The sequence below is a fragment of the Scyliorhinus torazame genome, chromosome 27, assembly GCF_047496885.1.
Source record: "Scyliorhinus torazame isolate Kashiwa2021f chromosome 27, sScyTor2.1, whole genome shotgun sequence".
In the NCBI taxonomy this organism is placed as follows: domain Eukaryota; kingdom Metazoa; phylum Chordata; class Chondrichthyes; order Carcharhiniformes; family Scyliorhinidae; genus Scyliorhinus; species Scyliorhinus torazame.
Genome location: NC_092733.1, coordinates 38,282,590 through 38,421,669, shown reverse-complemented (window position 1 = coordinate 38,421,669; position 139,080 = coordinate 38,282,590). Strand labels below are relative to the sequence as shown.

The window sequence follows — 139,080 nt, the reverse complement described above, 5'->3', positions numbered from 1 at the left end:
GGGCTCTGCCTTTTTTTTACTGAGAGTGCCTGTCTGTTGGGCTCTCGTTGGCTTTTTAGGGGCATTGCACTCTTTGGCAAAATGTCCCAACTGTCCACAATTGTAGCATTCTTGCGGTTTTGTTGGGGGGCTGTTCTTTCCCTCATTTACCCAGGCGGGGTTGTGAGGTGTGGCTTTTACTGCCTGCATGTCTGCGGCGGCTTGCTTTTCCTCGGTGGTTTTAGCGGCGGGTCGATTGTGAGCAGACTGTTCCCAAACGCGGGACAATCTTTTAATCACCCACTTCTCGTTATGAGCCTCCTCCGAGGGATCATAACTACTACAGGCATTCTGTCCTGCTTCTGTGGCATGGGAGATAAGGGTGCGGGTCCATTTGGCCATATTGTCTGCGGACAAATGGGCACGGTCTATGTTTCCGAAAATGGCTTCAAAGTGAATCCATATGCATCCTGCAAACGCTGTCATTGAAAGGGGCAACACAGGTGGAGAAGGTAGTCAAGAAGGCATACGGCATGCTTGCCTTCATTGGCCGGGGCATTGAGTATAAGAATTGGCAAGTCATGTTGCAGCTGTATAGAACCTTAGTTAGGCCACACTTGGAGTATAGTGTTCAATTCTGGTCGCCACACTGCCAGAAGGATGTGGAGGCTTTAGAGAGGGTGCAGAAGAGATTTACCAGAATGTTGCCTGGTAGGGAGGGCATTAGCTATGAGGAGCGGTTGAATAAACTTGGTTTGTTCTCACTGGAATGAAGGAGGTTGAGGGGAGACCTGATAGAGGTCTACAAAATTATGAGGGGCATAGACAGAGTGGATAGTCAGAGGCTTTTCCCCAGGTTAGAGGGGGCAATTACTAGGGGGCATAGGTTTAAGGTGAGAGGGGCAAGGTTTAGAGTAGATGTACGAGGCAAGTTTTTTACGCAGAGGGTAGTGGGTGCCTGGAACTCGCTACCGGAGGAGGTGGTGGAAGCAGGGACGATAGTGACATTTAAGGGGCATCTTGACAAATACATGAATAGGATGGGAATAGAGGGATACGGACCCAGGAAGTGTAGAAGATTGTAGTTTAGTCGGGCAGCATGGTTGGCACGGGCTTGGAGGGCCGAAGGGCCTGTTCCTGTGCTGTACATTTCTTTGTTCTTTGTTGTTTGCTGTGGGGTGTTCAGACTTCTTCTGCCTGCACTTATTTAGGCCATCTACGGGGTCACCCCGGTTATACCCGATCGCATCCAGGATCGCGGTATGCATTTCTGCAAGGGTGCCTCCTCCTACGTTCTGTGGGTTGGGAAGGGCTGCTGCTACCGATGGGTCTAAGCTTAGAATCATGAGCTTTACATGCTCTCTCTCATCCAGGCCGTACATGGTCACCTGGTGTTTGACGGTGGCAAAGAAATGGTGTGGGTCTGAAGCGGGGAGGAACGGTGGGATTTTCGCACACGTGTCCCGTAATTGGGTCACTATGAGGGGGATGGAATATAGGAATTCCGCCTCTTCTGATGTGGCTGTGCGGTGGGTTGTTACAGGGTTCATCGGAGCCTGAACTACCTGCTGTGTGGGGGGTGGGGGTGCTTTTCTCCTTTGGGGCTTTCCCTGCGCACATGTTCCCTGAACATATCTCTGCGCTGTTTCCTGCAATTCTTCCCAATCAGGGCCGTCTCCCTGTTCTAAACTTTCCCCAAAGGTTTCTTGGAATCCCTTTTGGACAGAAAGCAGTGATTACAGGTCTGCAATTTGCTTCCGGCACTTCGCATGGTCTAAGGTGCTCTGTCTTTGTTCTATGGTTGCAGCGTGGAGCGCTCTCAAGGCTGCCTGGAGATCACTACATTGTTTCTGTAGCGTCTCTACCTGCTTCTCTGTTTCGTTCTTTACCAGGACTGCACGCTGCGTGTCCTGATAAGCCTTTTCGTACTGGGATTGGAAACTGCTTAAATGCGCCAGACAAGACTGGTGACCCCGTTTGGGGTCAGCCACCTCTTCATCCTTTGCTGCCAATTGCTGCTATCTCTCCTATCTGCTTGCTTCGGTTAAATTTGGAACAGGGGGCTAAGGTGGTGTCGTAGATGCGGGTACGGCTTGCGCTAATTTCCGAAAATACAGACTTCCGACAGTTTTGACGCAACAAAAATCTATCAGTTTTACCTTATAGCCCTGTTAGTTTCGCATGCATGCACACACTTCCGAATTGTGAATTATTAACCAGAACCGCTTGAACACTTGTGGGGTTTTTTTTGTTGTTTCCAATTGGATTCTATTCAAATTTCTTGGGTTCTCCCAGAGTGGTTCTAGATCGGGTCCCGTCAGGATGTCGCCAAAATGTTGCTCTTATTAGCCTTCGTTTTATTAGCACTAATTCTGTCACCTTTGCTCATGAGTCGCCAGGTATCTTTCTGATACCGCCACGTGGTTCAAGCTCGAGTTATGATTAATAAGTCAGCACACCGCTTTGTAAGATTAAAATCAACGGTCATTTACTATATACAGAAATAAATACTTACACAATAATCCTACTTTCTAGACTACTACCTACCACTACTGGCCAATACTTAACTTTGGAAATGGCCCACCAGGTCAGGGAACGAATGGCCTATCGAATTGGGTCTGGCCTGCGGGATTCAAAAGGCTGATACAGGGCGATGGCTAGGAGTCTCTATCGGGTAGCGATCGCTGGAGCCAAACTTACGGTTTCTTGTTGATGGTTCTTGCGAAGGTTGCGAGGAGAAGAAGGGAGAGAAGGGCCGATCTGAACTTGGCCCCTTACTCTTATAGTTCCCAGGGGCCTCCCGCCTCTTGGGGCGGACCTTGACCCTGGTCCCAAGTGATTGGACTTGTTCCCAATCACTGGGTTCGATATGCCCCAATAATGGGGCGATTCCTTGATCGGGGGGTGGTCGTTCACCTGTCTTTGTTTCGGCCACTGCAGGCGCCGACAGGTCTGGCCCGGCATTCAATTGCTAATATGTTGCAATTGTTCCCGGGGATAGCCGATTAAACTGCAGATGTCTGGGTTGATGTGCTGCTAATGGTCGCAGGTATCGGTCTGGGCCGACTTCCCCAGAGCCGAATACGCTATTCTGTCTGCAGCTGTCCGTTTGTGTCCTGTTGGCTGCTTTTCCCATCAGCCTTTTCGGTGAGCCATTTTACATCGGGTTTTGGCCAAATTAATCGGGAATCAGCCATTTTAGGTGGCTACAACACAATAGAAGATCTTTCACTACGTTTGTTCATGAGAAATGAAATGAAATGAATGAAATGAAATGAAATGAAAATGAAATGAAATGAAAATCGCTTCTTGTCACGAGTAGGCTTCAATGAAGTTACTGTGAAAAGCCCCTAGTCGCCACATTCCGGCGCCTGTTCGGGGAGGCTGGTACGGGAGGCCTGCCTTGGTCTGCTTTAAAAGCCAGCGATTTAGCCCAGTGAGCTAAACCAGCTAAAGACAGCTACATGACAGCAGCACCATCCCAAGAACATGGTGCCCAGTTAAGACCTGTCGGATATTTACTCTGCCAAACTCAACAATATTGCACTGGCATATGGCAGCTGCCTCACAGCCATGGAAGCCACATGTTGAGCTGTGATGCATACAGCAGGCCTCGTCTTGGATCAGCAGTGCCATTCCTGGCACAACAAATCCATTCCTGGGGGCATTTAGCCCCTCAACAGATGATGGATCGATTCCACAGGAGTTGGTGTGGCAAAGGATTCAAAAAACATGCACAATTGGTATCAGACCGCTGTGCTTTATGTCAAAAGAACAACTTAGGACCTGTCACAAAGATGCCTCCACTAAGAGCTCCTGCCCCTCCAGGACTATTTCAGCACATACAGGTCGATTACATCTCCCTTCCTCCGTTCCAAAGATACACTGAGGTCCTGGTGCTAGTAGATACATTTTATAGATGGGTAGAAGCTGCTCCAGCCAGAAAAGCTACTTCCACCAATATAGCCAAAGTCCTATGCAAAGATTATATTCCCAGATGGGGAGTACCAGCTAGCATTGATTCAGATAATGGAACCCACTTTACGGGTGCTGTATGCCAGGAGGTGTGCAGATTACTGAACATTGATTGGAATTTGCATTGTCCTTATCATCCAGAATCATCCGGACTAGTGGAAGGCATGAACCGGACTTTAAAAGAACGACTGTGCAAATACAGCCAAGAAGGCATGATTTGGATTTAAGCTTTGCCCCTCGTACTGTGCAGTATGAGAGCAACCTCAAACAGAACAACAGGCCTAAGCCCAGTTGAGGTCATCACAGGCAGACCCATGTCCCTGCCAGGAACTATTGACTTACGAAAGGCAGACTGTCATTTAATGAGTGATGCATGACTTAGTTATTGTCAAAATCTAACAAATGCTGTTAGTTCTGCTTCTGAACAGGTTTCTGCAGCTGGGGCGATCTTTTGGAAGGTGGACATAATATAGTGCCTGGCAAAGCGGATTATTGAAAGAAATTGCAAAGGGACCCTCTCGGGGCCAAGTGGGAGGGTCCCTACCAAATTCTTCCGACTACACAATTGGCCGTGAGACCCCAAGGAAAGAAAAACTGGATTCACACGTCGCATGTGAAGCGCATCAGAATAATTATCCGTAAAAGTGTTTGCCACATTATTGATTTTCAGTTGCATGGTCTGCTTAGCAGGCCTGACTAAACGGTTACATGACAATTCTTTTCTTCAAATGTCTGACATTTATGCTGAAAGGTTTAATATTTCCGGGTGCTGGGAATGTACTGCAATCCCTACCCACTCAGAGGGAGGTATCCCTTTCATTCCCCTTCCTTTTAGCGTTTCAGAAACTGCTGCCTGGTATGTTTCTCAGAGTGCAGACGCTCTTCCCATATCCGTGCAGGAGCAGACATGTTGGAACTCCGAATGGCAAATTAATTTTACTGATTACGTCCAACATTGGGAATCTGCAGGTTATGCATGGAATACTTTTAGAGAATGGTATCAACATAAATATGACGCAAACAAACACCCTTTCCAAATTCACCTCCTGCCTACTGTTATTCCGAATGGATCCATAAGCCTGGTTAGCAATCACCCAGAAGGGGTTAGGTTGGGATATAGTAATTGTTCCCATTATTTTGATGTAAGTTCAGTTTACAAATGTAATTCATTCCCATCGCAGAGACTTATTCATTCCTCCTCATTGACAGGCTGACTGAATCTCACGAGTAATTCCACATTTTCAGATCTATGGTTCTCAGAAGACATTGCCGTTTCACTCCTTATATTGGGGTATATTTTGTCTGTAATAACAGGGCACAAAGAACATAGAACATAGAACATTACAGCGCAGTACAGGCCCTTCGGCCCTCGATGTTGCGCCGACCTGTAAGTCAGACAGAAGTAAGGCTCACTGGTCTATAGTTACCGGGGGTGTCTCTACTCCCCTTCTTGAACAAGGGGACAACATTTGCTATCCTCCAGTCTTCTGGCACTATTCCTGTAGACAAAGATGACTTAAAGATCAAAGCCAAAGGCTCAGCAATCTCCTCCCTAGCTTCCCAGAGAATCCTAGGATAAATCCCATCCGACCCAGGGGACTTATCTATTTTCACACTTTCCAGAATTGCTAACACCTCCTTATGAACCTCAAGCCCTTCTAGTCTAGTAGCCTGAATCTCAGTATTCTCCTTGAGAACATTGTCTTTTTCCTGTGTGAATACTGACAAAAAATATTCATTTAGCACCTCTCCTATCTCCTCGGATTCCACACACAACTTCCCACTACTGTCCTTGACTGGTCCTACTCTTACCCTTGTCATTCTTTTACTCCTGACATATCTATAGAAAGCTTTAGGGATATCATAGAACATGGAACATAGAACAATACAGCACAGTACAGGCCCTTCGGCCCACGATGTTGCACCGACATGGGAAGTCAAAAAACAAAAGCCATCTAACTTACACTATGCCATTATCATCCATATGCTAATCCAATAAACTTTTAAATGCCCTCAATGCGAGTTCACTACTATTGCAGGTAGGGCATTCCACGGCCTGACCACTCTCTGCGTAAAGAACCTACCTCTGACCTCTGTCCTATATCTATTACCCCTCAGTTTAAGGCTATGTCCCCTCATGCTAGCCATTTCCATCCGCAGGAGAAGGCTCTCACTGTCCACCCTATCTAACCCCCTGATCATTTTGTATGCCTCTATTAAGTCTCCTCTTAACCTTCTTCTCTCCAACGAAAACAACCTCAAGTCCATCAGTCTTTCCTCATAAGATTTTCCCTCCATACCAGGCAACATCCTGGTAAATCTCCTCTGCACCCGCTCCAAAGCTTCCACATCCCTCCTATAATGCGGTGACCAGAACTGTACGCAATACTCCAAATGCGGCCGTACCAGAGTTTTGTACAGCTGCAACATGACCTCATGACTCTGGAACTCAATCCCTCTACCAATAAAGGCCAACACTCCATAGGCCTTCTTCACAACCCTATCAACCTGGGTGGCAACTTTCAGGGATCTATGTACATGGACACCGAGATCTCTCTGCTCATCCACACTTCCAAGAATTTTACCATTAGCTAAATATTCCGCATTCCTGTTATTCCTTCCAAAGTGAATCACCTCACACTTCTCTACATTAAACTCCATTTGCCACCTCTCAGCCCAGCTCTGCAGCTTATCTATGTCCCTCTGTAACCTGCTACATCCTTCCGCACTGTCGACAACACCACCGACTTTAGTATCGTCTGCAAATTTACTCACCCACCCTTCTGCGCCCTCCTCTAGGTCATTGATAAAAATGACAAACAGCAACGGCCCCAGAACAGATCCTTGTGGTACGCCACTTGTAACTGAACTCCATTCTGAACATTTCCCATCAACCACCACCCTCTGTCTTCTTTCAGCTAGCCAATTTCTGATCCACATCTCTAAATCACCTTCAATCCCCAGCCTCCGTATTTTCTGCAATAGCCTACCGTGGGGAACCTTATCAAACGCTTTGCTGAAATCCATATACACCACATCAACTGCTCTACCCTCGTCTACCTGTTCAGTCACCTTCTCAAAGAACTCGATAAGGTTTGTGAGGCATGACCTACCCTTCACAAAGCCATGCTGACTATCCCTAATCATATTATTCCTATCTAGATGATTATAAATCTTGTCTCTTATAATCCCCTCCAAGACTTTACCCACAACAGACATGAGGCTCACCGGTCTATAGTTGCCGGGGTTAGTAGGCTGCAAGTGTTGGGCACACTGGATATGTGGAGCTTGTTTAAGGAACAGCTACTACGTGTTCTTGATAAGTACGTACCGGTCAGGCAGGGAGGAAGGCGTCGAGCGAGGGAACCGTGGTTTACCAAAGAAGTGGAATCTCTTGTTAAGAGGAAGAAGGAGGCCTATGTGAAGATGAGGAGTGAAGTTTCAGTTGGGGCGCTTGATAGTTACAAGGTAGCGAGGAAGGATCTAAAGAGAGAGCTAAGACGAGCAAGGAGGGGACATGAGAAGCATTTGTCAGGTAGGATCAAGGAAAACACAAAAGCTTTCTATAGTTATGTCAGGAATAAAAGAATGACTAGGGTAAGAGTAGGGCCAGTCAAGGACAGGGATGGAAAGTTGTGTGTGGGGTCTGAAGAGACAGGCGAGATACTAAATGAATATTTTTCGTCAGTATTCACTCAGGAAAAAGATAATGTTGTGGAGGACAATGCTGAGACCCAGGCTATTAGAATAGATGGCATTGAGGTACGTAGGGAAGAGGTGTTGGCAATTCTGGACAGGCTGAAAATAGATAAGTCCCCGGGGCCTGATGGGATTTATCCTAGGATTCTCTGGGAAGCCAGGGAAGAGATTGCTGGGCCTTTGGCTTTGATTTTTATGTCATCATTGGCTACAGGAATAGTGCCAGAGGACTGGAGGATAGCAAATGTGGTCCCTTTCTTCAAGAAGATTACTATCCACGGAGTGTGGAGCGTGGTCCGTGATTACTGTCCACGTGGTGTGGTGCGTGGTCCGAGATTACTATCCCCGTGGTGGGGAGCGTGGTCCGAGATTACTATCCACATGGTGTGGAGCGTGGTCCGAGATTACTATCCCCGTGGTGTGGATCGTGGTCCGAGATTACTATCCACGTGGTGTGGAGCGTGGTCCGAGAGTACTATCCACGTGGTGTGGAGCGTGGTCTGAGATTACTATCCACGTGGTGTGGAGAGTGGTCCGAGATTACTATACACGTGGTGTGGAGCGTGGTTGAGATTACTATCCACGTGGTGTGGAGCGTGGTCCGAGATTACTATCCCCGTGGTGTGAAGCGTGGTCCCAGATTACTATACACGTGGTGTGGAGCGTGGTCCGAGATTACTATCCCCGTGGTGTGGAGCGTGGTCCGAGATTAGTATACATGTGGTGTGGAGCGTGGTTGAGATTACTATCCACGGGGTGTGGAGCGTGGTTGAGATTACTATCCACGTGGTGTGGAACGTGGTCCGAGATTACTATCCAGCAGCACTTACTCAGCTATAACCTGCTCACAGACACTCAGTTTGGGATCTGCCAGGGTCACTCAGCTCCTGACCCCATTACAGCCTCGGTTCAAACATGGACAAAGAGGTGAATGTTAGAGGTGAGGTGAGAGTGACTGCCCTAGACATCAAAGCAGCATTTGACCGAGTATGACATCACGGAGCCCGAGCTAAATGGGAATCCGGGGAAAACTCTCCCCTGGTTGGAGTCAGACCCGGCACAAAGGAAGATGGTTGTGGTGGTTGGAGGTCAATCATCTCAGCTCCAGGACATCACTGCAGGAGTTGCTCAGGGTGGTGTCCTCGGCCCAGCCACCTCCAGCTGCTTCCTCAGTGACCTCCCTTCCATCAGGTCAGAAGTGGGGATGTTTGCGGATGACTGCACAATGTTCTGTCACTCACCATCCCGACTTGGAAATATATCGCCGTTCCTTCACAGTCGCTGGAGCAACATCCTGCAATTCCCTCCCTAACAGCACAGTGGATGTACCTGCACCTCAGAGACTGCAGCGGTTCAAGAAGGCAGCTCACCCCCAGCTTCTGAAGGGCAATTAGGGACGGGCAATAAATGCTGAGCAGCGACCCCCACATCCCGTGGAAACATTTTCAAGTTGCCTGGGATGGAACATTTCAGTTATGAAGAGAGTTTCGATCGGCTGGGGTTGTTTTCGCTGGAGGAGAGAAGACTGAGGGGCGGCCTGATCGAGGTGGACAAGATTCTGAGGGGCATGGACAGGGTGGAGAGGGAGCAGCTCTTCCCCTGAGTTGAAGGGTCGGTTACGAGGGGGACACAAGCTCCAGGTGAGGGGCGGGAGGTTTAGGGGGGATTTGAGGGAAAAGCTTTTTCCCCAGAGGGTGGTGAGGGTCTGGAACGCACGGCCTGGGAGGGGGGGAGAGGCGGGTCGCCTCACATCCTTTAAAAAGTACCTGGATCAGCAGTTAACGCGTCCCAACATTCCAGGCCCGGGGCCAAGTGCTGGGAATGGGAATGGGTCGGCAGGTCGGGCGTTTCTCGTGTCGGTGCAGACTCGATGGGCCGAAGGGCCCTCTGTGCTGTGTTATTCTGTGATTCTGCAGACTCGATGGGCTGAATGGCCTCCTTCTGCATCGTAGGAATTCTATGGGCTGGATTTTCCGTTTCTGAGACGAAGAGCTGACGTCGGGTCAGGATTCGTGAACTTTCACAACATCCAAACTGTCGCTGACCCTGGACCGATCCAGCGACTGTGGAGGGGTTCGAACCGGCGTCACGTGGAACACAATCGATCCCAATGGGAAACGGTGCAGGATTGACCGGGTCCATGATTGACACTCGGGAGGCTGACAAGCTGCAGCTGCCTGTACACATTACACTCCCCACACACACCATCCCAGCCAACAAGATGGCACTGGTTGTGCTGGAGCCCATCCAGCTGTTGGGTTGTCTGGGGCCAGAGGGCACCTAGGGGGTGGCTTGGGGGCAATAAGTTCCCAGTGGGGCTGTCAGCGGCATGCGCAGCTGCATGGCTGCCTTGCCAGCCGCGGCAATGGAGTTTGGTGCCCGTCCACCCCCATCCCACAGCCCAGCTGGCCACCCCCCCCCCCCCGCTACTCCCCCCCCCCCGCTACTCCCCCCTGCCCTGGCAGAAGCCCCCGGCCAGCGGCACAGCTGTCAGGAGACCGTGGCGATGTTGGCCCCGCTTTCCGTGTCGAGGTGACGGAGAATTGTGATTTGGTGTCAAATCCCCCGAAACGGCGCCCCCCACGATTTCGGGTCGGAAACTATTCTCCGCCCAATCGTGTTTCCCGATTTCAGCGTCAGGCAACGGAGAATCCCGCCCCGTGTTTCTATGAGTGGGGTAAACGCTGCTTTTCCTGTCCACTATCGCACTCTGCCACATTCTGGGGAAATCCCGGCCTCAGTCTCCATATTTAAGGAAGGGTTTAGTTGTATTGGAGGTGGAACAGTGAAGGTTGAGTAGATTGGTACCTGGGATGAGAGGCTGAGTAAAGTTGTGTCGATCTTCTCTCGAGTTCAGAGAGGGAAAGATACAAGATTCCGAGGAGCTGTGACGGGGGGACACGGAGGGTTTGTTTCCATTGGCCCGGGAATCTAAACCACAGGACACAGTCTCAGGATCACTGAGGACTGAGATGAGGAGAAAGTTCTTCACTCAAAGGGTTGGGAATGTTTGGAGTTCTCACTGCAGAGGGTGCGGAAGCTCCATCGCGGAATATATTTCAGGCTGGGAGAGGCAGGTTGTTGGTCTCGGGGAATTCGGGAAGTGGGGAGTGGCCGGGAAAGTGGAGATGAAGCCCAAGGTCACCCATGATGGCTTTGAATGGTAGAACAGGCTCGAGGGGCCGATTGGTCTCCTGCTCCTATCCCTTGTCTTATTCGGTATTGTGAACAGCGAGCTTTCATCAGCAGAAAACCTGCAATATAAGAACTAGGAGCAGGAGTCGGCCATCGGGCCCCTCGAGCCTGCTCCGCCATTCAATGAGATCATGGCTGATCTTTTGTGGACTCAGCTCCACTTTCCGGCCTGAACACCATAACCCTTAATCCCTTTATTCTTCAAAAAATTATCTATCTTTATCTTAAAAACATTTAATGAAGGAGCCTCTACTGCTTCACTGGGCAAGGAATTCCATAGATTCACAACCCTTTGGGTGAAGAAGTTCCTCCTAAACTCAGTCTTAAATCTACTTCCCCTTATTTTGAAGGTATGCCCCCTTGTTCTGCTTTCATCCGCCAGTGGAAACAACCTGCCCGCATCTATCCTATCTATTCCCTTCATAATTTTATATGTTTCTATAAGGTCCCCCCTCATCCTTCTAAATTCCAACGAGTACAGGCCCAGTCTACTCAACCTCTCCTCGTAATCCAACTTCAGCTCTGGGATTAACCTCGTGAATCTCCTCTTCACACCCTCCAGTGCCAGTACGTCCTTTCTCAAGTAAGGAGACCAAAACTGAACACAATACTCCAGGTGTGGCCTCACTAACACCTTATACAATTGCAGCAGAACCTCCCTAGTCTTAAACTCCATCCCTCTAGCAATGAAGTAAAAATTCCATTTGCCTTCTTAATCACCTGTTGCACCTGTAAACCAATTTTTTGCGACTCATGCACTAGCACACCCAGGTCTCTCTCCACAGCAGCATGTTTTAATATTTTATCATTTAACTAATAATCCCTTTTGCTGTTATTCCTACCAAAATGTATAACCTCACATTTGTCAACATTGTATTCCATCTGCCAGACCCTAGCCCATTCACTTAGCCTATCCAAATCCCTCTGCAGACTTCCAGTATCCTCTGCACTTTTTGCTTTACCACTTATCCTAGTGTCGTCTGAAAACTTGGACACATTGCCCTTGCTCCCCAACTCCAAATCATCTATGTAAATTGTGAAGAGTTGTGGGCCCAACACTGATCCCTGAGGGACACCACTAGCTACTGATTGCCAACCAGAGAAATACCCATTAATCCCCACTCTTTGCTTTCTATTAATTAACCAATCCTCTATCCATGCTTTCCCCTCAATGCCATGCATCTTTATCTTATGCAGCAACCTTTTGTGTGGCACCTTGTCAAAGGCTTTCTGGAAATCCAGACATACCACATCCATTGGCTCCCCATTATCTACCGCACTGGTAAAGTCCTCAAAAAATTCCACTAAATTAGTTAGGCACAATCTGCCCTTTATGAACCTATGCTGCATCTGCCCAATGGGACAATTTCCATCCAGATATTTCTTCCTTGATGACAGATTCCAGCATCTTCCCTACTACCGAAGTTAAGCTCACTGGCCTATAATTACCCGCTTTCTGCCTACCTCCTTTATTAAACAGTGGTGTCACGTTTGCTAATTTCCAATCCGCCGGGACCACCCCAAAGTCTAGTGAATTTTGGTAAATTATCACTAGTGCCTTTGCAATTTCCCTAGCCATCTCTTTTAGCACTCTGGGATGCATTCATTCAGGGCCAGGAGACTTGTCTACCTTTAGCCCCATTAGCTTGCCCATCACTACCTCCTTGGTGATAACAATCCTCTCAAGGTTCCGGGTGCGGCGATGACCAGCTAAGTCGTACGTTTCGGCAGCTCCCGGTGGAAAGGCCTTTTGGGCTCTTAATAGGAGCCCCAACGGCAATTTTAACGGCTAAAAACACTGTGCGGTAAACCAGAAGGGAATCCCCCCTGGACACGGATGGAAAAAGGAGAGGAAGGAGCCGGATTGCGGTGGATCCTCTAGAGCAGCGGCCAGGAAGGCAGGCACAAAGCAAGATGGCGTCGGAAGGAGGCAGTGTAATATGGGGCCCTGACCAACACGAGTTCCTGCGGCGTTGCGTGGAAGAACTTAAAAAGGAGATGAAGAAGGAGCTGTTGGCCCCGATATTACAGGCGATTGAAGGGCTAAAGGAGGAGCAAAAGACCCAGGAACAGGAGCTTCTGGTCGTGAAGGCAAAGGCTGCTGAGAATGAGGACGACATACAGGGCCTGGTGGTGAAGACAGAGATGCACGAGGCACAACACAAAAGGTGTGTGGAAAGGCTGGAGGTGCTGGAGAATAATGCGAGGAGGAAGAATTTAAGGATTCTTGGTCTTCCCGAAGGTGCAGAAGGGGCGGGCGTCGGGGCATATGTGAGCACGATGCTGCACTCGTTAATGGGATTGGAGGCCCCGATGGGTCCGTTGGAGGTGGAGGGAGCCTATCGAGTTATGGCACGAAGACCGAGGGCTGGAGAAATTCCTCGAGCCATAGTGGTGAGATTTCTCCGATATAAGGACAGAGAGATGGTCCTCAGATGGGCAAAGAAAACTCGGAGCAGTAGGTGGGAGAACGCGGTGATCCGCGTATATCAAGATTGGAGTGCGGAGGTGGCGAGAAGGAGGGCAAGCTTTAATCGGGCCAAGGCGGTGCTGCACAAAAGGAAGGTTCAATTTGGAATGCTGCAGCCGGCAAGACTGTGGGTCACACATCAAGGGAAACACCACTACTTTGAAACGGCAGAAGAGGCGTGGACATTTATTGTCGAGGAGAAACTGGAATAAGCGGGCTAGAAAAGAACGTTTGGGACAAAGTGGTGGGGCGAATATGTGGGGTGAAGAGGGGGAAGAGATGATTTCCCAAGTTGTTAATCCTGCGACCCTGTAACTTTTCTCTCTTCCCCGTGTCGTGAGGGAGCGGGGAGGGAGGATAAGGAGCTGGGGGCAACGGCCATTGGGGGCGGGGCCAAATGGGAAGCGCGGGCTTTGTTCCCGCGCTATTGTAATCATGGCGGGAACAGGGAAGCAGGAAGGAGGGGGCCTCGCACAGTGGGAGCCGAGGTCACGGGGGGGAAGCCGAGGTCGGCCAGAGTTTGCTGACTTCTGGGAGCAACATGGGGGGTGTAATTACGCTAGTGAGGGATCTAGCGGGGGGGGGGGGGGGGTTAACTGGGTTGCTGCTGCTGGGGAGAAGGGGGAGCTGGTATGGGGTGGGGTGGTCGGGGCGGGAGAGTGCCATTGGGAGGAGATACGGCTACGTGGGAACCGGGTGAGGAGCTGGATTGAAAAAGGAGATGGCTAGTCGACAAGGTGGGGGGGGTTGTGGTAGTATGTATTGGGGGTCATGTGGGACTGGAAGCCCTAATGTCATTGGCTGACAGATCCCGGGTCCTGGTTGGCCGTTGACCTCAAGCTCCGCCCTGAAGGCGAAGTATAAGAAGCCGGTGCCTTTCCCCGCAGGCCAGTTTACTATCGGGCTGCTGGGGAACAGACACGCTTAATAAAGCCTCATCGACTTCACTCTATTTGTCTCATGGAGTCTTTGTGCGCTACAATTTATTAAGCGTGCCTAAAAAGGACTATGGAGCTCAGGATCATTCCAGAATGCCTGAGGATCAGCCCCCACGCAGCGAATGCGGCAGCAGCCTTCAAACACTGGCAGACTTGCTTCGAGGCCTACATCACATCGACCACCGGCCGGGTCTCAGACGAACAAAAACTGCAGGTCCGGCACTCGAGGGTGAGCACGGAGATTTTCACCCTCATTGAAGACACCCGCGATTTCCAGACGGCATTTGCAGCACTGAAAAGTCTCTGTCCGCCCAGTTAACCAAATCTACGCTCGCTACCAGCTCGCGACGAGACGGCAAGCTCCCGAAGAATCGATGGACGAGTTCTATGCCACGCTACCCGCGCCTACGGATTCGACCGCGCGGCAGGCCATTGGGCCCCGTACGTACCCGTCGCGGCAAAACCCCCCCCCCCGGACACCCCACAGGCTTGCGCGGCCCAAACGCCGAGTCGCACCGGGGGCGCCCGCTGTTATTTCTGCGGCCAGGCGAACCACCCCCGACAACGCTGTCCGGCCCGCGCAGCCATCTGCAATAGCTGTGGGAAAAAGGGCCACTATGCGGTGGTGTGCCGATCCCGCGAGGTCGCCGCCGTCCCGGGGCCACAGGGAGCCCTACAGGCAGTCTATGCCTCCCAACCCCCCCAGCAAGCCATGTGCGACCCGCAGGCGCCGCCATTTTGGGTCCCGACCAGCGCGGCCCCGGGAGAACTGGGAGCCCTGCACGCCGCCCACGCTCCCCAACCCCCCTCCCCGCAGTCCATGTACGACCCGCCGCCAACACTCTCCACGGAGAGGAATGGGTCTTTCGCGTCCCGAACGCCACCCTCACCCCCCTCCCACGCCCCACGCCTGTCCCGCCGGCGCCGCCGACCTGGGCCCTCACCCCCGTCCCGCGCCCCACGCCTGACCCGCCGGCGCAACTTACCTGGGCCCCGACCACCGCTGTCCCCGGCGAGGGAGCTCCGCGCGGTCCTAGCGCCCGCGGCCCTGGCGCTCGCAGTGAAGGAACTCCGCGCGGTCCTAGCGCTCCCCAGACCCCACAGCACACCATGTGCGACCCGCAGACGCCGCCATTTTGGGTCCCGACCACCACGAGGGGAGGAGGGGCGCCGCCATCTTGGACCGCCCCCGACCTGTACGACGCATGGGGGCGGCCATTTTGTCCACCCCCGACGCTATCTTGTGACCCCCCAGCTACGGGCGAGGTATGGGGGTGGCCATTTTGTCCATCCCCGACGCCATCTTGTGACCCCTCAGCCACGGGCGAGGTATGGGGGTGGCCATTTTGTCCATCCCCGATGCCATCTTGGACGGCAACAACGGACCCCACCCCACTACTACAACCACGGCTCGCTTCGGTTACACTCGATCAGGCTCGGCCCCGGACTCTCCAGACGACGACGACAACGGTCCTAATTATCGGCCACGAGACGCCATGCCTAGTCGACTCCGGGAGCACGGAAAGTTTTATACATCCCGACACGGTAAGACGCTGTTCCTTAACTACCTACCCCAGCGCACAAAGGATTTGCCTAGCTGCAGGATCCCACTCCGTACAGATCCAGGGATTCTGCATAGTCACCCTAACGGTACAGGGGAGGGAATTCAAAAACTACAAACTTAACGTCCTTCCCCAACTCTGTGCCCCCACCTTGCTGGGCTTAGACTTCCAATGTAACCTACAGAGCCTTACGTTTAAATTCGGCGGCCCCATACCCCCACTCACTATCTGCGGCCTCGCTACCCTCAAGGTGCAACCCCCGTCCTTGTTTGCGAACCTCACCCCGGATTGCAAACCCGTCGCCACTCGGAGCAGACGGTACAGCGCCCAGGACCGGACCTTCATTCGGTCCGAAGTCCAGCGGCTACTAAAGGAGGGCATAATCCAGGCCAGCAATAGTCCCTGGAGAGCGCAGGTGGTAGTAGTGAAGACAGGGGAGAAACAAAGGATGGTCATTGACTATAGCCAGACCATCAACAGGTACACACAACTAGACGCGTACCCTCTCCCCCGCATATCCGACATGGTCAATCGGATAGCCCAATATAAAGTCTTCTCCACCGTGGACCTCAAGTCCGCCTACCATCAGCTCCCCATCCGCCCAAGTGACCGCGAGTACACAGCCTTCGAGGCAGACGGGCGATTATACCATTTCCTACGGGTCCCCTTTGGCGTTACAAACGGGGTCTCGGTCTTCCAACGGGAGATGGACCGAATGGTTGATCAACATGGATTACGGGCCATGTTCCCGTACCTCGACAATGTAACCATCTGCGGCCACGATCAGCAGGACCACGAAGCCAACCTCCAAAAATTCCTCCAGACCGCCAAAGCCTTGAACCTCACGTACAACGAGGACAAGTGCGTTTTTAGCACCGATCGGCTAGCCATTCTGGGCTACATAGTGCGCAATGGGATAATAGGCCCCGACCCCGAACGTATGCGCGCACTCATGGAATTTCCCCTCCCGCACTGCCCAAAAGCCCTGAAACGCTGCCTGGGGTTCTTTTCGTACTACACCCAGTGGGTCCCCCAGTACGCAGACAAGGCCCGCCCCCTAATACAGACCACGACCTTCCCGCTGTCGACAGAGGCTTGCCAGGCCTTCAGCCGCATCAAAGCGGACATCGCAAAGGCCACGATGCGCGCTATCGACGAGTCCCTCCCCTTCCAGGTCGAGAGCGACGCCTCCGACGTAGCTCTAGCGGCCACCCTTAACCAAGCGGGGTGGTCGGGGCGGGAGGGTGCCATTGGGAGGAGATACGGCTACATGGGAACCGGGTGAGGAGCTGGATTGAAAAAGGAGATAGCTAGTCGACAAGGTGGCGGGGGTAAAGAGCCCCCCAACCTGGCTGATCACGTGGAATGTGAGAGGGCTGAATGGGCCGATAAAGAGGGCACGGGTACTTAGGCAGATGTGGTTATGCTGCAGGAGACGCATCTGAAACTGATAGACCAGGTCAGACTACGCAAAGGATGGGTGGGGCAGGTGTTTCATTCGGGGCTAGGCACAAAAAACGGGGGTGGCTATACTAGTGAGGAAGCGGGTAATGTTTGAGGCAAAGACCATAGTGGCGGATAGTGGGGGCAGATACGTGATGGTGAGTGGCAAATTGCAAGGGGAGGCAGTGGTCTTAGTGAACGTGTATGCCCCGAACTGGGATGATGCCTACTTTATGAGGCGTATGTTAGGACGAATCCCGGGCCTAGAGGTGGGGAAGTTGGTAATGGGTGGAGATTTTAATACGGTGCTGGACCCAGGGCTGGACAGATCGAGGTCCAGGACCGGAAGGAGGCCGGCTGCAGCTAGGGTGCTTAAGGACTTTATGGAGCAGATGGGAGGAGTAGACCCGTGGAGATTTAGTAGACCTAGGAGTAATGAGTTTTCGTTTTTCTCCTATGTCCACAAAGTTTATTCACGGATAGACGTTTTTGTTTTGGGAAGGGCACTGATCCCAAAGGTGACGGGGATGGAGTACACGGCTATAGCTATTTCGGATCACGCTCCACATTGGGTAGACCTGAAGATAGGGGAGGAAAAAGAACAGCGTCCACCCTGGAGAATGGACATGGGATTATTGGCAGATGAGGGGGTATGTTTAAGGGGGAGGGGGTGTATTGAAAGGTACTTGGAACTCAATGACAATGGGGAGGTTCAGGTGGGAGTGGTCTGGGAGGCGCTGAAGGCAGTGGTTAGAGGGGAGCTGATATCTATTAGGGCACATAAAGGAAAGCAGGAGGGTAGGGAAAGGGAGCGGTTGTTGAAAGAACTTCTGAGGGTGGACAGGCAATATGCGGAGGCACCGGAGGAGGGACTGTACAGGGAAAGGCAAAGGCTACATGTAGAATTTGACTTGTTGACTACGGGTAATGCAGAGGCACAATGGAGGAAGGCACAGGGTGTACAGTACGAATATGGGGAGAAGGCGAGCAGGTTGCTGGCCCACCAACTGAGGAAAAGGGGAGCAGCGAGGGAGATAGGGGGGGTGAGAGATGAGGAGGGAGAGATGGAGCGGAGAGAGTGAATGGGGTGTTCAAGGCATTTTATGAAAGATTATATGAAGCTCAGCCCCCAGATGGGAAGGCGAGAATGATGTGCTTTCTGGATCAGCTGGAATTTCCTAAGGTGGAGGAGCAGGAGAGGGCGGGACTGGGAGCACAGATTGAGACGGGGGAAGTAGTGAAAGGGATTGGGAGCATGCAGGCGGGGAAGGCCCCGGGACCAGACGGATTCCCAGTTGAATTCTATCGGAAATATATGGACTTGCTGGCCTCGCTACTGATGAGAACCTTCAATGAGGCGAGGGAAAGGGGGCAGCTGCCCCCGACTATGTCAGAGGCAACGATATCGCTCCTCCTAAAGAAGGAAAAAGACCCGTTGCAATGCGGGTCTTATAGGCCTATTTCCCTCCTGAATGTGGACGCTAAGATTCTGGCCAAGGTAATGGCAACGAGGATAGAGGATTGTGTCCCGGGGGTGGTCCATGAGGACCAAACTGGGTTTGTGAAGGGGAGACAGCTGAGTACAAATATACGGAGGCTGCTAGGGGTAATGATGATGCCCCCACCAGAGGGGGAAGCGGAGATAGTGGTGGCGATGGATGCCGAGAAAGCATTTGATAGAGTGGAGTGGGATTATTTGTGGGAGGTGCTGAGGAGATTTGGGGATTGTGGGCTCGGATGTACAGGTCACATCGCTGCCTGAAGAGCTTCCAATTGGTACCAAGGTTCCTCGCGACTTGCAACGGCTGCGGTTTGTCGGTGCGGTCCACGTCCAGAATGGCAGGTTAGTTGGCAGGTATCGATCCACTCCTGTACCATGTGGTGTTGGGCGTTCTGACACACAGATGAGCCAACACAGTTGTATATGGTACAACGCTATTTTATTTAAACTTTCTCTGTACAGTTTTGTCTTGATACTCTGCACGTGGGGATTCCCTGTTTGTGATGTTAAAACAGGTCGTGTCCATGTCCTTGTCCCCAGACCTACTGTCCACCAGGTGTCGTGTTCGTGCTTTTATATGGTTCCTGTCTTTGTGTGTGATTGGTTGTGGTGTTGTGTGTTCTGATTTGTCTGTTGGTGTGTCCATCATGATGTGTATGTTTGAATATCATGACAGAGATGGGTATATCAGATGGGTACAGTTGCTGTATAGGGCCCCGACGGCGAGCGTGGTCACGAATGGACGGGGGTCTGATTATTTTCGGCTCCATAGAGGGACGAGGCAGGGATGTCCTCTGTCCCCGTTATTGTTTGCACTGGTGATTGAGCCCCTGGCCATAGCATTGAGGGGTTCCAGGAAGTGGAGGGGAGTACTCAGGGGAGGAGAAGAACACCGGGTATCTCTGTATGCGGATGATTTGTTGCTATACGTGGCGGACCCGGCGGAGGGGATGCCAGAGATAATGCGGATACTTGGGGAGTTTGGGGATTTTTCAGGGTATAAATTGAACATGGGGAAAAGTGAGTTGTTTGTGGTGCAGCCAGGGGAGCAGAGCAGAGAAATAGAGGATTTGCCGTTGAAGGTAACAAGGGGCTTTCGGTACTTGGGGATCCAGATAGCCAAGAATTGGGGTACATTACATAGGCTTAATTTAACGCGGTTGGTGGAACAGATGGAGGAGGACTTTAAGAGATGGGACATGGTGTCCCTGTCACTGGCAGGGAGGGTGCAGGCGGATAAAATGGTGGTCCTCCCGAGATTCCTTTGTGTTTCAGTGCCTCCCGGTGGTGGTCACGAAGACTTTTTTCAAAAGAATTGAGAAGAGTATTATGAGTTTTGTGTGGGCCGGGAAGACCCCGAGAGTGAGGAGGGGATTTTTGCAGCGTAGTAGGGACAGGGGGGGGCTGGCACTACCGAGCCTAAGTGAGTACTACTGGGCTGCCAATATTTCAATGGTGTGTAAGTGGATGGGAGAAGAGGAGGGAGCGGCGTGGAAGAGATTGGAGAGGGCGTCCTGCAGGGGGACTAGCCTACAAGCTATGGTGACGGCACCGTTGCCGTTCTCACCGAAGAAATACACCACAAGCCCGGTGGTGGTGGCTACATTGAAAATTTGGGGGCAGTGGAGACGGCATAGGGGAAAGACGGGAGCCTCGGTGCGGTCCCCGATAAGAAATAACCATAGGTTTGTTCCGGGGAGAATGGATGGGGGATTTGGAGCATGGCAAAGAGCAGGGGTAGCACAATTGAGAGATCTGTTCGTAGATGGGACGTTTGCGAGTCTGGGAGCGCTGACGGAAAAATATGAGTTGCCCCAAGGGAATGCATTTCGGTATATGCAACTGAGGGCTTTTGCGAGGCAACAGGTGAGGGAATTCCCGCAGCTCCCGACGCAGGAGGTGCAGGATAGAGTGATCTCAGAGACATGGGTGGGGGATGGTAAGGTGTCGGACATATATAGGGAAATGAGGGACGAGGGGGAGATCATGGTAGATGAGCTGAAAGGGAAATGGGAAGAAGAGCTGGGGGAGGAGATTGAGGAGGGGCTGTGGGCTGATGCCCTACGTAGGGTAAACTCATCGTCCTCGTGTGCCAGGCTAAGCCTGATACAATTTAAGGTGTTACACAGGGCGCATGTGACTGGAGCACGGCTCAGTAAATTTTTTGGAGTGGAGGATAGGTGTGCGAGATGCTCGAGAAGCCCAGCAAATCACACCCACATGTTCTGGTCATGTCCGGCACTACAGGGGTTCTGGGTGGGGGTGGCAAAGGTGCTTTCGAAGGCGGTGGGGGTCCAGGTCGAACCAAGCTGGGGGTTGGCTATATTTGGGGTTGCAGAAGAGCCGGGAGTGCAGGAGGCGAAAGAGGCTGACGTGTTGGCCTTTGCGTCCCTAGTAGCCCGGCGCAGGATATTGTTAATGTGGAAGGAAGCCAAACCCCCGGGGGTGGAGACCTGGATAAACAACATGGCAGGGTTTATAAAGCTAGAACGGATTAAGTTCGTACTAAGGGGTTCGGCTCAAGGGTTCACCAGGCGGTGGCAACCGTTCGTCAACTACCTCACAGAAAGATAGAGGGAATGGAAAAGAAGAAGGCAGCAGCAGCAACCCGGGGGGAGGGGAGGGGAGGAATCGGACGGACTCTCAGGGATGTTATTGGATATGTATAATATGTATAGGCACTTGTTTTAGGTAATGTATATTGGACTGTTGGATTGTATCTTTGGAGAGTATTTATTTTTGACAAGGCAGTTGCCATTTAGTTTGGTTTTTGTTTCTGTTCATATATTATTTATTTATTTGTTTAAAACTGGCCACTGTTATTTATATTGCTTTATTGTTGTGTAAAAGAAACACTACGTACTGTTATGTTTGGCCAAAAAATCTTGAATAAAATATATTTTTTAAAAAACAATCCTCTCAAGGTCCTCACCTGTCATAGCCTCATTTCCATCAGTCACTGGCATGTTATTTGTGTCTTCCACTGTGAAGACCGACCCAAAAAACCTGTTCAGTTCCTCAGCCATTTCCTCATCTCCCATTATTAAATCTCCCTTCTCCTCCTCTAGAGGACCAATATTTACCTGAGCCACTCTTTTTTGTTTTATATATTTGTAGAAACTTTTACTATCTCCTTTTATATTCTGAGCAAGTTTACTCTCATAATCTATCTTACTCTTCTTTATAGCATTTTTAGCAGCTTTCTGTTGCCCCCTAAAGATTTCCCAGTCCTCTAGTCTCCTGCGGTGTGACCAACTCGCGAAACGTGCTATCCACGACGTCCTCAGCATCGCGGATGCTCCAAAGTGAGTCCATCCGCAGCTCTAGAGCCGTCAAGCGGTCTAACAGGAGCTGCAACTGGACACACTTCTTGCACGTGAAGGAGCCAGGGACAGTGGACGTGGTCAGAGTGAAGCAGAGAGAGGAAGGTGAAGCGGGTGGAGGACAGAGGAACAGAAAGATCCCACTCGGAGAAACAAGCCAAACATCAGTCTCAGCGTCAGAATGAGTTTCAATCTGGACCAGGATGGTTTTCACTCTGAATCAGATCATCTGCACATTTCTCCAAAAGAAACACCTTTCACACATTGTGGTCAAGCAGTTACAGATTTATTGAGCACACACTTCATGCAATAACATTGAAACACCCGCTGAACCGATCAGCCCACATGTGATGGTGAGGAACTCCGACATGTTACACTTCCCAGCTGAATATTCAGTGAAACAAACTCTCCACAATCCAGATCCTCAGGACAGTCGACTGCTTCATTCGAGACCTTTTTGACCCCAGGTTTGTGGCTGTGAAAGTCCATTAATGGGAAGCTCACAGACCTGATTGTGTGACAGAAACAAGAGAAAACCCAGCGAGCTGTAAATGCAGAGCCGGTCAGGCAGTAACTGTGGAGAGAATCCCAGTTACTCTTTCAGGGTCAGGAGCCAAAGCATTGAGCTGAAACATGATCTGGGGTTTCTCCACAGCCGCTGCCTGACTAGCTGAGAGTTCAGTGTCTGCAGGAGTTTCCCTGATATTAGTCCTGACCATGTCTCGCTCACACCAGCGTTTTGCCAGCTTCACGCTGCAGAGTTGTGACCAACAGGACATTTTCACCGGGTCTATTGGTTGACACGAGTGAAGGTGGGAACACATTGCTCTCTGCTCCATCAGGAATATCACTCCTCCAGATAAGGAGCATCTGATTGGACCCACCACATATCGGAAAAGCTGATTCCCTCCCTTGTTTCATTGAGCTCCTGGGATCAGTTATCAAATATTTCACTTTGCTCAACAGAATGTGTTTCTGTGAAGGAAACAAGAATGCTGGATTTTATTCTGTCCCAACAACACCATTGTCGAGGAACCCTGAGGGAATGGATGATCTCTACCCAGAGATTGTGCTGGGATTCACTGTTGTCTGGACACCCATTCCCGGTGCTGACAAATCTCGGAATTCAGCAACTGGACACAGATCTTTATAAAATCCTCTCGTTAAGCAGAAGGTTAAAAAGGGTCATTTGGGGTCAGTCTCTGTCCCACAGCCCAGTGGTCAGGACTTCCAAATGGAGGTTATACTTCCCTATTCCACAAAGCCAAAACTAAAAGCTCCCACATTCCCTAATATGAAGAAGAATCAATCGCAATGTAAGATTAACACACAGCGAGCGATTAACCCTTTGCTCGCTGCGTCACGCTGTAAGGCAGGGCTATTACTGAGCGAAGCTATAAACACACAGGTGACCAGATGCTCACTGGTACGATCCATCACCGTCAATCTTCTGGAGCAGCCACAGCCCAGAGCTAACTTTCTCCCAGACTCAAATGAAGCTTCAGGTCCGGGAATCGTTCCCTGAACGACAACTGCAGCTACATCGCAGACAGGAGACGTGGTTAATATTGCAGTGAGGGGGGGGAGACATGGTTAATATTGCAGTGAGGGGGGGGGGGAGACATGGTTAATATTGCAGTGAGGGGGGGGGGAGAAATGGTTAATATTGCAGTGAGGGGGGGGGAGAAATGGTTAATATTGCAGTGAGGGGGGGGAGAAATGGTTAATATTGCAGTCAGGGGGGGGAGAAATGGTTAATATTGCAGTGAGGGGGGGGAGAAATGGTTAATATTGCAGTGAGGGGGGGGGAATGGTTAATATTGCAGTGAGGGGGGGGAGACATGGTTAATATTGCAGAGAGGGGGGGGGGGAGACATGGTTAATATTGCAGTGAGGGGGGGAGAAATGGTTAATATTGCAGTGAGGGGGGGAGGCATGGTTAATATTGCAGAGAGGGGGGGAGACATGGTTAATATTGCAGTGAGGGGGGGAGACATGGTTAATATTGCAGAGAGGGGGGGGGAGACATGGTTAATATTGCAGTGGGGAGGAGAAATGGTTAATATTGCAGTGAGGGGGGGAGACATGGTTAATATTGCAGTGGGGAGGAGAAATGGTTAATATTGCAGTGAGGGGGGGAGACATGGTTAATATTGCAGAGAGGGGGGGAGACATGGTTAATATTGCAGTGGGGGGGGAGACATGGTTAATATTGCAGTGAGGGGGGGGGGACAAGGTTAATATTGCAGTGACGGGGGGAGAAATGGTTAATATTGCAGCGAGGGGGGGGGACATGGTTAATATTGAAGTGAGGGGGGGAGACATGGTTAATATTGCAGTGAGGGGGGGGCCATGGTTAATATTGCAGTGAGGGGGGAGACATGGTTTATATTGCAGTGAGGGGGGGAGAAATGGTTAATATTGCAGTGAGGGGGGAGACATGGTTAATATTGCAGTGAGTGGGGGAGACATGGTTGATATTGCATTGAGTGGGGGAAATGGTTAATATTGCAGTGAGGGGGGGGGAGACATGGTTAATATTGCAGAGAGGGGGGTAGACATGGTTAATATTGCAGTGAGTGGGGGGGACATGGTTAATATTGCAGTGACGGGGGGAGAAATGGTTAATATTGCAGTGAGGGGGGGAGACATGGTTAATATTGCAGTGAGGGGGGGGAGAAAAGGTTAATATTGCAGTGAGGGGGGAGACATGGTTAATATTGCAGTGAGGGGGGGAGTCATGGTTAATATTGCAGTGAGGGGGAGGAGAAATGGTTAATATTGCAGTGAGGGGGGGAGAAATGGTTAATATTGCAGTGGGGGGGAGACATGGTTAATATTGCAGTGACGGGGGGGGACATGGTTAATATTGCAGTGAGGGGAGGGGGGGAGAAATGATTAATATTGCAGTGAGGGGGGGAGAAATGATTAATATTGCAGTGAGGGGGGGGAGACATGGTTAATATTGCAGTGAGGGGGGAGACATGGTTAATATTGCAGTGAGGGGGGGAGACATGGTTAATATTGCAGTGAGGGGGGGAGAAATGGTTAATGTTGCAGTGAGGGGGGGGGACATGGTTAATATTGCAGTGAGGGGGGGAAATGGTTAATATTGCAGTGAGGGGGGGAGAAATGGTTAATATTGCAGTGAGGGGGAGGAGAAATGGTTAATATTGCAGTGAGGGGGGAGAAATGGTTAACATTGCAGTGAGGGGAGGGGGGGGAGAAATGATTAATATTGCAGTGAAGGGGGGACAAATGATTAATATTGCAGTGAGGGGGGGAGAAATGGTTAATATTGCAGTGAGGGGGGGGAGACATGGTTAATATTGCAGTGAGGGTGGGGGAGACATGGTTAATATTGCAGTGAGGGGGGCGGAGACCTGGTTAATATTGCAGTGAGGGGAGGGGGAGACATGGTTAATATTGCAGTGAGGGGGGGGCATGGTTAATATTGCAGTGAGGGGGGGGAGACATGGTTAATATTGCAGTGAGGGGGGAGACATGGTTAATATTGCAGTGAGGGGGGGAACATGGTTAATATTGCAGTGAAGGGGGAGACATGGTTAATATTGCAGTGAGGGGGGGAGACATGGTTAATATTGCAGTGAGGGGGGGAGAAATGGTTAATATTGCAGTGAGGGTGGGGGAGACATGGTTAATATTGCAGTGAGGGTGGGGGAGACATGGTTAATATTGCAGTGAGGGGGGGAGAAATGGTTAATATTGCAGTGAGGGGGGAGACATGGTTAATATTGCAGTGAGGGGGGGGGAGAAATGGTTAATATTGCAGTGAGGGGGGGAGACATGGTTAATATTGCAGTGAGGGGGGGACATGGTTAATATTGCAGTGGGGGGGGGAGAAATGGTTAATATTGCAGTGGGGGGGGAGACATGGTTAATATTGCAGTGGGGGGGGATACATGGTTAATAGTGCACTGAGGGGGGGAGAAATGGTTAATATTGCAGTGAGGGGGGGAGAAATGGTTAATATTGCAGTGAGGGTGGGGGAGACATGGTTAATATTGCAGTGAGGGTGGGGGAGACATGGTTAATATTGCAGTGAGGGTGGGGGAGACATGGTTAATATTGCAGTGAGGGGGGGAGACATGGTTAATATTGCAGTGAGGGGGGGAGAAATGGTTAATATTGCAGTGAGGGGGGGAGAAATGGTTAATATTGCAGTGAGGGGGGGAGACATGGTTAATATTGCAGTGAGGGGGGAGACATGTTTAATATTGCAGTGGGAGGGAGACATGGTTAATATTGCAGTGAGGGGGGGAGAAAAGGTTAATATTGCAGTGAGGGGGGAGACATGGTTAATATTGCAGTGAGGGGGGGAGTCATGGTTAATATTGCAGTGAGGGGGAGGAGAAATGGTTAATATTGCAGTGAGGGGGGGAGAAATGGTTAATATTGCAGTGGGGGGGAGACATGGTTAATATTGCAGTGACGGGGGGGGACATGGTTAATATTGCAGTGAGGGGAGGGGGGGAGAAATGATTAATATTGCAGTGAGGGGGGGAGAAATGATTAATATTGCAGTGAGGGGGGGGAGACATGGTTAATATTGCAGTGAGGGGGGGAGACATGGTTAATATTGCAGTGAGGGGGGGAGACATGGTTAATATTGCAGTGAGGGGGGGAGAAATGGTTAATGTTGCAGTGAGGGGGGGGACATGGTTAATATTGCAGTGAGGGGGGGAAATGGTTAATATTGCAGTGAGGGGGGGAGAAATGGTTAATATTGCAGTGAGGGGGAGGAGAAATGGTTAATATTGCAGTGAGGGGGGAGAAATGGTTAACATTGCAGTGAGGGGAGGGGGGGAGAAATGATTAATATTGCAGTGAAGGGGGGACAAATGATTAATATTGCAGTGAGGGGGGGAGAAATGGTTAATATTGCAGTGAGGGGGGGGAGACATGGTTAATATTGCAGTGAGGGTGGGGGAGACATGGTTAATATTGCAGTGAGGGGGGCGGAGACCTGGTTAATATTGCAGTGAGGGGAGGGGGAGACATGGTTAATATTGCAGTGAGGGGGGGGCATGGTTAATATTGCAGTGAGGGGGGGGAGACATGGTTAATATTGCAGTGAGGGGGGAGACATGGTTAATATTGCAGTGAGGGGGGGAGACATGGTTAATATTGCAGTGAGGGGGGGAGAAATGGTTAATGTTGCAGTGAGGGGGGGGACATGGTTAATATTGCAGTGAGGGGGGGAAATGGTTAATATTGCAGTGAGGGGGGGAGAAATGGTTAATATTGCAGTGAGGGGGAGGAGAAATGGTTAATATTGCAGTGAGGGGGGAGAAATGGTTAACATTGCAGTGAGGGGAGGGGGGGAGAAATGATTAATATTGCAGTGAAGGGGGGACAAATGATTAATATTGCAGTGAGGGGGGGAGAAATGGTTAATATTGCAGTGAGGGGGGGGAGACATGGTTAATATTGCAGTGAGGGTGGGGGAGACATGGTTAATATTGCAGTGAGGGGGGCGGAGACCTGGTTAATATTGCAGTGAGGGGAGGGGGAGACATGGTTAATATTGCAGTGAGGGGGGGGCATGGTTAATATTGCAGTGAGGGGGGGGAGACATGGTTAATATTGCAGTGAGGGGGGAGACATTGTTAATATTGCAGTGAGGGGGGGAACATGGTTAATATTGCAGTGAAGGGGGAGACATGGTTAATATTGCAGTGAGGGGGGGAGACATGGTTAATATTGCAGTGAGGGGGGGAGAAATGGTTAATATTGCAGTGAGGGTGGGGGAGCCATGGTTAATATTGCAGTGAGGGTGGGGGAGACATGGTTAATATTGCAGTGAGGGGGGGAGAAATGGTTAATATTGCAGTGAGGGGGGAGACATGGTTAATATTGCAGTGAGGGGGGGGGGGAGAAATGGTTAATATTGCAGTGAGGGGGGGAGACATGGTTAATATTGCAGTGAGGGGGGGACATGGTTAATATTGCAGTGGGGGGGGAGAAATGGTTAATATTGCAGTGGGGGGGGGGAGACATGGTTAATATTGCAGTGGGGGGGGATACATGGTTAATAGTGCACTGAGGGGGGGAGAAATGGTTAATATTGCAGTGAGGGGGGGAGAAATGGTTAATATTGCAGTGAGGGTGGGGGAGACATGGTTAATATTGCAGTGAGGGTGGGGGAGACATGGTTAATATTGCAGTGAGGGTGGGGGAGACATGGTTAATATTGCAGTGAGGGGGGGAGACATGGTTAATATTGCAGTGAGGGGGGGAGAAATGGTTAATATTGCAGTGAGGGGGGGAGAAATGGTTAATATTGCAGTGAGGGGGGGAGACATGGTTAATATTGCAGTGAGGGGGGAGACATGTTTAATATTGCAGTGGGAGGGAGACATGGTTAATATTGCAGTGAGGGGGCGGAGAAATGGTTAATATTGCAGTGAGGGGGGAGACATGGTTAATATTGCAGTGAAGGGGGGAGACATGGTTAATATTGCAGTGAGGGGGTGAGACATGGTTAATATTGCAGTGAGGGGGGGAGAAATGGTTAATATTGCAGTGAGGGGGGGAGAATTGGTTAATATTGCAGTGAGGGGGGGAGAAATGGTTAATATTGCAGTGAGGGGGGGAGACATGGTTAATATTGCAGTGAGGGGGGGAGAAATGGTTAATATTGCAGTGAGGAGGGGAGAAATGGTTAATATTGCAGTGAGGGGGGGGAGACATGGTTAATATTGCAGTGAGGGGGGGAGACATGGTTAATATTGCAGTGAGGGGGGGAGGCATGGTTAATATTGCAGTGAGGGGGGGAGAAATGGTCAATATTGCAGTGAGGGGGGGAGACATGGTTAATATTGCAGTGAGGGGGGGAGACGTTAATATTGCAGTGAGGGGGGGAGACATGGTTAATATTGCAGTGAGGGGGGAGACATGGTTAATATTGCAGTGAGGGGGGGAGACGTTAATATTGCAGTGAGGGGGGGAGAAATGGTTAATATTGCAGTGAGGGGGGGAGAAATGGTTAATATTGCAGTGAGGGGGGGAGACATGGTTAATATTGCAGTGAGGGGGGGAGACGTTAATATTGCAGTGAGGGGGGGGACATGGTTAATATTGCAGTGAGGGGGGGGAGAAATGGTTAATATTGCAGTGAGGGGGGGAGACATGGTTAGTATTGCAGTGAGGGGGGGAGACGTTAATATTGCAGTGAGGGGGGGAGACATGGTTAATATTGCAGTGAGGGGGGAGAAATGGTTAATATTGCAGTGAGGGGGGAGAAATGGTTAATATTGCAGTGAGGGGGGGAGAAATGGTTAATATTGCAGTGAGGGGGGGGAGACATGGTTAATATTGCAGTGAGGGGGGGGAGACATGGTTAATATTGCAGTGAGGGGGGGACATGGTTAATATTGCAGTGAGGGGGGAGAAATGGTTAATATTGCAGTGAGGGGGAGACATGGTTAATATTGCAGTGAGGGGGGGAATTGGTTAATATTGCAGTGAGTGGGGGACAAATGGTTAATATTGCAGCGGGGGGGGGAGAAATGGTTAATATTGCAGTGAGGGGGGGAGACATGGTTAATATTGCAGCGGGGGGGGGAGACATGGTTAATATTGCAGTGAGGGGGGGAGACATGGTTAATATTGCAGCGGGGGGGGGGGGAGAAATGGTTAATATTGCAGTGAGGGGGGGAGACATGGTTAATATTGCAGTGAGGGGGGGAGAAATGGTTAATATTGCAGTGGGGGGGGAGACATGGTTAATATTGCAGTGAGGGGGGGAGAAATGGTTAATATTGCAGTGGGGGGGAGACATGGTTAATATTGCAGTGAGGGGGGGAGACATGGTTAATATTGCAGTGAGGGGGGCATGGTTAATATTGCAGTGAGGGGGGGAGAAATGGTTAATATTGCAGTGGGGGGGGAGACATGGTTAATATTGCAGTGAGTGGGGGACAAATGGTTAATATTGCAGCGGGGGGGGGAGAAATGGTTAATATTGCAGTGAGGGGAGGGGGAGACATGGTTTATATTGCAGTGAGGAGGGGGGAATGGTTAATATTGCAGTGAGGGGGGGAGAAATGGTTAATATTGCAGTGAGTGGGGGACAAATGGTTAATATTGCAGCGGGGGGGGGAGAAATGGTTAATATTGCAGTGAGGGGAGGGGGAGACATGGTTTATATTGCAGTGAGGGGGGGGGATGGTTAATATTGCAGTGAGGGGGGGAAATGGTTAATATTGCAGTGAGTGGGGGAGACATGGTTAATATTGCAGTGAGGGGGGGGAATTGGTTAATATTGCAGTGAGGGGAGGGGGGAGACATGGTTAATATTGCAGTGAGGGGAGGGGGGAGACATGGTTAATATTGCAGTGAGGGAGGGAGAAATGGTTAATATTGCAGTGGGGGGGGAGAAATGGTTAATATTGTAGTGAGGGGGGAGACATGGTTAATATTGCAGTGAGGGGGGGGAGACATGGTTAATATTGCAGTGAGGGGGGGAGACATGGTTAATATTGCAGTGAGGGGGAGACATGGTTAATATTGCAGTGAGGGGGGGGGGAATGGTTAATATTGCAGTGAGGGGGGGAGAGACATGGTTAATATTGCAGTGAGGGGGGAGAAATGGTTAATATTGCAGTGAGGGGGGGAGAAATGGTTAATATTGCAGTGAGGGGGGGAGAAATGGTTAATATTGCAGTGAGGGGGGGGAGGCATGGTTAATATTGCAGTGAGGGGGGGGATATGGTTAATATTGCAGTGAGGGGGGGAGACATGGTTAATATTGCAGTGGGGGGGGAGACATGGTTAATATTGCAGTGAGGGGGGGAGAAATGGTTAATATTGCAGTGAGGGGGGGAGACATGGTTAATATTGCAGTGAGGGGAGGAGACATGGTTAATATTGCAGTGAGGGGGGGGATATGGTTAATATTGCAGTGAGGGGGGTATGGTTAATATTGCAGTGAGGGGGGGGATATGGTTAATATTGCAGTGGGGGGGGGGCATGGTTAATATTGCAGTGAGGGGGGGAGAAATGGTTAATATTGCAGTGAGGGGGGAGACATGGTTAATATTGCAGTGAGGGGGGGAGAAATGGTTAATATTGCAGTGATGGGGGAGAAATGGTTAATATTGCAGTGAAGGGGGGAGAAATGGTTAATATTCCAGTGGGGGGGCGAGACATGGTTAATATTGCAGTGAGGGGGAGACATGGTTAATATTGCAGTGAGGGGGGGAGACATGGTTAATATTGCAGTGGGGGGGGAGACATGGTTAATATTGCAGTGGGGGAGGACATGGTTAATATTGCAGTGGGGGGGAGACATGGTTTATATTGCAGTGGGGGGGGGGGAGACATGGTTAATATTGCAGTGAGGGGGGAGAGACATGGTTAATATTGCAGTGAGGGGGGGAGACATGGTTAATATTGCAGTGGGGGGGGGAGACATGGTTAATATTGCAGTGAGGGGGGAGACATGGTTAATATTGCAGTGAGGGGGGAGAGACATGGTTAATATTGCAGTGGGGGGGAGACATGGTTAATATTGCAGTGGGGGGGGGAGACATGGTTAATATTGCAGTGGGGGGGGGAGACATGGTTAATATTGCAGTGAGGGGGGAGAGACATGGTTAATATTGCAGTGGGGGGGGGAGACATGGTTAATATTGCAGTGAGGTGGGGGGAGAAATGGTTAATATTGCAGTGAGGGGGGGGACATGGTTAATATTGCAGTGAGGGGGAGAAATGGTTAATATTGCAGTGAGGGGGGGAGACATGGTTAATATTGCAGTGAGGGGGGGGGAGAAATGGTTAATATTGCAGTGGGGGGGGGGAAAATGGTTAATATTGCAGTGAGGGGGGGAGACATGGTTAATGTTGCAGTGATGGGGGGGGGGGGGTAGAGTTTGGGGACAAAAAGTCACCTTCACTGCCAATCACTGGCTGGAACGGCTCAGGGTGTGAGGAACGCGGGAAATTGCTGCCAATATGTGTAATGGAGAGATAAGAGGGAGAAATGAACTTAGTGAGAGACAGAGTGGAAGAGGGTGTGAGAGGAACAGAGAAAGAGGGAGACAGGATGAGGTAGAGAGAGAGAGAGAGTGGGATAGGGAGAGAGAGAGAGTGGGCTAGAAAGAGAGAGAGAGAGTGGGATAGAAATAGAGAGAGAGTGGGATAGAAATAGAGAGAGAGAGAGTGGGATAGAAATAGAGAGAGAGTGGGATAGAAATAGAGAGAGAGAGAGTGGGATAGAAATAGAGAGGTTGTGGGATGGAAATACATAGAGAGAGAGAGTGGGATAGAAAGAGAGAGAGAGTGGGATAGTGAGAGAGAGAGTGGGATAGTGAGAGAGAGAGTGGGATAGTGAGAGAGAGAGTGGGATAGAAATAGAGAGAGAGAGTGGGATAGAAAGAGAGAGAGAGTGGGATAGAAAGAAAGAGAGAGAGTGGGAGAGAAAGAGAGAGTGGGATAGAAAGAGAGAGAGAGAGTTGGATAGAAACAGAGAGAGTGGGATAGAAATAGCGAGAGAGTGGAATAGAAAGAGAGGGAGTGGGATAGAAAGAGAGAGAGAGTGGAGTAGAAAGAGAGGGAGTGGGATAGAAAGAGAGGGAGTGGGATAGAAAGAGAGAGAGTGTGGGATAGAAAGAGAGGGAGTGGGATAGAAAGAAACAAGAATTGAGTGGGACCTACACGAGGCAGAAAGAGAGAGTGGGACAGAAAGGGAGAGAGTGGGGCAGAGGCGAGAGAGAGAGGGATGAGAGAGTGGGACAGGCACGAGACAGAAAGAAAGAGAGAGTGGGGCAGACAGGAGGCAGAGAGAAAGAGAGAGAGAATGGGGCAGAGGCGAGAGAGAGAGAAAAGGGGTTTTATTTTTTTCTTGTAGCTCCAAAGAGAAGGGCTCAGAGGCGACACACGTCGAATTGGTATCACATTGAGGACGGGGTTTATTTACAAAATGCAGCTCAAACAGGGCACAATGATGAACTCCACAAAAGCCCGTGAAACGCTCCGATTATGTCATTGCGGAACACGTGACAATAACACGCGGGCGGCTCGGTGGCTGAGTGGTTAACACGGCTGCCTCACAGCGCCAGGGTCCCGGGTCCAATTCCGACCTCGGGTGACTGAGCGGAGTTTACACTTTCTCCCCGTGTCTGCGTGGGTTTCCTCCGGGTGCTCCGGTTTCCTCCCACTGTCCAAAGGTTTGCCGGTTAGGGGGTGTTATGGGGGTAACGGGGACGGGGGCCTCGGCAGGGTGCTCTTTCAGAGGGTCGGCGCAGACTCGATGGGCTGAATGGCCTCCTTCTGCAACGTTGGGATTCGATGGATTTCTGAGGTTCTATTACACCAGCCAATGGTGTTACTCTGATACAGAACAGAAAGTAAAAGAGGGGCAGATGGAGACAAAGCGTGAGAGAGAGAGAGAGAGAAACATTGAAGGTTAGAGGGAGCGAGAGTGTGAGAAAGAGTGAGAGATTGAGAGGGAGACAGAGGACAGACAGGTTGAGGCAGCAACAGAGATGGACAGAGGGAGAGAGAGAGAGAGCGAGGGAAAGATACAGGGACAGAGAGAGAGAGCGAGAGAAAGATACAGAGAGAGAGAACGAGGGAAGGAGACAGAGAAAGAGGGAGAGGGAGAGGGAAAGATACAGAGACAGAGAGAGAGAGCGAGGGAAAGATACAGAGAGAGAGAATGAGGGAAAGAGACAGAGAAAGAGGGAGAGGGAGAGGGAAAGAATCAGAGACCGAGAGAGAGCGAGGGAAAGATACAGAGACAGAGAGAGAGGGAGGGAAAGATACAGAGACAGAGAGAGAGCGAGGGAAAGATACAGAGACAGAGAGAGAGCAAGGGAAAGATACAGAGACAGAGAGAGAGGGAGGGAAAGATACAGAGACAGAGAGAGAGGGAGGGAAAGACACAGAGACAGAGGGAGAGAGCGAGGGAAAGGTACAGAGACAGAGAGAGAGCGAGGAAAGATAGAGACAGAGGGAGAGAGCGAGGGAAAGATACAGAGACAGAGAGAGAGAGAGAGGGAAAGATACAGAGAGAGGTGATCTCGGGGACAGCAGTGCAATGTGAGTCTGCCCCTTGTGTGAGGAGATCGGCCCAATGGGACTGGACTGTGACAAAGCCCCTGATCCAGCGACACTGTCGAGGCTCAGACACCAAGACAGGAACAGGAGGAGGCCATTCAGCCCATCGAACCTGTTCCGTGGGACAGGAGGGTTGTCTGGGTGATAGGAGGGTGGCCAGAGGGGGGGTGGAGCTGCTGTATGTGAGGTGACGGCTCCTGATCTCTGAATCCAGACAGTGAGAGGCAGGTGTTGGTGTCAATATTTAATCTCGAAACAGTTTCTCACCTCCAGAATGATTTTCTGCATCGAGTCAGGATCAAAGTTGCCCAGCAATGAGCAATATGATCACCAGTTGAAACTGTTTGCCACCCATTCCTAAAGACAACAATCACAGCTTTAGAAGGTTAAAGTCACTGAGCCCAGCTCCCAGGAGGCACTGGGGCCTGGCCATTCTTCCCTCTATTTCATGTTTCCCCCTCAATGTTACCATTGCCTCTTTCCTCTCCCGTACCAGCCTCCCGGAGCAGGCGCCGGGATGTGGCGACTAGGGGCTTTTCACAGTAACTTCATTTGAAGCCTACTTGTCACAATAAGCGATTTTCATTTCATTTTTTCATTTCACTCCATATCTGGTTCACACTCTCTCTATCTCGATATAGTTTCTACTTTCTACTCTCTGTGTCACATCCTCCCAACTCCTGTCCAAACTAATAAAAACATCAGGAATATGAGCGAGATCATCGAGTCCATCAGGACGGCTCTGCCTAATCAGGGCTGGTCATTGTGGATCGAACACCACTTTCCTGTCTTCCCGATAATCCTCGTCAATCCAAAATCTGTACCTCGCCTGTCACTCTTTGTTCCTCCTTCAATTGCTGTTGCTCTCGCCCTCCTCCCTGTCACAGGAGAGAGAGAGATGCAGCAAGATAGAGAGAATGTGTGAGAGAGAGATACAGCAAGATAGAGAGAATGTGTGAGAGAGAGATACAGCAAGATCGAGAGAATGTGTGAGAGAGAGATACAGCAAGATAGAGAGAATGTGAGAGAGAGAGAGACAGCAAGATAGAGAGAATGTGTGAGAGAGAGAGATACAGCAAGATAGAGAGAATGTGTGAGAGAGAGATACAGCAAGATAGAGAGAATGTGTGAGAGAGAGAGAGAGAGACAGCAAGATAGAGAGAATGTGTGAGAGAGAGAGATACAGCAAGATAGAGAGAATGTGTGAGAGAGAGAGAGATACAGCAAGATAGAGAGAATGTGTGTGAGAGAGAGATACAGCAAGATAGAGAGAATGTGTGAGAGAGAGAGAGATACAGCAAGATAGAGAGAATGTGTGTGAGAGAGAAATACAGCAAGATAGAGAGAATGTGTGAGAGAGAGAGAGACAGCAAGATAGAGAGAATGTGTGAGAGAGAGAGATACAGCAAGATAGAGAGAATGTGTGAGAGAGAGAGAGATACAGCAAGATAGAGAGAATGTGTGTGAGAGAGAGAGATACAGCAAGATAGAGAGAATGTGTGAGAGAGAGAGATACAGCAAGATATAGAGAATGTGTGAGAGAGAGAGAGAGATACAGCAAGATAGAGAGAATGTGTGTGTGAGAGAGAAATACAGCAAGATAGAGAGAATGTGTGTGAGAGAGACAGATACAGCAAGATGGCGAGAATGTGTGAGAGAGAGAGATACAGCAAGATGGAAAGAATGTGTGAGAGAGAGAAATACAGCAAGATAGAGAGAATGTGAGAAGAGAGAGATACAGCAAGATAGAGAGAATTTGTGAGAGAGAGAGATACAGCAAGATAGAGAGAATGTGTGAGAGAGAGGTATACAGCAAGATAGAGAGAATGTGTGAGAGAGAGATACAGCAAGATAGAGAGAATGTGTGAGAGAGAGAGAGATGCAGCAAGATAGAGAGAATGTGTGAGAGAGATACAGCAAGATAGAGAGAATGTGTGAGAGAGAGATACAGCAAGATAGAGAGAATGTGTGAGAGAGAGAGAGAGATGCTGCAAGATAGAGAGAATGTGTGAGAGAGAGATACAGCAAGATAGAGAGAATGTGAGAGAGAGAGAAATACAGCAAGATAGAGAGAATGTGTGTGAGAGAGAGATACAGCAAGATAGAGAGAATGTGTGAGAGAGAGACACAGCAAGATAGAGAGAATGTGCGAGAGACATACAGCAAGATAGAGAGAATGTGTGTGTGAGAGTGAGAGATATTCCATCCCAGTCCCCCTCCCTCACTCACTCCATCCCACTCCCCTCACTCACTCACTCCATCCCATTCCCTCACTCACTCCATCCCACTCCCCTCCCTCACTCACTCCATCCCATTCCCTCACTCACTCCACCACACGCCCCTCACTCACTCCATCCCACTCCCCTCACTCACTCACTCCATCCCACTCCCCTCACTCACTCACTCCTTCCCACTCCCCTCACTCACTCCATCCCATTCCCTCACTCACTCCATCCCACTCCCCTCCCTCACTCACTCCATCCCATTCCCTCACTCACTCCATCCCACTCCCCTCCCTCACTCACTCCATCCCATTCCCTCACTCACTCCACCACACGCCCCTCACTCACTCCATCCCACTCCCCTCACTCACTCACTCCATCCCACTCCCCTCACTCACTCACTCCATCCCACTCCCCTCCCTCACTCACTCCATCCCATTCCCTCACTCACTCCATCCCACTCCCCTCCCTCACTCACTCCATCCCATTCCCTCACTCACTCCATCCCATTCCCTCACTCACTCCACCACACTCCCCTCACTCACTCCATCCCACTCCCCTCACTCACTCCATCCCACTCCCCTCACTCACTCACTCCATCCCAGTCCCCCTCCTTCACTCACTCCATCCCATTCCCTCACTCACTCACTCCATCCCACTCCCCTCACTCACTCCATCCCACTCCCCTCACTCACTCACTCCATCCCATTCCCTCACTCACTCCATCCCATTCCCTCACTCACTCCACCACACGCCCCTCACTCACTCCATCCCACTCCCCTCACTCACTCACTCCATCCCACTCCCCTCCCTCACTCACTCCATCCCATTCCCTCACTCACTCCATCCCATTCCCTCACTCACTCCACCACACTCCCCTCACTCACTCCACCCCACTCCCCTCTCTCACTCCATCCCACTCCCCTCACTCACTCCATCCCACTCCCCTCACTCACTCACTCCATCCCATTCCCTCACTCACTCCATCCCATTCCCTCACTCACTCCATCCCACTCCCCTCACTCACTCCATCCCACTCCCCTCACTCACTCCATCCCACTCCCCTCACTCACTCTATCCCACTCCCCTCACTCACTCACTCCATCCCACTCCCCTCACTCACTCCATCCCACTCCCCTCACTCACTCCATCCCACTCCCCTCACTCACTCAATCCCACTCCCCTCACTCACTCACTCCATCCCACTCCCCTCACTCACTCCATCCCACTCCCTCACTCACTCCATCCCACTCCCCTCACTCACTCCATCCCACTCCCTCACTCACTCCATCCCACTCCCCTCACTCACTCACTCCATCCCACTCCCTCACTCACTCCATCCCACTCCCCTCCCTCACTCACTCCATCCTATTCCCTCACTCACTCCACCACACGCCCCTCACTCACTCCATCCCACTCCCCTCACTCACTCCATCCCACTCCCCTCACTCACTCAATCCCACTCCCCTCACTCACTCACTCCATCCCACTCCCCTCACTCACTCCATCCCACTCCCTCACTCACTCCATCCCACTCCCCTCACTCACTCCATCCCACTCCCTCACTCACTCCATCCCACTCCCCTCACTCACTCACTCCATCCCACTCCCTCACTCACTCCATCCCACTCCCCTCCCTCACTCACTCCATCCTATTCCCTCACTCACTCCACCACACGCCCCTCACTCACTCCATCCCATTCCCTCACTCACTCCACCACACTCCCCTCACTCACTCCACCCCACTCCCCTCACTCACTCCATCCCACTCCCCTCCCTCACTCACTCCATCCCACTGCCCTCCCTCACTCATTCCATCCCAGTCCCCCTCCTTCACTCACTCCATCCCATTCCCTCACTCACTCACTCCATCCCACTTCCCTCACTCACTCCATCCCACTCCCCTCACTCACTCACTCCATCCCAGTCCCCCTCCTTCACTCATTCCATCCCACTCCCTCACTCACTCACTCCATCCCACTCCCCTCACTCACTCACTCCATCCCACTCCCCTCCCTCACTCACTCCATCCTATTCCCTCACTCACTCACTCCATCCCACTCCCCTCACTCACTCACTCCATCCCATTCCCTCACTCGCTCCCTGCAGAGTAATAAAAGCCACTCTCTCAGTTGGAGATTTGATGAATGCTCCGGGAGTTTTCCGGGTGAAGTTTGAGTTTAAAACCCCTCCGGATGCTGATACCTGGCGCTGGTGATGTTGGATTTGGGACAATCATTGAAGATGCAATTTGTGGCAGAGTGGTCTCTGGCGTGGTTGGCACAGTGGTCTCTGGCATGGGTGGCACAGTGGTCTCTGGCATGGTTGGCAGAGTGGTCTCTGGCATGGTTGGCAGAGTGGTCTCTGGCATGGGTGGCAGAGTGGTCTCTGGCATGGTTGGCAGAGTGGTCTCTGGCATGGTTGGCACAGTGGTCTCTGGCATGGGTGGCACAGTGGTCTCTGGCGTGGGTGGCAGAGTTGGTATGACAGCTTTAACTGGAAATAAGAGACACAAAGGTGGGAGAATGAGTGAGGACAAAATCCCAACATCAAAGCAAAATAAAGAAAGTGCCGGGAATCTGAAGTCATTGCAGAAGCTTCTGGAAAGACTCAGTACATCTGGGAGCATCTGTGGAGCGAGGAACAGAGAGCCTTGCAGATTGAGGAACTGTTGTCATCCGAGGGTCAGAAGCCGACAAGGTTAACTCTGTTCCTGTCCGCAGACACTGCCAGACATGCTGAGTATTTTATATTCTTCTCCACAAACACCAAACTCCACTTCAAACCCGAACTAGAATTCAGCAAATGAGAGAGAGGCGGTAAAACAGCCTCCGCTATCATTTAAATGTGACCCCTACCCAGGTCCCCACACGTGACAGTCCACATCCTCCTGACCCCTCAGTAAGCCCCCCAACATGGTATTCCCCAAACCCGACCCCCAGGGCCTCTTTTGTGATCCATGCACTGGGACCCCCAGATCCCTCTGTACCTCAGAGCTCTGCAATCTCGCACCGTTTCCAAAATCAGCTTCCCTTTTATTCTTCCTGCCAAACTGGACACTTTCCCACTTTCCCAAGTTATACTCCATTTTCCCCACATTTACCCTCTCGCTGTCCCTTTACACCCTCCTTACGTTCTCTTCACAATTTACTGTCCTTCCTATCATTGTGTCGTCAGCAAAGTTAGTGAGCAGACATTCAGCCCCTTCATCCGAGTCCCTATCTCCATGTTTCTGAAATATCCTCAGTGACTCAGCTTCCACAGGCCTCTGGGATCGAGAATTCCAAACAGTCACAACCCTGGGGTTTTATCATTTTTAAAACCTCTCTCCCCCTCGGCCCTAATTGGCTTCTCCTTATTTGGGGTTTTTGCCCCGTGGTTCAGAATTCGCCGACCAGGGGAACGAGCTCCGCCGCATCGACCCTGTCTCTCCATTTCAGTCTGGTTTAGATTGCAGTGAGAGCTCAGTCAAATTCCCACCTGGATGAAAAGGTTTTCCCTCAAATCCCCTCTAAATCTCCGGCCCCTTACCTTAAATCGCTGCCCCCTGGTTACCCCTCAACTAAGGGGAAAAGTACCTCCCTATCCACCCTGTCCCTGTCCCTCATAATTCTGTCCAAATCACTCAGCTCCCTCCTCAGCCCTCTCTGCTCCAGAGGAAACATTCCCAGCCGCTCCAGTCTCTCTCGATAGCTGAAACATTGCAGCCTGGGCAACATCCTGGTCAGTCTCCCCTGCACCCTCTCGAATGCACTCACTGCTATAGTGTGGTGACCAGAACTGTACACAATCCTCTAGCTGTGACCTAACCAGCGTTTTATACAGTCCCAGCATAACCTCCCCGCTCTTGTATTCAGTGCCTGGGTTAATAACGGCAGGTATCCCATAGACCTTGTAAACCACCTTGTACCATCCTGCTGCCTTCAGGGACTTATGGATCTGCACACCCAGATCCCTCTGTACTTCCTGAGGTCTTCCCATTCATTGTATGTTCCCTTCCCAGCTTAGTCCTCCCAATAGGCATCACCTCGCACTTTTCAGGGTTAAATTCCATTTGCCGCTGTTCTGCCCATCTAACCAGACTGTCCCCTGGCCTAGCAGGATGGGCGTATGAGGAGGATTGAGTCGGTTAGGATTGTCTTCGCTGGAGTGCAGAAGAATGAGGGGGGACCTCATAGAAACCGATAAAATTCAACCAGGACTGGACAGGGTAGATGCAGGAAGGATGTTCCCGGTGGTGGGGGGGGACTGGACAGGGTAGATGCAGGAAGGATGTTCCCGATGGTGGGGGTGAACCAGGGGTCACAGTCTGAGGATACAAAGAACAACATAGCACAGGAACAGGCCCTTCAGCCCTCCAAGCCGATACTAGTCATGATACCATCCTTGGCCAAAACCAGCACATCCTGGTCCTGCGGCATCGACCATTTTGGACAGAGATGAGGAGAAATACCTTCGCCCGGAGAGTGGTCGGCCTGTGGAATCCGTTACCACAGGAAGTAGGTGAGGCCAAAACATTGATGTTTTCAAGAAGCAGCTCGATGTCGCTCTGATGCCGAAGCGGATCAAAGGACACGGGGGGGAAGCGGGATTAGGCTATTGAGTTGGGTGATCAGCCACCATCATAATGACGGGCAGAGCAGCTCGAGGGGCCGAATGGCCTCCTCCTGCTCCTATTTTCCAGGTTTCTTTGACCAGCTCCTCTATATGGTCTTGTAATCTAAGGCTTTCATAGAACATAGAACATAGAACAAGACAGCGCAGTACAGGCCCTTCGGCCCACGATGTTGCACCGAAACAAAAGCCATCTAACCTACACTATGCCATTATCATCCATATGTTTATCCAATAAACTTTTAAATGTCCTCAATGTTGGCGAGTTCACTACTGTAGCAGGTAGGGCATTCCACGGCCTCACTACTCTTTGCGTAAAGAACCTACCTCTGACCTCTGTCCTATATCTATTACCCCTCAGTTTAAAGTTATGTCCCCTCGTGCCAGCCATTTCCATCCGCGGGAGAAGGCTCTCACTGTCCACCCTATCCAACCCCCTGATCATTTTGTATGCCTCTATTAAGTCTCCTCTTAACCTTCTTCTCTCCAACGAAAACAACCTCAAGTCCATCAGCCTTTCCTCATAAGATTTTCCCTCCATACCAGGCAACATCCTGGTAAATCTCCTCTGCACCCGCTTCAAAGCCTCCACGTCCTTCCTATAATGCGGTGACCAGAACTGTACGCAATACTCCAAATGCGGCCGTACCAGAGTTCTGTACAGCTGCAACATGACCTCCCGACTCCGGAACTCAATCCCTCTACCAATAAAGGCCAACACTCCATAGGCCTTCTTCACAACCCTATCAACCTGGGTGGCAACTTTCAGGGATCTATGTACATGGACACCTAGATCCCTCTGCTCATCCACACTAACCTGCTACATCCTTCCACACTATCGACAACACCACCGACTTTAGTATCGTCGGCAAATTTACTCACCCACCCTTCTGCGCCTTCCTCTAGGTCATTGATAAAAATGACAAACAGCAACGGCCCCAGAACAGATCCTTGTGGTACTCCACTTGTGACTGTACTCCATTCTGAACATTTCCCATCAACCACCACCCTCTGTCTTCTTTCAGCTAGCCAATTTCTGATCCACATCTCTAAATCACCCTCAATCCCCAGCTTCCGTATTTTCTGCAATAGCCTACCGTGGGGAACCTTATCAAACGCTTTGCTGAAATCCATATACACCACATCAACTGCTCTACCCTCATCTACCTGTTCAGTCACCTTCTCAAAGAACTCAATAAGGTTTGTGAGGCATGACCTACCCTTCACAAAGCCATGCTGACTATCCCTGATCATATTATTCCTATCTAGATGATTATAAATCTTGTCTCTTATAATCCCCTCCAAGTCTTTACCCACTACAGACGTGAGGCTCACCTGTCTATAGTTGCCGGGGTTGTCTCTACTCCCCTTTTTGAACAAAGGGACCACATTTGCTATCCTCCAGTCCTCTGGCACTATTCCTGTAGCCAATGATGACATAAAAATCAAAGCCAAAGATCCAGCAATCTCTTCCCTGGCCTCCCAGAGAATCCTCGGATAAATCCCATCAGGCCCCGGGGACTTATCTATTTTCAGCCTGTCCAGAATTGCCAACACCTCTTCCCTACGTACCTCAATGCCATCTATTCTAATAGCCTGGGTCTTAGCATTCTCCTCCACAACATTATCTTTTTCCTGAATGAATACTGACGAAAAATATTCATTTAGTATCTCGCCTATCTCTTCAGACTCCACACACAATTTCCCATCCCTGTCCTTGACTGGTCCTACTCTTACCCTAGTCATTCGCTTATTCCTGACATACCTATAGATACCTTCTCTCATTCTTCAAAACTGTCACGAATTCATGTCCAGTTTCCTCAATCTCTCTTCATCAGGGACAGTCCCGACATCCCGGGAACAAGTCTGGTGAACCTTCGGTAAACTCCAGCTCTGGGAATAAAATCCTTCCTCAGGTCAGGGAACCAAAACTACACACACTGCTCCAGGTGTGGTCAAACCAGAGTTCCAGAAATTTGGAGCAAGACTTTGCGACTCCTGCACTCAAATTCTCTGGTCATAATGTCTAACATTCCTTTACCTTCCTAATTGCTCATTGTAAATGCACGCTAGCTCTCAGTGCCTTATTGACGAGGACTCCCAGGTCCCTTTGTCCAGCTACACTTTCTAACCTCTCACCATTTGAGAAATAACCCACACACCTGTTCCTCCCACAAAATGGTCGCCTCACATTTTCTACGATATATTCCATCTCCCATGTTCTTGCCAACTCACCAAATCTGCCCAAATCCCCTTGAAACAGCTTTGCATCTTCCTCACAACTCACATTCCCACTCATGTTGTGCCTTCCACAATCTTGGAAAGGTGACATTGATCTATATTGTGAACAGCTGGGGCCCTGAGTACTGATCCTTGTGGGCCCCACTCGTCAGAGGCTGTCACTGTCAGAATGAGCCCTTTATTCCCGCTCTCTGTTTTCTGCCTGTTAACCAGTCCTGAGCCTGTGTCAGTATCTTGTCTCCTATCCCATTGCTATAGTTTGTGACCAACCTCCTGTTGGTGAGTTCATCAAAAGCTTGATGAAAATACAGGGGACGGGATTCTCCGACCCCCCGCCGAGTCGGAGAATTGCCGGGGACAGGAGTGAATCCCGCCCCCGGCTGCTGCCGAATTCTCCGGCCCCCTAAAAATCCCGGGGAGGAGAGGGCGAGTGCCGGGGAGGAGAGGGCGAGTGCCGGGGAGGAGAGGGCGAGTGCCGGGGAGGAGAGGGCGAGTGCCGGGGTGGAGTGGGCGAGTGCCGGGGTGGAGTGGGTGAGTGCCGGGGAGGAGAGGGCGAGTGCCGGGGAGGAGAGGGCGAGTGCCGGGGAGGAGAGGGCGAGTGCCGGGGGGAGAGGGCGAGTGCCGGGGAGGAGGGGGCGAGTGCAGGGGTGTAGAGGGCGAATGCCGGGTGGGAGAGGGCGAGTGCCGGGGAGGAGGGGGCGAGTGCCGGGGAGGAGAGGGCGAGTGCCGGGGAGGAGGGGGCGAGTGCCGGGGGGAGAGGGCGAGTGCCGGGGAGGAGGGGGCGAGTGCAGGGGTGTAGAGGGCGAGTGCCGGGTGGGAGAGGGCGAGTGTCGGGGCGGAGAGGGCGAGTGCCGGGGAGGAGGGGGCGAGTGCCGGGGAGGAGGGGGCGAGTGCCGGGGAGGAGGGGGCGAGTGCCAGGGAGGAGGGGGCGAGTGCCGGGGAGGAGGGGGCGAGTGCCGGGGAGGAGGGGGCGAGTGCTGGGGAGGAGAGGACGAGTGCCGGGAGGGGAGAGGGTGAGTGCCGGGGAGGAGAGGGCGAGTGCCGGGGTGGGGAGGGTGAGTACCGGGGAGAGGGTGGTGTGCCGTGGAGGAGGGGGCGAATGCCGGGGAGGAAGAGGCGAATGCCGGGGAGGAGGGGGCGAGTGCCGGGAAGGAGAGAGGGAGTGCCGGGGGTAGAGGGCGAGTGCCGGGGAGGGGAGGGTGAGTACCGAGGAGGGGGGGGTGTGCCGGGGAGGAGGGGGCGAATGCAGGGGAGGAGGGGGCGAGTGCCGGGGAGGGGAGGGCGAGTGTCGGGGAGGGGAGGGCGAGTGTCGGGGAGGAGAGGGCGAGTGTCGGGGAGGAGAGGGCGAGTGCCGGGGAGGAGAGGGCGAGTGTCGGGGAGGAGGGGGCGAGTGCCGGGGAGGGGAGGGCGAGTGTCGGGGAGGAGAGGGCGAGTGTCGGGGAGGAGAGGGCGAGTGCCGGGGAGGAGAGGGCGAGTGTCGGGGAGGAGAGGGCGAGTGTCGGGGCGGAGAGGGCGAGTGCCGGGAGGAAAGAGGGCGAGAGCCGGGGAGGAGAGGGCGAGTGCCGGGGAGGAGAGGGCGAGTGTCGGGGAGGAGAGGGCGAGTGTCGGGGCGGAGAGGGCGAGTGCCGGGAGGAAAGAGGGCGAGTGCCGGGGAGGGGAGGGCGAGTGCCGTGGTGGAGTGGGCGAGTGTCGGGGAGGAGAGGGCGAGTGTCGGGGAGGAGAGGGCGAGTGTCGGGGAGGAGAGGGCGAGTGCCGGGGAGGAGAGGGCGAGTGCCGGGGAGGAGAGGGCGAGTGTCGGGGAGGAGAGGGCGAGTGTCGGGGCGGAGAGGGCGAGTGCCGGGAGGAAAGAGGGCGAGTGCCGGGGTGGAGAGGGCGAGTGCCGGGGAGGAGAGGGCGAGTGTCGGGGCGGAGAGGGCGAGTGCCGGGAGGAGAGGGCGAGTGCCGGGGAGGAGAGGGCGAGTGCCGGGGAGGAGAGGGCGAGTGCCGGGGAGGAGAGGGCGAGTGCCGGGGAGGAGAGGGCGAGTGTCGGGGCGGAGAGGGCGAGTGCCGGGAGGAGAGGGCGAGTGTCGGGGCGGAGAGGGCGAGTGCCGGGAGGAAAGAGGGCGAGTGCCGGGGTGGAGTGGGCGAGTGCCGGGGAGGAGAGGGCGAGTGCCGGGGAGGAGAGGGCGAGTGTCGGGGCGGAGAGGGCGAGTGCCGGGGAGGGGAGGGCGAGTGTCGGGGCGGAGAGGGCGAGTGCCGGGGCGGAGAGGGCGAGTGCCGGGAGGAAAGAGGGCGAGTGCCGGGGAGGAGAGGGCGAGTGCCGGGGAGGAGAGGGCGAGTGCCGGGGCGGAGAGGGCGAGTGCCGGGGAGGAGGGGGCGAGTGCCGGGGAGGAGAGGGCGAGTGCCGGGGAGGAGAGGGCGAGTGCCGGGGAGGAGAGGACGAGTGCCGGGGAGGGGGGGCGTGTGCCGGGGAGGGGGGTGCGAGTGCCGGGGAGGGGGGGGGGGCGAGTGCCGGTGTGGGGGGGGGGGGGAGAGCCGGGGTGGGGGGGAGCGAGTGCCGGGGTGGGTGTGTGCTGGGTGTGTCCGTCCTGGGTGGTTGTGTCCTGGGTGGATGTGTCCTGGGTTAGTGTGTGCTGGGTGTGTGTGTGCTGGGTGTGTGTGTGCTGGGTGGGTGTGTGCTGGGTGGGTGTGTGCTGGGTGGGTGTGTGCTGGGTGGGTGTGTGCTGGGTGGGTGTGTGCTGGGTGGGTGTGTGCTGGGTGTGTGTGTGCTGCGTAGGTGTGTGCTGGGTGGGTGTGTGCTGGGTAGGTGTGTCCTGGGTGTGTGTGTGCTGGGTGGGTGTGTGCTGGGTGTGTGTGTCCTGGGTAGGTGTGCTGGGTGGGTGTGTGCTGGTTGGGTGTGTGCTCGGTGGGTGTGTCCTGAGTGTGTGTGGTGTGTGTGTGTGTCCTGCATAGGTGTGTCATGGGTAGGTGTGTGCTGGGTGTGTGTGTGTTGGGTGGGTGGGTGCTGGGTGTGTGTGTGCTGGGCGGGTGGGTGCTGGGTGGGTGTGTCCTGGGTGTGTGTGTGCTGGGTGGGTGTGTCCTGGGTGGGTGTGTCCTGCGTGGGTGTGTCCTAGGTATGTGTGTGCTAGGTGATTGTGTGCTGGGTGTGTGTGTGCTGGGTGTGTCCGTCCTGGGTGGGTGTGTCCTGGATGGGTGTGTGCTGGGTGGGTGTGTCCTGGGTGTATGTGTGCTCGGTGTGAGTGTGCTGGGTGTGTGTGTGCTGGGTGTGTGTGTCCTTGGTGGGTGTGTGCTGGGTGTGTGTGTCCTGGGTGGGTGTGTGCTATGTGGGTGTGTGCTGGGTGGGTGTGTACGGGTGTGTGTGTTCTGGGTGTGTCCGTCCTGGGTGGTTGTGTCCTGGGTGGGTGTGTGCTGGGTAGGCGTGTGCTGGGTGTGTGTGTGCTGGGTAGTTGTGTGCTGGGTAGGTGTGTCCTGGGTAGGTGTGTGCTGGGTGTGTGTGTGCTGGGTGGGTGTGTGCTGGGTAGGTGTGTGCTGGGTGTGTGTGTGCTGGGTGGGTGTGTGCTGTGTAGGTGTGAGCTGGGTAGGTATTTCCTGGGTAGGTGTGTGCTGGGTGGGTGTGTGCTGGGTGGGTGTGTGCTGGGTAGGTGTGTGCTGGGTGGGTGTGTGCTGGGTGGGTGTGTGCTGTGTAGGTGTGAGCTGGGTGTGTGTGTGCTATGTGTGTGTGTGCTGGGTGGGTGTGTCCTGGGTGTGTGTGTGCTGGGTGTGTGTGTGCTGGGTGTGTGTGTCCTGGGTGTGTGAGTGCTGGGTGTGTGGCTGCTGGGTGTGTGTGTCCTGTGTAGGTGTGTGCTGGGTGTGTGTGTGGGTTTGTGCTGGGTAGGTGTGTGCTGGGTAGGTGTGTGCTGGGTGGGTGTGTGCTGGGTGGGTGTGTGCTGGGTGGGTGTGTGCAGGGTAGGTGTGTCCTGTGTAGGTGTGTCCTGGGTGTGTGTGTGCTGGGTGTGTGTGTGCTGGGTAGGTGTGTGCTGGGTGTGTGTGTGCTGGGTGGGTGTGTGCTGGGTGGGTGTGTGCTGGGTGGGTGTGTGCTGGGTGGGTGTGTGCTGGGTGGGTGTGTGCTGGGTGTGTGTGTGCTGCGTAGGTGTGTGCTGGGTGGGTGTGTGCTGGGTAGGTGTGTCCTGGGTGTGTGTGTGCTGGGTGGGTGTGTGCTGGGTGTGTGTGTCCTGGGTAGGTGTGCTGGGTGGGTGTGTGCTGGTTGGGTGTGTGCTCGGTGGGTGTGTCCTGAGTGTGTGTGGTGTGTGTGTGTGTCCTGCATAGGTGTGTCATGGGTAGGTGTGTGCTGGGTGTGTGTGTGTTGGGTGGGTGGGTGCTGGGTGTGTGTGTGCTGGGCGGGTGGGTGCTGGGTGGGTGTGTCCTGGGTGTGTGTGTGCTGGGTGGGTGTGTCCTGGGTGGGTGTGTCCTTCGTGGGTGTGTCCTGGGTATGTGTGTGCTAGGTGATTGTGTGCTGGGTGTGTGTGTGCTGGGTGTGTCCGTCCTGGGTGGGTGTGTCCTGGATGGGTGTGTGCTGGGTGGGTGTGTCATGGGTAGGTGTGTGCTGGGTGTGTGTGTGTTGGGTGGGTGGGTGCTGGGTGTGTGTGTGCTGGGCGGGTGGGTGCTGGGTGGGTGTGTCCTGGGTGTGTGTGTGCTGGGTGGGTGTGTCCTGGGTGGGTGTGTCCTTCGTGGGTGTGTCCTGGGTATGTGTGTGCTAGGTGATTGTGTGCTGGGTGTGTGTGTGCTGGGTGTGTCCGTCCTGGGTGGGTGTGTCCTGGATGGGTGTGTGCTGGGTGGGTGTGTCCTGGGTGTATGTGTGCTCGGTGTGAGTGTGCTGGGTGTGTGTGTGCTGGGTGTGTGTGTCCTTGGTGGGTGTGTGCTGGGTGTGTGTGTCCTGGGTGGGTGTGTGCTATGTGGGTGTGTGCTGGGTGGGTGTGTACGGGTGTGTGTGTTCTGGGTGTGTCCGTCCTGGGTGGTTGTGTCCTGGGTGGGTGTGTGCTGGGTAGGCGTGTGCTGGGTGTGTGTGTGCTGGGTAGTTGTGTGCTGGGTAGGTGTGTCCTGGGTAGGTGTGTGCTGGGTGTGTGTGTGCTGGGTGGGTGTGTGCTGGGTAGGTGTGTGCTGGGTGTGTGTGTGCTGGGTGGGTGTGTGCTGTGTAGGTGTGAGCTGGGTAGGTGTGTCCTGGGTAGGTGTGTGCTGGGTGGGTGTGTGCTGGGTGGGTGTGTGCTGGGTAGGTGTGTGCTGGGTGGGTGTGTGCTGGGTGGGTGTGTGCTGTGTAGGTGTGAGCTGGGTGTGTGTGTGCTATGTGTGTGTGTGCTGGGTGGGTGTGTCCTGGGTGTGTGTGTGCTGGGTGTGTGTGTGCTGGGTGTGTGTGTCCTGGGTGTGTGAGTGCTGGGTGTGTGGCTGCTGGGTGTGTGTGTCCTGTGTAGGTGTGTGCTGGGTGTGTGTGTGGGTTTGTGCTGGGTAGGTGTGTGCTGGGTAGGTGTGTGCTGGGTGGGTGTGTGCTGGGTGGGTGTGTGCTGGGTGGGTGTGTGCAGGGTAGGTGTGTCCTGTGTAGGTGTGTCCTGGGTGTGTGTGTGCTGGGTGTGTGTGTGCTGGGTAGGTGTGTGCTGGGTGTGTGTGTGCTGGGTGGGTGTGTGCTGGGTGGGTGTGTGCTGGGTGGGTGTGTGCTGGGTGGGTGTGTGCTGGGTGTGTGTGTGCTGCGTAGGTGTGTGCTGGGTGGGTGTGTGCTGGGTAGGTGTGTCCTGGGTGTGTGTGTGCTGGGTGGGTGTGTGCTGGGTGTGTGTGTCCTGGGTAGGTGTGCTGGGTGGGTGTGTGCTGGTTGGGTGTGTGCTCGGTGGGTGTGTCCTGAGTGTGTGTGGTGTGTGTGTGTGTCCTGCATAGGTGTGTCATGGGTAGGTGTGTGCTGGGTGTGTGTGTGTTGGGTGGGTGGGTGCTGGGTGGGTGTGTCCTGGGTGTGTGTGTGCTGGGTGGGTGTGTCCTGGGTGGGTGTGTCCTGCGTGGGTGTGTCCTGGGTATGTGTGTGCTAGGTGATTGTGTGCTGGGTGTGTGTGTGCTGGGTGTGTCCGTCCTGGGTGGGTGTGTCCTGGATGGGTGTGTGCTGGGTGGGTGTGTCCTGTGTGTATGTGTGCTCGGTGTGAGTGTGCTGGGTGTGTGTGTGCTGGGTGTGTGTGTCCTTGGTGGGTGTGTGCTGGGTGTGTGTGTCCTGGGTGGGTGTGTGCTATGTGGGTGTGTGCTGGGTGGGTGTGTACGGGTGTGTGTGTTCTGGGTGTGTCCGTCCTGGGTGGTTGTGTCCTGGGTGGGTGTGTGCTGGGTAGGTGTGTGCTGGGTAGGTGTGTCCTGGGTAGGTGTGTGCTGGGTGTGTGTGTGCTGGGTGGGTGTGTGCTGGGTAAGTGTGTGCTGCGTGTGTGTGTGCTGGGTGGGTGTGTGCTGTGTAGGTGTGAGCTGGGTAGGTGTGTCCTGGGTAGGTGTGTGCTGAGTGTGTGTGTGCTGGGTGGGTGTGTGCTGGGTGGGTGAGTGCTGGGTAGGTGTGTGCTGGGTGGGTATGTGCTGGGTGGGTGTGTGCTGTGTAGGTGTGAGCTGGGTGTGTGTGTGCTATGTGTGTGTGTGCTGGGTGGGTGTGTCCTGGGTGTGTGTGTGCTGGGTGTGTGTGTGCTGGGTGTGTGTGTCCTGGGTGTGTGAGTGCTGGGTGTGTGTCTGCTGGGTGTGTGTGTCCTGTGTAGGTGTGTGCTGGGTGTGTGTGTGGGTTTGTGCTGGGTAGGTGTGTGCTGGGTAGGTGTGTGCTGGGTGGGTGTGTGCTGGGTGGGTGTGTGCTGGGTGGGTGTGTGCAGGGTAGGTGTGTGCTGGGTGTGTGTGTGCTGGGTGTGTGTGTGCTGGGTGTGTGTGTGCTGGGTAGGTGTGTGCTGGGTGTGTGTGTGCTGGGTGGGTGTGTGCTGGGTGGGTGTGTGCAGGGTAGGTGTGTCCTGTGTAGGTGTGTCCTGGGTGTGTGTGTGCTGCGTGGGTGTGTGCTCGGTGTGTGTGTGCTGGGTGTGTCCAACCTGGGTGGGTGTGCCCTGGGTGGGTGTGTGCTGGGTGGGTGTGTGCTGGGTATGTGTGTCCTGCGTGGGTGTGTGTGTGCTGGGTGTGTTTGTCCTTGGTGGGTGGGTGCTAGGTGGGTGTGTCCTGTGTAGGTGTGTCCTGTGTAGGTGTGTGCTGGGTGGGGGTGTCCTGGTGGGTGTGTGCTGGGTGTGTGTGTCCTGGGTTGGTGTGTGATGGGCAGGTGTGTGCTGTGTGGGTGTGTGCTGGGTAGATGTGTGCTGTGTGGGTGTGTGATGGGTGGGTGTGTGCTTGGTGTGTGTGTGCAGGGTAGGTGTGTGCTGGGTAGGTGTGTGATGGGTGGGTGTGTGCTGGGTGGGTGTTTGCTGGGTGTGTGTGTGCTGGGTGTGTGTGTGCTGGGTGTGTGTGTGCAGGGTACGTGTGTGCTGGGTAGGTGTGTGATGGGTGGGTGTGTGCTGGGTGGGTGTTTGCTGGGTGTGTGTGTGCTGGGTTGGTGTGTGCTGGGTGTGTGTGTGCAGGGTAGGTGTGTGCTGGGTAGGTGTGTGCTGGGTGTGTGTGTGCTGGGTGGGTGTTTGCTGGGTGTGTGTGTGCTGGGTGGGTGTGTGCTGGGTGTGTGTGTGCAGGGTAGGTGTGTGCTGGGTAGGTGTGTGCTGGGTAGGTGTGTCCTGGGTGTGTGTGTGCTGGGTAGGTGTGTCCTGGGTGTGTGTGTGCTGGGTGTGTGTGTGCTGGGTGGGTGTGTGCTGGGCGTGTGTGTGCTGGGTGGGTGTGTCCTGGGTGGATGTGTCCTGGGTGTGTGTGTGCTGTGTGTGTGTGTGCTGGGTGTGTCCGTCTTGGGTGGGTGTGTGCTGGGTGGGTGTGTCCTGGGTGGATGTGTCCTGGGTGTGTGTGTGCTGGGTGTGTGTGTGCTGGGTGTGTGTGTGCTGGGTGTGTCCTTCTTGGGTGGGTGTGTGCTGGGTGTGTGTGTGCTGGGTGGGTGTGTGCTGGGCGTGTGTGTGCTGGGTGGGTGTGTGCTGGGTGTGTCCGTCCTGGGTGGATGTGTCCTGGGTGTGTGTGTGCTGGGTAGGTGTGTGCTGGGTGGGTGTGTCCTGGGTGGGTGTGTCCTGGATAGGTGTGTGCTGGGTGGGTGTGTGCTGAGTGTTTGTGTGCTGAGTGTTTGTGTGCTGGGTGTGTGTGTGCTGGGTGTGTGTGTGCTGGGTGTGTGTGTGCTGAGTGTTTGTGTGCTGGGTGTGTGTGTGCTGGGTGGGTGTGTGCTGGGTGGGTGTGTGCTGGGTGTGTGTGTGCTGGGTGGGTGTGTGCTGTGTGTGTGTGTGCTGGGTAGGTGTGTGCTGGGCGTGTGTGTGTGCTGGGTCGGGGTGTGCTGGGTGGGTGGGTGCTATGTGGGTGTGTACTGGGTAGGTGTGTGCTGTGTGTGTGTGTGCTGGGTGTGTGTGTGCTGGGTGGGTGTGTGCTGGGTAGGTGTGTGCTGTGTGTGTGTGTGCTGGGTGTGTGTGTGCTGGGTGTGTGTGTTGGTAGGTGTGTGCTGGGTCGGTGTGTGCTGGGTGGGTGTGTCCTGGGTAGGTGTGTGCTGTTTGTGTGTGTCCTGGATGGGTGTGTGCTGGGTGGGTGTGTCCTGGGTGTGTGTGTTCTGGGTAGGTGTGTGCTGGGTGTGTGTGTGCTGGGTAGGTGTGTGCTGGGTAGGTGTGTGCTAGGTGGGTGTGTGCTGTGTAGGTGTGAGCTGGGTGTGTGTGTGATAGGTGTGTGTGCTGGGTAGGTGTGTGCTGGGTAGGTGTGACATGGGTGTGTGTGTGCTGTGTAGGTTTGAGCTGGTGTCTGTGTGATGGGTACGTGTGTGCTGTGTAGGTGTGTGCTGTGTGGGTGTGTGCTGGGTAGGTGTGTGCTGGGTAGGTGTGTCCTGGGTAGGTGTGTGCTGGGTGTGTGTGTGTGCTGGGTGTGTGTGTGCTGGGTAGGTGTGTGCTGGGTGGGTGTGTGATGGGTGGGTGTGTGATGGTTGTGTGTGTGCTGGGCGTGTGTGTGCTGGGTCGGTGTGTTCTGGGTAGGTGTGTGCTGGGTAGGTGTGTGCTGGGTAGGTGTGTGCTGGGTGTGTGTGTGCTGGGTGTGTGTGCTGGGTGGGTGTGTGCTGGGTGTGTGTGCTGGGTGGGTGTGTGCAGGGTGTGTGTGTGCTGGGCGGGTGTGTGCTGGGTGTGTGTGTGCTGAGAAGGTGTGTTCTGGGTAGGTGTGTGCTGGGCAGGTGTGTGCTGCATGGGTGGGTGTGTCCTGGGTGTGTGTGTGCTGGGTGTGTGTGTGCTGGGTGTGTGTGTGCTGGGTAGGTGTGTGCTGGGTGGTTGTGTGCTGGGTGGGTGTGTCCTGGATAGGTGTGTCCTGGGTGTGTGTGTGCTGGGTCTGTGTGTGCTGGGTGGGTTTGTGCTGGGTGGGTTTGTGCTGGGTGGGTGTGTGCTGGGTAGGTGTGTGCTGAGTGGGTGTGCGCTGGGTGTGTGGGTGCTGGGTGGGTGTGTGCTGGGTAGGTGTGTGCTGGGTGGGTTTGTGCTGGGTGGGTGTGTCCTGGGTGGATGTGTCCTGGGTAGGTGTGTCCTGGGTAGGTGTGTGCTGGGTGAGTGTGTGCTGGGTGGGTGTGTGCTGGGTAGGTGGGTGCTGGGTGTGTGGGTGCTGGGTGGGTGTGTGCTGGGTGTGTGTGTGCTGGGTGTGTGTTTGCTGGGTGGGTTTGTGCTGGGTGGGTGTGTCCTGGGTGGGTGTGTCCTGGGTAGGTGTGTCCTGGGTAGGTGTGTGCTGGGTGGGTGTGTGCTGGGTGGGTGTGTGCTGGGTAGGTGGGTGCTGGGTGTGTGGGTGCTGGGTGGGGGTGTGCTAGGTGTGTGTGTGCTGGGTGTGTGAGTGCTGGGTGGGTTTGTGCTGGGTAGGTGTGTCGTGGGTAGGTGTGTGCTGGGTGGGTGGGTGCTGGGTGTGTGTGTGCTGTGTGTGTGTGTTCTGGGTGTGTGTGTGTTGGGTAGGTGTGTGCTGGGTGTCTGTGTGCTGGGTGGGTGTGTGCTGGGTGGGTGCTGGGTGTGTGTGTGCTGGGGGTGTGTGTCCTGGGTAGGTGTGTCCTGGGTGTGTGTGTGCTGGGTAGGTGTGTGCTGTGTAGGTGTGTGCTGGGTGAGTCCATCCTGGGTGTGTGTGTGCTGGGTGTGTGTGTGCTGGGAAGGTGTGTGCTGGGTGTGTCCGTCCTGGGTGTGTGTGTCCTGGGTGTGTCCGTCCTGGGTAGGTGTGTGCTGGGTGTGTCCGTCCTGGGTGGGTGTGTCCTGGGTAGGTGTGTGCTGGGTGTGTGTGCGCTGGGTGTGTCCGTCCTGGGTGGGTGTGTCCTGGGTAGGTGTGTGCTGGGTAGGTGTGTGCTGGGTAGGTGTGACCTGGGTGTGTGTGTGCTGGGTGTGTCCGTCCTGGGTGGGTGTGTCCTGGGTAGGTGTGTGCTGGGTGTGTGTGTGCTGGGTAGGTGTGTGCTGGGTAGGTGTGTGCTGGGTGTGTCCGTCCTGGGTGGGTGTGTCCTGGGTAGGTGTGTGCTGGGTATGCCCGTCCTGGGTGGGTGTGTGCTGGGTAGGTGTGTGCTGGGTAGGTGTGTGCTGGGTGTGTGTGTGCTGGGTGTGTGTGTGCTGGGTGTGTGTGTCCTGGGTGTGCCCGTCCTGGGTAGGTGTGTCCTGGGTGGGTGTGTGCTGGGTGGGTGTGTGCTGGGTAGGTGTGTGCTGGGTAGGTGTGTGCTGGGTGTGTGTGTGCTGGTTGGGTGTGTCCTGGGTGGGTGTGTCCTGGGTGTGCCCGTCCTGGGTAGGTGTGTCCTGGGTGGGTGTGTGCTGGGTAGGTGTGTGCTGGGTAGGTGTGTGCTGGGTGTGTGGGTGCTGGTGGGTGTGTGCTGGGTAGGTGTTTGCTGGGTGTGTGTGTGTTGGGTGTGTGGGTGCTGGGTAGGTGTGTGCTGGGTGTGTGTGTCCTGGGTGTGTGTGTCCTGGGTAGTTGTGTTGTGGGTGTGTGGGTGCTGGGTGTGTGTGCTGGGTGTGTGGGTGCTGGTTGTGTGTGTCCTGGGTGTGTGTGTCCTGGGTGGGTTGGTGCTGGGTGTGTGTGTATTGGGTGTGTGGGTGCTGAGTAGGTGTGTCCTGGGTGGGTGGGTGCTGGGTGTGTGTGTCCTGGGTGTGTGGGTGCTGTGTGTGGGTGTCCTGGGTAGGTGTGTCCTTGGTGGGTGGGTGCTGTGCGTGTGTGTCCTGGGTGGGTGTGTGCTGGGTGTGTGTGTCCTGGGTGTGTGGGTGCTGGGTAGGTGTGTGCTGGTTGGGTGTGTGCTGTGTCGGTGTGAGCTGGGTAGGTGTGTCCTGCGTACGTATGTGCTGGGTGAGTGTGTGATGGGTGTGTGTGCTGGGTAGGTGTGTGCTGGGTAGGTGTGTGCTGGGTAGGTGTGTGCTGGGTGTGTGTGTGCTGGGTGTGTGTGTGCTGGGTAGGTGTGTGCTGGGTGTGTGTGTGCTGGGTGGGTGTGTGCTGTGTAGGTGTGAGCTGTGTGTGTGTGTGAGCTGGGTAGGTGTGTGCTGTGTAGGTGTGAGCTATGTGTGTGTGTGTGTGCTGGGTAGGTGTGTGTTGGGTGTGTGTGTGCTGGGTGGGTGTGTGCTGTGTAAGTGTGAGCTGGGTGTGTGTGTGATCGGTGTGTGAGAGCTGGGTAGGTGTGTGCTGTGTAGGTGTGAGCTGTGTGTGTGTGTGTGTGCTGGGTAGGTGTGACCTGGGTGTGTGTGTGCTGGGTAGGTGAGTGCTGGGTGTGTCCGTCCTGTGTGGGTGTGTCCTGGGTAGGTGTGTGCTGGGTGTGTCCGTCCTGGGTGGGTGTGTGCTGGGTGTGTCCGTCCTGGGTGGGTGTGTCCTGGGTAGGTGTGTGATGGGTGTGTGTGTGATGGGTGTGTGTGTGCTGGGTAGGTGTGTGCTGGGTAGGTGTGACCTGGGTGTGTGTGTGCTGTGTAGGTTTGAGCTGGTGTCTGTGTGATGGGTGTGTGTGTGCTGTGTAGGTGTGTGCTGGGTGGGCGTGTCCTGGGTGGGTGTGTGCTGGGTAGGTGTGTGCTGGGTGGGTGTGTGCTGGGTGGGTGTGTGCTGTGTGTGTGTGTGTGTGCTGGGTGTGTGTGTGCTGGGTAGGTGTGTGCTGGGTGGGTTTGTGATGGGTGGGTTTGTGCTGGGTGTGTGTGTGCTGGGTAGGTGTGTTCTGGGTAGGTGTGTGCTGGGTAGGTGTGTGCTGCATGGGTGTGTGTGTGCTGGGTGGGTGTATGCTGGGTGTGTGTGTGCTGGGTGTGTGTGTGCTGGGTGTGTGTGTGCTGGGTGTGTGTGTGCTGGGTGGGTGTGTGCTGGGTAGGTGTGTGCTGGGTAGGTGTGTGCTGGGTGTGTCCGTCCTGTGTGTGTCCGTCCTGGGTAGGTGTGTGCTGGGTGGGTGTGTGCTGGGTGTGTGTGTGCTGGGTGTGTGTGTCCTTGGTGGGTGTGAAGCTGGGTGGGTGTGTGCTGGGTGTGTGTGTGCTGTGTAGGTTTGTGCTGGGTGTGTGTGTGCTGGGTGGGTGTGTGCTGGGTAGGTGTGTGCTGGGTGTGTGTGTGCTGGGTGGATGTGTGCTGTGTAGGTGTGAGCTGTGTGTGTGTGTGATGGGTATGTGTATGCTGGGTGTGTGTGTGCTGGGTAGGTGTGTGCTGGGTGTGTGTGTCCTGGGTGGGTGGGTGGGTGCTGGGTGTGTGTGTATTGGGTGTGTGGGTGCTGAGTAGGTGTGTCCTGGGTGGGTGGGTGCTGGGTGTGTGTGTCCTGGGTGTGTGGGTGCTGTGTGTGGGTGTCCTGGGTAGGTGTGTCCTTGGTGGGTGGGTGCTGTGCGTGTGTGTCCTGGGTGGGTGTGTGCTGGGTGTGTGTGTCCTGGGTGTGTGGGTGCTGGGTAGGTGTGTGCTGGTTGGGTGTGTGCTGTGTCGGTGTGAGCTGGGTAGGTGTGTCCTGCGTACGTATGTGCTGGGTGAGTGTGTGATGGGTGTGTGTGCTGGGTAGGTGTGTGCTGGGTAGGTGTGCGCTGGGTGTGTGTGTGCTGGGTGTGTGTGTGCTGGGTAGGTGTGTGCTGGGTGTGTGTGTGCTGGGTGGGTGTGTGCTGTGTAGGTGTGAGCTGTGTGTGTGTGTGAGCTGGGTAGGTGTGTGCTGTGTAGGTGTGTGCTGGGTGTGTGTGTGCTGGGTGGGTGTGTGCTGTGTAGGTGTGAGCTGGGTAGGTGTGTCCTGGGTAGGTGTGTGCTGGGTGGGTGTGTGCTGGGTGGGTGTGTGCTGGGTAGGTGTGTGCTGGGTGGGTGTGTGCTGGGTGGGTGTGTGCTGTGTAGGTGTGAGCTGGGTGTGTGTGTGCTATGTGTGTGTGTGCTGGGTGGGTGTGTCCTGGGTGTGTGTGTGCTGGGTGTGTGTGTGCTGGGTGTGTGTGTCCTGGGTGTGTGAGTGCTGGGTGTGTGGCTGCTGGGTGTGTGTGTCCTGTGTAGGTGTGTGCTGGGTGTGTGTGTGGGTTTGTGCTGGGTAGGTGTGTGCTGGGTAGGTGTGTGCTGGGTGGGTGTGTGCTGGGTGGGTGTGTGCTGGGTGGGTGTGTGCAGGGTAGGTGTGTCCTGTGTAGGTTTGTCCTGGGTGTGTGTGTGCTGGGTGTGTGTGTGCTGGGTAGGTGTGTGCTGGGTGTGTGTGTGCTGGGTGTGTGTGTGCTGGGTGGGTGTGTGCTGGGTGGGTGTGTGCTGGGTGGGTGTGTGCTGGGTGGGTGTGTGCTGGGTGTGTGTGTGCTGCGTAGGTGTGTGCTGCGTAGGTGTGTGCTGGGTGGGTGTGTGCTGGGTAGGTGTGTCCTGGGTGTGTGTGTGCTGGGTGGGTGTGTGCTGGGTGTGTGTGTCCTGGGTAGGTGTGCTGGGTGGGTGTGTGCTGGTTGGGTGTGTGCTCGGTGGGTGTGTCCTGAGTGTGTGTGGTGTGTGTGTGTGTCCTGCATAGGTGTGTCATGGGTAGGTGTGTGCTGGGTGTGTGTGTGTTGGGTGGGTGGGTGCTGGGTGGGTGTGTCCTGGGTGTGTGTGTCCTGGGTGTGTGTGTGCTGGGTGGGTGTGTCCTGGGTGGGTGTGTCCTGCGTGGGTGTGTCCTGGGTATGTGTGTGCTAGGTGATTGTGTGCTGGGTGTGTGTGTGCTGGGTGTGTCCGTCCTGGGTGGGTGTGTCCTGGATGGGTGTGTGCTGGGTGGGTGTGTCCTGTGTGTATGTGTGCTCGGTGTGAGTGTGCTGGGTGTGTGTGTGCTGGGTGTGTGTGTCCTTGGTGGGTGTGTGCTGGGTGTGTGTGTCCTGGGTGGGTGTGTGCTATGTGGGTGTGTGCTGGGTGGGTGTGTACGGGTGTGTGTGTTCTGGGTGTGTCCGTCCTGGGTGGTTGTGTCCTGGGTGGGTGTGTGCTGGGTAGGTGTGTGCTGGGTAGGTGTGTCCTGGGTAGGTGTGTGCTGGGTGTGTGTGTGCTGTGTGGGTGTGTGCTGGGTAAGTGTGTGCTGCGTGTGTGTGTGCTGGGTGGGTGTGTGCTGTGTAGGTGTGAGCTGGGTAGGTGTGTCCTGGGTAGGTGTGTGCTGGGTGTGTGTGTGCTGGGTGGGTGTGTGCTGGGTGGGTGAGTGCTGGGTAGGTGTGTGCTGGGTGGGTATGTGCTGGGTGGGTGTGTGCTGTGTAGGTGTGAGCTGGGTGTGTGTGTGCTATGTGTGTGTGTGCTGGGTGGGTGTGTCCTGGGTGTGTGTGTGCTGGGTGTGTGTGTGCTGGGTGTGTGTGTCCTGGGTGTGTGAGTGCTGGGTGTGTGTCTGCTGGGTGTGTGTGTCCTGTGTAGGTGTGTGCTGGGTGTGTGTGTGGGTTTGTGCTGGGTAGGTGTGTGCTGGGTAGGTGTGTGCTGGGTGGGTGTGTGCTGGGTGGGTGTGTGCTGGGTGGGTGTGTGCAGGGTAGGTGTGTGCTGGGTGTGTGTGTGCTGGGTGTGTGTGTGCTGGGTAGGTGTGTGCTGGGTGTGTGTGTGCTGGGTGGGTGTGTGCTGGGTGGGTGTGTGCAGGGTAGGTGTGTCCTGTGTAGGTGTGTCCTGGGTGTGTGTGTGCTGCGTGGGTGTGTGCTCGGTGTGTGTGTGCTGGGTGTGTCCAACCTGGGTGGGTGTGCCCTGGGTGGGTGTGTGCTGGGTGGGTGTGTGCTGGGTATGTGTGTCCTGCGTGGGTGTGTGTGTGCTGGGTGTGTTTGTCCTTGGTGGGTGGGTGCTAGGTGGGTGTGTCCTGTGTAGGTGTGTCCTGTGTAGGTGTGTGCTGGGTGGGGGTGTCCTGGTGGGTGTGTGCTGGGTGTGTGTGTCCTGGGTTGGTGTGTGATGGGCAGGTGTGTGCTGTGTGGGTGTGTGCTGGGTAGATGTGTGCTGTGTGGGTGTGTGATGGGTGGGTGTGTGCTTGGTGTGTGTGTGCAGGGTAGGTGTGTGCTGGGTAGGTGTGTGATGGGTGGGTGTGTGCTGGGTGGGTGTTTGCTGGGTGTGTGTGTGCTGGGTGTGTGTGTGCTGGGTGTGTGTGTGCAGGGTACGTGTGTGCTGGGTAGGTGTGTGATGGGTGGGTGTGTGCTGGGTGGGTGTTTGCTGGGTGTGTGTGTGCTGGGTTGGTGTGTGCTGGGTGTGTGTGTGCAGGGTAGGTGTGTGCTGGGTAGGTGTGTGCTGGGTGTGTGTGTGCTGGGTGGGTGTTTGCTGGGTGTGTGTGTGCTGGGTGGGTGTGTGCTGGGTGTGTGTGTGCAGGGTAGGTGTGTGCTGGGTAGGTGTGTGCTGGGTAGGTGTGTCCTGGGTGTGTGTGTGCTGGGTAGGTGTGTCCTGGGTGTGTGTGTGCTGGGTGTGTGTGTGCTGGGTGGGTGTGTGCTGGGCGTGTGTGTGCTGGGTGGGTGTGTCCTGGGTGGATGTGTCCTGGGTGTGTGTGTGCTGTGTGTGTGTGTGCTGGGTGTGTCCGTCTTGGGTGGGTGTGTGCTGGGTGGGTGTGTCCTGGGTGGATGTGTCCTGGGTGTGTGTGTGCTGGGTGTGTGTGTGCTGGGTGTGTGTGTGCTGGGTGTGTCCTTCTTGGGTGGGTGTGTGCTGGGTGTGTGTGTGCTGGGTGGGTGTGTGCTGGGCGTGTGTGTGCTGGGTGGGTGTGTGCTGGGTGTGTCCGTCCTGGGTGGATGTGTCCTGGGTGTGTGTGTGCTGGGTAGGTGTGTGCTGGGTGGGTGTGTCCTGGGTGGGTGTGTCCTGGATAGGTGTGTGCTGGGTGGGTGTGTGCTGAGTGTTTGTGTGCTGAGTGTTTGTGTGCTGGGTGTGTGTGTGCTGGGTGTGTGTGTGCTGGGTGTGTGTGTGCTGAGTGTTTGTGTGCTGGGTGTGTGTGTGCTGGGTGGGTGTGTGCTGGGTGGGTGTGTGCTGGGTGTGTGTGTGCTGGGTGGGTGTGTGCTGTGTGTGTGTGTGCTGGGTAGGTGTGTGCTGGGCGTGTGTGTGTGCTGGGTCGGGGTGTGCTGGGTGGGTGGGTGCTATGTGGGTGTGTACTGGGTAGGTGTGTGCTGTGTGTGTGTGTGCTGGGTGTGTGTGTGCTGGGTGGGTGTGTGCTGGGTAGGTGTGTGCTGTGTGTGTGTGTGCTGGGTGTGTGTGTGCTGGGTGTGTGTGTTGGTAGGTGTGTGCTGGGTCGGTGTGTGCTGGGTGGGTGTGTCCTGGGTAGGTGTGTGCTGTTTGTGTGTGTCCTGGATGGGTGTGTGCTGGGTGGGTGTGTCCTGGGTGTGTGTGTTCTGGGTAGGTGTGTGTGTGCTGGGTAGGTGTGTGCTGGGTAGGTGTGTGCTAGGTGGGTGTGTGCTGTGTAGGTGTGAGCTGGGTGTGTGTGTGATAGGTGTGTGTGCTGGGTAGGTGTGTGCTGGGTAGGTGTGACATGGGTGTGTGTGTGCTGTGTAGGTTTGAGCTGGTGTCTGTGTGATGGGTACGTGTGTGCTGTGTAGGTGTGTGCTGTGTGGGTGTGTGCTGGGTAGGTGTGTGCTGGGTAGGTGTGTCCTGGGTAGGTGTGTGCTGGGTGTGTGTGTGTGCTGGGTGTGTGTGTGCTGGGTAGGTGTGTGCTGGGTGGGTGTGTGATGGGTGGGTGTGTGATGGTTGTGTGTGTGCTGGGCGTGTGTGTGCTGGGTCGGTGTGTTCTGGGTAGGTGTGTGCTGGGTAGGTGTGTGCTGGGTAGGTGTGTGCTGGGTGTGTGTGTGCTGGGTGTGTGTGCTGGGTGGGTGTGTGCTGGGTGTGTGTGCTGGGTGGGTGTGTGCAGGGTGTGTGTGTGCTGGGCGGGTGTGTGCTGGGTGTGTGTGTGCTGAGAAGGTGTGTTCTGGGTAGGTGTGTGCTGGGCAGGTGTGTGCTGCATGGGTGGGTGTGTCCTGGGTGGGTGTGTGCTGGGTGTGTGTGTGCTGGGTGTGTGTGTGCTGGGTAGGTGTGTGCTGGGTGGTTGTGTGCTGGGTGGGTGTGTCCTGGATAGGTGTGTCCTGGGTGTGTGTGTGCTGGGTCTGTGTGTGCTGGGTGGGTTTGTGCTGGGTGGGTTTGTGCTGGGTGGGTGTGTGCTGGGTAGGTGTGTGCTGAGTGGGTGTGCGCTGGGTGTGTGGGTGCTGGGTGGGTGTGTGCTGGGTAGGTGTGTGCTGGGTGGGTTTGTGCTGGGTGGGTGTGTCCTGGGTGGATGTGTCCTGGGTAGGTGTGTCCTGGGTAGGTGTGTGCTGGGTGAGTGTGTGCTGGGTGGGTGTGTGCTGGGTAGGTGGGTGCTGGGTGTGTGGGTGCTGGGTGGGTGTGTGCTGGGTGTGTGTGTGCTGGGTGTGTGTTTGCTGGGTGGGTTTGTGCTGGGTGGGTGTGTCCTGGGTGGGTGTGTCCTGGGTAGGTGTGTCCTGGGTAGGTGTGTGCTGGGTGGGTGTGTGCTGGGTGGGTGTGTGCTGGGTAGGTGGGTGCTGGGTGTGTGGGTGCTGGGTGGGGGTGTGCTGGGTGTGTGTGTGCTGGGTGTGTGAGTGCTGGGTGGGTTTGTGCTGGGTAGGTGTGTCGTGGGTAGGTGTGTGCTGGGTGGGTGGGTGCTGGGTGTGTGTGTGCTGTGTGTGTGTGTTCTGGGTGTGTGTGTGTTGGGTAGGTGTGTGCTGGGTGTCTGTGTGCTGGGTGGGTGTGTGCTGGGTGGGTGCTGGGTGTGTGTGTGCTGGGGGTGTGTGTCCTGGGTAGGTGTGTCCTGGGTGTGTGTGTGCTGGGTAGGTGTGTGCTGTGTAGGTGTGTGCTGGGTGAGTCCATCCTGGGTGTGTGTGTGCTGGGTGTGTGTGTGCTGGGAAGGTGTGTGCTGGGTGTGTCCGTCCTGGGTGTGTGTGTCCTGGGTGTGTCCGTCCTGGGTAGGTGTGTGCTGGGTGTGTCCGTCCTGGGTGGGTGTGTCCTGGGTAGGTGTGTGCTGGGTGTGTGTGCGCTGGGTGTGTCCGTCCTGGGTGGGTGTGTCCTGGGTAGGTGTGTGCTGGGTAGGTGTGTGCTGGGTAGGTGTGACCTGGGTGTGTGTGTGCTGGGTGTGTCCGTCCTGGGTGGGTGTGTCCTGGGTAGGTGTGTGCTGGGTGTGTGTGTGCTGGGTAGGTGTGTGCTGGGTAGGTGTGTGCTGGGTGTGTCCGTCCTGGGTGGGTGTGTCCTGGGTAGGTGTGTGCTGGGTATGCCCGTCCTGGGTGGGTGTGTGCTGGGTAGGTGTGTGCTGGGTAGGTGTGTGCTGGGTGTGTGTGTGCTGGGTGTGTGTGTGCTGGGTGTGTGTGTCCTGGGTGTGCCCGTCCTGGGTAGGTGTGTCCTGGGTGGGTGTGTGCTGGGTGGGTGTGTGCTGGGTAGGTGTGTGCTGGGTAGGTGTGTGCTGGGTGTGTGTGTGCTGGTTGGGTGTGTCCTGGGTGGGTGTGTCCTGGGTGTGCCCGTCCTGGGTAGGTGTGTCCTGGGTGGGTGTGTGCTGGGTAGGTGTGTGCTGGGTAGGTGTGTGCTGGGTGTGTGGGTGCTGGTGGGTGTGTGCTGGGTAGGTGTTTGCTGGGTGTGTGTGTGTTGGGTGTGTGGGTGCTGGGTAGGTGTGTGCTGGGTGTGTGTGTCCTGGGTGTGTGTGTCCTGGGTAGTTGTGTTGTGGGTGTGTGGGTGCTGGGTGTGTGTGCTGGGTGTGTGGGTGCTGGTTGTGTGTGTCCTGGGTGTGTGTGTCCTGGGTGGGTGGGTGCTGGGTGTGTGTGTATTGGGTGTGTGGGTGCTGAGTAGGTGTGTCCTGGGTGGGTGGGTGCTGGGTGTGTGTGTCCTGGGTGTGTGGGTGCTGTGTGTGGGTGTCCTGGGTAGGTGTGTCCTTGGTGGGTGGGTGCTGTGCGTGTGTGTCCTGGGTGGGTGTGTGCTGGGTGTGTGTGTCCTGGGTGTGTGGGTGCTGGGTAGGTGTGTGCTGGTTGGGTGTGTGCTGTGTCGGTGTGAGCTGGGTAGGTGTGTCCTGCGTACGTATGTGCTGGGTGAGTGTGTGATGGGTGTGTGTGCTGGGTAGGTGTGTGCTGGGTAGGTGTGTGCTGGGTGTGTGTGTGCTGGGTGTGTGTGTGCTGGGTAGGTGTGTGCTGGGTGTGTGTGTGCTGGGTGGGTGTGTGCTGTGTAGGTGTGAGCTGTGTGTGTGTGTGAGCTGGGTAGGTGTGTGCTGTGTAGGTGTGAGCTATGTGTGTGTGTGTGTGCTGGGTAGGTGTGTGTTGGGTGTGTGTGTGCTGGGTGGGTGTGTGCTGTGTAAGTGTGAGCTGGGTGTGTGTGTGATCGGTGTGTGAGAGCTGGGTAGGTGTGTGCTGTGTAGGTGTGAGCTGTGTGTGTGTGTGTGTGCTGGGTAGGTGTGACCTGGGTGTGTGTGTGCTGGGTAGGTGAGTGCTGGGTGTGTCCGTCCTGTGTGGGTGTGTCCTGGGTAGGTGTGTGCTGGGTGTGTCCGTCCTGGGTGGGTGTGTGCTGGGTGTGTCCGTCCTGGGTGGGTGTGTCCTGGGTAGGTGTGTGATGGGTGTGTGTGTGATGGGTGTGTGTGTGCTGGGTAGGTGTGTGCTGGGTAGGTGTGACCTGGGTGTGTGTGTGCTGTGTAGGTTTGAGCTGGTGTCTGTGTGATGGGTGTGTGTGTGCTGTGTAGGTGTGTGCTGGGTGGGCGTGTCCTGGGTGGGTGTGTGCTGGGTAGGTGTGTGCTGGGTAGGTGTGTGCTGGGTGGGTGTGTGCTGGGTGGGTGTGTGCTGTGTGTGTGTGTGTGCTGGGTGTGTGTGTGCTGGGTAGGTGTGTGCTGGGTGGGTTTGTGATGGGTGGGTTTGTGCTGGGTGTGTGTGTGCTGGGTAGGTGTGTTCTGGGTAGGTGTGTGCTGGGTAGGTGTGTGCTGCATGGGTGTGTGTGTGCTGGGTGGGTGTATGCTGGGTGTGTGTGTGCTGGGTGTGTGTGTGCTGGGTGTGTGTGTGCTGGGTGTGTGTGTGCTGGGTGGGTGTGTGCTGGGTAGGTGTGTGCTGGGTAGGTGTGTGCTGGGTGTGTCCGTCCTGTGTGTGTCCGTCCTGGGTAGGTGTGTGCTGGGTGGGTGTGTGCTGGGTGTGTGTGTGCTGGGTGTGTGTGTGCTGGGTGTGTGTGTCCTTGGTGGGTGTGAAGCTGGGTGGGTGTGTGCTGGGTGTGTGTGTGCTGTGTAGGTTTGTGCTGGGTGTGTGTGTGCTGGGTGGGTGTGTGCTGGGTAGGTGTGTGCTGGGTGTGTGTGTGCTGGGTGGATGTGTGCTGTGTAGGTGTGAGCTGTGTGTGTGTGTGATGGGTATGTGTATGCTGGGTGTGTGTGTGCTGGGTAGGTGTGTGCTGGGTGTGTGTGTCCTGGGTGGGTGGGTGGGTGCTGGGTGTGTGTGTATTGGGTGTGTGGGTGCTGAGTAGGTGTGTCCTGGGTGGGTGGGTGCTGGGTGTGTGTGTCCTGGGTGTGTGGGTGCTGTGTGTGGGTGTCCTGGGTAGGTGTGTCCTTGGTGGGTGGGTGCTGTGCGTGTGTGTCCTGGGTGGGTGTGTGCTGGGTGTGTGTGTCCTGGGTGTGTGGGTGCTGGGTAGGTGTGTGCTGGTTGGGTGTGTGCTGTGTCGGTGTGAGCTGGGTAGGTGTGTCCTGCGTACGTATGTGCTGGGTGAGTGTGTGATGGGTGTGTGTGCTGGGTAGGTGTGTGCTGGGTAGGTGTGCGCTGGGTGTGTGTGTGCTGGGTGTGTGTGTGCTGGGTAGGTGTGTGCTGGGTGTGTGTGTGCTGGGTGGGTGTGTGCTGTGTAGGTGTGAGCTGTGTGTGTGTGTGAGCTGGGTAGGTGTGTGCTGTGTAGGTGTGAGCTATGTGTGTGTGTGTGTGCTGGGTAGGTGTGTGTTGGGTGTGTGTGTGCTGGGTGGGTGTGTGCTGTGTAAGTGTGAGCTGGGTGTGTGTGTGATCGGTGTGTGAGAGCTGGGTAGGTGTGTGCTGTGTAGGTGTGAGCTGTGTGTGTGTGTGTGTGCTGGGTAGGTGTGACCTGGGTGTGTGTGTGCTGGGTAGGTGAGTGCTGGGTGTGTCCGTCCTGTGTGGATGTGTCCTGGGTAGGTGTGTGCTGGGTAGGTGTGTGCAGGATGTGTCCATCCTGGGTGGGTGTGTGCTGGGTGTGTCCGTCCTGGGTGGGTGTGTCCTGGGTAGGTGTGTGATGGGTGTGTGTGTGATGGGTGTGTGTGTGCTGGGTAGGTGTGTGCTGGGTAGGTGTGACCTGGGTGTGTGTGTGCTGTGTAGGTTTGAGCTGGTGTCTGTGTGATGGGTGTGTGTGTGCTGTGTAGGTGTGTGCTGGGTAGGTGTGTCCTGGGTAGGTGTGTGCTGAGTGTGTGTGTGTCCTGGGTGTGTGTGTGCTGGGTAGGTGTGTGCTGGGTGGGTTTGTGATGGGTGGGTTTGTGCTGGGTGTGTGTGTGCTGGGTAGGTGTGTTCTGGGTAGGTGTGTGCTGGGTAGGTGTGTGCTGCATGGGTGTGTGTGTGCTGGGTGGGTGTGTGCTGGGTGTGTCAGTCCTAGGTGGGTGTGTCCTGGGTGTGTGTGTGCTGGGTGTGTGTGTGCTGGGTGGGTGTGTGCTGGGTAGGTGTGTGCTGGGTAGGCGTGTGCTGGGTGTGTCCGTCCTGTGTGTGTCCGTCCTGGGTAGGTGTGTGCTGGGTGGGTGTGTGCTGGGTGTGTGTGTGCTGGGTGTGTGTGTCCTTGGTGGGTGTGAAGCTGGGTGGGTGTGTGCTGGGTGTGTGTGTGCTGTGTAGGTTTGTGCTGGGTGTGTGTGTGCTGGGTGGGTGTGTGCTGGGTAGGTGTGTGCTGGGTGTGTGTGTCCTGGGTGGGTTTGTGCTGGGTAGGTGTGTGCTGGGTGTGTGTGTGCTGGGTGTGTGTGTGCTGGGTGTGTGTGTGATGGGTGGGTGTGTTGTGGGTGTGTCCGTCCAAGGTGGGTGTGTCCTGGGTGGGTGTGTCCTGGGTGTGTCCGTCCTGGGTGGGTGTGCCCTGGGTAGGTGTGTGCTGGGTAGGTGTGTGCTGGGTGTGTATGTGCTGGGTGTGTCCGTCCTGAGTGGGTGTGTGCTGGGTGTGTGTGTGCTGGGTGGGTGTGTGCTTAGGTGTGTGTGTGCTGGGTGTGTGTGTGCTGGGTGTGTGTGTGCTGGGTGGGTGGGTGCTGGGTGTGTGTGTGCTGGGTGTGTGTGTCCTGGGTGGGTGTGTGCTGGGTGTGTGTGTCTTGGCTGGGTGTGTGCTGGGTGTGTGTGTCCTGGGTGGGTGTGTGCTGGGTGTGTGTGTCCTGGGTGTGTGTGTGCTGGGTGTGTGTGTGCTGGGTAGGTGTGTGCTGGGTGAGTGGGTGCTGGGTGAGTGGGTGCTGGGTGGGTGTGTCCTGGGTAGGTGTGTGCTGGGTGGGTGTGTGCTGGGTGTGTGCTGGGTGTGTGTGTGCTGGGTGTGTGTGTGCTGGGTAGGTGTGTGCTGAGTGGGTGTGCGCTGGGTGTGTGTGTGCTGGGTGGGTGTGTGCTGGGTGGGTGGGTGCTGGGTGGGTGTGTGCTGGGTAGGTGTGAGCTGGGTGGGTTTGTGCTGGGTGGGTGGGTGCTGGGTGGGTGTGTGCTGGGTAGGTGTGAGCTGGGTGGGTTTGTGCTGGGTGGGTGGGTGCTGGGTGGGTGTGCGCTGGGTGTGTGTGTGCTGGGTGGGTGTGTGCTGGGTGGGTGTGTCCTGGGTGGGTGTGTGCTGGGTAGGTGTGTCCTGGGTGGGTGTGTGCTGGGTAGGTGTGCGCTGGGTGTGTGTTTGCTGGGTGGGTTTGTGCTGTGTGGGTGTGTCCTGGGTGGGTGTGTCCTGGGTAGGTGTGTCCTGGGTTGTTGTGTGCTGGTTAGGTGTGTGCTGGGTAGGTGTGTGCTGGGTGTGTGGGTCCTGGGTGTGTGTGTGCTGGGTGTGTGTGCTGGGTGGGTGTGTGCTGGGAGGGTGTGTGCTGGGTGTGTGTGTGCTGGGTGTGTGTGTGCTGGGTGTGTGTGCTGGGTAGGTGTGTGCTGGGTAGGTGTGTGCTGGGTGTGTGTGTGCTGGGTGGGTGTGTGCTGGGTGGGTGTGAGCTGTGTGTGTGTGTGTGTGCTGGGTAGGTGTGACCTGGGTGTGTGTGTGCTGGGTAGGTGTGTGCTGGGTGTGTCCGTCCTGTGTGGGTGTGTCCTGGGTAGGTGTGTGCTGGGTGTGTCCGTCCTGGGTGTGTGTGTGCTGGGTAAGTGTGTGCTGGGTGTGTCCGTCCAGGGTGGGTGTGTCCTGGGTAGGTGTGTGCTGGGTGTGTCCATCCTGGGAAGGTGTGTGCTGGGTGTGTCCGTCCTGGGTAGGTGTGTCCTGGGTAGGTGTGTACTGGGTAGGTGTGTGCTGCGTGTGTGCTGGGTGTGTGTGTGTGCTGGGTGGGTTTGTGCTGCATGTGTGGGTCCTGGGTAGGTGTGTCCTGGGTTGGTGTGTCCTGGGTAGGTGTGTGCTGGGTGGGTGTGTCCTGGGTGGGTGTGTCCTGGGTAGGTGTGCCCTGGGTAGGTGTGTGCTGGGTGTGTGTGTGCTGGGTGGGTGTGTGCTGGGTAGGTGGGTGCTGGGTGTGTGGGTGCTGGGTGGGTGTGTGCTGGGTGTGTGTGCTGGGTGTGTGTTTGCTGGGTGGGTTTGTGCTGGGTGGGTGTGTCCTGGGTAGGTGTGTCCTGGGTAGGTGTGTGCTGGGTGGGTGGGTGCTGGGTGGGTGTGTGCTGGGTGGGTGGGAGCTGGGTGGGTGTGTGCTGGGTGGGTGGGTGCTGGGTGTGTGTGTGCTGGGTGGGTGTGTGCTGGGTGTGTGTGTGCTGGGTAGGTGTGTGCTGGGTTTCTGTGTGCTGGGCGTGTGTGTGCTGGGTGTGTGTGTGCTGTGTGTGTGCTGGGTGGGTGTGTGCTGGGTGGGTGTGTGCTGGGTGGGTGTGTGCTGGATTTGTGTGTGCTGGGTGTGTGTGTGCTGGGTGTGTGTGTGATGGGTGTGTGTGTGTGCTGTGTGTGTGCTGGGTGGGTGTGTGCTGGGTGAGTCCATCCTGGGTGTGTGTGTGCTGGGTGTGTGTGTGCTGGGAAGGTGTGTGCTGGGTGTGTCCGTTCTGGGTGTGTGTGTGCTGGGAAGGTGTGTGCTGGGTGTGTCCAGGGTGTGTGTGTCCTGGGTAGGTGTGTGCTGGGTGTGTCCGTCCTGAGTGGGTGTGTCCTGGGTAGGTGTGTGCTGTGTAGGTGTGTGCTGGGTGTGTCCGTCCTGGGTGTGTGTGTCCTGGGTGGGTGTGTCCTGGGTAGGTGTGTGCTGGGTAGGTGTGTGCTGGGTGTGTCCGTCCTGGGTGGGTGTGTCCTGGGTAGGTGTGTGCTGTGTAGGTGTGTGCTGGGTGTGTCCGTCCTGGGTGGGTGTGTCCTGGGTAGGTGTGTGCTGGGTATGTCCGTCCTGGGTGGGTGTGTCCTGGGTGGGTGTGTGCTGGGTAGGTGTGTGCTGGGTATGTCCGTCCTGGGTGGGCGTGTCCTGGGTGGGTGTGTGCTGGGTAGGTTTGTGCTGGGTAGGTGTGTGCTGGGTGGGTGTGTGCTGGGTGTGTGTGTGCTGGGTGTGTGTGTGCTGGGTGTGTGTGTGCTGGTTGGGTGTGTCCTGGGTGGGTGTGTCCTGGGTGTGCCCGTGCTGGGTAGGTGTGTCCTGGGTGGGTGTGTACTGGGTAGGTGTGTGCTGGGTAGGTGTGTGCTGGGTGTGTGGGTGCTGGTGGGTGTGTGCTGGGTAGGTGTGTGCTGGTTGTGTGGGTGCTGGGTAGGTGTGTGCTGGGTGTGTGTGTCCTGGGTGTGTGTGTCCTGGGTAGGTGTGTGCTGGGTGGGTGGGTGCTGGGTAGGTGTGTCCTGGGTAGGTGTGTTGTGGGTGTGTGTGCTGGGTGTGTGTGCTGGGTGTGTGGGTGCTGGGTGTGTGTGTATTGGGTGTGTGGGTGCTGAGTAGGTGTGTCCTGGGTGGGTGGGTGCTGGGTGTGTGTGTCCTGGGTGTGTGGGTGCTGGGTGTGGGTGTCCTGGGTAGGTGTGTCCTTGGTGGGTGGGTGCTGTGCGTGTGTGTCCTGGGTGGGTGTGTGCTGGGTGTGTGTGTCCTGGGTGTGTGGGTGCTGGGTAGGTGTGTGCTGGTTGGGTGTGTGCTGTGTAGGTGTGAGCTGGGTAGGTGTGTCCTGCGTACGTATGTGCTGGGTGAGTGTGTGATGGGTGTGTGTGCTGGGTAGGTGTGTGCTGGGTAGGTGTGTGCTGGGTGTGTGTGTGCTGGGTGTGTGTGTGCTGGGTAGGTGTGTGCTGGGTGTGTGTTTGCTGGGTGGGTGTGTGCTGTGTAGGTGTTAGCTGTGTGTGTGTGTGAGCTGGGTAGGTGTGTGCTGTGTAGGTGTGAGCTATGTGTGTGTGTGTGTGCTGGGTAGGTGTGTGTTGGGTGTGTGTGTGCTGGGTGGGTGTGTGCTGTGTAAGTGTGAGCTGGGTGTGTGTGTGATGGGTGTGTGAGAGCTGGGTAGGTGTGTGCTGTGTAGGTGTGAGCTGTGTGTGTGTGTGTGTGCTGGGTAGGTGTGACCTGGGTGTGTGTGTGCTGGGTAGGTGAGTGCTGGGTGTGTCCGTCCTGTGTGGGTGTGTCCTGGGTAGGTGTGTGCTGGATGTGTCCGTCCTGGGTGTGTGTGTGCTGGGTGTGTGTGTGCTGGGAAGGTGTGTGCTGGGTGTGTCCGTCCTGGGTGGGTGTGTCCTGGGTAGGTGTGTGCTGGGTGTGTGTGTACTAGGTGGGTGTGTGCTGTGTGTGTGTGTGTGCTGGGTGTGTGTGTGCTGGGTAGGTGTGTGCTGGGTGGGTGTGTGATGGGTGGGTGTGTGCTGGGTGTGTGTGTGCTGGGTGTGTCAGTCCTAGGTGGGTGTGTCCTGGGTGTGTGTGTGCTAGGTGGGTGTGTGCTGTGTAGGTGTGAGCTGGGTGTGTGTGTGATGGGTGTGTGTGTGCTGGGTAGGTGTGTGCTGCATGGGTGTGTGTGTGCTGGGTGGGTGTGTGATGGGTGTGTCAGTCCTAGGTGGGTGTGTCCTGGGTGTGTGTGTGCTAGGTGGGTGTGTGCTGTGTAGGTGTGAGCTGGGTGGGTGTGTGATGGGTGTGTGTGTGCTGGGTAGGTGTGTGCTGGGTAGGTGTGACCTGGGTGTGTGTGTGCTGTGTAGGTTTGAGCTGGTGTCTGTGTGATGGGTGTGTGTGTGCTGTGTAGGTGTGTGCTGGGTAGGTGTGTGCTGTGTAGGTGTGTGCTGTGTGTGTGTGTGTGCTGGGTGTGTGTGTGCTGGGTAGGTGTGTGCTGGGTGGGTGTGTGATGGGTGTGTGTGTGCTGGGTGTGTGTGTGCTGGGTAGGTGTGTTCTGGGTAGGTGTGTGCTGGGTAGGTGTGTGCTGCATGGGTGTGTGTGTGCTGGGTGGGTGTGTGCTGGGTGTGTCAGTCCTAGGTGGGTGTGTCCTGGGTGTGTGTGTGTGCTGGGTGTGCGTGTGCTGGGTGGGTGTGTGCTGGGTAGGTGTGTGCTGGGTGTGTGTGTGCTGGGTAGCAGTGTGCTGGGTAGGTGTGTGCTGGGTGTGTCCGTCCTGTGTGTGTCCGTCCTGGGTAGGTGTGTGCTGGGTGGGTGTGTGCTGGGTGTGTGTGTGTTGGGTGTGTGTGTCCTTGGTGGGTGTGTGCTGGGTGGGTGTGTGCTGGGTGTGTGTGTGCTGTGTAGGTGTGAGCTGTGTGTGTGTGTGCTGGGTATGTGTGTCCTGGGTGGGTTTGTGCTGGGTAGGTGTGTGCTGGGTGTGTGTGTGCTGGGTGGGTGTGTGCTGGGTAGGTGTGTGCTGGGTGTGTGTGTGCTGGGTGGATGTGTGCTGTGTAGGTGTGAGCTGTGTGTGTGTGTGCTGGGTATGTGTGTCCTGGGTGGGTTTGTGCTGGGTAGGTGTGTGCTGGGTGTGTGTGTGCTGGGTGTGTGTGTGCTGGGTGTGTGTGTGATGGGTGGGTGTGTTGTGGGTGTGTCCGTCCAAGGTGGGTGTGTCCTGGGTGTGTGTGTGCTGGGTGTGTCCGTCCTGGGTGTGTGTGTGCTGGGTAGGTGTGTGCTGGGTAGGTGTGTGCTGGGTAGGTGTGTGCTGGGTGTGTATGTGCTGGGTGTATCCGTCCTGGGTGTGTGTGTGCTGGGTGTGTGTGTGCTGGGTGTGTGTGTGCTGGGTGGGTGTGAGCTGGGTCGGTGTGTGCTTAGGTGTGTGTGTGCTGGGTGTGTGTGTTCTGGGTGTGTGTGTGCTGGGTGTGTGTGTGCTGGGTGTGTGTGTGCTGGGTGTGTGTGTGCTTAGGTGTGTCTGTGCTGGGTGTGTGTGTGCTGGGTGTGTGTGTGCTGGGTCGGTGTGTGCTTAGGTGTGTGTGTGCTGGGTGTGTGTGTTCTGGGTGTGTGTGTGCTGGGTGTGTGTGTGCTGGGTGTGTGTGTACTGGGTGTGTGTGTGCTGGGTGGGTGGGTACTGGGTGTGTGTGTGCTGGGTGTGTGTGTGCTGGGTGTGTGTGTCCTGGGTGTGTGTGTGCTGGGTGTGTGTGTACTGGGTGTGTCCGTCCTGGGTGGGTGTGTGCTGGGTGTGTGTGTCCTGGGTGTGTGTGTGCTGGGTGTGTGTGTACTGGGTGTGTGTGCTGGGTGTGTGTGTGCTGGGTCGGTGTGTGCTGGGTGGGTGTGTGCTTAGGTGTGTGTGTACTGGGTGTGTGTGTTCTGGGTGTGTGTGTGCTGGGTGTGTGTGTACTGGGTGTGTGTGCTGGGTGTGTGTGTGCTGGGTGTGTGTGTTCTGGGTGTGTGTGTGCTGGGTGTGTGTGTGCTGGGTGGGTGTGTGCTGGGTGTGTGTGTGCTGGGTGGGTGGGTGCTGGGTGTGTGTGTGCTGGGTGTGTGTGTGCTGGGTGTGTGTGTCCTGGGTGTGTGTGTGCTGGGTGTGTGTGTGCTGGGTGTGTGTGTACTGGGTGTGTGTGCTGTGTGTGTGTGTGCTGGGTGTGTGTGTTCTGGGTGTGTGTGTGCTGGGTGTGTGTGTGCTGGGTGGGTGTGTGCTGGGTGTGTGTGTGCTGGGTGGGTGGGTGCTGGGTGTGTGTGTGCTGGGTGTGTGTGTGCTGGGTGTGTGTGTCCTGGGTGTGTGTGTGCTGGGTGGGTTTGTGCTGGGTGGGTGTGTGCTGGGTGTGTGTGTCCTGGGTAGGTGTGTGCTGGGTAGGTGTGTGCTGGGTGTGTGTGTCCTGGGTAGGTGTGTGCTTGGTAGCTGTGTGCTGGGTGAGTGGGTGCTGGATGGGTGTGTCCTGGGTAGGTGTGTGCTGGGTGGGTGTGTGCTGGGTGTGTGCTGGGTGTGTGTGTGCTGGGTGTGTGTGTGTGCTGTGTGGGTTTGTGCTGGGTGTGTGGGTCCTGGGTAGGTGTGTGCTGGGTGGGTGTGTCCTGGGTGTGTGTGTGCTGGGTGTATGTGTGCTGGGTGGGTGTGTGCTGGGTAGGTGTGTGCTGAGTGGGTGTGCGCTGGGTGTGTGTGTGCTGGGTGGGTGTGTGCTGGGTGGGTGTGTCCTGGGTGGGTGTGTGCTGGGTAGGTGTGCGCTGGGTGTGGGTGTGCTGGGTGGGTGTGTGCTGGGTGGGTGTGTCCTGGGTGGGTGTGTGCTGGGTAGGTGTGCGCTGTGTGTGTGTGTGCTGGGTGGGTGTGTCCTGGGCGGGTGTGTGCTGGGTGGGTGTGTGCTGGGTGGGTGTGTCCTGGGTGGGTGTGTGCTGGGTGTGTGTGTGCTGGGTGGGTGTGTCCTGGGTGGGTGTGTGCTGGGTAGGTGTGTGCTGGGTAGGTGTGCGCTGGGTGTGTGTGTGCTGGGTGGGTGTGTGCTGGGTAGGTGTGTGCTGGGTAGGTGTGCGCTGGGTGGGTTTGTGCTGGGTGGGTGTGTCCTGGGTAGGTGTGTGCTGGGTAGGTGTGTGCTGGGTAGGTGTGTGCTGGGAGGGTGTGTGCTGTGTGGGTGTGTTCTGGATAGTTGTGTGGGTGCTGGGTAGGTGTGTGCTGAGTGTCTGTGTGCTGGGTGTGTGTGTGCTGGGTGTGTGTGTGCTGGGTGTGTGTGTGTTGGGTGTGTGTGCTGGGTAGGTGTGTGCTGGGTAGGTGTGTGCTGGGTGGGTGTGTGCTGGGTGGGTGTGTGCTGGGTGGGTGTGTGCTGGGTGGGTGTGTGCTGGGTAGGTGTGTGCTGGGTGTGTGTGTGCTGGGTGGGTGTGTGCTGTGTAGGTGTGAGCTGGGTGTGTGTGTGATGGGTGTGTGTGAGCTGGGTAGGTGTGTGCTGTGTAGGTGTGAGCTGTGTGTGTGTGTGCTTGGTAGCTGTGTGCTGGGTGAGTGGGTGCTGGATGGGTGTGTCCTGGGTAGGTGTGTGCTGGGTGGGTGTGTGCTGGGTGTGTGCTGGGTGTGTGTGTGCTGGGTGTGTGTGTGTGCTGTGTGGGTTTGTGCTGGGTGTGTGGGTCCTGGGTAGGTGTGTGCTGGGTGGGTGTGTCCTGGGTGTGTGTGTGCTGGCTGTGTGTGTGCTGGGTGGGTGTGTGCTGGGTAGGTGTGTGCTGAGTGGGTGTGCGCTGGGTGTGTGTGTGCTGGGTGGGTGTGTGCTGGGTGGGTGTGTCCTGGGTGGGTGTGTGCTGGGTAGGTGTGCGCTGGGTGTGGGTGTGCTGGGTGGGTGTGTGCTGGGTGGGTGTGTCCTGGGTGGGTGTGTGCTGGGTAGGTGTGCGCTGTGTGTGTGTGTGCTGGGTGGGTGTGTCCTGGGCGGGTGTGTGCTGGGTGGGTGTGTGCTGGGTGGGTGTGTCCTGGGTGGGTGTGTGCTGGGTGTGTGTGTGCTGGGTGGGTGTGTCCTGGGTGGGTGTGTGCTGGGTAGGTGTGTGCTGGGTAGGTGTGCGCTGGGTGTGTGTGTGCTGGGTGGGTGTGTGCTGGGTAGGTGTGTGCTGGGTAGGTGTGCGCTGGGTGGGTTTGTGCTGGGTGGGTGTGTCCTGGGTAGGTGTGTGCTGGGTAGGTGTGTGCTGGGTAGGTGTGTGCTGGGAGGGTGTGTGCTGTGTGGGTGTGTTCTGGATAGTTGTGTGGGTGCTGGGTAGGTGTGTGCTGAGTGTCTGTGTGCTGGGTGTGTGTGTGCTGGGTGTGTGTGTGCTGGGTGTGTGTGTGTTGGGTGTGTGTGCTGGGTAGGTGTGTGCTGGGTAGGTGTGTGCTGGGTGGGTGTGTGCTGGGTGGGTGTGTGCTGGGTGGGTGTGTGCTGGGTAGGTGTGTGCTGGGTGTGTGTGTGCTGGGTGGGTGTGTGCTGTGTAGGTGTGAGCTGGGTGTGTGTGTGATGGGTGTGTGTGAGCTGGGTAGGTGTGTGCTGTGTAGGTGTGAGCTGTGTGTGTGTGTGTGTGCTGGGTAGGTGTGACCTGGGTGTGTGCGTGCTGGGTAGGTGTGTGCTTTGTGTGTCCGTCCTGTGTGGGTGTGTCCTGGGTAGGTGTGTGCTGGGTGTGTCCATCCTGGGAAGGTGTGTGCTGGGTGTGTCCGTCCTGGGTGGGTGTGTCTTGGGTAGGTTTGTGCTGGGTATGTCCGTCCTGGGTAGGTGTGTCCTGGGTAGGTGTGTCCTGGGTAGGTGTGTGCTGGGTGTGTGCTGGGTGTGTGTGTGTGCTGGGTGTGTTTGTGCTGGGTGTGAGCGTCCTGGGTAGGTGTGTGCTGGGTGGGTGTGTGCTGAGTGGGTATGCGCAGGGTGTGTGTGTGCTGGGTGGGTGTGTGCTGGGTGGGTGTGTGCTGGGTGTGTGTGTGCTGTGTGTGTGCTGGGTGGGTGTGTGCTGGGTGTGTGTGTGCTGGGTGGGTGTGTGCTGGGTGTGTGTGTGATGGGTGTGTGTGTGCTGTGTGTGTGCTGGGTGGGTGTGTGCTGGGGGGGCGTGTGCTGGGTGTGTGTGTCCTGGTTGGGTGTGTCCTGGGTAGGTGTGTGTTGGGTGTGTCCGTCCTGGGTGGGTGTGTCCTGGGTAGGTGTATGCTGGGTAGGTGTGTGCTGGGTGTGTCCGTCCTGGGTGTGTGTGTGCTGGGTGTGTGTGTGCTGGGAAGGTGTGTGCTGGGTGTGTGTGTGCTGGGTAGGTGTGTGCTGGGTGTGTCCGTCCTGGGTGGGTGTGTCCTGGCTGGATGTGTCCTGGGTAGGTCTGTGCTGGGTGTGTCCGTCCTGGGTGGGTGTGTCCTGGGTAGGTGTGTGCTGGGTAGGTGTGTGCTGGGTAGGAGTGTGCTGGGTGTGTCCGTCCTGGGTGTGTGTGTGCTGGGTGTGTGTGTGCTGGGAAGGTGTGTGCTGGGTGTGTGTGTGCTGGGTGTGTGTTTGCTGGGTGGGTTTGTGCTGGGTGGGTGTGTCCTGGGTGGGTGTGTCCTGGGTAGGTGTGTCCTGGGTAGGTGTGTGCTGGGTAGGTGTGTGCTGGGTGTGTGTGTGCTGGGTGTGTGTGTGCTGGGTGTGTGTGTGATGGGTGGGTTTGTGCTGGGTGGGTGTGTCCTGGGTGGGTGTGTCCTGGGTAGGTGTGTCCTGGGTAGGTGTGTGCTGGGTAGGTGTGTGCTGGGTGTGTGTGTGCTGGGTGTGTGTGTGCTGGGTGTGTGTGTGATGGGTGTGTGTGCTGTGTGTGTGCTGGGTGGGTGTGTGCTGGGGGGGCGTGTGCTGCGTGTGTGTGTCCTGGGTGGGTGTGTCCTGGATAGGTGTGTGCAGGGTGTGTCCGTCCTGGGTGGGTGTGTCCTGGGTAGGTGTGTGCTGGGTGTGTCCGTCCTGGGTGTGTCCGTCCTGGGTAGGTGTGTGCTGGGTAGGAGTGTGCTGGGTGGGTGGGTGCTGGGTGTGTCCGTCCTGGGTGGGTGTGTCCTGGGTCGGTGTGTGCTGGGTATGTCCGTCCTGGGTGGGTGTGTCCGTCCTGGGTGGGTGTGTCCTGGGTGGGTGTGTCCTGGGTGTGCCCGTCCTGGGTATGTGTGTGCTGGGTGTGTCCGTCCTGGGTGGGTGTGTCCTGGGTAGGTGTGTGCTGGGTAGGAGTGTGCTGGGTGTGTCCGTCCTGGGTGTGTGTGTGCTGGGTGGGTTTGTGCTGGGTGGGTGTGTCCTGGGTGGGTGTGTCCTGGGAGGGTGTGTCCTGGGTAGGTGTGTCCTGGGTAGGTGTGTGCTGGGTAGGTGTGTGCTGGGTGGGTGTGTGCTGGGTGGGTGTGTGCTGGGTGTGTGTGTGCTGGGTGGGCGTGTGGTGTGTGTATGTGTGATGGGTGTGTGTGTGCTGTGTGTGTGCTGGGTGGGTGTGTGCTGGGGGGGCGTGTGCTGGGTGTGTGTGTCCTGGGTGGGTGTGTCCTGGGTAGGTGTGTGCTGGGTGTGTCCATCCTGGGTGGGTGTGTCCTGGGTGTGTGTGTCCTGGGTAGGTGTGTGCTGGATATGTCTGTCCTGGGTGGGTGTGTGTGTGCTGGGTGGGTGTGTCCTGGGTGTGCCCGTCCTGGGTATGTGTGTCCTGGGTGGGTGTGTGCTGGGTAGGTGTGTGCTGGGTAGGAGTGTGCTGGGTGGGTGTGTGCTGGGTGGGTGTGTGCTGGGTAGGTGTGTGCTGGGTGTGTGGGTGCTGGTGGGTGTGTGCTGGGTAGGTGTGTGCTGGGTGTGTGTGTGCTGGGTGTGTGGGTGCTGGGTAGGTGTGTGCTGGGTGTGTGTGTCCTGGGTAGATGTGTCCTGGGTAGGTGTGTTGTGGGTGTGTGGGTGCTGGGTGGGTGGGTGCTGGGTGGGTGGGTGCAGGGTAGGTGTGTTGTGGGTGTGTGGGTGCTGGGTGTGTGTGCTGGGTGTGTGTGTGCTGGGTGTGTGTGTCCTGGGTGTGTGTGTCCTGGGTGGGTGGGTGCTGGGTGTGTGTGTACTGGGTGTGTGCGTGCTGAGTAGGTCTGTCCTGGGTGGGTGGGTGCTGGGTGTGTGTGTCCTGGGTGTGGGTGTCCTGGGTGTGTGGGTGCTGGGTGTGTGTGTCCTGGGTAGGTGTGTCCTTGGTGGGTGGGTGCTGGGCGTGTGTGTCCTGGGTGTGTGGGTGCTGGGTAGGTGTGTGCTGGGTGGGTGTGTGCTGGGTGTGTGTGTCCTGGGTGGGTGTGTGCTGGGTGGGTGTGTGCTGGGTGTTTGTGTGCTGGGTGTGTGTGTCCTGGGTGGGTGGGTGCTGGGTGGGTGTGCCCTGGGTGGGTGTGTGCTGGGTGTGTGTGTGCTGGGTGGGTTTGTGCTGTGTAGGTGTGAGCTGGGTAGGTGTGTCCTGCGTACGTATGCGCTGGGTGAGTGTGTGATGGGTGTGTGTGTGCTGGGTAGGTGTGTGCTGGGTAGGTGTGTGCTGGGAGTGTGTGTGCTGGGTGTGTGTGTGCAGGGTAGGTGTGTGCTGGGTGTGTGTGTGCTGGGTGGGTGTGTGCTGTGTAGGTGTGAGCTGGGTGTGTGTGTGAGCTGGGTAGGTGTGTGCTGTGTAGGTGTGAGCTGTGTGTGTGTGTGTGTGCTGCGTAGGTGTGTGTTGGGTTTGTGTGTGCTGGGTGGGTGTGTGCTGTGTAGTTGTGAGCTGGGTGTGTGTGTGATGGGTGTGTGTGAGCTGGGTATGTGTGTGCTGTGTAGGTGTGAGCTGTGTGTGTGTGTGTCTGCTGGGTAGGTGTGACCTGGGTGTGTGTGTGCTGGGTAGGTGTGTGCGGGGTGTGTCCGTCCTGTGTGGGTGTGTCCTGGGTAGGTGTGTGCTGCATGTGTCCGTCCTGGGTGGGTGTGTGCTGGGCGGGTGTGTGCTGGGAAGATGTGTGCTGGGTGTGTCCGTCCTGGGTGTGTGTGTGCTGGGTAGGTGTGTGCTGGGTGTGTCCGTCCTGGGTGGGTGTGTGCTGGGTGTGTCCATCCTGGGTGGGTGTGTCCTGGGTAGGTGTGTGCTGGGTGTGTCCGTCCTGGGAAGGTGTGTGCTGGGTGTGTCCGTCCTGGGTGGGTGTGTCCTGGGTAGGTGTGTGCTGGGTGTGTCCGTCCTGGGTGGGTGTGTCCTGGGTAGGTGTGTGCTGGATGTGTCCGTCCTGGGTGGGTGTGTGCTGGGTGTGTGTGTGCTGGGAAGGTGTGTGCTGGGTGTGTCCGTCCTGTGTGGGTGTGTCCTGGGTAGGTGTGTCCTGGGTGGTTGGGTGCTGGGTGGGTGGGTGCAGGGTAGGTATGTCCTGGGTAGGTGTGTTGTGGGTATGTGTGTCCTGGGTAGGTGTGTCCTGGGTGGGTGGGTGCTGGGTGGGTGTGTCCTGAGTGGGTGGGTGCTGGGTGTGTGTGTCCTGGGTGGGTGCTGGGTGGGTGTGTCCTGGGTGGGTGGGTGCTGGGTGGGTTGGTGCAGGGTGTGTGTGTCCTGGGTGGGTGTGTCCTGGGTGGGTGTGTGCTGGGTGGGTGTGCTGGGTGGGTGTGTGCTGGGTGTGTGTGTCCTGGATGTGTGGGTGCTGGGTGTGTGTGTACTGGGTGTGTGTGTCCTGGATGTGTGTGTGCTGGGTGTGTGTGTGCTGGGTATGTGTGTCCTGGGTGGGTGTGTGCTGGGTGTGTGTGTGCTGGGTGGGTGTGTGCTGGGTGTGTGTGTCCTGGATGTGTGGGTGCTGGGTGTGTGTGTGCTGGATATGTGTGTCCTGGGTGGGTGGGTGCTGGGTGGGTGTGTCCTGTGTGGGTATGTGCTGGGTGGGTGTGTCCTGGGTGTGTGTGTGCTGGGTGGGTGGGTACTGGGTGGGTGGGTGCTGGGTGGGTGGGTACTGGGTGGGTGGGTGCTGGGTGGGTTTGTGCTGGGTGTGTGTGTCCTGGGTGGATGGGTGCTGGGTGGGTGTGTGCTGGGTGGGTGGGTGCTGGGTTGGTGGGTGCTGGGTGGGTGTGTGCTGGGTGGGTGTGTGCTGGGTGGGTGTGTGCTGGGTGGGTTTGTGCTGGGTGGGTGTGTCCTGGGTGGGTGGGTGCTGGGTGTGTGTGTGCTGGGTGGGTGGGTGCTGGGTGGGTGGGTGCTGGGTGGGTGTGTCCTGGGTGGGTGGGTGCTGGGTGGGTGGGTGCTGGGTGGGTGGGCGCTGGGTGGGTGGGCGCTGGGTGGATGGGTGCTGGGTAGGTGTGTCCTGGGTAGGTGTGTTGTGGGTGTGTGGGTGCTGGGTGTGTGTGCTGGGTGTGTGTGTGCTGGGTGTGTGTGTCCTGGGTGTGTGTGTCCTGGGTGGGTGGGTGCTGGGTGTGTGTGTACTGGGTGTGTGGGTGCTGAGTAGGTGTGTCCTGGGTGGGTGGGTGCTGGGTGTGTATGTCCTGGGTGTGGGTGTCCTGGGTGTGTGGGTGCTGGGTGTGGGTGTCCTGGGTAGGTGTGTCCTTGGTGGGTGGGTGCTGGGCGTGTGTGTCCTGGGTGTGTGGGTGCTGGGTAGGTGTGTGCTGGGTGGGTGTGTGCTGGGTGTGTGTGTGCTGGGTGTGTGTGTCCTGGGTGGGTGGGTGCTGGGTGGGTGTGCCCTGGGTGTGTGTGTGCTGGGTGTGTGTGTGCTGGGTGGGTTTGTGCTGTGTAGGTGTGAGCTGGGTAGGTGTGTCCTGCGTACGTATGTGCTGGGTGAGTGTGTGATGGGTGTGTGTGTGCTGGGTAGGTGTGTGCTGGGTAGGTGTGTGCTGGGAGTGTGTGTGCTGGGTGTGTGTGTGCAGGGTAGGTGTGTGCTGGGTGTGTGTGTGCTGGGTGGGTGTGTGCTGTGTAGGTGTGAGCTGGGTGTGTGTGTGAGCTGGGTAGGTGTGTGCTGTGTAGGTGTGAGCTGTGTGTGTGTGTGTGCTGCGTAGATGTGTGTTGGGTGTGTGTGTGCTGGGTGGGTGTGTGCTGTGTAGGTGTGAGCTGGGTGTGTGTATGATGGGTGTGTGTGAGCTGGGTATGTGTGTGCTGTGTAGGTGTGAGCTGTGTGTGTGTGTGTCTGCTGGGTAGGTGTGACCTGGGTGTGTGTGTGCTGGGTAGGTGTGTGCTGGGTGTGTCCGTCCTGTGTGGGTGTGTCCTGGGTAGGTGTGTGCTGGGAAGGTGTGTGCTGGGTATGTCCATCCTGGGTGGGTGTGCCCTGGGTAGGTGTGTGCTGGGTGTGTCCGTCCTGGGTGTGTGTGTGCTGGGTAGGTGTGTGCTGGGTGTGTCCGTCCTGGGTGGGTGTGTGCTGGGTGTGTCCGTCCTGGGTGGGTGTGTCCTGGGTAGGTGTGTGCTGGGTGTGTCCGTCCTGGGAAGGTGTGTGCTGGGTGTGTCCGTCCTGGGTGGGTGTGTCCTGGGTAGGTGTGTGCTGGGTGTGTCCATCCTGGGTGGGTGTGTCCTGGGTAGGTGTGTGCTGGATGTGTCCGTCCTGGGTGGGTGTGTGCTGGGTGTGTGTGTGCTGGGTGTGTGTGTGCTGGGTGGGTGTGTCCTGGGTAGGTGTGTGCTGGATGTGTCCGTCCTGGGTGGGTGTGTCCTGGGTAGGTGTGTGCTGGGTAGGTGTGTGCTGGGTGTGTCCGTCCTGGGTGGGTGTGTCCTGGGTAGGTGTGTGCTGTGTAGGTGTGTGCTGGGTGTGTCCGTCCTGGGTGGGTGTGTCCTGGGTAGGTGTGTGCTGGGTATGTCCGTCCTGGGTGGGTGTGTCCTGGGTGGGTGTGTGCTGGGTAGGTGTGTGCTGGGTATGTCCGTCCTGGGTGGGCGTGTCCTGGGTGGGTGTGTGCTGGGTAGGTTTGTGCTGGGTAGGTGTGTGCTGGGTGGGTGTGTGCTGGGTGTGTGTGTGCTGGGTGTGTGTGTGCTGGGTGTGTGTGTGCTGGTTGGGTGTGTCCTGGGTGGGTGTGTCCTGGGTGTGCCCGTGCTGGGTAGGTGTGTCCTGGGTGGGTGTGTACTGGGTAGGTGTGTGCTGGGTAGGTGTGTGCTGGGTGTGTGGGTGCTGGTGGGTGTGTGCTGGGTAGGTGTGTGCTGGTTGTGTGGGTGCTGGGTAGGTGTGTGCTGGGTGTGTGTGTCCTGGGTGTGTGTGTCCTGGGTAGGTGTGTGCTGGGTGGGTGGGTGCTGGGTAGGTGTGTCCTGGGTAGGTGTGTTGTGGGTGTGTGTGCTGGGTGTGTGTGCTGGGTGTGTGGGTGCTGGGTGTGTGTGTATTGGGTGTGTGGGTGCTGAGTAGGTGTGTCCTGGGTGGGTGGGTGCTGGGTGTGTGTGTCCTGGGTGTGTGGGTGCTGGGTGTGGGTGTCCTGGGTAGGTGTGTCCTTGGTGGGTGGGTGCTGTGCGTGTGTGTCCTGGGTGGGTGTGTGCTGGGTGTGTGTGTCCTGGGTGTGTGGGTGCTGGGTAGGTGTGTGCTGGTTGGGTGTGTGCTGTGTAGGTGTGAGCTGGGTAGGTGTGTCCTGCGTACGTATGTGCTGGGTGAGTGTGTGATGGGTGTGTGTGCTGGGTAGGTGTGTGCTGGGTAGGTGTGTGCTGGGTGTGTGTGTGCTGGGTGTGTGTGTGCTGGGTAGGTGTGTGCTGGGTGTGTGTTTGCTGGGTGGGTGTGTGCTGTGTAGGTGTTAGCTGTGTGTGTGTGTGAGCTGGGTAGGTGTGTGCTGTGTAGGTGTGAGCTATGTGTGTGTGTGTGTGCTGGGTAGGTGTGTGTTGGGTGTGTGTGTGCTGGGTGGGTGTGTGCTGTGTAAGTGTGAGCTGGGTGTGTGTGTGATGGGTGTGTGAGAGCTGGGTAGGTGTGTGCTGTGTAGGTGTGAGCTGTGTGTGTGTGTGTGTGCTGGGTAGGTGTGACCTGGGTGTGTGTGTGCTGGGTAGGTGAGTGCTGGGTGTGTCCGTCCTGTGTGGGTGTGTCCTGGGTAGGTGTGTGCTGGATGTGTCCGTCCTGGGTGTGTGTGTGCTGGGTGTGTGTGTGCTGGGAAGGTGTGTGCTGGGTGTGTCCGTCCTGGGTGGGTGTGTCCTGGGTAGGTGTGTGCTGGGTGTGTGTGTACTAGGTGGGTGTGTGCTGTGTGTGTGTGTGTGCTGGGTGTGTGTGTGCTGGGTAGGTGTGTGCTGGGTGGGTGTGTGATGGGTGGGTGTGTGCTGGGTGTGTGTGTGCTGGGTGTGTCAGTCCTAGGTGGGTGTGTCCTGGGTGTGTGTGTGCTAGGTGGGTGTGTGCTGTGTAGGTGTGAGCTGGGTGTGTGTGTGATGGGTGTGTGTGTGCTGGGTAGGTGTGTGCTGCATGGGTGTGTGTGTGCTGGGTGGGTGTGTGATGGGTGTGTCAGTCCTAGGTGGGTGTGTCCTGGGTGTGTGTGTGCTAGGTGGGTGTGTGCTGTGTAGGTGTGAGCTGGGTGGGTGTGTGATGGGTGTGTGTGTGCTGGGTAGGTGTGTGCTGGGTAGGTGTGACCTGGGTGTGTGTGTGCTGTGTAGGTTTGAGCTGGTGTCTGTGTGATGGGTGTGTGTGTGCTGTGTAGGTGTGTGCTGGGTAGGTGTGTGCTGTGTAGGTGTGTGCTGTGTGTGTGTGTGTGCTGGGTGTGTGTGTGCTGGGTAGGTGTGTGCTGGGTGGGTGTGTGATGGGTGTGTGTGTGCTGGGTGTGTGTGTGCTGGGTAGGTGTGTTCTGGGTAGGTGTGTGCTGGGTAGGTGTGTGCTGCATGGGTGTGTGTGTGCTGGGTGGGTGTGTGCTGGGTGTGTCAGTCCTAGGTGGGTGTGTCCTGGGTGTGTGTGTGTGCTGGGTGTGCGTGTGCTGGGTGGGTGTGTGCTGGGTAGGTGTGTGCTGGGTGTGTGTGTGCTGGGTAGCAGTGTGCTGGGTAGGTGTGTGCTGGGTGTGTCCGTCCTGTGTGTGTCCGTCCTGGGTAGGTGTGTGCTGGGTGGGTGTGTGCTGGGTGTGTGTGTGTTGGGTGTGTGTGTCCTTGGTGGGTGTGTGCTGGGTGGGTGTGTGCTGGGTGTGTGTGTGCTGTGTAGGTGTGAGCTGTGTGTGTGTGTGCTGGGTATGTGTGTCCTGGGTGGGTTTGTGCTGGGTAGGTGTGTGCTGGGTGTGTGTGTGCTGGGTGGGTGTGTGCTGGGTAGGTGTGTGCTGGGTGTGTGTGTGCTGGGTGGATGTGTGCTGTGTAGGTGTGAGCTGTGTGTGTGTGTGCTGGGTATGTGTGTCCTGGGTGGGTTTGTGCTGGGTAGGTGTGTGCTGGGTGTGTGTGTGCTGGGTGTGTGTGTGCTGGGTGTGTGTGTGATGGGTGGGTGTGTTGTGGGTGTGTCCGTCCAAGGTGGGTGTGTCCTGGGTGTGTGTGTGCTGGGTGTGTCCGTCCTGGGTGTGTGTGTGCTGGGTAGGTGTGTGCTGGGTAGGTGTGTGCTGGGTAGGTGTGTGCTGGGTGTGTATGTGCTGGGTGTATCCGTCCTGGGTGGGTGTGTGCTGGGTGTGTGTGTGCTGGGTGTGTGTGTGCTGGGTGGGTGTGAGCTGGGTCGGTGTGTGCTTAGGTGTGTGTGTGCTGGGTGTGTGTGTTCTGGGTGTGTGTGTGCTGGGTGTGTGTGTGCTGGGTGTGTGTGTGCTGGGTGTGTGTGTGCTTAGGTGTGTCTGTGCTGGGTGTGTGTGTGCTGGGTGTGTGTGTGCTGGGTCGGTGTGTGCTTAGGTGTGTGTGTGCTGGGTGTGTGTGTTCTGGGTGTGTGTGTGCTGGGTGTGTGTGTGCTGGGTGTGTGTGTACTGGGTGTGTGTGTGCTGGGTGGGTGGGTGCTGGGTGTGTGTGTGCTGGGTGTGTGTGTGCTGGGTGTGTGTGTGCTGGGTGTGTGTGTACTGGGTGTGTCCGTCCTGGGTGGGTGTGTGCTGGGTGTGTGTGTCCTGGGTGTGTGTGTGCTGGGAGTGTGTGTACTGGGTGTGTGTGCTGGGTGTGTGTGTGCTGGGTCGGTGTGTGCTGGGTGGGTGTGTGCTTAGGTGTGTGTGTACTGGGTGTGTGTGTTCTGGGTGTGTGTGTGCTGGGTGTGTGTGTACTGGGTGTGTGTGCTGGGTGTGTGTGTGCTGGGTGTGTGTGTTCTGGGTGTGTGTGTGCTGGGTGTGTGTGTGCTGGGTGGGTGTGTGCTGGGTGTGTGTGTGCTGGGTGGGTGGGTGCTGGGTGTGTGTGTGCTGGGTGTGTGTGTGCTGGGTGTGTGTGTCCTGGGTGTGTGTGTGCTGGGTGTGTGTGTGCTGGGTGTGTGTGTACTGGGTGTGTGTGCTGTGTGTGTGTGTGCTGGGTGTGTGTGTTCTGGGTGTGTGTGTGCTGGGTGTGTGTGTGCTGGGTGGGTGTGTGCTGGGTGTGTGTGTGCTGGGTGGGTGGGTGCTGGGTGTGTGTGTGCTGGGTGTGTGTGTGCTGGGTGTGTGTGTCCTGGGTGTGTCTGTGCTGGGTGGGTTTGTGCTGGGTGGGTGTGTGCTGGGTGTGTGTGTCCTGGGTAGGTGTGTGCTGGGTAGGTGTGTGCTGGGTGTGTGTGTCCTGGGTAGGTGTGTGCTTGGTAGCTGTGTGCTGGGTGAGTGGGTGCTGGATGGGTGTGTCCTGGGTAGGTGTGTGCTGGGTGGGTGTGTGCTGGGTGTGTGCTGGGTGTGTGTGTGCTGGGTGTGTGTGTGTGCTGTGTGGGTTTGTGCTGGGTGTGTGGGTCCTGGGTAGGTGTGTGCTGGGTGGGTGTGTCCTGGGTGTGTGTGTGCTGGGTGTGTGTGTGCTGGGTGGGTGTGTGCTGGGTAGGTGTGTGCTGAGTGGGTGTGCGCTGGGTGTGTGTGTGCTGGGTGGGTGTGTGCTGGGTGGGTGTGTCCTGGGTGGGTGTGTGCTGGGTAGGTGTGCGCTGGGTGTGGGTGTGCTGGGTGGGTGTGTGCTGGGTGGGTGTGTCCTGGGTGGGTGTGTGCTGGGTAGGTGTGCGCTGTGTGTGTGTGTGCTGGGTGGGTGTGTCCTGGGCGGGTGTGTGCTGGGTGGGTGTGTGCTGGGTGGGTGTGTCCTGGGTGGGTGTGTGCTGGGTGTGTGTGTGCTGGGTGGGTGTGTCCTGGGTGGGTGTGTGCTGGGTAGGTGTGTGCTGGGTAGGTGTGCGCTGGGTGTGTGTGTGCTGGGTGGGTGTGTGCTGGGTAGGTGTGTGCTGGGTAGGTGTGCGCTGGGTGGGTTTGTGCTGGGTGGGTGTGTCCTGGGTAGGTGTGTGCTGGGTAGGTGTGTGCTGGGTAGGTGTGTGCTGGGAGGGTGTGTGCTGTGTGGGTGTGTTCTGGATAGTTGTGTGGGTGCTGGGTAGGTGTGTGCTGAGTGTCTGTGTGCTGGGTGTGTGTGTGCTGGGTGTGTGTGTGCTGGGTGTGTGTGTGTTGGGTGTGTGTGCTGGGTAGGTGTGTGCTGGGTAGGTGTGTGCTGGGTGGGTGTGTGCTGGGTGGGTGTGTGCTGGGTGGGTGTGTGCTGGGTAGGTGTGTGCTGGGTGTGTGTGTGCTGGGTGGGTGTGTGCTGTGTAGGTGTGAGCTGGGTGTGTGTGTGATGGGTGTGTGTGAGCTGGGTAGGTGTGTGCTGTGTAGGTGTGAGCTGTGTGTGTGTGTGCTTGGTAGCTGTGTGCTGGGTGAGTGGGTGCTGGATGGGTGTGTCCTGGGTAGGTGTGTGCTGGGTGGGTGTGTGCTGGGTGTGTGCTGGGTGTGTGTGTGCTGGGTGTGTGTGTGTGCTGTGTGGGTTTGTGCTGGGTGTGTGGGTCCTGGGTAGGTGTGTGCTGGGTGGGTGTGTCCTGGGTGTGTGTGTGCTGGCTGTGTGTGTGCTGGGTGGGTGTGTGCTGGGTAGGTGTGTGCTGAGTGGGTGTGCGCTGGGTGTGTGTGTGCTGGGTGGGTGTGTGCTGGGTGGGTGTGTCCTGGGTGGGTGTGTGCTGGGTAGGTGTGCGCTGGGTGTGGGTGTGCTGGGTGGGTGTGTGCTGGGTGGGTGTGTCCTGGGTGGGTGTGTGCTGGGTAGGTGTGCGCTGTGTGTGTGTGTGCTGGGTGGGTGTGTCCTGGGCGGGTGTGTGCTGGGTGGGTGTGTGCTGGGTGGGTGTGTCCTGGGTGGGTGTGTGCTGGGTGTGTGTGTGCTGGGTGGGTGTGTCCTGGGTGGGTGTGTGCTGGGTAGGTGTGTGCTGGGTAGGTGTGCGCTGGGTGTGTGTGTGCTGGGTGGGTGTGTGCTGGGTAGGTGTGTGCTGGGTAGGTGTGCGCTGGGTGGGTTTGTGCTGGGTGGGTGTGTCCTGGGTAGGTGTGTGCTGGGTAGGTGTGTGCTGGGTAGGTGTGTGCTGGGAGGGTGTGTGCTGTGTGGGTGTGTTCTGGATAGTTGTGTGGGTGCTGGGTAGGTGTGTGCTGAGTGTCTGTGTGCTGGGTGTGTGTGTGCTGGGTGTGTGTGTGCTGGGTGTGTGTGTGTTGGGTGTGTGTGCTGGGTAGGTGTGTGCTGGGTAGGTGTGTGCTGGGTGGGTGTGTGCTGGGTGGGTGTGTGCTGGGTGGGTGTGTGCTGGGTAGGTGTGTGCTGGGTGTGTGTGTGCTGGGTGGGTGTGTGCTGTGTAGGTGTGAGCTGGGTGTGTGTGTGATGGGTGTGTGTGAGCTGGGTAGGTGTGTGCTGTGTAGGTGTGAGCTGTGTGTGTGTGTGTGTGCTGGGTAGGTGTGACCTGGGTGTGTGCGTGCTGGGTAGGTGTGTGCTTTGTGTGTCCGTCCTGTGTGGGTGTGTCCTGGGTAGGTGTGTGCTGGGTGTGTCCATCCTGGGAAGGTGTGTGCTGGGTGTGTCCGTCCTGGGTGGGTGTGTCTTGGGTAGGTTTGTGCTGGGTATGTCCGTCCTGGGTAGGTGTGTCCTGGGTAGGTGTGTCCTGGGTAGGTGTGTGCTGGGTGTGTGCTGGGTGTGTGTGTGTGCTGGGTGTGTTTGTGCTGGGTGTGAGCGTCCTGGGTAGGTGTGTGCTGGGTGGGTGTGTGCTGAGTGGGTATGCGCAGGGTGTGTGTGTGCTGGGTGGGTGTGTGCTGGGTGGGTGTGTGCTGGGTGTGTGTGTGCTGTGTGTGTGCTGGGTGGGTGTGTGCTGGGTGTGTGTGTGCTGGGTGGGTGTGTGCTGGGTGTGTGTGTGATGGGTGTGTGTGTGCTGTGTGTGTGCTGGGTGGGTGTGTGCTGGGGGGGCGTGTGCTGGGTGTGTGTGTCCTGGTTGGGTGTGTCCTGGGTAGGTGTGTGTTGGGTGTGTCCGTCCTGGGTGGGTGTGTCCTGGGTAGGTGTATGCTGGGTAGGTGTGTGCTGGGTGTGTCCGTCCTGGGTGTGTGTGTGCTGGGTGTGTGTGTGCTGGGAAGGTGTGTGCTGGGTGTGTGTGTGCTGGGTAGGTGTGTGCTGGGTGTGTCCGTCCTGGGTGGGTGTGTCCTGGCTGGATGTGTCCTGGGTAGGTCTGTGCTGGGTGTGTCCGTCCTGGGTGGGTGTGTCCTGGGTAGGTGTGTGCTGGGTAGGTGTGTGCTGGGTAGGAGTGTGCTGGGTGTGTCCGTCCTGGGTGTGTGTGTGCTGGGTGTGTGTGTGCTGGGAAGGTGTGTGCTGGGTGTGTGTGTGCTGGGTGTGTGTTTGCTGGGTGGGTTTGTGCTGGGTGGGTGTGTCCTGGGTGGGTGTGTCCTGGGTAGGTGTGTCCTGGGTAGGTGTGTGCTGGGTAGGTGTGTGCTGGGTGTGTGTGTGCTGGGTGTGTGTGTGATGGGTGGGTTTGTGCTGGGTGGGTGTGTCCTGGGTGGGTGTGTCCTGGGTAGGTGTGTCCTGGGTAGGTGTGTGCTGGGTAGGTGTGTGCTGGGTGTGTGTGTGCTGGGTGTGTGTGTGCTGGGTGTGTGTGTGATGGGTGTGTGTGCTGTGTGTGTGCTGGGTGGGTGTGTGCTGGGGGGGCGTGTGCTGCGTGTGTGTGTCCTGGGTGGGTGTGTCCTGGATAGGTGTGTGCAGGGTGTGTCCGTCCTGGGTGGGTGTGTCCTGGGTAGGTGTGTGCTGGGTGTGTCCGTCCTGGGTGTGTCCGTCCTGGGTAGGTGTGTGCTGGGTAGGAGTGTGCTGGGTGGGTGGGTGCTGGGTGTGTCCGTCCTGGGTGGGTGTGTCCTGGGTCGGTGTGTGCTGGGTATGTCCGTCCTGGGTGGGTGTGTCCGTCCTGGGTGGGTGTGTCCTGGGTGGGTGTGTCCTGGGTGTGCCCGTCCTGGGTATGTGTGTGCTGGGTGTGTCCGTCCTGGGTGGGTGTGTCCTGGGTAGGTGTGTGCTGGGTAGGAGTGTGCTGGGTGTGTCCGTCCTGGGTGTGTGTGTGCTGGGTGGGTTTGTGCTGGGTGGGTGTGTCCTGGGTGGGTGTGTCCTGGGAGGGTGTGTCCTGGGTAGGTGTGTCCTGGGTAGGTGTGTGCTGGGTAGGTGTGTGCTGGGTGGGTGTGTGCTGGGTGGGTGTGTGCTGGGTGTGTGTGTGCTGGGTGGGCGTGTGGTGTGTGTATGTGTGATGGGTGTGTGTGTGCTGTGTGTGTGCTGGGTGGGTGTGTGCTGGGGGGGCGTGTGCTGGGTGTGTGTGTCCTGGGTGGGTGTGTCCTGGGTAGGTGTGTGCTGGGTGTGTCCATCCTGGGTGGGTGTGTCCTGGGTAGGTGTGTGCTGGGTAGGAGTGTGCTGGGTGTGTCCGTCCTGGGTGTGTGTGTCCTGGGTAGGTGTGTGCTGGATATGTCTGTCCTGGGTGGGTGTGTGTGTGCTGGGTGGGTGTGTCCTGGGTGTGCCCGTCCTGGGTATGTGTGTCCTGGGTGGGTGTGTGCTGGGTAGGTGTGTGCTGGGTAGGAGTGTGCTGGGTGGGTGTGTGCTGGGTGGGTGTGTGCTGGGTAGGTGTGTGCTGGGTGTGTGGGTGCTGGTGGGTGTGTGCTGGGTAGGTGTGTGCTGGGTGTGTGTGTGCTGGGTGTGTGGGTGCTGGGTAGGTGTGTGCTGGGTGTGTGTGTCCTGGGTAGATGTGTCCTGGGTAGGTGTGTTGTGGGTGTGTGGGTGCTGGGTGGGTGGGTGCTGGGTGGGTGGGTGCAGGGTAGGTGTGTTGTGGGTGTGTGGGTGCTGGGTGTGTGTGCTGGGTGTGTGTGTGCTGGGTGTGTGTGTCCTGGGTGTGTGTGTCCTGGGTGGGTGGGTGCTGGGTGTGTGTGTACTGGGTGTGTGCGTGCTGAGTAGGTCTGTCCTGGGTGGGTGGGTGCTGGGTGTGTGTGTCCTGGGTGTGGGTGTCCTGGGTGTGTGGGTGCTGGGTGTGTGTGTCCTGGGTAGGTGTGTCCTTGGTGGGTGGGTGCTGGGCGTGTGTGTCCTGGGTGTGTGGGTGCTGGGTAGGTGTGTGCTGGGTGGGTGTGTGCTGGGTGTGTGTGTCCTGGGTGGGTGTGTGCTGGGTGGGTGTGTGCTGGGTGTTTGTGTGCTGGGTGTGTGTGTCCTGGGTGGGTGGGTGCTGGGTGGGTGTGCCCTGGGTGGGTGTGTGCTGGGTGTGTGTGTGCTGGGTGGGTTTGTGCTGTGTAGGTGTGAGCTGGGTAGGTGTGTCCTGCGTACGTATGCGCTGGGTGAGTGTGTGATGGGTGTGTGTGTGCTGGGTAGGTGTGTGCTGGGAGTGTGTGTGCTGGGTGTGTGTGTGCAGGGTAGGTGTGTGCTGGGTGTGTGTGTGCTGGGTGGGTGTGTGCTGTGTAGGTGTGAGCTGGGTGTGTGTGTGAGCTGGGTAGGTGTGTGCTGTGTAGGTGTGAGCTGTGTGTGTGTGTGTGTGCTGCGTAGGTGTGTGTTGGGTTTGTGTGTGCTGGGTGGGTGTGTGCTGTGTAGTTGTGAGCTGGGTGTGTGTGTGATGGGTGTGTGTGAGCTGGGTATGTGTGTGCTGTGTAGGTGTGAGCTGTGTGTGTGTGTGTCTGCTGGGTAGGTGTGACCTGGGTGTGTGTGTGCTGGGTAGGTGTGTGCGGGGTGTGTCCGTCCTGTGTGGGTGTGTCCTGGGTAGGTGTGTGCTGCATGTGTCCGTCCTGGGTGGGTGTGTGCTGGGCGGGTGTGTGCTGGGAAGATGTGTGCTGGGTGTGTCCGTCCTGGGTGTGTGTGTGCTGGGTAGGTGTGTGCTGGGTGTGTCCGTCCTGGGTGGGTGTGTGCTGGGTGTGTCCATCCTGGGTGGGTGTGTCCTGGGTAGGTGTGTGCTGGGTGTGTCCGTCCTGGGAAGGTGTGTGCTGGGTGTGTCCGTCCTGGGTGGGTGTGTCCTGGGTAGGTGTGTGCTGGGTGTGTCCGTCCTGGGTGGGTGTGTCCTGGGTAGGTGTGTGCTGGATGTGTCCGTCCTGGGTGGGTGTGTGCTGGGTGTGTGTGTGCTGGGAAGGTGTGTGCTGGGTGTGTCCGTCCTGTGTGGGTGTGTCCTGGGTAGGTGTGTCCTGGGTGGTTGGGTGCTGGGTGGGTGGGTGCAGGGTAGGTATGTCCTGGGTAGGTGTGTTGTGGGTATGTGTGTCCTGGGTAGGTGTGTCCTGGGTGGGTGGGTGCTGGGTGGGTGTGTCCTGAGTGGGTGGGTGCTGGGTGTGTGTGTCCTGGGTGGGTGCTGGGTGGGTGTGTCCTGGGTGGGTGGGTGCTGGGTGGGTTGGTGCAGGGTGTGTGTGTCCTGGGTGGGTGTGTCCTGGGTGGATGTGTGCTGGGTGGGTGTGCTGGGTGGGTGTGTGCTGGGTGTGTGTGTCCTGGATGTGTGGGTGCTGGGTGTGTGTGTACTGGGTGTGTGTGTCCTGGATGTGTGTGTGCTGGGTGTGTGTGTGCTGGGTATGTGTGTCCTGGGTGGGTGTGTGCTGGGTGTGTGTGTGCTGGGTGGGTGTGTGCTGGGTGTGTGTGTCCTGGATGTGTGGGTGCTGGGTGTGTGTGTGCTGGATATGTGTGTCCTGGGTGGGTGGGTGCTGGGTGGGTGTGTCCTGTGTGGGTATGTGCTGGGTGGGTGTGTCCTGGGTGTGTGTGTGCTGGGTGGGTGGGTACTGGGTGGGTGGGTGCTGGGTGGGTGGGTACTGGGTGGGTGGGTGCTGGGTGGGTTTGTGCTGGGTGTGTGTGTCCTGGGTGGATGGGTGCTGGGTGGGTGTGTGCTGGGTGGGTGGGTGCTGGGTTGGTGGGTGCTGGGTGGGTGTGTGCTGGGTGGGTGTGTGCTGGGTGGGTGTGTGCTGGGTGGGTTTGTGCTGGGTGGGTGTGTCCTGGGTGGGTGGGTGCTGGGTGTGTGTGTGCTGGGTGGGTGGGTGCTGGGTGGGTGGGTGCTGGGTGGGTGTGTCCTGGGTGGGTGGGTGCTGGGTGGGTGGGTGCTGGGTGGGTGGGCGCTGGGTGGGTGGGCGCTGGGTGGATGGGTGCTGGGTAGGTGTGTCCTGGGTAGGTGTGTTGTGGGTGTGTGGGTGCTGGGTGTGTGTGCTGGGTGTGTGTGTGCTGGGTGTGTGTGTCCTGGGTGTGTGTGTCCTGGGTGGGTGGGTGCTGGGTGTGTGTGTACTGGGTGTGTGGGTGCTGAGTAGGTGTGTCCTGGGTGGGTGGGTGCTGGGTGTGTATGTCCTGGGTGTGGGTGTCCTGGGTGTGTGGGTGCTGGGTGTGGGTGTCCTGGGTAGGTGTGTCCTTGGTGGGTGGGTGCTGGGCGTGTGTGTCCTGGGTGTGTGGGTGCTGGGTAGGTGTGTGCTGGGTGGGTGTGTGCTGGGTGTGTGTGTGCTGGGTGTGTGTGTCCTGGGTGGGTGTGTGCTGGGTGGGTGTGTGCTGGGTGTTTGTGTGCTGGGTGTGTGTGTCCTGGGTGGGTGGGTGCTGGGTGGGTGTGCCCTGGGTGTGTGTGTGCTGGGTGTGTGTGTGCTGGGTGGGTTTGTGCTGTGTAGGTGTGAGCTGGGTAGGTGTGTCCTGCGTACGTATGTGCTGGGTGAGTGTGTGATGGGTGTGTGTGTGCTGGGTAGGTGTGTGCTGGGTAGGTGTGTGCTGGGAGTGTGTGTGCTGGGTGTGTGTGTGCAGGGTAGGTGTGTGCTGGGTGTGTGTGTGCTGGGTGGGTGTGTGCTGTGTAGGTGTGAGCTGGGTGTGTGTGTGAGCTGGGTAGGTGTGTGCTGTGTAGGTGTGAGCTGTGTGTGTGTGTGTGCTGCGTAGATGTGTGTTGGGTGTGTGTGTGCTGGGTGGGTGTGTGCTGTGTAGGTGTGAGCTGGGTGTGTGTATGATGGGTGTGTGTGAGCTGGGTATGTGTGTGCTGTGTAGGTGTGAGCTGTGTGTGTGTGTGTCTGCTGGGTAGGTGTGACCTGGGTGTGTGTGTGCTGGGTAGGTGTGTGCTGGGTGTGTCCGTCCTGTGTGGGTGTGTCCTGGGTAGGTGTGTGCTGGGAAGGTGTGTGCTGGGTATGTCCATCCTGGGTGGGTGTGCCCTGGGTAGGTGTGTGCTGGGTGTGTCCGTCCTGGGTGTGTGTGTGCTGGGTAGGTGTGTGCTGGGTGTGTCCGTCCTGGGTGGGTGTGTGCTGGGTGTGTCCGTCCTGGGTGGGTGTGTCCTGGGTAGGTGTGTGCTGGGTGTGTCCGTCCTGGGAAGGTGTGTGCTGGGTGTGTCCGTCCTGGGTGGGTGTGTCCTGGGTAGGTGTGTGCTGGGTGTGTCCATCCTGGGTGGGTGTGTCCTGGGTAGGTGTGTGCTGGATGTGTCCGTCCTGGGTGGGTGTGTGCTGGGTGTGTGTGTGCTGGGTGGGTGTGTCCTGGGTAGGTGTGTGCTGGATGTGTCCGTCCTGGGTGGGTGTGTCCTGGGAAGGTGTGTGCTGGGTGTGTCCGTCCTGGGTGGGTGTGTCCTGGGTAGGTGTGTGCTGGATGTGTCCGTCCTGGGTGGGTGTGTGCTGGGTGGGTGTGTGCTGGGTGTGTGTGTGCTGGGTGTGTGTGTGCTGGGAAGGTGTGTGCTGGGTGTGTCCGTCCTGTGTGGGTGTGTCCTGGGTAGGTGTGTCCTGGGTGGGTGGGTGCTGGGTGGGTGGGTGCTGGGTAGGTATGTCCTGGGTAGGTGTGTTGTGGGTATGTGTGTCCTGAGTGGGTGGGTGCTGGGTGTGTGTGTCCTGGGTGGGTGCTGGGTGGGTGTGTCCTGGGTGGGTGGGTGCTGGGTGGGTTGGTGCAGGGTGGGTGTGTCCTGGGTGGGTGTGTCCTGGGTGGGTGTGTGCTGGGTGGGTGGGTGCTGGGTGGGTGTTTGCTGGGTGTGTGTGTCCTGGATGTGTGGGTGCTGGGTGTGTGTGTGCTGGGTATGTGTGTCCTGGGTGGGTGGGTGCTGGGTGGGTGTGTCCTGGATGTGTGGGTGCTGGGTGTGTGTGTGCTGGGTATGTGTGTCCTGGGTGGGTGGGTGCTGGGTGGGTGTGTCCTGGGTGTGTGTGTGCTGGGTGGGTGTGTCCTGGGTGTGTGTGTGCTGGGTGGGTCGGTGCTGGGTGGGTGGGTGCAGGGTGGGTGTGTCCTGGGTGGGTGCTGGGTGGGTGGGTACTGGGTGGGTGGGTGCTGGGTGGGTGTGTCCTGGGTGGGTGCTGGGTGGGTGGGTACTGGGTGGGTCGGTGCTGGGTGGGTGGGTGCTGGGTGGGTGTGTCCTGGGTGGGTGCTGGGTGGGTGGGTACTGGGTGGGTGGGTGCTGGGTGGGTTTGTGCTGGGTGGGTGTGTGCTGGGTGGGTGTGTGCTGGGTGGGTTTGTGCTGGGTGGGTGTGTGCTGGGTGGGTGGGTGCTGGGTGGGTGGGTGCTGGGTGGGTGGGTGCTGGGTGGGTGTGTCCTGGGTGTGTGTGTGCTGGGTGTGTGTGTCCTGGGTGGGTGTGTCCTGGGTGTGTGTGTCCTGGGTGGGTGCTGGGTGGGTGGGTACTGGGTGGGTGTGTGCTGGGTGGGTGTGTCCTGGGTGGGTGGGCGCTGGGTGGGTGGGCGCTGGGTGGGTGGGTGCTGGGTGGGTGGTTCCTGGGTGGGTGTGTGCTGGGTGGGTGCTGGCTGGGTGGGTGCTGGGTAGTGCCATCGCGAATGGCATCACGCCGCTGCTAGCCCATTGCGGGCCGGAGTCATTTGCGCCGTTTTTGGCGAGTTGTTCGGGCCATCGCGCCGATTCACGGAGAATCCCGCCCGGGGACTCGACATTCCCCTTTATCTATTCTGTCTGTAACATCCTCAAAACCCCCAACATGTTCGTCCAACATCTTTCCCCACATTAACCCATGTCGACTGTGTCCAATCAGATCATCATTATCCAAGTGTCCAGTTCTCACATCCTTCCGAATTGATTTGAACGTTTCCCCTCCGACTGCAGCAAGGTGAGTGAGTTGGGAAAGGGTTACAAAGGAGCTATCAGAGTGTCTGATTCAGTTCCCGTCGCTGGAAATTACACTTTGGGTTTCAGTCCCTTCCAGCAGCGAGGCTCTGATGTAACTTTGTCATTGCTGCTGCTGACCTGGGACATCCCAGAATTACCCGTTTACTCCATTTAAAAACCCCAATGTACCTGTGCAGTAAGCGAGGAAACAGATAGGAGACTTCTTCAAGTAATAAACAAAGTAATCGCTGCAGCGTTTGATCTTTATTTCCACACTCCAGTCGCAGGGATTTCCACTCAAGTGAAAACAAACTTGCCTCTTCACCTCCCCATCACCCGGACTGGGATGACTACCTGAAACGAGGGATAGAAAGAGTGAAAAGTGTATCCAGTGTGAATATGTTGGACAGTCAATGGAAATCTGAGATAATAGAGTCTGAAATTACCGTTTAACGAGCCCGGGGCATCTGTGGAGCAGTGCTTGACTGGAACAACAGCCTCAGGAATGGTCGATCCACCAGAACTGAAAGAACAATCACAGAGTCAGTCGCTGGACTGGGGAAATCACAATAAAATGAAGCAGGAATTACTCAGCTGGTCAGGCAGCCTGTGTGGAGAGAAACAGAATTAACCTTTCTGTTTGTGATGACCCTTCGTCAGGACAGAGGAGTTATCACAACTCCAAACATTAACTCTGATTCTCTCCACAGAAGCTGACTGAGCTGCTGAGTATTTGCAGCATGTTGTGTTTCCATTTCACGTTGTATTCAGGAGGACGTGTGTGAAATGTGCAGTGGGATAAACTCAGCAGGGGAGGGAATATTACCGTGTTCAGCATTCTGGAAAGTGGCCCTATTCCCTGAAAGAGACAAAATGTTCCCGCGCTGACGCCGGAGCGAGGCGACTCTCTGCGAGCTCTCACAAACAGATCCACTTTTTACTTAACTTATACTCCTTCTCATCTTTTAAAATTTAATTCTGACCCGAACATGATTCCGAGCCTCTCTCTTGTAGCCTCTCTTGCAGCTTGAACATCCTCCGAGGTCCTTGGAGACCTTTTGACCCGACCCGACCTGACCTCCGCGACCTGCAAGAAGATCGGGCCCGAACCGGAAGTGAAGCCCCGACCTCGATTTGGAGCGACCCGGACCTCGGAGCTCCAAACCCGACCTCACTCCCGACGCCAGCCCCCGGATCGCCCGGCCCAGTCCCAGGAGCTCCCGACCCGACCCCCGACGGCAAGACCCGGCGCAACGCGACCCCGAGAGGCCCACCCAGCGACCCCGAGAAGCCCGCCCAGCGACCCGACCCCGAGAGACCCGACCCCGAGAGGCCCGACCCCGAGAGGTCCCGCCCAGCGACCCCGAGAGACCCGACCCCGAGAGGCCCGACCCCGAGAGGCCCCGCCCAGCGACCCCGAGAGACCCGACCCCGAGAGACCCGCCCAGCGACCCGACCCCGAGAGACCCGCCCAGCGACCCGACCCAGAGAGGCCCCGCCCAGCGACCCGACCCCGAGAGACCCGCCCAGCGACCCGACCCCGAGAGACCTGCCCAGCGACCCGACCCCGAGAGACCCGCCCAGCGACCCGACCCCGAGAGACCCGCCCAGCGACCCGACCCCGAGAGGCCCTCCCAGCGACCCGACCCCGAGAGACCCGCCCAGCGACCCGACCCCGAGAGACCCGCCCAGCGACCCCGAGAGACCCGACCCCGAGAGACCCGCCCAGCGACCCCGAGAGACCCGCCCAGCGACCCCGAGAGACCCGACCCCGAGAGACCCGCCCAGCGACCCGACCCCGAGAGACCCGCCCAGCGACCCGACCCCGAGAGACCCGACCCCGAGACCCGACCCCGAGAGACCCGCCCAGCGACCCCGAGAGACCCGCCCAGCGACCCGACCCCGAGAGACCCGCCCAGCGACCCCGAGAGACCTGCCCAGCGACCCCGAGAGACCCGCCCAGCGACCCCGAGAGACCCGCCCAGCCACCCGACCCCGAGAGACCTGCCCAGCGACCCGACCCGGAGAGGTCCGCCCAGTGACCCGACCTACCTGGTGATGGAAGAAAGAAAAATCCACGTGGAGGCCCGACCGGGCCTACTTCAAGACCCGACCCCAGGAGCGCTCAGGGAGGGAACAGACCACGGGACCCAGCCCAACCTGCCTCAGGAAGCCCCTGCCCACGACCCAGGACCCCCGAAACGGCAGAGACCCCGTGCGAGGACCTGAACGCGCTGCAAGGTATTCCCGGGCCCACAGAACGCCGGGACCCATCGAGACCGCAAACATGTCCCCCTAGCAACCCCTCTACCTCAACCAGCGCCCGGGACCCTGCCAGACGCGACCCCAGATACGTAACCAGAGTCCTGGTCCCCGCCAGCGCCCTGGACCCCGCCAGACGCGACCACCTACCTTCCACAAGGTCAGACTTCTCCCGTCGGATCCCAGGATCATCCAGCAGCAGCCGCCGACCGAGGAAGCGAGGGAAACGTGGCGGTCTGCAGGTTAGACTGAAGGAATGCGGTTTCAAGACCCCTCTCCCCAGCATACTCCTGGCAAACGTCCAAGCGATCGAAAACAAGCTGGATGAACTTTACGCCAGACGTACCTCTCAGAGGGAAGTAAGAGACTGCTGTGTGCTCTGTTTCACAGAGATATGGCTCACCCCCGCCTCACCGGACTGTGCCATACAACCTGACGGCTTCTCAATTCACCGGGCGGACCGCACGGCATCATCAGGCAAAGTGAAGGGTGGAGGGGTTTGCCTCCTCATCAACTCTTCCTGGTGCTTGGATGTGGCGACTCTGGCGACCCACTGCTCCCAGACCTGGAATACCTGACCGTAAAGTGCCGCCCATATTATCTTCCACGTGAGTTCACTTCAGCCATTATCACAGCGGTCTACATCCCACCCCAGGCAGTAGTGAGGAAGGCGCTGGACGAACTATCCTCAGTAATAAACAACTACGAATCAGAACACCCGGAGGCCTTGTTCATCGTGGCCGGAGACTTCAACAAGGCCAACCTCAAGAGTGTACTGCCAAAATTCCACCAGTACATCTCCTGTCCCACCAGAGGCGACAACACTCTTGACCACTGCTACTCAAAAATCAAGGGCGCCTACCGTTCCATCCCCCGACCGCACTTTGGGAAATCAGATCATGAGACGGTGCTCCTTCTCCCGGCATCCAAGCAGAATCTCAAGCGGGAGAATCCAGCTAAGAAGGTTGTGCAGTGCTGGTCCGAGGAGACAGAAGAGCTCTTACGTGACTGCTTAGAGACAGTGGACTGGTCCATATTTAAGAACTCAGCGACCAACTTAAATGAGTATGCCACCACCGTCACAGACTTCATCAGCAAACGTGTGGACGACTGCGTGCCAAAGAAAGCAGTACGTGCGTTCCCCAACCGGAAACCATGGCTCAATCGCGAGATTGACTCCCTACTGAAGGACAGATCTGAGGCGTTCAAGGCAGACGACCCTGACCTATACAAGAAATCCAGGTACGACCTCTGCAAAGCCATCCGAGGATGCCAAGAGAGAAGATCAAACCAAGCTAGAGTCACAGAGAGACTCTCGGCGGTTGTGGCAAGGACTAAACAACATAACGGGCTACAAGTCGAACAGTATCTCTGGCAGCAGCGCACCCCTCCCTGATGAACTCAATGCATTCTGTGCTCGGTTCGAGCAGGTAACCAACAATCCGCTGGCGAGTGCCCCAGCAGCCCATAACTCACCCATACCCACCATCACAGCTTCCGTAGTCAGATTGGCCTTCCTGAAAGTGAACCCTCGGAAGGCGACGGGCCCAGACGGGATCCCTGGTCGTTCACTCAGAGCCTGCGCGGACCAGCTGGCAGAGGTATTCACGGACATCTTTAACCTGTCCCTACTCCTCTCCGAGGTCCCCACCTGCTTCAAGAAGACCAGCATCATACCGGTACCAAAGAAGAACCAGGCAACGTGCCTCAATGACTACCGACCAGTGGCCCTGACTTCAGTCGTAATGAAGTGCTTCGAGAGGTTGATCATGAAGCACATCACCTACATACTCCCAGAACACCTTGATCCACTGCAATTCGCATACCGCTGCAACCGGTCCACATCAGACACCATTTCCCTGACCCTACACTCATCCCGAGAGCATCTCAAAAACAAGGACTCCTACATTCGACTCCTATTTATTGACTACAGCTCCGCCTTCAACACCATAATCCCAGCCAAGCTCATATCAAAGCTCCAAAACCTAGGACTTGGCTCCTCACTCTGCAACTGGATCCTCGATTTTCTGACCAACAGACCACAATCAGTAAGAATGAACAACAACACCTCCTCCACAATAGTCCTCAACACCGGCGCCCCGCAAGGCTGCGTACTTAGCCCCCTACTCTACTCCCTGTACACACACGACTGTGTGGCAAAACTTGGTTCCAACTCCATCTGCAAGTTTGCTGACGATACGACCATAGTGGGCCGGATCTCGAATAACGATGAGTCCGAATACAGGAGGGAGATAGAGAACCTAGTGGAGTGGTGTAGCGATAACAATCTCTCCCTCAATGCCAGCAAAACTAAAGAGCTGGTAATTGTCTTCAGGAAGCAAAGTACTGTACACACCCGTCAGCATCAACGGGGCCGAGGTGGAGATGGTTAGTAGTTTCAAATTCCTCGGGGTGCACATCTCCAAAAATCTGTCCTGGTCCACCCACGTCGACGCTACCACCAAGAAAGCACAACAGCGCCTATACTTCCTCAGGAAACTAAGGAAATTCGGCATGTCCACATTAACTATTACCAACTTTTACAGATGCACCATAGAAAGCATCCTATCGGGCTGCATCACAGCCTGGTATGGCAACTGCTCGGCCCAGGACCGCAAGAAACTTCAGAGAGTCGTGAACACCGCCCAGTCCATCACACGAACCTGCCTCCCATCCATTGACTCCATCTACGCCTCCCGTTGCCTGGGGAAAGCGGGCAGCATAATCAAAGATCCCTCCCACCCGGCTTACTCACTCTTCCAACTTCTTCCATCGGGCAGGAGATACAGAAGTCTGAGAACATGCACGAACAGACTCAAAAACAGCTTCTTCCCCACTGTCACCACTCCTAAATGACCCTCTTATGGACTGACCTCATTAACACTACACCCTGTATGCTTCATCCGATGCCAGTGCTTGTGTAGTTACATTGGATATGTTGTGTTGCCCTATTATGTATTTTCTTTTATTCCCTTTTCTTCTCATGTCACATGATAAGAGGTCACAACTTTCTTAAAGGGACACTTACATGACAGGAGGCACAAAAGAAATTAATCCCAAGGAGGAGGAAACATGCTAAGGGGGAGGACGAGGCAACCATGGCGGACTAGAGAAGTCAAAGACAGCATGAAAGCAAAAGAAAAAACATACAAACTGGCGAGCATTCGTGGAAAGCCAGTGGATTGGGAAGCCTTTAAAAGTGAGCAGAGGACAACTAAAAAAGCAGTAAGGGGGGGGCGAAGATGAAATATGAGTGCAAGCTAGCTAGTAATATAAAAGAAGATTGCAAGAGTTTCTTTCAATATATAAAAGTTAAGAGAGAAGCAAGAATGAACATATAACTGGAAAATGAGGCTGGAGAATAATAGGAAACTGTCATGTGAGAGTACCCTTTAAGAAATGGGTGTTTAAGAAATGTACCTTTAAGAAATGGAGCTGCTCATGTTACTGCAGTGATGTCAGAGTGTGGGTGGGGCTAAGCTCTACTTCTGCTTTTTGGGTTTCAGTTGGAGAAAGCTTGGGTGTGTCTGTGAGCTGCACTGCTGTTGATCTCTGCCATCCAAAGACTATCTATGGATCATTTGGTGAATTCAGAAGAAGTATAAATGTTTTCAGTCTTCAATGTAAACCCTGATGTGCTCCTGTTTGGAGGTTTGCTAAGTCTTTTGGATGGTAAAAGGACAGCATACAGGTTATTTAGTGTGGTATTCTTTGGGGGGTGTATTTGATTTACTGGTTGCTAAGATGTTCACTGTTTGTTGTAGAAAGGTTAACTTGAGTTCATAGAATAAACATTGTTTTGTTTTAAAAACAACTGGTCCATTTTCTGCTGTCCCACATCTGTAAAGTGAGCCGTGTGCTCCCCATACCACAATCTAGTAAAAGTTGTGGGTCAGGTGAACTCCATGATACACTTTGGGGTTCTCTGAACCCTGGCCCATAATAAAACAAAGAAATGGCAGACAAACTGAATAGTTTTGCATCAGTCTCCACAGTGGTAGACACCAGTGGGATGACCGAACACCAGGAGAACCAGGGGGCAGGGGTGAGTGTAGTGGCCATCACTAAGGAGAAGGTTCTGGGGAAACTGAAAGGTCTGAAGGTGGATAAGCCACCTGGACCGGATGGACTACACCCCAGCGTTCTAAAGGAGATAGCGGAGGAGATTGTGGAGGCATTAGTGATGATCTTTCAGGAATCACTGGAGGCAGGGAGGGTCCCAGAGGACTGGAAGGTGGCTAATGTAACACCGCTGTTTAAGAAGGGAGGGAGGCAGAAGATGGGAAATTATAGGCCGGTTACCCTGACTTCGGTCATAGGTAAGATTTGAGAGTCCATTATTAAAGATGAGATTGCGGAGTACTTGGAAGTGCATGGTAAAATAGGACTGAGTCAGCACGGCTTCGTCAAAGGGAGATCATGTCTGACAAATCTGTTAGGGTTCTTTGAGAATAACAAGGAAGATAGAGAAAGGAGAACCAGTGGACATGGTCTATTTAGATTTCCAGAAGGTCGTTGACAATCATAGAATTTACAGTGCAGAAGGAGGCCATTCGGCCCATCAAGTCTGCACCAGCTCTTGGAAAGAGCACCCTACCCAAGGTCAACACCTCCACCCTATCCCCGTAACCCAGTAACCCCACCCAACACTAAGGGCAATTTTGGACACTAAGGGCAATTTATCATGGCCAATCTACCTAACCTGCACATCTTTGGACTGTGGGAGGAAACCAGAGCACCCGGAGGAAACCCACGCACACACGGGGAGGATGTGCAGACTCCGCACAGACAGTGACCCAAGCCGGGAATCGAACCTGGGACCCTGGAGCTGTGAAGCAGTTGTGCTATCCACAATGCTACCGTGCTGCCCATAGGTGCCAAAGAGGAGTCTGTTAAATAAGTTAAGGTGCCATGGTTTTCAGGGCGAGAGACTGGCATGGGTAGAGAATTGGCTGACTGGCAGAATGCAGAGAGTGGGGATAAAGGGGTCTTTTTCAGGATGGCAACCGGTATCTAGTTATGTGCCTCAGGGGTCTGTGCTGGGACCACAACTTTTCACAATATACATTAATGATCTGGAGGAAGGAACTGAAGGTACTGTTGCTACGTTTGTAGATGATACAAAGATCTGTAGAGGGACAGGTAGTGTTGAGGAAGCAGGGGGGGGGGGGGGGTGGGGGGGGGGCTGCAGAAGGATTTGGAGGGGCGAGGAGAGTGGGCAAAGAAGTGGCAGATGGAATACAATGTGGAAAAGTGTCAGGTTCTGCGTTTTGAAAGGAGGAATGGAGGCATAGACTATTTTCTAAATGGGGAAATGCTGAGGAAGCACAAAGGGACTTGGGAGTCCTTGTTCAAGATTCTCTTAAGGTTAACGTGCAGATTCAGTCGGCAGTTAGGAAGGCAAATGCAATCTTAGCATTCATGGCCAGAGGGCTACAATACAAGAGCAGGGTTGTACTTGTGAGGCTGGAAAAGGCTCTGGTCAGACCCCATTTGGAGTATTGGGAGCAGTTCTGGGCCCCGTACCCAAGGAAGGATGTGCTGGCCTTGGAAAGGGTCTAGAGGAGGTTCACAAGAATGATCCCTGGAATGAAGAGCTTGTCGTATGAGGAACGGTTGAGGACTCTGGGTCTGTTGGAGTTTAGGACGACGAGGGTGGATCTTATTGAAACTGACAGGATACTGCGAGGCCCGGATAGAGTGGACGTGGAGAGGATGTTTCCACTTAGAACAAAGAACAAAGAAAAGGACAGCACGGGAACAGGCCCTTCGGCCCTCCAAGCCTGTGCCGACCCTGCTGCCCGTCTAAGCTAAAATCTTCTACATTCCTGGGTCCATATCCCTCTATTCCCATCCTATTCATGTATTTGTCAAGATGCCCCTTAAATGTTACTATCGTCCCTGCTTCCACCACCTGCTCCAGCAGCGAGTTCCAGGCACACACTACCCTCTGCGTAAAAAACTTGCCTCGTACATCTACTCTAAACCTTGCCCCTCTCACCTTAAATTACTGTGGCCCCTAGTAATTGACCCCTCTATCCCGGGGAAAAGCCTCTGACTATCCACTCTGTCTATGCCCCTCATAATTTTGTAGACCTCTATCAGGTCGCCCCTCAACCTCCTTCGTTCCAGTGAGAACAAACCGAGTTAATTCAACCGCTCCTCAGAGCTAATGCCCTCCATACCAGGCAACATCCTGGTAAATCTCTTCTGCACCCTCTCTAAAGCCTTCTGGTAGTGTGGCGACCAGAATTGAACACTATACTCCAAGTGTGGCCTAACTAAGGTTCTATACACAGCTGCAACATGACTTGCCAATTCTTGTAGGAAATGACTTGTAGGAAACACTAGAACCAGAGGACACAATCTCAGACTAAAGGGACGATCCTTTAAAACTGAGATGAGGAGGAATTTCTTCAGCCAGAGGGTGGTGAATCTGTGGAACTCTTTGCCGCAGAAGCTGTGGAGGCCAAATCACTGAGTGTCTTTAAGACAGAGATAGATAGGTTTTTGATCAGTAAGGGGATCAGGGGTTCTGGGGAGAAGGCAGGAGAATGGGGATGAGAATATATCAGCCATGATTGAATGATGGAGCAGACCTGATGGGCTTAATTCTGCTCCTATATCTTATGGTCTTATGGTCTAATAACATTGATAAAAACAGGATGGAGAGACCAGTGTGACTAATTACAGACCACTCCGCCTAACGTCTGTGGTGGTTAAATTATGGGAAATAATTGTGCGAAATGATATAAATCATCGTCTAGGAAGACATAAATTAATCAAAGGGCGTCAGGACAGATTTGTTCAGGCTGAGTCCAGTTTGATTAAGGGCAGCACGGTGGCACAGTTAGCACTGCTGCCTCACAGCGCCAGGGACAATTCCTGCCTGTGGAGTTTGCCCATCCTCCCCATGTGTGCGTGGGTTTCCTCCGGGTACTCCGGTTTCCTCCCACAGCCCAAAGATGTGCAGGTTAGGTGGATTGGCTACGCTAAATTGCAGAGCCTTTGGCTTTGATCTTTATGTCCTCACTGCCAGAAGAATGGAGAGAGGCGAATGTTGTACCTTGTTTAAGAAAGGGAATAGGTATAACCCTGGGAATTATAGGCCGATTAGTCTCACTTCGGTCACAGGTAAATTATTGGCAAGGGTCTTGAGGGATAGGATTTATGATCATTTGGAAAGATACAGCTTAATCCAGGATAGTCAGCACGGATTTGTGAGGGGTAAGTCTTGCCTCACAAGTTTGATTGTATTCTTTGAGGAGGTAACTAAGTGTAGATGAAGGTAGAGCAGTTGATGTCGGACATATGGGTTTTAATAAGGCGTTTGATAAGGTGCCCCATGGTCGGCTCATGCAGCAAGGAGGCATGGCATAGAGGGAAATTTGGTTGATTGGATCAGTAACTGGCGATCACCGAGAAGACAGAGGGTGGTGGTGGGTGGTAAATTTCCATCCTGGAGCCCAGTTACCAGCGGTGTACCACAGGGATCAGTGCTGGGTCCTCTGCTATTTGTGATTTTTATCAATGACTTGGATGATTTCGTTTCAGCGGGAGCAGTGCGGAAGTGGTTGCTGGGAGGTAAGTCTGTCCTTTAAAAGCACTTGTCTTTGCAGGGGCAGGCCAGTCGATTTCAGAGGGAGAACAGCTGGTGAGTCAGTTTCAGCGGGAGCAGTGGGGAAGTGGTTGCTGGGAGGTAAGTCTGTCCTTTAAAAGCACTTGTCTTTGCAGGGGCATGCCAGTCGATTTCGGCGTGAGAACAGCTGGCGAGTCAGTTTCAGCGGGAGCAGTGCGGAAGTGGTTGCTGGGAGGTAAGTCTGTCCTTTAAAAGCACTTGTCTTTGCAGGGGCATGCCAGTCGATTTCGGCGTGAGAACAGCTGGTGAGTCAGTTTCAGCGGGAGCAGTGCGGAAGTGGTTGCTGGGAGGTAAGTCTGTCCTTTAAAAGCACTTGTCTTTGCAGGGGCAGGCCCGTCGATTTCAGCGGGAGAACAGCTGGTGAGTCAGTTTCAGCGGGAGCAGTGGGGAAGTGGTTGCTGGGAGGTAAGTCTGTCCTTTAAAAGCACTTGTCTTTGCAGGGGCAGGCCAGTCGGTTTCGGCGTGAGAACAGCTGGTGAGTCAGTTTCAGCGGGAGCAGTGCGGAAGTGGTTGCTGGGAGGTAAGTCTGTCCTTTAAAAGCACTTGGCTTTGCAGGGGCAGGCCAGTCGATTTCAGCGGGAGAACAGCTGGTGAGTCAGTTTCAGCGGGAGCAGTGGGGAAGTGGTTGCTGGGAGGTAAGTCTGTCCTTTAAAAGCACTTGTCTTTGCAGGGGCAGGCCAGTCGATTTCGGCGTGAGAACAGCTGGCGAGTCAGTTTCAGCGGGAGCAAAGAACAAAGAACAAAGAAATGTACAGCACAGGAACAGGCCCTTCGGCCCTCCAAGCCCGTGCCGACCATGTTGCCCGACTAAACTACAATCTTCTACACTTCCTGGGTCCGTATCCCTCTATTCCCATCCTATTCATATATTTGTCAAGATGCCCCTTAAATGTCCCTATCGTCCCTGCTTCCACCACCTCCTCCGGTAGTGAGTTCCAGGCACCCACTACCCTCTGCGTAAAGAACTTGCCTCGTACATCTACTCTAAACCTTGCCCCTCTCACCTTAAACCTATGCCCCCTAGTAATTGACCCCTCTACCCTGGGGAAAAGCCTCTGACTATCCACTCTGTCTATGCCCCTCATAATTGTGTATACCTCTATCAGGTCGCCCCTCAACCTCCTTCGTTCCAGTGAGAACAAACCGAGTTTATTCAACCTCTCCTCATAGCAGTGCGGAAGTGGTTGCTGGGAGGTAAGTCTGTCCTTTAAAAGCACTTGTCGTTGCAGGGGCAGGCCAGTCGATTTCAGCGGGAGTGGAGCTGGCTGGTTAGTCAATTTCAGCAGGAGCTGAGAATTTTTTTTTTTTTTTTTTAATTAGTGTTTTAGGTGGGAACAGGAAGTCGACCCGCGGACGTCTGGGAAGATCCTCACCAATAAATTCTGGTGGAGAGGAAACCCGAGACACTACACGTGTAGTGTCTCCCACCCTCCCTCCTCCTCTAACCTAATAATAAAACCCATTGGTGTGAGGTAAGTACCATATTTTATTATATTATTATTTTTTATAAAAAATTTAATTTAGTTGTTAGCCAGATCTTGGTAGAAAGTTAGAGGAATGGCAGGGAAGGGAGTGCAATGTTCCTCCTGCAGGATGTTTGAGGTGAGGGATGCCGTTAGTGTCCCTGCTGATTTTACCTGCAGGAAGTGCTGCCATCTCCAGCTCCTCCAAGACCGAGTTAGGGAACTGGAGCTGGAGTTGGAAGAACTTCGGATCATTCGGGAGGCAGAGGGGGTCATAGATAGCAGCTTCAGGGAATTAGTTACACCAAAGATTGGAGATAGGTGGGTAACTGTAAGAGGGACTGGGAAGAAGCAGTCAGTGCAGGGATCCCCTGCGGGCGTTCCCCTGAGAAACAAGTATACCGCTTTGGATACTTGTGGGGGGGGGGGACTTACCAGGGGTAAGCCATGGGGTACGGGCCTCTGGCACGGAGTCTGTCCCTGTTGCTCAGAAGGGAAGGGGGGAGAGGAGCAGAGCATTAGTAATTGGGGACTCTATAGTCAGGGGCACAGATAGGAGATTTTGTGGGAGCGTGAGAGACTCACGTTTGGTATGTTGCCTCCCAGGTGCAAGGGTACGTGATGTCTCGGATCGTGTTTTCCGTGTCCTTAGGGGGGAGGGGGAGCAGCTCCAAGTCGTGGTCCACATTGGCACTAACAACATAGGTAGGAAAGGGGACAAGGTTGTCAGGCAGGCTTTCAGGGAGCTAGGATGGAAGCTCAGAACTAGAACAAACAGAGTTGTTATCTCTGGGTTGTTGCCCGTGCCACGTGATAGTGAGATGAGGAATAGGGAGAGAGAGCATTTAAACACTTGGCTACAGTGATGGTGCAGGCGGGAGGGATTCAGATTTCTGGACAACTGGGGCTCTTTCTGGGGAAGGTGGGACCTCTACAGACAGGATGGTCTACATCTGAACCTGAGGGGCACAAATATCCTGGGGGGGAGATTTGTTAGTGCTCTTTGGGGGGGTTTAAACTAATGCAGCAGGGCCATGGGAACCTGGATTGTAGTTTTAGGGTAAGGGAGAATGAGAGTATAGAGGTCAGGAGCACAGATTTGACGTCGCAGGAGGGGGCCAGTGTTCAGGTAGGTGGTTTGAAGTGTGTCTACTTCAATGCCAGGAGTATACGAAACAAGGTAGGGGAACTGGCAGCATGGGTTGGTACCTGGGACTTCGATGTTGTGGCCATTTCGGAGACATGGATAGAGCAGGGACAGGAATGGATGTTGCAGGTTCCGGGGTTTAGGTGTTTTAGTAAGCTCAGAGAAGGAGGCAAAAGAGGGGGAGGTGTGGCGCTGCTAGTCAAGAGCAGTATTACGGTGGCGGAGAGGATGCTAGATGGGGACTCTTCTTCTGAGGTAGTATGGGCTGAAGTTAGAAACAGGAAAGGAGAGGTCACCCTGTTGGGAGTTTTTTATAGGCTTCCGAATAGTTCTAGGGATGTAGAGGAAAGGATGGCGAAGATGATTCTGGATAAGAGCGAAAGTAACAGGGTAGTTATTATGGGAGACTTTAACTTTCCAAATATTGACTGGAAAAGATATAGTTTGAGTACAATAGATGGGTCGTTTTTTTGTACAGTGTGTGCAGGAGGGTTTCCTGAAACAATATGTTGACAGGCCAACAAGAGGCGAGGCCACGTTGGATTTGGTTTTGGGTAATGAACCAGGCCAGGTGTTGGATTTGGAGGTAGGAGAGCACTTTGGGGACAGTGACCACAATTCGGTGACGTTTACGTTAATGATGGAAAGGGATAAGTATACACCGCAGGGCAAGAGTTATAGCTGGGGGAAGGGCAATTATGATGCCATTAGACGTGACTTGGGGGGGATAAGGTGGAGAAGTAGGCTGCAAGTGTTGGGCACACTGGATAAGTGGGGCTTGTTCAAGGATCAGCTACTGCGTGTTCTTGATAAGTATGTACCGGTCAGACAGGGAGGAAGGCGTCGAGCGAGGGAACCGTGGTTTACCAAGGAAGTGGAATCTCTTGTTAAGAGGAAGAAGGAGGCCTATGTGAAGATGAGGTGTGAAGTTTCGGTTGGGGCGATGGATAGTTACAAGGTAGCGAGGAAGGATCAAAAGAGAGAGCTAAGATGAGCAAGGAGGGGACATGAGAAGTATTTGGCAGGAAGGATCAAGGAAAACCCAAAAGCTTTCTATAGGTATGTCAGGAATAAGCGAATGACTAGGGAAAGAGTAGGACCAGTCAAGGACAGGGATGGGAAATTGTGTGTGGAGTCTGAAGAGATAGGCGAGATACTAAATGAATATTTTTCGTCAGTCTTCACTCAGGAAAAAGATAATGTTGTGGAGGAGAATGCTGAGCCCCAGGCTCATAGAATAGATGGCATTGAGGTACGTAGGGAAGAGGTGTTGGCAATTCTGGACAGGCTGAAAATAGATAAGTCCTCGGGACCTGATGGGATTTATCCTAGGATTCTCTGGGAGGCCAGGGAAGAGATTGCTGGACCTTTGGCTTTGATTTTTATGTCATCATTGGCTACAGGAATAGTGTTCAGAATGGAGTACAGTCATAAGTGGAGTACCACAAGGATCTGTTCTGGGGCCGTTGCTGTTTGTCATTTTTATCAATGACCTAGAGGAAGGCGCAGAAGGGTGGGTGAGTAAATTTGCAGACGATACTAAAGTCGGTGGTGTTGTCGATAGTGTGGAAGGATGTAGCAGGTTACAGAGGGATATAGATAAGCTGCAGAGCTGGGCTGAGAGGTGGCAAATGGAGTTTAATGTAGAGAAGTGTGAGGTGATTTACTTTGGAAGGAATAACAGGAATGTGGAATATTTGGTTAATGGTAAAGTTCTTGAGAGTGTGGATGAGCAGAGGGATCTAGGTGTCCATGTACATAGATCCCTGAAAGTTGCCACCCAGGTTGATAGGGTTGTGAAGAAGGCCTATGGAGTGTTGGCCTTTATTGGTAGAGGGATTGAGTTCCGGAGTCGGGAGGTCATGTTGCAGCTGTACAGAACTCTGGTACGGCCGCATTTGGAGTATTGCGTACAGTTCTGGTCACCGCATTATAGGAAGGACGTGGAGGCTTTGGAGCGGGTGCAGAGGAGATTTACCAGGATGTTGCCTGGTATGGAGGGAAAATCTTATGAGGAAAGACTGATGGACGTGAGGTTGTTTTCGTTGGAGAGAAGAAGGTTAAGAGGAGACTTAATAGAGGCATACAAAATGATCAGGGGGTTGGATAGGGTGGACAGTGAGAGCCTTCTCCCGCGGATGGATATGGCTGGCACGAGGGGACATAACTTTAAACTGAGGGGTAATAGATATAGGACAGAGGTCAGAGGTAGGTTCTTTACGCAAAGAGTAGTGAGGCCGTGGAATGCCCTACCTGCTACAGTAGTGAACTCGCCAACATTGAGGGCATTTAAAAGTTTATTGGATAAACATATGGATGATAATGGCATAGTGTAGGTTATATGGCTTTTGTTTCGGTGCAACATCGTGGGCCGAAGGGCCTGTACTGCGCTGTATTGTTCTATGTTCTATGTTCTATGATGGAGTTGAAGGAATTTGCTGATGACACCAAGATTGGTGGAGTAGTGGATGAGGTGGAGGGCTGTTGTAGGCTGCAGAGAGACATTGATAGGATGCAGAGCTGGGCTGAAAAGTGGCAGGTGGAGTTTAACCCTGATAAGTGTGAGGTGATTCATTTTGGTCGGACAAATATGAATTTGGATTACAGGGTTAACGGCAGGGTTCTGAAGAATGTGGAGGAGCAGAGAGATCACGGAGTTCATGTCCATAGATCTCTGAAAGTTGCCACCCAAGTGAATAGAGCCGTGAAGAAAGTGTGTTAGCGTTTATTAACAGGGGGATTGAGTTTAAGAGCCGTGAGGTTAAGCTGCAACTGTACAAGACCTTGGTTAGACCATATTTGGAGTATTGTGTGCAGTTCTGGTCACCTCATTATAGGAAGGATGTGGAAGCATTGGAAAGGGTGCAAAGGAGATTTACCAGGATGCTGCCTGGATTGGAGGGTAGGTCTTATGAGGAAAGGTTGAGGGAGCTAGGGCTTTTCTCATTGGAGCGGAGGAGGATGAGTGGTGACTTAATTGAGGTGTATAAGATGATGAGAGGGATAGATAGAGTGGACGTTCAGCGGCTTTTTCCTCGGGTGGATGTAGCTGTTACAAGGGGGCATAACTATAAGGTTCATGGTGGAAGACATAGGAGGGATGTCCGAGGTAGGTTCTTTACTCAGAGAGTGGTTGGGGCGTGGAACGCACTCCCAGCTATGGTGGTGGAGACGGACACTTTAGGAACTTTCAAGCGGTTATTGGATAGGCACACGGAGTGCACTAGAATGATTGGGAGTAGGTTGATTTGATCTTAGTTTCAGACTAGTTCGGCACAACATTGTGGGCCGAAGGGCCTGTGCTGTGCTGTACAGTTCTATGTTCTATGTTCTATGCACGCAGACATTCCATGGGGTCCATGTTTCTTGCCATCGCGGACGCTCACTCAAAGTAGCGTAACGTGTACAACATGGCCTCAACGACATCCAGGGCCACGGTACAAAAGCTCGGGTGCTCGCTCAGCACCCGTGGGATCCCTGAGGTTCTGGTGACAGACAACAGGACGCCCTCCACGAGTGAGGAGTTTGCAAAAACGGAACACATCTGACATCAGAACCGTCCTTACCGCTCCTCATCCATCGGCCCGGCAGAAAGGGCGGTCCAAAAGGGACATAAAATAACAAACCACGAGCTCCATGAACACGGGACTGGCACGGTTCCTTTTTAACTACAGGGGTAGCCCATGAAGAACTGCTGTTGGGCTGAAGGCTTCGATCGGTTGAGCCTCATGTTACTGAACCTCGGTGTGAAAGTGGAGGTTCAGCAGGAGGCCCCGCAGTGACATCATTAACAGAGGACAGCAGGGCGGCAGTTTCACTCGGGGACACGGTCTCTGTTGTAACCTTGGAGACAAGGCGCTGACTCCCAGGTGTCGTGCTGGAGAGAACAGGACCGGCCTCCAACACGTTAGGATTCAGGGGAAAGTCCAGCGGAAGCATTTGGAAGAATGCGATCAGACTTGAGAACGTACAGAGATTATTAATGAGGATATTGCCATGGGCAGCACGGTGGCACAGTGGTTAGCACTGTCGCCTCACAGCTCCAGGGTCCCAGGTTCGATTCCCGCTTGGGTCACTGTCTGTGCGGAGTCTGCACGTTCTCCCCGTGTCTGTGTGGGTTTCCTCCGGGTGCTCCGGTTTCCTCCCACATGTCCCAAAAGACGTGCTGTTCGGTGAATTGGACATTCTGAATTCTCCCTCTGAGTACCTGAACAGGTGCCGGATTTTCACAGGGATTTTCACAGTAACACCATTGCAGTGTGTCAGCCTACTTGTGACAATAATAAAGATTGTATTTTATATTATTATGAATGAGAAACTGTAGTCAGGAGGAGAGATTGGATTGGCTGGAATTGTTGACCTTTCAACAGAGGCTAAGGGGGGATTTAAACTTTAAAAACTTACCTTGAAGAGTGACATCACAGCAAAGCAGTCACCTGATTGGCTGGTAGGGAAAGTGCTCCAATTAGCAGTAGCTGGGAGAAATTTAACTCTTTGTGTGTTGGTAAGCATTGTGATTGGTAAATAAACTCTTTATTCCTTTCGCTGATTCATTATTTGATATTATATTTGTAATCAGTTCAGGTAAAGTGTAAAAATGGCAGGGATCCCAGACCCGTGTTATGCTCCTCTGAGAGAGAACGGCAACCGCGCATGCGCGGGTGACGCCAGTTATGCGGCGCCGCCTTTACGCGGGCGACAAGGCCTGGCGCGGGTAGATGACGCGGCTCCGATCCTGGCCCATTGTCAGGGCCTGAATCGGTCGGGATCGGGGCCGTTTCGCGGCGTCGTGAACCTCGACGGCGTTCACAACGGCGCGGCCACTTCGGCGCGGGAGTGGAGAGTCCCGCTCTACATCTTCCCTTTCCCAGGATTCACTCCCAGCCCCATTGCTCCGAATAATGATCCCAGTTTCTCTGAAGTTTCACTGATGAGTTTAATTGAGTTTCCCGTGGACTTACCCGTTGAATCTATACCATCCAGTGAGAAGGTTGTTGTCACATTGAAAACTAGAACAGTTAGTGTTAGCACAGTTTGTGCTCCTCCATGGCTGGTCCAGGACTGTGTGATTCACACACGGGTCGGCAGACAGGAAATGGCAGCAATCTGTTGATTGTAAAGATAAAGTTTCGGAAATGTTCCACACTGACTCGTCTCCATTGAAACATTAAAAACCTCCCTTTCACCCACTGCTCTGCTATCAAATCCCTGAAATGAAAGCGGGAATCTCTGCTCCTTCCCGAGACCAGTACCCGGAACCCCCCACCCTCACCCCCGACCCCCAGCTCCAACAAACTGCAGACTCCTTTCATTCTTTCAACCTGAAAACCTCAACTCCTTGTTCCACTAAATTTCCCACCCAAGATTCCTCGATACTTTCCAGGATCTTTACCTCACTTCCCCTGGGAATCTCCCGATATTCCCCATGTTTCACTCTGTCGGATCCACAGCCTCCCTTTCCCTGGATTTAATCCCTGGCCCATTGGTCTGACTAATGATCAGGATGTGCTGACATCATTCCGAAATCCACTGGGATTCTCCTCAGTGAAAGCGGATCTCAGACACGGCTGTGATCCCGTGTCCCACACAAACAGGGTAGATGTCAGGAGAGGCCTCTTCCGGGATTTACCCAGCTCACAAAACCTCACAAGATCTAACGGGATCTGGCGAAACATCACCATCTGCATCCCGCCCATTGTGGGCAGGATGAGTATTTGTCAAGTCAGCATATTAGTGAGGCAGCTAACCTCCGTCGAATATGCAGCTCACCTGATCTATCGAGGCTTTAGGATGTAACCTCCCCGCCTTGGATCCTTAGACAAGTGCAGCTCAGTCCAGGGCCGACTCAGAGGGTCCAAAGATCGGCCTCCATTTTAAAATGACGTCGCGATCTCCTCTTACACTGAGGAGTTCTGGCGAGCGGAGTTCTTCCGTGTCGGAAAAGGGATTAAGTTCGGCCTCGGTGGGGTGTTCTCACTGAGGCCCTGGATTACAGCAGAGTCCCGGTCGATAGCGTGGTCTTTCTCAGCGCTGTGAGCGCCGGAATGCACTCGTAAACGTGCCAAAAGCTCCCTCCCTCCAGGGCCCTGTCCCCCTAATCCCACCGAACCGGCACAACTTGGGTCTGTGGGAGCAAACCGGAGATTGGCTAATTGAGTTTACTCCAGGTTGAGTTAGAAAGATTAATTTTCATTACAGAGGATGCTGGGTAAACTCAGCAGGTCTGGCAGCACCTGTGGACAGAGGAGCAGAGGGTGAGATTTAGTGGCCAATCGCACGCGACTTGGTGTCAGGACGAGGCTGTTGAATCTCCAGAAATACGCAACGGTCAAAATGTCTTGTGAGATTCAAGCGAGCCTCGGCAGGCATCATGATCTGGATCTCACCCCCACTGGCTGATTTCAATGCCCCGATGCCGGATTCTCCCGGTGCCCAGGGAAAGGCCGTGACCGGGAGACCTCGCCAGGGTGCCGTTAGTCCTGGCCCACACACGCATGGAGCACACGTAATGACTCCTGAGGGGATGGGGGGGAGGAGAATTTCCCAGGGTGATCGGGGAAAGGACAAGGTGGCATTGCCAGGGTTCTTGGGTGGCACTCCCCGGCCGACCCCTCCCTCCACCCAGACCCTCCCTCCCAAAACACTCCCTCTGAACCCCTCCCTCCCCTCAAACGTCTCCTGAACGACCTCACCCCCTCCACCACCTTGCCTCCCTCGAGCTCCTCCTTCCACTGCCTCACCTCCCTCCAACACCTAACCTCCCTCCAGCACCTCACCCACCTCCAATACCTCACCTCCCTCCAACACCTCAACTCCCTCCAACACCTCAGCTCCCTCCAACACCTCAGCTCCCTCCAGCTCATCACCCACCTCCAACACCTCACTTCCCTCCAGCACCTCACCCACCTCCAACACCTCACCTCCCTCCAACACCTCACCTCCCTCCAACACCTCAGCTCCCTCCAACACCTCACCTCCCTCCAGCTCCTCACCTCCCTCCAAAACCTCAACTTCCTCCAACACCTAACCTCCCTCCAACACCTCACCTCCCTCCAGCTCCTCACCCACCTCCAACACCACACTTCCCTCCAACACCTCACCTCCCTCCAACACCTCACTTGCCTCCAGCACCTCACCTCCCTCCAAAACCTCAACTTCCTCCAACACCTAACCTCCCTCCAACACCTCACCTCCCTCCAGCTCCTCACCTCCCTCCAACACCTCACTTCCCTCCAGCACCTCACCTCCCTCCAACACCTCACCTCCCTCCAACACCTCACCTCCCTCCAACACCTCAACTCCCTCCAGCTCCTCACCCACCTCCAACACATCAGCTCCCTCCAACACCTTACCTCCCTCCAACACCTCACCTCCCTCCAGCTCCTCACCTCCCTCCAGCTACTCACCTCCCTCCAACACCTCACCTCCCTCCAACACCTCACCTCCCTACAATACCTCACCTCCCTCCAGTTGGTCACCTCCCTCCAACACCTCACCTCCCTCCAGCGCCTCACCTCCCTCGAACACCTCACCTCCCTACAATACCTCACCTCCCTCCAGTTGGTCACCTCCCTCCAACACCTCACCTCCCTCCAGCGCCTCAACTCTCTCCAACACCTTACCTCCCTACAATTCCTCACCTCCCTCCAGCTCCTCACCTCCCTCCAGCTCCTCACCTCCCTCCAATGCCTTACCTCCCTCCAGCTCCTCACCTCCCTCCAACACCTCACCTCCCTCCAACACCTCACCTCCCTCCAGCTCCTCACCCACCTCCAACACCTCACCTCCGTCCAACACCTCACCTCCCTCCAGCTCCTCACCAACCTCCAACACCTCACCTCCCTCCAACACCTCACCTCCCTCCAACACCTCACCTCCCTCCAGCGCCTCACCAACCTCCAACACCTTACCTCCCTCCAACACCTCACCTCCCTCCAGCGCCTCACCTCCCTCGAACACCTCACCTCCCTACAATACCTCACCTCCCTCCAGTTGGTCACCTCCCTCCAACACCTCACCTCCCTCCAGCGCCTCACCTCTCTCCAACACCTTACCTCCCTACAATACCTCACCTCCCTCCAGCTCCTCACCTCCCTCCAGCTCCTCACCTCCCTCCAATGCCTTACCTCCCTCCAGCTCCTCACCTCCCTCCAATGCCTTACCTCCCTCCAGCTCCTCACCTCCCTCCAACACCTCACCTCCCTCCGACACCTCACCTCCCTCCAGCTCCTCACCCACCTCCAACACCTCACCTCCCTCCAACACCTCACCTCCATCCAACACCTCACCTCCCTCCAGCTCCTCACCCACCTCCAACACCTCACCTCCCTCCAACACCTCACCTCCCTCCAACACCTCACCTCCCTCCAGCACCTCACCTCCCTCGAACACCTCACCTCCCTACAATACCTCACCTCCCTCCAGTTGGTCACCTCCCTCCAACACCTCTCCTCCCTCCAGCGCCTCACCTCTCTCCAACACCTTACCTCCCTACAATATCTCACCTCCCTCCAGCTCCTCACCTCCCTCCAGCTCCTCACCTCCCTCCAATGCCTTACCTCCCTCCAGCTCCTCACCTCCCTCCAACACCTCACCTCCCTCCAACACCTCACCTCCCTCCAGCTCCTCACCCACCTCCAACACCTCACCTCCCTCCAACACCTTACCTCCCTCCAACACCTCACCTCCCTCAAACACCTCACCGCCCTCCAGCTCCTCACCTACCTCCAACACCTCACCTCCCTCCAACACCTCACCTGCCTCCAGCTCCTCACCTCCCTCCAGCTCCTCACCTCCCTCCAGCTCCTCACCTCCCTCCAGCGCCTCACCTCCCTCCAGCTCCTCATCTCCCTCCAGCGCACCCATATCTTGGAGTAACTCATCCGTGCAGAAGTCTTGAATCAGCAATAAACCCTTCAAACTCCACCGCACAACTCCCTGCAGACTTCAGCCTTTTCGATGGCTGGAGAATAGCCAATATTGCCCCTTTGCTTAAGAATGGACCCTGCACATCTTTGGAAACACGTGTCTGTGTGGGTTTCCTCCGGGTGCCCCGGTTTCCTCCCACAGTCCAAAGATGTGCAGGTTAGGTGGATTGGCCACTAAATTGCCTTTAGTGTCCAAAAAGGTTAGGAGGGGTTACTGGGTTATGGGAATAGGGTGGAAGTGAGGGCTTAAGTGCGGTGGTCTTTCCAAAGACCGGTGCAGACTTGATGGGCCAAATGGCCTCCTTCTGCGCTGTAAATCCTCTGATCCATGTAATGGAACCAGGGATAATCCTGGTAATTATAGGCCGGAGGGCTAAAGGCTGTCAGGGCTAAAAGGCTGGGAACAGACGAAGCCTGCGTGGAATATAAGGAAAGTAGGAAGGAACTTAAGCAAGGAGTCAGGAGGGCTAGAAGGGGTCACGAAAAGTCATTAGCAAATAGAGTTAAGGAAAATCCCAAGGATTTTTACACGTACATAAAAAGCAAGAGGGTAGCCAGCGAAAGGGTTGGCCCACTGAAGGATAGGCAAGGGAATCTATGTGCGGAGCCAGAGGAAATGGGTGAGGTACTAAATGAATACTTTGCATCAGTATTCACCAAAGAGAAGAAATTGGTAGATGTTGAGTCTGGAGAAGGGTGTGTAGATAGCCTGGGTCACATTGAGATCCAAAAAGAAGAGGTGTTGGGTAGATAAGTCCCCAGGGCCTGATGGGATCTACCCGAGAATACTGAAGGAGGCTGGAGAGGAAATTGCTGAGGCCTTGACAGAAATCTTTGGATCCTCGCTGTCTTCAGGGGATGTCCCGGAGGATTGGAGAATAGCCAATGTTGTTCCCCTGTTTAAGAAGGGTAGCAAGGATAATCCCGGGAACTACAGGCCGGTGAGCCTTACTTCAGTGGTAGGGAAATTACTGGAGAGAATTCTTCGAGACATGATCTACTCCCATTTGGAAGCAAATAGACGTATTAGTGAGAGGCAGCACGGTTTTGTGAAGGGAAGGTCGTGTCTCACCAACTTGATCGAGTTTTTCGAGGAGGTCACTAAGATGATTGATGCAGGTAGGGCAGTGGATGTTGTCTATATGGACTTCAGTAAGGCCTTTGACAAGGTCCCTCATAGTAGACTAGTACAAAAGGTGAAGTCACACGGGATCAGGGGTGAGCTGGCAAGGTGGATACAGAACTGGCTAGGCCATAGAAGGCAGAGAGTAGCAATGGAAGGATGCTTTTCTAATTGGAGGGCTGTGACCAGTGGTGTTCCACAGGGATCAGTGCTGGGACCTTTGCTCTTTGGAGTATATATAAATGATTTGGAGGAAAATGTAACTGGTCTGATTAGTAAGTTTGCAGACGACACAAAGGTTGGTGGAATTGCGGATAGCGATGAGGACTGTCGGAGGATACAGCAGGATTTAGATTGTTTGGAGACTTGGGCGGAGAGATGGCAGATGGAGTTTAATCCGGACAAATGTGAGGTAATGCATTTTGGAAGGTCTAATGCAGGTAGGGAATATACAGTGAATGGTAGAACCCTCAAGAGTATTGAAAGTCAAAGAGATCGAGGAGTACAGGTCCACAGGTCATTGAAAGGGGCAACACAGGTGGAGAAGGTAGTCAAGAAGGCATACGGCATGCTTGCCTTCATTGGCCGGGGCATTGAGTATAAGAATTGGCAAGTCATGTTGCAGCTGTATAGAATCTTAGTTAGGCCACACTTGGAGTATAGTGTTCAATTCTGGTCGCCACACTACCAGAAGGATGTGGAGGCTTTAGAGAGGGTGCAGAAGAGATTTACCAGAATGTTGCCTGGTATGGAGGGCATTAGCTATGAGGAGCGGTTGAATAAACTCGGTTTGTTCTCACAGGAACGAAGGAGGTTGAGGGGAGACCTGATAGAGGTATACAAAATTATGAGGGGCATGGACAGAGTGGATAAGTCCTAGGGGGCATAGGTTTAAGGTGAGAGGGGCAAGGTTTAGAGTAGATGTACGAGACAAGTTTTTTACGCAGAGTGTAGTGTAGTGTAGTGCCTGGAACTCGCTACCGGAGGAGGTGGTGGAAGCAGGGACGATAGTGACATTTAAGGGGCATCTTGACAAATACATGAATAGGATGGGAATAGAGGGATACGGACCCAGGAAGTGTAGAAGATTGTAGTTTAGTCGGGTAGCATGGTCGGCACGGGCTTGGAGGGCCGAAGGGCCTGGTCCTGTGCTGTACGTTTCTTTGTTCTTTGTTCTTTGTAATACAGATAGATTGGAGAGTTGGGCAGGGAAATGGCAGATAGAGTTCAATCTGGACAAATGCGAGGTGATGCATTTTGGAAGATCAAATTCAAGTGTGAATTGTACAGTAAATGGCAGAACCTTAGTAGCATTGACATACAGAGGGATCTGGGCATTCAGGTCCATAGTTCCATGAAAGTGGCAATACAGGTGGATCACATGGGCAAGAAAGGATATGGCATGCTTGTCTTCATCGGCCTTCTTTGAGTACAAGAGTTATCAGGTCATGTTACAGTTGTATAAAACTTTAGTTAGGCCACATTTGGGATATTGCGTGCAATTCTGGTCACCACACTACCAGAAGGACGTGGATCCTGTGGAGAGGGTGCAAAGAAGGTTTACCCAGAATGTTGCCTATTAGCTATCAGGTGCCATCAGGAATAAACTCGGATTATTTTCGTTGGAAAGACAGAGGCTGTGGAGACACCTGATTGAGGTCAACAAACTATCGCGAGGTATAGACAGGGTGAATAGTCGGAAGCTTTGTCCCAGGCTGGAAGACTCAATGACAAGGGGGCACAGGTTCCAGGTGAGAAGGGATCAGTTCAGGGGCGATGTGCGATGTGCAGGGAAAGGGTGGTCGATGCCTGGAATGCGTTGCCAGTGGAGGTGTGGACGCAGGCACAATGGTAACATTTAAGATGTACTTCGATATAGGCAGCGCGGTAGCGCAGTGGGTTAGCTCTGCTGCCTCACGGCTCCGAGGTCCCAGGTTCGCTCCTGGCACGTGGTCACTGTCTGTGTGAAGTTTGCACATTCTCCCCGTGTTTGCGTGGGTTTCGCCCCGCAACTCAAAGATGTGCAGGCTAGGTGGATTGGCCACGCTAAATTGCCCCTTAATTGGGAAAAAAAAAGAATTGGGTACACTAAATTTAAAAAAATAAACATGTATTTCGATACACACTTGAATAGGCGGGAATGGAGGCCACAGATCATTTGGACAATATGTAGTCGGTCTAAATAAGGAATCTGGATTGGTGCAGGCTTGGTGGGCCGAAGGGCCTGGTCCAGTGCTGTTCTTTGTTCTCCCTCCAGCTCCCAACCTATCTCCTGTATGTCACCTCCACCCAGCTCCTCATCTCCCTCCAGTGCCATGCTTCCCTCCAGCAGCTCACCACCCTCCAGTGCCCAATATTCCTCCAGGGTCTCAACTCCCTCCACTACCTCAAATTCCTTCAGCACCTCTCCACCCTCCAAAGCCTCACTTGCCTCCAGGGCCTCACTTCTCTCCAGTGCCTCAATTATTTCTAATGCCTCACCTCCCCAGGCAAATTCTCGAACTGAGGTAATTGTGCAAACTTTCCCAATTATCCACAAAATCAAATCATCCCAGACCACTCATTATCTCCTCTTGCTGTATAATCCAGATGCCTGAGCCTCAAATGTCACCCATCCACCCCATCACATCATCCACACCCGTCACCCAATCAGTGAAGGCCACAACCTCATCCCAACATTCCAAGCTGGGAACTGTCTTCCCGAAAGCTCTCAGTCTCTCCACCTTCCTGTCGTCCTGAACTCCCTCCTAAATACACACCCTACAATAAAACCTCTCCAAAAAACAACTTCTCTCTTTCAAACCAATTCTTTGGTCAGGAAGAACCTCTCGAGGTTTTGAGGGGAAGATACTGAACGTGGACAATTGTATTTGTTGTACAATGGCCGACCGTCCTGAATGAATGTTACTCACTCAGACATCCCAGAATCAGCAACAACGTCTTCATCTCACTCGGCATATCCTGCAAAGGAAAAGAGACAATCCGTATGGGAGAGAATTCCGGCAATGGGAAAATTAGAGAGAATGTTAAAAACTGTGGGTGGGATAGTAAACATTGAGTTTATCTATCTATAGTGAGTGAATTCTCTCTGGGAGTGGGATAATAAACATTGAGTTTATCTATCTATAGTGAGTGAAGTCTCTCTGGGAGTGGGATAGTAAACATTGAGTTTATCTATCTATATTGAGTGAAGTCTCTCTGGGAGTGGGATAGTAAACATTGAGTTTATCTATCTATAGTGAGTGAAGTCTCTCTCTGGGAGTGGGATAGTAAACATTGAGTTTATCTATCTATAGTGAGTTAAGTCTCTCTCTGGGAGTGGGATAGAAAACATTGGGTTTATCTATCTACAGTGAGTGAAGTCTCTCTGGGAGTGGGATAGTAAACATTGAGTTTATCGATCTATAGTGAGTGAAGTCTCTCTGGGAGTGGGATAGTAAACATTGAGTTTATCTATTTATAGTGAGTGAAGTCTCTCTGGGAGTGGGATAGTAAACATTGAGTTTATCAATCTATACTGAGTGAATTCTCTCTGGGAGTGGAATAGTAAACATTGAGTTTATCTATCTATAGAGAGTGAAGTCTCTCTCTGGGAGTGGGATAGTAAACATTGAGTTTATCTATCTATAGTGAGTGAAGTCTCTCTGGGAGTGGGATAGCAAACATTGAGTTTATCTATCTATACTGAGTGAAGTCTCTCTGGGAGTGGGAGAGTAAACATTGAGTTTATCTATCTATAGTGAGTATAGTCTCTTGGGACGTGGGATAGAAAACACTGAGTTTATCTATTTATAGTGAGTGAAGTCTCTCTGGGAGTAGGATAGTAAACATTGAGTTTATCTATCTCTAGTGAGTGAAGTCTCTCTCTGGGAGCGGGATTGTAAACATTGAGTTTATCTGTCTCTAGTGAGTTAAGTCTCTCTCTGGGAGTTGGATAGTAAACATTGAGTTTATCTATCTATAGTGAGTGAAGTCACTCTGGGAGTGGGATAGTAAACACTGAGTTTATCTATCTCTGGTGAGTGAAGTCTCTCTGCGAGAGGGATAGTAAACTTTGACTTTATGTATCTATAGTGAGTGAAGTCACTCTGGGAGTGGGATAGTAAACACTGAGTTTATCTACCTCTCGTGAGTGAAGTCTCTCTGGGAGTGGAACAGAAAACATTGAGTTTATCTATCTATAGAGAGTGAAGTCTCTCTCTGGGAGTGGGATAGTTAACATTGAGTTTATCTATCTATAATGAGTGAAGTCTCTCTCTCTGAGTGGGATAGTAAACATTGAGTTTATCTATCTATAGTGAGTGAAGTATCTCTCTCTGAGTGGGATAGTAAACATTGAGTTGATCTATCTATTGTGAGTGAAGTCTCTCTGGGATTTGGATAGTAAACATTGAGTTTATCTATCTATCGTGAGTGAACTCTCTGGGAGTGGGATCGTAAACATTGAGTTCATCGATCTCATGTGAGTGAAGTCTCTCTGGCAGAGGGATAGTAGACATTGAGTTTATCTATCTATATTGAGTGAAGTCTCTCTCTGGGAGTGGGAGAGTAAACACTGAGTTTATCAATCTATAGTGAGTGAAGTCTCTCTGGGAGTGGGGTAGAAACATTGCGTTTACCTATCGAAAGTGAGTGAAGTCTCTCTGGAAGTGGGATAGTAAGCATTGAGTTTATCGATCTATAGTGAGTATAGTCTCTTGGGACGTGGGATAGAAAACATTGAGTTTATCTATTTATAGTGAGTGAAGTCTGTCTCTGGGAGTGGGATAGAAAACATTGAGTATATCCATCAATAGTGAGTGAAGTCTCTCTCTGGGAGCGGGATTGTAAACATTGAATTTATCTGTCTCTAGTGAGTGAAGTCTCTCTCTGGTAGTTGGATAGTAAACATTGAGTTTATCTATCTACAGTGAGTGAAGTCACTCTGGGAGTGGGATAGTAAACATTGACTTAATGTATCTATAGTGAGTGAAGTCTCTCTGGGAGTGGGATAGTAAACACTGAGCTTTATCTACCTCTCGTGAGTGAAGTCTCTCTGGTAGTGGGATAGTAAACATTGAGTTTATCTATCGAAAGTGAGTGAAGTCTCTCTTGGAGTGGGATAGCAAACATTGAGTTTATCTATCTATAGTGAGTGAAGTCACTCTGGGAGTGGGATAGTAAACACTGAGTTTATCTATCTATAGTGAGTGAAGTCTCTCTCTGCGAGTGGGATAGTAAACATTGAGTTTATCTATCTATAGTGAGTGAAGTCTCCCTGGGACTGGGATAGTAAACATTCAGTTTATCTATCTATCGTGAGTATAGTCTCTCTGGGAGTGGGATAGAAAACATTGAGTTTATCTATTTATAGTGAGTGAAGTCTCTCTGGGAGTGGGATAATAAACATTGAGTTTATCTATTTATAGAGAGTAAAGTCTGTCTCTGGGAGTGGGATATTAAACATTGAGTTTATCTATCAATAGTGAGTGAAGTCTCTCTCTGGGAGCAGGATTGTAAACATTGAGTTAATCTGTCTCTAGTGAGTTAAGTCTCTCACTGGGAGTGGGATAGTAAACATTGAGTTTATCTATCTATAGTGAGTGAAGTCTCTCTCTGGGAGAGGGATAGAAAACATTGAGTTTATCTATCTCTATTGAGTGAAGTCTCTCTCTCTGGGAGTGGGATAGTAAACATTGAGTTTATCTATCGATAGTGAGTGAAGTCTCTCTGGGAGTGGGATAGTAAACATTGAGTTTATCTATCTATAGTGAGTGAAGTCTCTCTGGGAGTGGGATAGTAAACATTGAGTTTATCTATCTATAGTGAGTGAAGTCTCTCTCTGGGAGTGGGATAGTAAACATTGAGTTTATCTATCTATAGTGAGTGAAGTCTCTCTCTGGGAGTGGGATCGTAAACATTGAGTTCATCGATCTCATGTGAGTGAAGTCTCTCTGGCAGAGGGATAGTAGACATTGAGTTTATCTATCTATATTGAGTGAAGTCTCTCTCTGGGAGTGGGAGAGTAAACACTGAGTTTATCAATCTATAGTGAGTGAAGTCTCTCTGGGAGTGGGGTAGAAACATTGCGTTTACCTATCGAAAGTGAGTGAAGTCTCTCTGGAAGTGGGATAGTAAGCATTGAGTTTATCGATCTATAGTGAGTATAGTCTCTTGGGACGTGGGATAGAAAACATTGAGTTTATCTATTTATAGTGAGTGAAGTCTGTCTCTGGGAGTGGGATAGAAAACATTGAGTATATCCATCAATAGTGAGTGAAGTCTCTCTCTGGGAGCGGGATTGTAAACATTGAATTTATCTGTCTCTAGTGAGTGAAGTCTCTCTCTGGTAGTTGGATAGTAAACATTGAGTTTATCTATCTACAGTGAGTGAAGTCACTCTGGGAGTGGGATAGTAAACACTGAGTTTATCTATCTCTGGTGAGTGAAGTCTCTCTGGGAGTGGGATAGTAAACATTGACTTAATGTATCTATAGTGAGTGAAGTCTCTCTGGGAGTGGGATAGTAAACACTGAGCTTTATCTACCTCTCGTGAGTGAAGTCTCTCTGGTAGTGGGATAGTAAACATTGAGTTTATCTATCGAAAGTGAGTGAAGTCTCTCTTGGAGTGGGATAGCAAACATTGAGTTTATCTATCTATAGTGAGTGAAGTCACTCTGGGAGTGGGATAGTAAACACTGAGTTTATCTATCTATAGTGAGTGAAGTCTCTCTCTGCGAGTGGGATAGTAAACATTGAGTTTATCTATCTATAGTGAGTGAAGTCTCCCTGGGACTGGGATAGTAAACATTCAGTTTATCTATCTATCGTGAGTATAGTCTCTCTGGGAGTGGGATAGAAAACATTGAGTTTATCTATTTATAGTGAGTGAAGTCTCTCTGGGAGTGGGATAATAAACATTGAGTTTATCTATTTATAGAGAGTAAAGTCTGTCTCTGGGAGTGGGATATTAAACATTGAGTTTATCTATCAATAGTGAGTGAAGTCTCTCTCTGGGAGCAGGATTGTAAACATTGAGTTAATCTGTCTCTAGTGAGTTAAGTCTCTCACTGGGAGTGGGATAGTAAACATTGAGTTTATCTATCTATAGTGAGTGAAGTCTCTCTCTGGGAGAGGGATAGAAAACATTGAGTTTATCTATCTCTATTGAGTGAAGTCTCTCTCTCTGGGAGTGGGATAGTAAACATTGAGTTTATCTATCGATAGTGAGTGAAGTCTCTCTGGGAGTGGGATAGTAAACATTGAGTTTATCTATCTATAGTGAGTGAAGTCTCTCTGGGAGTGGGATAGTAAACATTGAGTTTATCTATCTATAGTGAGTGAAGTCTCTCTCTGGGAGTGGGATAGTAAACATTGAGTTTATCTATCTATAGTGAGTGAAGTCTCTCTCTGGGAGTGGGATAGTAAACATTGAATTTATCTATCTATCATGAGTATAGTCTCTCGGGGCGTGGGATAGTGAACAATGAGTTTATCTATCTATAGTGAGTGAAGTCTCTCTGGGAGTGGGATAGTAGACATTGAGTTTATCTATCTGTAGTGAGTGAAGTCTCTCTCTCTGGGAGTGAGCTAGTAAACATTGAGTTTGTCTGTCTATAGTGAGTGAAGTCTCTCTCTGGCAGTGGGATAGTAGACATTGAGTTTATCTATCGATAGTGAGTGAAGTCTCTCTCTCTGGCAGTGGGGTAGTAAACATTGAGTTTATCTATCGATAGTGAGTGAAGTCTCCCTGGGAGTGGGATAGTAAACATTGAGTTTATCTATCTATATTGAGTGAAGTCTCTCTCTGGGAGTGGGACAGTAAACATTGAGTTTATCTATCTATAGTGAGTGAACTCTCTCTCTGGGAGTGGGATAGTAAACATTATGTGTATCTATTTATAGTGAGTGAAGTCTCTCTGGGAGTGGGGTAGTAAACATTGAGTTTATCTATTTATAGTGAGTGAAGTCTCTCTGGAACTGGGATCGTAAACATTGAGTTTATCTATCTATAGTGAGTGAACTCTCTCTCTGGGAGTGGGATAGTAAACATTATGTTTATCTATTTAAAGTGAGTGAAGTCTCTCTGTGAGTGGGGTAGTAAACATTGAGTTTATCTATTTATAGTGAGTGAAGTCTCTCTGGGACTGGGATCGTACACATTGAGTTTATCTACCTATAGTGAGTGAAGTCTATCTGGGACTGGGATAGTAAACATTGAGTTTCTCTATCTATAGTGAGTGAAGTCTCTCTCGGACTGGGATAGTAAACATTGAGTTTCTCTATCTATAGTGAGTGAAGTCTCTCTCTCTGGGAGTGGGATAGTAAACATTGAGTTTATCTATCTATAGTGGGTGAAGTCTCTCTGGGAGTGGGATAGTAAACATTGAATGTATCTATCTATAGTGAGTGAAGTCTCTCTCTCTGGGAGTGGGATAGTAAACATTGAGTTTATCTATCCATAGTGAGTGAAGTCACTCTCTGGGAGTGGGATAGTAAACATTGAGTTTATCTATCTATAGTGAGTGAAGTCTCTCTGGGAGTGGGATAGTAAACATTGAGTTTATCTATCTATAGTGAGTAAAGTCTCTCTCTGGGAGTGGGATAGAAAACATTGAATTTATCTATCTATAGTGAGTGAAGTCTCTCTGGGTGTGGGATAGTAAACATTGAGTTTATCTATCTAAAGTGAGTGAAGTCTCTCTCTCTGGAAGTGAGATAGTAAACATTGAGTTTATCTATTTATAGTGAGTGAAGTCTCTCTCTCTGTAAGTGAGATAGTAAACATTGAGTTTATCTATCTATAGTGAGTGAAGTCTCTCTGGGAGTGAGATAGTAAACATTGAGTTTATCTATTTATAGTGAGTGAAGTCTCTCTCTCTGGGAGTGGGATAGTAAAAATTGAGTTTATCTATCTATAGTGAGTGAAGTCTCTCTGGGAGTGGGATAGTAAACATTGAGTTTATCTATCTATAGTGAGTGAAGTCTCTCTGGGATTGGGATAGTAAACATTGAGTTTATCAATCTATAGTGAGTGAAGTCTCTCTGGGAGTGGAATAGTAAACATTGAGTTTATCTATCTATAGAGAGTGAAGTCTCTCTCTGGGAGTGGGATAGTAAACATTGAGTTTATCTATCTATAGTGAGTGAAGTCTCTCTCTCTGTGTGGGATAGAAAACATTGGGTTTATCTATCTACAGTGAGTGAAGTCTCTCTGGGAGTGGGATAGTAAACATTGAGTTTATCTATCTATAGTGAGTGAAGTCTCTCTGGGAGTGGGATAGTAAACATTGAGTTTATCTATTTATAGTGAGTGAAGTCTCTCTGGGAGTGGGATAGTAAACATTGAGTTTATCAATCTATACTGAGTGAATTCTCTCTGGGAGTGGAATAGTAAACATTGAGTTTATCTATCTATAGAGAGTGAAGTCTCTCTCTGGGAGTGGGATAGTAAACATTGAGTTTATCTATCTATAGTGAGTGAAGTCTCTCTGGGAGTGGGATAGCAAACATTGAGTTTATCTATCTATACTGAGTGAAGTCTCTCTGGGAGTGGGAGAGTAAACATTGAGTTTATCTATCTATAGTGAGTATAGTCTCTTGGGACGTGGGATAGAAAACATTGAGTTTATCTATTTATAGTGAGTGAAGTCTCTCTGGGAGTAGGATAGTAAACATTGAGTTCATCTATCTCTAGTGAGTGAAGTCTCTCTCTGGGAGCGGGATTGTAAACATTGAGTTTATCTGTCTCTAGTGAGTTAAGTCTCTCTCTGGGAGTTGGATAGTAAACATTGAGTTTATCTATCTATAGTGAGTGAAGTCACTCTGGGAGTGGGATAGTAAACACTGAGTTTATCTATCTCTGGTGAGTGAAGTCTCTCTGCGAGAGGGATAGTAAACTTTGACTTTATGTATCTATAGTGAGTGAAGTCACTCTGGGAGTGGGATAGTAAACACTGAGTTTATCTACCTCTCGTGAGTGAAGTCTCTCTGGGAGTGGATCAGTAAACATTGAGTTTATCTATCTATAGAGAGTGAAGTCTCTCTCTGGGAGTGGGATAGTTAACATTGAGTTTATCTATCTATAATGAGTGAAGTCTCTCTCTCTGAGTGGGATAGTAAACATTGAGTTTATCTATCTATAGTGAGTGAAGTATCTCTCTCTGAGTGGGATAGTAAACATTGAGTTGATCTATCTATTGTGAGTGAAGTCTCTCTGGGATTTGGATAGTAAACATTGAGTTTATCTATCTATCGTGAGTGAACTCTCTGGGAGTGGGATCGTAAACATTGAGTTCATCGATCTCATGTGAGTGAAGTCTCTCTGGCAGAGGGATAGTAGACATTGAGTTTATCTATCTATATTGAGTGAAGTCTCTCTCTGGGAGTGGGAGAGTAAACACTGAGTTTATCAATCTATAGTGAGTGAAGTCTCTCTGGGAGTGGGGTAGAAACATTGCGTTTACCTATCGAAAGTGAGTGAAGTCTCTCTGGAAGTGGGATAGTAAGCATTGAGTTTATCGATCTATAGTGAGTATAGTCTCTTGGGACGTGGGATAGAAAACATTGAGTTTATCTATTTATAGTGAGTGAAGTCTGTCTCTGGGAGTGGGATAGAAAACATTGAGTATATCCATCAATAGTGAGTGAAGTCTCTCTCTGGGAGCGGGATTGTAAACATTGAATTTATCTGTCTCTAGTGAGTGAAGTCTCTCTCTGGTAGTTGGATAGTAAACATTGAGTTTATCTATCTACAGTGAGTGAAGTCACTCTGGGAGTGGGATAGTAAACACTGAGTTTATCTATCTCTGGTGAGTGAAGTCTCTCTGGGAGTGGGATAGTAAACATTGACTTAATGTATCTATAGTGAGTGAAGTCTCTCTGGGAGTGGGATAGTAAACACTGAGCTTTATCTACCTCTCGTGAGTGAAGTCTCTCTGGTAGTGGGATAGTAAACATTGAGTTTATCTATCGAAAGTGAGTGAAGTCTCTCTTGGAGTGGGATAGCAAACATTGAGTTTATCTATCTATAGTGAGTGAAGTCACTCTGGGAGTGGGATAGTAAACACTGAGTTTATCTATCTATAGTGAGTGAAGTCTCTCTCTGCGAGTGGGATAGTAAACATTGAGTTTATCTATCTATAGTGAGTGAAGTCTCCCTGGGACTGGGATAGTAAACATTCAGTTTATCTATCTATCGTGAGTATAGTCTCTCTGGGAGTGGGATAGAAAACATTGAGTTTATCTATTTATAGTGAGTGAAGTCTCTCTGGGAGTGGGATAATAAACATTGAGTTTATCTATTTATAGAGAGTAAAGTCTGTCTCTGGGAGTGGGATATTAAACATTGAGTTTATCTATCAATAGTGAGTGAAGTCTCTCTCTGGGAGCAGGATTGTAAACATTGAGTTTATCTGTCTCTAGTGAGTTAAGTCTCTCACTGGGAGTGGGATAGTAAACATTGAGTTTATCTATCTATAGTGAGTGAAGTCTCTCTCTGGGAGAGGGATAGAAAACATTGAGTTTATCTATCTCTATTGAGTGAAGTCTCTCTCTCTGGGAGTGGGATAGTAAACATTGAGTTTATCTATCGATAGTGAGTGAAGTCTCTCTGGGAGTGGGATAGTAAACATTGAGTTTATCTATCTATACTGAGTGAATTCTCTCTGGGAGTGGAAAAGTAAACATTGAGTTTATCTATCTATAGAGAGTGAAGTCTCTCTCTGGGAGTGGGATAGTAAACATTGAGTTTATCTATCTATAGTGAGTGAAGTCTCTCTGGGAGTGGGATAGCAAACATTGAGTTTATCTATCTATACTGAGTGAAGTCTCTCTGGGAGTGGGAGAGTAAACATTGAGTTTATCTATCTATAGTGAGTATAGTCTCTTGGGACGTGGGATAGAAAACATTGAGTTTATCTATTTATAGTGAGTGAAGTCTCTCTGGGAGTAGGATAGTAAACATTGAGTTTATCTATCTCTAGTGAGTGAAGTCTCTCTCTGGGAGCGGGATTGTAAACATTGAGTTTATCTGTCTCTAGTGAGTTAAGTCTCTCTCTGGGAGTTGGATAGTAAACATTGAGTTTATCTATCTATAGTGAGTGAAGTCACTCTGGGAGTGGGATAGTAAACACTGAGTTTATCTATCTCTGGTGAGTGAAGTCTCTCTGCGAGAGGGATAGTAAACTTTGACTTTATGTATCTATAGTGAGTGAAGTCACTCTGGGAGTGGGATAGTAAACACTGAGTTTATCTACCTCTCGTGAGTGAAGTCTCTCTGGGAGTGGAACAGTAAACATTGAGTTTATCTATCTATAGAGAGTGAAGTCTCTCTCTGGGAGTGGGATAGTTAACATTGAGTTTATCTATCTATAATGAGTGAAGTCTCTCTCTCTGAGTGGGATAGTAAACATTGAGTTTATCTATCTATAGTGAGTGAAGTATCTCTCTCTGAGTGGGATAGTAAACATTGAGATGATCTATCTATTGTGAGTGAAGTCTCTCTGGGATTTGGATAGTAAACATTGAGTTTATCTTTCTATCGTGAGTGAACTCTCTGGGAGTGGGATCGTAAACATTGAGTTCATCGATCTCATGTGAGTGAAGTCTCTCTGGCAGAGGGATAGTAGACATTGAGTTTATCTATCTATATTGAGTGAAGTCTCTCTCTGGGAGTGGGAGAGTAAACACTGAGTTTATCAATCTATAGTGAGTGAAGTCTCTCTGGGAGTGGGGTAGAAACATTGCGTTTACCTATCGAAAGTGAGTGAAGTCTCTCTGGAAGTGGGATAGTAAGCATTGAGTTTATCGATCTATAGTGAGTATAGTCTCTTGGGACGTGGGATAGAAAACATTGAGTTTATCTATTTATAGTGAGTGAAGTCTGTCTCTGGGAGTGGGATAGAAAACATTGAGTATATCCATCAATAGTGAGTGAAGTCTCTCTCTGGGAGCGGGATTGTAAACATTGAATTTATCTGTCTCTAGTGAGTGAAGTCTCTCTCTGGTAGTTGGATAGTAAACATTGAGCTTATCTATCTACAGTGAGTGAAGTCACTCTGGGAGTGGGATAGTAAACACTGAGTTTATCTATCTCTGGTGAGTGAAGTCTCTCTGGGAGTGGGATAGTAAACATTGACTTAATGTATCTATAGTGAGTGAAGTCTCTCTGGGAGTGGGATAGTAAACACTGAGCTTTATCTACCTCTCGTGAGTGAAGTCTCTCTGGTAGTGGGATAGTAAACATTGAGTTTATCTATCGAAAGTGAGTGAAGTCTCTCTTGGAGTGGGATAGCAAACATTGAGTTTATCTATCTATAGTGAGTGAAGTCACTCTCGGAGTGGGATAGTAAACACTGAGTTTATCTATCTATAGTGAGTGAAGTCTCTCTCTGCGAGTGGGATAGTAAACATTGAGTTTATCTATCTATAGTGAGTGAAGTCTCCCTGGGACTGGGATAGTAAACATTCAGTTTATCTATCTATCGTGAGTATAGTCTCTCTGGGAGTGGGATAGAAAACATTGAGTTTATCTATTTATAGTGAGTGAAGTCTCTCTGGGAGTGGGATCGTAAACATTGAGTTTATCTATCTATAGTGAGTGAAGTCTCTCTCTGGGAGTGGGATAGTAAACATTGAGTTTATCTATCTATAGTGAGTGAAGTCTCCCTGGGACTGGGATAGTAAACATTCAGTTTATCTATCTATCGTGAGTATAGTCTCTCTGGGAGTGGGATAGAAAACATTGAGTTTATCTATTTATAGTGAGTGAAGTCTCTCTGGGAGTGGGACAATAAACATTGAGTTTATCTATTTATAGAGAGTAAAGTCTGTCTCTGGGAGTGGGATATTAAACATTGAGTTTATCTATCAATAGTGAGTGAAGTCTCTCTCTGGGAGCAGGATTGTAAACATTGAGTTTATCTGTCTCTAGTGAGTTAAGTCTCTCACTGGGAGTGGGATAGTAAACATTGAGTTTATCTATCTATAGTGAGTGAAGTCTCTCTCTGGGAGAGGGATAGAAAACATTGAGTTTATCTATCTCTATTGAGTGAAGTCTCTCTCTCTGGGAGTGGGATAGTAAACATTGAGTTTATCTATCGATAGTGAGTGAAGTCTCTCTGGGAGTGGGATAGTAAACATTGAGTTTATCTATCTATAGTGAGTGAAGTCTCTCTGGGAGTGGGATAGTAAACATTGAGTTTATCTATCTATAGTGAGTGAAGTCTCTCTCTGGGAGTGGGAGAGTAAACATTGAGTTTATCTATCTATAGTGAGTGAAGTCTCTCTCTGGGAGTGGGATAGTAAACATTGAATTTATCTATCTATCATGAGTATAGTCTCTCGGGGCGTGGGATAGTGAACAATGAGTTTATCTATCTATAGTGAGTGAAGTCTCTCTGGGAGTGGGATAGTAGACATTGAGTTTATCTATCTGTAGTGAGTGAAGTCTCTCTCTCTGGGAGTGAGCTAGTAAACATTGAGTTTGTCTATCTATAGTGAGTGAAGTCTCTCTCTGGCAGTGGGATAGTAGACATTGAGTTTATCTATCGATAGTGAGTGAAGTCTCTCTCTGGGAGTGGGATAGTAAACATTATGTTTATCTATTTATAGTGAGTGAAGTCTCTCTGGGAGTGGGGTAGTAAACATTGAGTTTATCTATTTATAGTGAGTGAAGTCTCTCTGGAACTGGGATCGTAAACATTGAGTTTATCTATCTATAGTGAGTGAACTCTCTCTCTGGGAGTGGGATAGTAAACATTATGTTTATCTATTTATAGTGAGTGAAGTCTCTCTGGGAGTGGGGTAGTAAACATTGAGTTTATCTATTTATAGTGAGTGAAGTCTCTCTGGGACTGGGATCGTACACATTGAGTTTATCTACCTATAGTGAGTGAAGTCTCTCTGGGACTGGGATAGTAAACATTGAGTTTCTCTATCTATAGTGAGTGAAGTCTCTCTCGGACTGGGATAGTAAACATTGAGTTTCTCTATCTATAGTGAGTGAAGTCTCTCTCTCTGGGAGTGGGATAGTAAACATTGAGTTTATCTATCTATAGTGGGTGAAGTCTCTCTGGGAGTGGGATAGTAAACATTGAGTTTATCTATCTATAGTGAGTGAAGTCTCTCTGGGACTGGGATAGTAAACATTGAGTTTCTCTATCTATAGTGAGTGAAGTCTCTCTCTCTGGGAGTGGGAAAGTAAACATTGAGTTTATCTATCTATAGTGAGTGAAGTCTCTCTGGGACTGGGATAGTAAACATTGACTTTATGTATCTATAGTGAGTGAAGTCTCTCTCTGGGAGTGGGAAAGTAAACATTGAGTTTATCTATCTATAGTGGGTGAAGTCACTCTCTGGGAGTGGGATAGTAAACATTGACTTTATGTATCTATAGTGAGTGAAGTCTCACTGGGAGTGGGATAGTAAACATTGAGTTTATCTATCTATAGTGAGTGAAGTCTCTCTGGGAGTGGGATAGTAAACATTGACTTTATGTATCTATAGTGAGTGAAGTCTCTCTCTGGGAGTGGGATAGTAAACATTGAGTTTATCTATCGATAGTGCTAAAGTCTCTCTCTCTTTTGGAAAGAGCATCTCTTGGTTATATCCTTGATTAACATTGTTTGGGATTCTCCATTCCCGCAGCCGGCCATTGTGGTCACACCATCGGTAAACTCGCGCTTATGGGCGCGCTGCCCGCGAGCCGGAGGATTCCGCCAACGCCGAGTCCCACAGATTATGCTTTGACCCCAATATTAATCTTTCTTGTTTGAATCCAGCACCGCACTGCCCTCCTGTCCCCCACCACCATCCATGGTTAAACCACGTTTGTTTGTGACTTGCTGTATTCATCATCCAGATCCATCTCCAGTCTCCTCAATGACTCAGGTCATTCAGCAGCTCTGTATTGGGACTGGAGAACATACACAGACCTGAGCCCATGTTTAGAAACAGTGATACACCTCTCAGCACAGTCTAAATTCTTTTTTATAAATAAATTTAGAGTACCCAATTCATTTTTTCCAATGAAGGGGTAATTTAGCGTGGCCAATCCACCTGCCCTGCACATCTTTGGGTTGTGGGGGCGAAACCCACACAACATGGGGAGAATGTGCAAACTCCACATGGACAGTGACCCAGAGCCGGGATCGAACCTGGGACCTCGCCGCCGTGAGGCAGCAGTGCTAACCACTGCACCACCTTGCTGCCCGTCGCATATTCTTCATTCTAATTCATACCTGACTGCGTACCGGAGCCTCAGGAGGTGTTCCCGTGTGAGCTGGAGGAGTTTCTGTAAGCTTGCCTGTTGCTCAGTGTTGAATGCTATTCATGGCAGCCTCTGACTACTTATAAGGGAAACGGACTGGACCAGAATTCTGATTTGCTCCCTGGAGAACAAAGCTTACCCAATAGTCTGGCTGGAGGGGGAAATGTGATTGTGCTTGTGTCATGTGCTCTGCATTGGGTAATGTAATCCAGCCCCTGTCACTCACAGTCCCAGTTTCTGGCAAAGTGCTTGTCCTGTTTCGCAACATTCTTCACATTCATTGAACCAACCGGCCCGACATAGATTCCAACCACAAATCTAAACCTGATCAAAACAAGTTTTTAATTGTCACCTATGTCGTGTTGGGTGTTCCGACACACAAACGAACCAACACAGTTGTAGATGGTACAACGCTGTTTTATTATTCTGTACAATAATAACTATTAACTTCTGGCTGTGGTTCGTGCTTCACCAGCTAACCTGTGGACCCAGCCCCAGCACTATCTTAGAGGGGCACTCAGCACATGGTGTATGTCTGAGTGGCGCGCTGTGAGCTCTGTGCTCTGAGCTATCTCCTGGTAGAATGAGCGGGAACTGTGGTGTTCCCTGTTTTATAGTGCGTGTGCTCTCACTGGTGATTGGCTGCGATGTTGTGTGTGTGTTGGTTGGTCCATCTACCTGTCCATCAGTGTGTGTGTGATTGCACCATGATATGTTAATGTGGATATCATGACAACCTATTGTTGATGTGGATTGGGGATAACCCAGCCCTGATAAATGTCTTGAACATCTGGAGATTAGTCCATGGTGAGTCTGATGGTGGAATGGAACTTATTGAACTCACTGTGTCGTCGTTTCAGTGAGTTTTCGCCATGGGTACAAAGGAAAAAAATGTCATCGATGTATCTGGTGTATAACGTCGGTTGAAGGTTCTCTGTGCGCAGAGGAAGTCTTGTTCGAACTTGTGCGTGAAGATGTTGGCGTATTGAGGTGCGAATTTGGTCCCCATTGCTAGTCCGTGTGCCTGGCGTCTTGTGTGGCGTGAGGTCGAGACGTTTTACCGAGGGCTGTACACGTCCGAACCCCCCACACCTACGGGACATGTTCGCAGACTCACTAGCGAGGCACATCCTGCCTCCTATGCAGCTCAGACACATCATTCCGTACATGAAAATAAAACACATCGGGCAGACACAAATACCCAATGTAAATACAGAGACACAGGCATCGGGTGAAGCACACGGAGTGTAGGACTGCTCAGTAGAGAAGATGTGTGGAGAGATCAGGTCAGTCCATAAGAGGGTCATTTAGGAGTCTGGTTACAGCGGGGAAGAATCTGTTTTTGAAGCTGTTAGTGCGTGTTCCCAGAGTTTTGTATCTGCTGCCAGATGGAAGAAGTTGGATTATATTTGGATTATATTTATATTGTAATGGTGGAGCAGACTCGATTGACCAAGTGCCCTAATTCTGCTCCGATGTTGTGTGGTCTTATGGAAGAGTGAGTAAGCTGGGTGGGAGGGGTCTTTCATTATGCTGCCCGCTTTCCCCAGGCAGCGGGAGGTGTAGACAGAGTCAATGAATGGGAGGTGGGGCCCTGGTATTGGGAACACGGAGGAGGTGTTGTTGTTTATTCTTACCGATTGATGTCTATGGATCAGAACGTTGAGGATCCAGTTGCAGAATGAGGAGCCATATCCTAGGTTTTGGAATTTTGATTTGAGCTTGGCTGGGATTATGGTGGTGAAGGTGGAGTTGTAGTCAATGAATAGGTGTCTGATGTAGGAGTCCTTGTTGTCGAGATGCTCCAGGGATGAGTGTAGGGCCAGGGAGATGGTGTCTGCTGTGGACCTGTTGTGGCGGTATGTGAATTACAGTGGATCTAGGCATTCTGGGAGTATGGAGTTGATGTACTTCATGACCAACCTCGCGAAACACTTCATTACGATCAATGTAAAGGCCGCTGGACAGTAGTCATTGAGGCACGTTGCCTGGTTCTTCTTTGGCACCGGTATGATGGTGGTCTTCTTGAAGCAGGTGGGGACCTCGGAACGGGGTAGGGACAGGTTGAAGATCTGTGAACCCATCTGCCAGCTGGCCTGCACAGGTCTGAGTGCACGCCTTCCGAGAGTTCACTTTCAAGAAGGCCGATCTGACTTTGGAAGCTGTGATGGTGAGTATGGGTGTGTCCAGGGCTGCTCGGGCAGTTGACAGCGGTTTGATGGTTTCCTGCTCGAACCGAGCATTGAATTAATTGAGTTTATCAGGGAGGTGTGCACTGCTGCTGGTGTATTATGGACTGTATCATGGAGTTCACCTGACCCACAACTTTTAATAGATTGTGGTATGGGGCGCACACGGCCCACTCTACAGGTGTACAGCAGAAATGGGAAATGATTTTTTAAGCAAAATGAATTCAAGTTAACCTTTTTGAAACAAACAGTGAACATCGTAGCAACCATTAATTCAAATGCAACCCCCAAACAATATAACACTAAGTCATCTGTAAGCTCTCCTTTTAACATCCAGAAGACTTAAAAAAAACCTAGTGCCAAACCCAGTGACCTTCCTGACCAGTATTCCCGGAGGGTCAGGCTACTATACTGTTGTTGATCTGTGCTCGGCATTCTTCCCGGTCCCCATACATCAGGACTCGCAATTTCTGTCTGCTTTTACCTACCGTGGCCAGCAGTGTACCTGGACTAGATTACCCCAAGGATACATTGAAAGTCCGACAACATTCTCCCAATGCCTAAAAAGAGATTTGGAAGATATACCCGCAGGGTCCACCCGAATTCAACATGTCGATGAACTACCCATAGCGTCACCCAGTAAAAAGGCTTGTGAAACACGGTTTGGTAGTTCTATTACGCGCCCTCACAAGAAAGGGACATAAAGTATCAAAAGCAAAATTGCAATTCGTATCAGAAAGGGCCGATACCTGGGCCGTGAGCTTTTCCAGGACACCAGCCGGCTATCCCAAGATAGATTGGAGCCATGTGCTCAGCCCCATTCCCGGCGACTAACAGGGAAATTAAACATTTCCTTGGGATGAAAAGTCACTGTCGCCAGTGGATAGTCAGTTTCACTCCTCTCTTGGATCTTGTCCTGACAGCGCGACCTGAAGCCTTAACGTGGACCAAAGACACACAATTCCTTTCTGGCGTTGAAACAGACTCTGACTGTCATGATATACATCAGCATATCATGGTGCAATCACACACACACTGATGGACATGCAGTCGGACCAAGCAGCATACACAACATCGCAGCCAATCACCAGTGAGAGCACACGCACTATATAGACGGGGGACAGCAGAGTTCCCGCTCATTCCAGCAGCAGCCAGCACAGAGCTCACAGCCTGCATCACAGACATTCACCCTGTGCTGAGTGCCTCACCCAGCTAGTGATAGGACAGGGTCCACAGGTAAGCTGGTAATGCAGATCCCCACGTTTACAGTATGTTATTACAGTTGAGTAGTTAATAAAATAGTGTTACCCCCATCTCCAGCGTGTTGGCCTGTTTGTAGACCAGAACACCCGACTCGACACTGACCTCTGCCCCGCTTTCGGCCTCCGAGACTACGCCAGACACTGTCATCTTTTCGTACAACCCAAATCCGGGTTCACCCAATCTGCGCTCACCCAGGATCACGGAGGCAAACAGAGACCAGTCGCTTATTTTAGCATTCAATTAGAGGCCGTGGCGAGAGGCCTGCCCGGCTGCTTGTCAGCCCTAGCCGCTGCAGATTATGCAGGACAACAAGCCCAGGCGATCACCCTGAATCACCCAGACCGCTCTACATGTGCCCCACTCACTGGAAATTCCCCTCACTAAATGCGCAACCCAGCACCTGACTCCAGCACGGACAATTAGGTCCCAAGTAGAACTTGTGACAAACACTAACCTATCTATTAAACAATGTACAACCCTTAACCCTGGTACCTTACTACCCAACACTGAAGATGGCACACTGTTGTGAGACGGTTACCCACCTAGTAACGCGCAGACCTCAGTCAGGTCTCTCTGACCAACCCAGAGTGGGTCAGCGCTCAGAAATCACAAAGGGAAATGCTGCTCTGGCTATGCTATTGTGTCCCCCCCCATGGAACCAGAGAGGCAGACACTCTTCCAGATAATCTTTCAGCACAGCAAGCTGAATTGTTGGATTGGATTGGATTGGATTGGATTTGTTTGTTGTCACGTGTACCGAGGTACAGTGAAAAGTATTTTTCTGCGAGCAGCTCAACAGATCATTAAGTACATGAGAAGAAAAGGGAATAAAAGAAAATACATAATAGGGCAACACAACATATCCAATGTAACTACACAAGCACTGGCATCGGATGAAGCAGACAGGGTGTAGTGTTAATGAGGTCAGTCCATAAGAGGGTCATTTAGGAGTCTGGTGACAGTGGGGAAGAAGCTGTTTTTGAGTCTGTTCGTGCGTGTTCTCAGACTTCTGTATCTCCTGCCCAATGGAAGAAGTTGGAAGAGTGAGTAAGCCGGGTGGGAGGGATCTTTGATTATGCTGCCCGCTTTCCCCAGGCAGCGGGAGGTGTAGATGGAGCCAATGGATGGGAGGCAGGTTCGTGTGATGGACTGGGCGGTGTTCACGACTCTCTGAAGTTTCTTGCGGTCCTGGGCCGAGCAGTTGCCATACCAGGCTGTGATGCAGCCCGATAGGATGCTTTCTGTGGTGCGTCTGTAAAAGTTGGTAATAGTTAATGTGTTTGTCCTTGTACCAGCCTGTACATTAGCCACTGACAAGAACGTAAATATTTATACGGATTCAAGGTGTGCTTTTGGAGTGGCCCATGATTGTGGCCAGATTTGGAAATTCAGGGGATTTCTAACATCATCCGGCTCAACTATTAAAAATGCAGAATTAGTCGAGAATCTTTTACGGGCAATCCAGACCCCAAAGCAATTGGCAATTTAAAAAAGTCAGGCCCACACAGGATATAAAGCCGAAATTTCAATAGGCAATAGGAGGGCAGATGAAGTTGCAAAACAGGCAGCACTGTCAGACACGTGTGCACAAGGAAATGCCCAAGTTTCAAGAGATACAAAGCCTGTTGATTCACCAGCTACAATTGATGATGTCGTCACCTTCCAGTCCCAGAAAAATCCTGACGAGGTTACCAGCCAGGTACAAAATCAATGGACAAAACCCCCTGACGGCCACATGGTGGCGCCCAAAGCTTTACTCCCATGGGTTGCCCGATGCGATCAGACATTCACACATGCGCAAAGGGGGGAATGGGAGACTATATTGCACCAGGTATTTTGGCAATTGCGAAACAAATTAGTAACCAATGTGTGACTTGCCAAACCATAAATCCGGGAAAGACGGAAAAACTGCAGCCTGCCTCCCACCCAAATCCAACAGGACCTTTTGTAAATTTACAAATTGATTTTATTGAACTACCCCCATGTGTGGGTTTTAAATATGTTTTAGTAATTATAGATGCATTCTCTCGGTGGATAGAAGCTTTCCCATGTAAACACTGTCACCTTTTTTACCTGCTGTAAATATGGCAATCAATAAGGTTCCCTTCTTTCTTTAGATATCGATATCTATTGCTCAGGGTCGCCAGGTATCGAATGATACCCCCACAAGGTTCAACCGGATATCAGTCAAAGAACCAAACACCAGTTAGTTAGTTCAAGATCAATAGTACTTTATTTACACACAAGATTAATCAAGCAACATAAACACTACTAATTAAACTACACCTAACAACTATGACAACCTGTACTTAACTTCAGGCACCCGGCTTAGGTCAGAGGAACAGTGGCCGTTCGAATCTGGATCTACTGGGTCTGGAGAAGTAACTGCCGCTCAGCTGGGCTCATCCGTCTGGTAGCGGGCGTTGAACTTGGACTTGATTCTGGTGGGGCTGCGATTGGAGGTGGACGTTGCCAGAGCGCCAGGTCCAAGAGAGATCGAACACATGGCAGTGTCTCTCTTGATCCTTGGGGAGGTTTGCGCTCTTTTGGGCGGTCCTTCGGTTTGGACCCCATTAACTGGGTAGTTCTCGATCACTGTATTCGATCTGAGCCAATAAAGGGCGGGTGCCTTGTTGGCTGGGCGTGTCCAAAGCGGTCATTGACCCTGTTGTTGATGCTTCCTGAGTAAAGGGAGTGGCGCCCAAATGTCTGCGATTGTATCGGTTACTCAAGTATCAGTCTTTTGTCTTACGGAGATGGGCCATTAAATGCTAAGCGGCTGGGGGTTTGGATGCTGTCTGGATTCTCTGCTCACAGATATACATTCAGGCTCTGGGCCTGCCTGAATCTTACATTGTCCATTTTGCCCGTTAGGCTTTGCGGACGTCCATGTTTCTTGTTGTAAGTGGCCATCCCAGATGGCTACAACACAATGATGCAACTACGGTTGCTAAGCTTCTGTTGAAAGAAATTGTGCTGCGATTTGGCATCCCTGTACAACTATCAATCGACAGTGGGTCACATTTTACAGGAACTATTATACGAGAAATTTGTAAAGCTCTACAACTTAACCAGCACTTCCACTGCAGCTACATCCACAATTGACGAATGTGATATAAAATAGTTACTTTAGAGATACTAGTTAATGTAATGTAGAAATAAGCCACTTTGATTCTGGCAGTTAGGGAGAAAGGGATTTGAGACCGCATGGAAAAAGCAGGAAGAGGTGTGTCTATGAGAGTGATGCTGCA

General features: G+C 53.6%; 1 protein-coding gene across 1 annotated transcript; it reads right to left on the bottom strand.

Annotated features, from left to right (window-relative positions):
• Window positions 1-22,349: 22,349 nt before the first annotated feature.
• On the bottom strand, window positions 22,350-132,392 carry LOC140403362 (oncoprotein-induced transcript 3 protein-like). The gene is made up of 8 exons (XM_072491270.1): window positions 132,349-132,392; window positions 119,041-119,089; window positions 111,040-111,184; window positions 94,014-94,090; window positions 93,757-93,921; window positions 38,597-38,887; window positions 34,437-34,526; window positions 22,350-23,623 (listed from the first exon to the last, which is right to left on the bottom strand). The coding sequence occupies exons 2-7, from the start codon at window positions 119,084-119,086 to the stop codon at window positions 34,468-34,470; spliced, it is 783 nt and encodes a 260-aa protein (XP_072347371.1). The 5' UTR covers window positions 119,087-119,089; window positions 132,349-132,392; the 3' UTR covers window positions 22,350-23,623; window positions 34,437-34,467.
• Window positions 132,393-139,080: the final 6,688 nt, after the last annotated feature.

Bases quoted from the DNA above. Each gene is read 5' to 3' on its own strand.
- LOC140403362 (XM_072491270.1), bottom strand. From the start codon at position 119,086: ATGCCGAGTGAGATGAAGACGTTGTTGCTGATTCTGGGATGTCTGA. The intron at 111,185-119,040 runs GTGAGTAACATT...TACAATCAACAG, and splicing joins GCTGATTCTGGGATGTCTGA to ATTGCTGCCATTTCCTGTCT. The intron at 93,922-94,013 runs GTAATTTCAGAC...CCCTCGTTTCAG, and splicing joins TGCCCCGGGCTCGTTAAACG to GTAGTCATCCCAGTCCGGGT.